The sequence below is a fragment of the Leiobunum rupestre genome, chromosome 4, assembly GCF_980474605.1.
Source record: "Leiobunum rupestre chromosome 4, qqLeiRupe1.1.hap1, whole genome shotgun sequence".
In the NCBI taxonomy this organism is placed as follows: domain Eukaryota; kingdom Metazoa; phylum Arthropoda; class Arachnida; order Opiliones; family Sclerosomatidae; genus Leiobunum; species Leiobunum rupestre.
Window position 1 is genome coordinate 58120661 of NC_143387.1, and position 121896 is coordinate 58242556.

General features: G+C 38.4%; 8 protein-coding genes across 14 annotated transcripts; 4 read left to right on the forward strand and 4 right to left on the reverse strand.

Moving 5' to 3' along the window:
* The first annotated feature begins 10680 nt into the window (after positions 1-10680).
* l(2)37Cb (DEAH-box helicase 16 lethal (2) 37Cb) lies at positions 10681-15400 on the forward strand. Its single transcript, XM_090173492.1, has 16 exons — positions 10681-11217; positions 11274-11356; positions 11412-11577; positions 11638-11810; positions 11877-12006; positions 12067-12291; positions 12357-12542; positions 12604-12830; positions 12896-13037; positions 13114-13314; positions 13378-13497; positions 13559-13699; positions 13757-14269; positions 14342-14503; positions 14576-14752; positions 15230-15400. Exons 1-16 carry the CDS (start codon positions 10879-10881, stop codon positions 15359-15361), a joined length of 3117 nt encoding a protein of 1038 aa, XP_090029618.1. The 5' UTR covers positions 10681-10878; the 3' UTR covers positions 15362-15400.
* Positions 14889-51649, reverse strand: Tmc (Transmembrane channel-like). Of its 3 annotated transcripts, none has more exons than XM_090173490.1 (25): positions 51314-51649; positions 43083-43217; positions 39821-39917; positions 38046-38127; positions 37123-37229; positions 36333-36431; positions 36130-36269; positions 34525-34672; positions 31122-31165; positions 30727-30868; positions 30555-30664; positions 30421-30490; positions 29971-30358; positions 28966-29906; positions 24936-25003; positions 24631-24870; positions 20127-20252; positions 16951-17063; positions 16756-16884; positions 16636-16696; positions 16426-16568; positions 15824-16146; positions 15528-15760; positions 15418-15468; positions 14889-15184 (listed from the first exon to the last, which is right to left on the reverse strand). In XM_090173490.1, exons 1-24 carry the CDS (start codon positions 51487-51489, stop codon positions 15429-15431), a joined length of 4155 nt encoding a protein of 1384 aa, XP_090029616.1. In that variant the 5' UTR covers positions 51490-51649; the 3' UTR covers positions 14889-15184; positions 15418-15428. The 3 variants fall into 3 exon arrangements, with proteins under 3 accessions (XP_090029616.1, XP_090029617.1, XP_090029615.1); XM_090173491.1 differs by lacking the exon at positions 14889-15184 and adding an exon at positions 15216-15349 and having other exon boundaries at positions 16426-16565; XM_090173489.1 differs by lacking the exon at positions 14889-15184 and adding an exon at positions 15216-15349.
* Positions 51650-79313: 27664 nt separating this feature from the next.
* Positions 79314-84079, reverse strand: LOC149948468 (uncharacterized). The gene is made up of 7 exons (XM_090172099.1): positions 83716-84079; positions 83614-83656; positions 83487-83543; positions 83154-83422; positions 82937-83096; positions 82752-82876; positions 79314-79624 (listed from the first exon to the last, which is right to left on the reverse strand). Exons 1-7 carry the CDS (start codon positions 83962-83964, stop codon positions 79397-79399), a joined length of 1131 nt encoding a protein of 376 aa, XP_090028225.1. The 5' UTR covers positions 83965-84079; the 3' UTR covers positions 79314-79396.
* A 99-nt stretch (positions 84080-84178) lies between these two features.
* Rme-8 (receptor mediated endocytosis 8) lies at positions 84179-95370 on the forward strand. The gene is made up of 40 exons (XM_090173493.1): positions 84179-84314; positions 84954-85056; positions 85113-85185; positions 85249-85398; positions 85455-85505; positions 85562-85762; positions 85822-85964; positions 86023-86086; positions 86156-86343; positions 86408-86574; positions 86644-86726; positions 86791-86963; positions 87023-87122; positions 87184-87291; positions 87361-87516; positions 87584-87838; positions 88448-88543; positions 88608-88721; positions 88794-89149; positions 89207-89429; positions 89487-89588; positions 89643-89953; positions 90037-90121; positions 90193-90393; positions 90461-90615; positions 90675-90876; positions 90939-91266; positions 91353-91537; positions 91599-91790; positions 91847-92194; positions 92266-92379; positions 92442-92733; positions 92799-92996; positions 93229-93504; positions 93565-93646; positions 93713-93929; positions 93994-94179; positions 94252-94392; positions 94500-94740; positions 94843-95370. The coding sequence occupies exons 2-40, from the start codon at positions 84998-85000 to the stop codon at positions 94926-94928; spliced, it is 6702 nt and encodes a 2233-aa protein (XP_090029619.1). The 5' UTR covers positions 84179-84314; positions 84954-84997; the 3' UTR covers positions 94929-95370.
* Positions 95371-95443: 73 nt separating this feature from the next.
* Axud1 (AXIN1 up-regulated 1) lies at positions 95444-99975 on the reverse strand. 3 transcript variants are annotated; one of them, XM_090173495.1, is made up of 3 exons: positions 99899-99975; positions 97423-97724; positions 95444-97357 (listed from the first exon to the last, which is right to left on the reverse strand). In XM_090173495.1, exons 2-3 carry the CDS (start codon positions 97709-97711, stop codon positions 95853-95855), a joined length of 1794 nt encoding a protein of 597 aa, XP_090029621.1. In that variant the 5' UTR covers positions 97712-97724; positions 99899-99975; the 3' UTR covers positions 95444-95852. The 3 variants fall into 3 exon arrangements, with proteins under 3 accessions (XP_090029621.1, XP_090029620.1, XP_090029622.1); XM_090173494.1 differs by having other exon boundaries at positions 99818-99932; XM_090173496.1 differs by lacking the exon at positions 99899-99975 and adding an exon at positions 99172-99188.
* A 114-nt stretch (positions 99976-100089) lies between these two features.
* Positions 100090-108383, forward strand: LOC149948471 (carboxyl-terminal PDZ ligand of neuronal nitric oxide synthase protein-like). Of its 3 annotated transcripts, XM_090173500.1 has the most exons (11): positions 100090-100732; positions 100806-100877; positions 100937-101029; positions 101086-101141; positions 101201-101309; positions 104727-104898; positions 104975-105099; positions 105169-105393; positions 105461-105586; positions 105650-106037; positions 106107-108383. In XM_090173500.1, exons 1-11 carry the CDS (start codon positions 100625-100627, stop codon positions 106610-106612), a joined length of 1980 nt encoding a protein of 659 aa, XP_090029626.1. In that variant the 5' UTR covers positions 100090-100624; the 3' UTR covers positions 106613-108383. The 3 variants fall into 3 exon arrangements, with proteins under 3 accessions (XP_090029626.1, XP_090029624.1, XP_090029625.1); XM_090173498.1 differs by having other exon boundaries at positions 100091-100732; positions 105650-108382; XM_090173499.1 differs by having other exon boundaries at positions 100091-100732; positions 104978-105099; positions 105650-108382.
* On the reverse strand, positions 108332-115648 carry Nelf-E (negative elongation factor E). The gene is made up of 9 exons (XM_090173502.1): positions 115590-115648; positions 109861-110117; positions 109469-109538; positions 109345-109400; positions 109122-109286; positions 108839-109062; positions 108719-108773; positions 108567-108660; positions 108332-108500 (listed from the first exon to the last, which is right to left on the reverse strand). The coding sequence occupies exons 2-9, from the start codon at positions 109939-109941 to the stop codon at positions 108433-108435; spliced, it is 813 nt and encodes a 270-aa protein (XP_090029628.1). The 5' UTR covers positions 109942-110117; positions 115590-115648; the 3' UTR covers positions 108332-108432.
* PIG-C (phosphatidylinositol glycan anchor biosynthesis class C) lies at positions 109596-121003 on the forward strand. Its single transcript, XM_090173501.1, has 4 exons — positions 109596-109712; positions 119975-120115; positions 120180-120499; positions 120563-121003. Exons 1-4 carry the CDS (start codon positions 109691-109693, stop codon positions 120959-120961), a joined length of 882 nt encoding a protein of 293 aa, XP_090029627.1. The 5' UTR covers positions 109596-109690; the 3' UTR covers positions 120962-121003.
* Positions 121004-121896: the final 893 nt, after the last annotated feature.

Sequence of the window (121896 nt, forward strand, 5' to 3'; positions counted from 1 at the left end):
GTCCTAATGTGAAGACGCGTCATTTTATTCTCATTGAGTGCGCGCAAATGACTCGGATGTGGGGGCCATCATCAATTGTTACAAAAAAAAATGGAAAGAAAAGTGAAGCCTCCGACCAACGCCAAATTTCGCTTCCTCGAAGGTGTTAGGTTTCGGCCAGAAATTTGTCGAAATAATGAACTGGCACTCTTCTCCCTTTTTTAAATTTAGAATGTTAGCCTCACCGCGCCGAAATAGCCAAAGCTGCTCTAGAACAATAAGATTATTTTTAGTGGTTTTGTTTCAAGTTTCAACCAGAAAACGCCCTTAACAAAAAGTTGCCGTAAAATTAAACCCATTGTTTTTTTGAACCCGCAGAGATTCTTTACGGAATCAACTTCAGAAAAGTAAACCGCTCTTTAAGAAGGAATTAATGATTAACGTGGGTAGATTGAGTGGTTTCATACACGTAAGAACAAAATTTCCAACTACTATAGTTTTCTCTGCTCGGCTTTAAGCTAGGTTTCCACTGAGCGAATTTCGCAAAATTTTGCGGAAAGCGAATTTCGTTTTCGCTTTTTTCCGCGAATTTCGCGTTTCGTTGACGCAGAGTAGCTGAGATTCTGTCATTTTTTTAATCAAAACCAGGTTTGCCAATAAATATTGTAAATAGTTTTGAAGTTTTGGACCGTTTGGACGTTCTAATTTTCTGAATTAAAGTTATTTAAATATGGATTGAGAAAAATGGTCATCAACTCGTACCTACAGGTTGACGAAATTAGGAAATATCCCTATCTTTGGGGTAAGTGACGCAACAATTACTAGGAAAACCACATGAGAGAAAACTTAAACTCTCATCCATCTTGAACCAAATGAGAGAGGATTCGGAGGAAGCGGTAGCAGACAGCAGTGAAGCACCGTGTGCCCACGTGACCTCTCCGTCTTTTTCGAATTCCGCGTTCCGTGGAAACCCAATCGCGAAATTCGATTTTGAAAATGCAAATTTTCCGCTTTTCGTTTACCCCAAAACAAATCGCTGGCAAATTTCGCTCAGTGGAAACCCAGCTTTAGGTGGTAAAACGTGAATGACTCTTCACGAAACGTACCGAAAGATATAAAACATTTAGCAAATTTCTTCCCACACACTTTTATGATAAATTTATTATATTATATTATATTAAATATTACATAAATTTAAATAGAAAAGTTCAATTACAGTAAAGGTTTTCATTTGAACTAATTAAACTACTTATTTCTTATAAAAATTGTATTAATTATTTCTTATAATTCAATCAAGCGGAAAAGTTATCGAGCGACCGTAATAAACACACACGTACAACTTTGGACGCGCAAAATTTCAATATAAACGCATTGTTTGGTGGCTGGGTGTCTACAGCGTAGTGTGACCAATTAATTAGTATATCGGATATGGTTAACTAATTTGGCACCAATAAAATTGCATAATCCGAACGCTACTTTAGTGTAAATAAATAAATTTTTGGTCTTCATTTTTCTCATTAATGATATACAGGGCGTTTCAGTTTGAACGGCACAACCATTTTTCCTAAAAACCATTTTATCTAGAAATTTTAAATTTGTAGGGTATGTTTATAAGATTGCTATTTTTTCATTTTAAAATTTCAGAACAATCGGCTGAAATTTCACGGTTTTGAAAAATTTATTTTTTCGCCGGTAGGCGGCGGAAGACAAAAGGTTTTAATTTGAAAATTCTTCAGCATACGACCAAACTTACAAATAATGTTGGCTCGTTCGAAATAGTCCTATTTTTCAATAAGATATAAGGTCATGAAAAAAAAAACAAATCCGAACTACCTAAAAGAACTTTTTTCGGAGAGATGAACAAAAATGTTTCAAATGTTCTTGGTATTTTGCATTAGATTATTTTTACAACGTTTGAAATTAATCTAGTACAATTATTGTTGAATAACACTTCCTTTTTCAGTGGAATTAGTTCGAAAAATGTTTTCATTCTAATTTTAGACCTACTCTACCAAAGGACCTTTTGTGACGTTGTGGCTTACCTGAACACTGAGTTTCCACAGCGATGGCTTGGAAGATGTGGCTTACCTGAACACTGACTAGGAGAGTACCCGAGGTGTTTATTGCCGATTTTGTTCAAAGTCGGGCCTAATGTAGACCTATATGAGGTATGAAATTTCCCAAAAGGAGACGTTGCACTACCCATTCAATTTGCCATGGCAACCGAAAATGTTTTAAAAGCAAATAAATCTCCATTTAAAAAAGCATGGGATTTTCTCGGTTTCACCAACTAAATTCTTTGAAAAATTGAAAATCACGAAATGGGTAATTTGGACCGTATTTAGGTAAATTTCATCAAGTTCGGGTAAATTGGAACATTTTTTACGTAAAATTGTAACAATGTTTGGGTAAAATAAGGAAAAAATCTAATTTTTGTTTTAAGTGTTCAAAAACATTTTCGGTTGCCATGGCAAATCGAATGGGTAGTGCAACGTCTCCTTTTGGGAAATTTCATATCTCATATAGGTCTACATTACGCCCGACTTTGAACAAAATCGGCAATAAACACCTCGGGTACTCTCCTTGTGAGTTTCCACAGCGATGGCTTGGAAGAAACGGCCCAGTTCAGTGGCGTTCAAAATCTCCAGACCTCACATCGTTTGAGTTTTACTTTGGGTCTAATAAAGGCCCAGGGCCTTTATTAAGGAACATGTTTAGCAGACGCCGGTTAGAGACCTAGAATACTTGCGCCAAAGAATCATTGAAGCCTGCCGTCTTATAACTCCCGATCCAGAGGTAATATGCTTAAAGGGAATATAACCTCAGGTTTTAGGTGTGGAACACCAAACTTCGACCATTTCCCGTTCCCTCCTAGGACTTTAGATATTTTTGGCGCTGTTTAGTGACTTCCCGCCAAAATTGCTTACATAAAAAAGCATAAAAAACTTAAAAAACGACTTGAGGTTATATTCTCTTTAATCGTGCTCAGACCTGCATCGCAGCTGGAGGAGGAATTATTAAACAGTACTTGTAAAAGTTTATTTTATAAATTAATTAATAAAACGTTTGAACCTTAGCTTTGGTTGTAAAAATAATGTATTGTAAAATACCAAGTATAGACATACTGTTCAAACATTTTTGTTCATCGCTCTGAAGGTAGTACTGATCTTTTGAAAAATAGGACTATTACGAACGAACAAACATTATTTGTAAGTTTGGTCGTATGCTAAACAACTTTCCAATGGAAACCTTTTGCCTTCCGCCTACCGGTGAAATGTCCTTCAATTGTTCTGAAATTTAAAAATGAAAGAGATAGCTAACTTTTAAACATACCCTACAAATTTCAAATTTCTAGATCAAATATGCCTGGGCCGATCAACTGTAGCAATTTCACTGTAGCTGGCGTTTAATTGCTTTGTATATGAACTTCTTTTTTTAATTTAATTTATTAGCAATTATATTTTTCAACGATGATTAAAGCATGCATTATCAAAGATTTTACTTCATTGGAACGCGTGTTTATGAATGGACAGAGTGCTTAGAAAACGTAAGTTTATTATTAATTCGCGAAACGTTAGGTGTAGAAGGGTGAATCGTACCTCAATCGACAGAAAACCTCAGCCATTTGATATTCCATTGTGGTTGGTTATCGTTATTTTTTGTGGTGTGTATGGACATGTCACGTTAAATGAGAACACGTTGTAATTGGGAGGTAACATAATAGTAAATGACTTGAAGGGCCACAGATTTGTTTCAATTTAGGAAATCGGGCTTGAAAAATGGCAAATGCAGTGGTGTAGTCGGGCCAGGGCGATCCAGGGCGTCACCCAGGTGCTTTTTTCAAAGGCAGGGCGCCGCCCCGCCTTGGTTTTTCCATTTTGCCAGGGCGTGCCCTGCCTCTTTTTCTCAATTTGCCAGGGCGCGCCTTGCTTCTATTTCATAAATCATTTTTCTCGAATAAAGGGTGCGTTAATTTATTATAAATTTTGTCCGTAGGAAAATACCATAACAATTTCAAATCGTTACCTAGGTACGGCCAGCTCCGATCACGCTAAAAATCGAAGTTGGACGTAAAGTTTTAGCAGCCGGTACAGCCAACTTCGATTACGAGCTAAATCGAAGTTGGCCGTACTCAGGTAGCGCCCCGGTTCTTTTGTTTTTAGGACTACACCACTGGGCAAATGACAATCCGTTGGATCTGCCTTCGCGGGGTAAGGAAGAGGAGGAGCTACTTGAAATTCGGACGATTCTTTAAAATTATTCTGAATCCCTTTTCCTTTCTTCACCAAAGACAAATTAAAGAAGAGGTATTAGAACATTCATAACCCGAAAATTTTGTATTTTCTTTTTCCTATTGGTCCAAAACACTCGGAAAATTTCCCACAAAACGCGTTTACATCTAAAATTCGAAAACAAGTGTCCTATAAAAGGTGGTTTCATTTCGCCTGTTCTCGGACTAAAAGTGTACTCTTTTTAACCTAAAACGTTTCATTCGCCTGTTCCGGGGATGATAATTACTCCGCTCCATAAACTATTCGCTTGTTCCGGAGTATTAGGGCTATTCTTTTTTACTCCTTCTGAAAAGGATGTGTCAAGGAGTAAATCGGATTTGGTCGTCTGCTAGCCAGAATTTAAAAGGCCACAGACAGCCATTTTGGAAAAACGTTTTTACTCCAACTCAAACTATTCGCCACTACCGAATCGGAGTAAAATGACGTCATAGCGTTACTCTTCTTACCCTACTCCGAAATCCCGGAACAAGCGAAAACGAACCATCTATTGAGGAAGCGAGTGTTTTTAATAATTAACCTTTTGTTTATGTTCCGGTTTGATAATGCATCATTATTTTACCAACTGAGGGTTATCTTCCATTCAGAAAGATCGAGACCGAGTGAATTTCCAACTGGAGATAGACACGGAGCAAAGTTTAAACCCGCTCCAGATCTTGGAATGTCTAAGCTAGGATCCATTGCCACCGTGCTGCGAAATGGAAGACGTGCGCGTTTTTCTCGCATTAATTGGTGGGTTGCCGTCGCTAAAACCCCATCCGCTGGAAGAAAATGAAGGGCACTCACTCGAAAAATAGACTAACCAGAAAAGGAATTTAAGAAACCCCGATTAGTTATCACGAAACTGATCTAGTTTGGAGTAAAATCACGTCTTTAGATAGTTTAAAAAGAGCACAGAAGGCTTTATGTTGATTACACTACGAGCACCTCGAACAATAAAATCTCCGCTGTAAGCCACGCCAGTTTCATCAGAACCACCATTGTCTTCCTTAGACTATGTTGAGATGATTTTTAGCTCCCAATTCAATTTACGTTCGAACAGTAAGCTCCTTCCCCTTTAAACCTACCCGGTTTCTCCAAGGAATAGAATCCTTGCTTTCTCATAGGGTCACCTAAATTTTATTACGTCTTGCGATGCGATTGAAGCACACACCGGTGACGTGTTTCCTTGCCCTCTCTCGCGCCGGGGAAATATTCGACCATGATACAAGCGCATCGTCTCAACATATCTCTAAGTATAAATAAATACATTCTTGGCAAATATAAATATGACTATTTTGGTCAAAAAGTGGGCACCGGAATTTTAAACAAACCATGACCGTTAACACGGATACATGGGGTACGTTCAGTAACGAAAATCAATTGGGAATCGATGTTTACTGGGTTGGATAAGGTCGTGTCGTCACGGGTCAGCTAGGCTCAAGTCATCTAGCGACTTTTAATGCTGAAACCATGGACACTGTATCTCTAACCGGACGGGAAAAGCTGTAGCTTCCACCATACAAAATCAGCTGCTGCCGCCGCCGCCGTCTCTCTGTAAAGGGGGGGAAGGTTCCAGAATTTTGAAAGTTTCGAAATGGGGGTTTACATTCTTCCGAATGACCTTGACGGCCCTGCGAATCGAGTACGGCCGACTATTTCAGCTAATACGAAGTATGACGCAAACGGACCGTGAGGGGGTACCTCTTTTAAGCTGCTTTTCCCGTCCGGTTAGAGATACAGTGTCCATGCTGAAACGGTTTCTTTTTACAGTCACCGTTGTTTTAAATCAAGGCGGCGATATCTTCTAATAACGCGTGTGACGTAATTCCATCAAAAAATCTTCTAGCTGGTTATTTCTGATGGCCATCATGATGTCAAAACCGGAACCGCAAAAAGTCGTACACCGATTACTCACCGAAGTTTCCGATGAGCGTTACTGAACGTACCCATGGGATTTTTTTGGTCGAAAGTTTAATTTCATTCACCTACTTACAACAACCAAAAACCTTTCCTTCTTTAGTTTGTTCGTTTTTAGTACATAGCTAAGGTACCCTCCGTGAAGAGAGCATATTTTTAAAATTTAAGCGATAAATGAGCAGACTTGGAAATAAGCGGTTTTCACTGGGTTAAAGACCAGTTTATTAATTGCTCGGACCAGTTTTTTATTCAAAAACTAGGGCTTCACTGGTCCTTAGGAACAGTTTATTAATTCGGTCTAATTACGAAAATTCAACCATTTTAATAACTCAGGTTTCCTACTAATTTCGATTCCTTTAAAGTTGCCTAAATTGCCGAACTCTCTATCTCTTTTGTTCTTGTACATTAACTAGAGGGAACTAGAAAGATTGCTACCATCCTCTTTAGTAGTGTTAGGTGGAGTTTCTCAAGATCAAGATGCCTAAAGAGGGTGGGCATCATTTTGTGGTAAAAAGAAAGTATAGGCTTCGTGCTTAGGAAATTTAGCGCCATCTGTCTTAATATCAGTCAACTAATTATTCTTTAGTTCTTTAGTTCACTTTTGGCTTAACAAAGGGTCATAGACCCATCACGTCAAGACCGGGGGATTTTAGTCACGCACTTCAAAGTACGCAGGGAGCGCTTTCCGAAACTGAGCACGCTGTGGGAGGACCTTCAGGTGTTCAGGGAGGGAGTTCCAGTCGCGAGACGAAAACCAGGAAGAATGTACGTGGCATTTCGGTTGCCTCTTGGGGGGCGGGACCGCGACGAAATATGCGAGGGGTAAGACAGCCTCAGATAATCTGTACACCGAGTTCGTGCATTTAGCACTGTTAAAGGTACATATTTTCAAGAGTTCGCGAGTTCCATTTAGCACTGTCAAAGGTACGGCAGTGTACACCGAGTTCGCAGAGTGTCTTACCCCTCGGATATATGTGAAGAAATAGCAGACGACTTTTCAATTTCTAGGTTTTCTGGTTGCACTTTCAGCTGTTATGCAGAGATAATTTTGAACTCGGTCGGTAGGCGGCGATACTCATGACCAAAATTTAAACTACGCACGAAGCCTATGGATGGAAGAAGATAAAGTTTGTTGACTGTTTTCTTCTTATGAATTAATTTGAACTAACCTTAGAAACCGTTAAGGTTATGAAAAATCTGATAAACTAGTTAAGATAAATAGGTATCTTAATAAATAACAAGTTGGCAAGCCAAAATATACCTCTCCTCGGAAGAATTGTCCATAGTGGTATTAATTTCTCGAGATGACCCTTAAAGATAGATCTCCGCAATTCAGAGTTATTTACTAAAAACGTAATCCCGGTTCTATTCCGCCCGGTATAAAATTTTAATTATAATTAAAATAATTGAGACGAAACAACCGATTATAATTTATTCAGAATATTATAAATTAAGTAGTTACAACAGTGCGTTGAAAGTACTAAAACAATGCACAATTTAATTTAACCCTTTTTACAGTACAAGTTTATCAGTTGAATATAATACGAAGCAAATTTTAATGAAAGAAATATCTACAGAGGGTATTTGTATTTTTCTCGCTTACGAAATAGTTGCCGCATCTTTAACGCTCATTTTATTTCAACACTCGCCCTTGATGAAGATACCATAGAATAGCTATATTCGACATCTGATAGTGGACGACTCGCAGTGGCGTAGCTGATGATCCGCAGGGCCCCCAGTGCGGGGGGGGGGGCCTCGAGCTTCGGAGGGGGGCCCCACTAACCATAAAAAATTAAAAAGGGGGGCCTCATAGATATTTTTGCGGGGGGGCCTCTGAGTTCTCAGCTACGCCACTTACGACTCGTAGACTTCCAGTTGACGTTGTGACACATACCGCATGAAAATATCCACACCAAATGTATTAACAAGAAGCAAAAACCTTACCATCAACAAAGCACATAGAGCCACTCGACTAAACGACAGCTCGTATATCAATAAACGTTAAATAAATGCCTTTGCATTATTACAACTATGTTTAAGACGATAATAAAACCCGTAAATAAATAACAAAAAACTAACAAAGTCGATCACCCACAGGTTCTAATCTTTAACCCTCTTATCTCTGCTGACTGTGCTAAAACAAGATTTGACCCTTAAAATTTCATAAGTAAAAAATGTAGACTTTAAAAACCATTAATATACTCTTCCGCTAAGAGTGATATTCCTACGCGAGCTGTGCGTTACTACGCTAGTAAAATGGCGCCAATTCTATGTGCATCTAAAATGTATCAGGTTGCGGCTTAAAGAGTTTCAAGCTAATGGCCAAGTTATAAAACAATGTGATGCTAAATACATTGAAACATTTTATTTATAAGTTAGCCTTGTCTCAACGTCACACACATTCAAAATACTCAGAAGTATCGTTATACTACACCCAATGCAATATCAAACATTAAAGTAACAGAAACAAAAACAAAATAAACATCTACGTAAGGTGTTTATAATCTTCCCATCCAAAAAATAAAATGGTACAGGAAAAATTGACGTTAATAACTTTAAAACTGCTTAAAACACTTTCGCCAAAGCTGTTTTAGAAAACACCATAGCTTAAAATCCTTCAGATTCCCATGATATTTTCAATGGAAAAATCCCAAATCATGTTGTCAAAAACGTTTTCGGTTGCCATGGCAAAACGAAAGCCCGTCGCAACTTTTCCCTTGCAGGTTTTTCAAGTTACATGGAGGTGTACACTATACCTGAGTTTGAACAAAATCGGTGATTATCACCTCGGGTCGTCTCCTTGTGAGTTAAAACTACGAAAAAAAACATCCAAACCAAACCCAACCGCAAAGTAATCCGTTAACGCTCACCGTTGCACGCTGGTTTTGCCAACCCTTCGACTTCGTTCCCTAATTCCTAGCAACTGCGAACGCAGAGATTTCTAGAAATGATTAAGCTTTGCACGGAAAATGCGAACGCGTTCGCAGGACAGACAGATAGATACACAGACAGACACACAGACAGACACGGTGATTGTATAACCCCTCCTAGAGGACTTTGTCCCCTCGGAGAAGAAGTTGAAGAACTTAGAAGTACCAAGTACCTATCAACCTAAATAGATTATAGATATTTTTATGATTAGAATAATCAATTATATTAAGATAAACCTCTGAACTTAAAAGTCTATCGATTTAAAGGTTATGTAAAACAAATATTTTGTTGATTAAAGAAAAGTTTCCTGTTTATTTTCTTCTTTTTATAGTTTCTTGGAGTGAAATTGAATTTTTTAAAATCCGGATTTTTTGGGGTTTTTTTCAACGTGATTCAGGACCACGTTATTCCAGGTGGAAGGGGTGGCGGAGTGGATGAAAACTCGGAACAACTCCTTCTGCGTTGAGTTTTCAAGTTCTTTCCCCTTTGGTTTAAGGGGTTTCCCCCCCGAGCTCTTCGGTTTCCCCTCTAAAAAAAACATGTTAAGGTTAACGGTAATAGTTATATAGTGTAGGGAGCTGTTGGCTCACGTAGCATGAAGGGCTGGCCACCACCTTCCTACGCATTGTAACCCGGCCACATAATGGCTTTAAAAACCAGTTGTTGACTTAGGCCTAAGGTGGTGCCATGGGTATTAGCCTAGCTGATTATTGTTATTATTGGTTAAATCTGGACTGGTTACCACCTTGCCAACGCGGGTACTCTCTATGGGGCATTTCTCAAGATAAAAAAATAAGTTCAAATGTTGAGGATTTGGAATTGGAGGAATACAATTCCGTATTTCTACAAATTGAATTTGGCATTTCAGTGTGTCAGCAATCTCAGAACAGCTTGTAATGTATTAAGTACTTGATTGTACTGTGATGTCAAATTAAAGTTAACTATTTTTAACATTTAAGAAAAAATTATTTACTAATACTTACGACGTTAGACATAGAAATCTCATAGGTAACTAGAATGCTGCCGTGTAACTGGCAAATGGGCCAAACGCCGTGGCAGATGATAGCCAGATCTCAGCCAATCAGAGCTCAAAGAGTGGTTCTGCCAAGAATTTAATGTCACCAGGGAGAATGACGTTACCTATCTCCCGCTATAGTAGCGGATCCAAGGAGGATTATTATCCTCCTTGGCGGAACCATTCTACGGCCTCTCATTGGCTGAAGGTTCAAGGCGAACTGTCGTCAAGCTCGGCCGTAGGCGGCAGCATTCTAGTTACCTATGAGATTTCTATGACGTTAGATTAAGCCTGGGAGGGCCTTGTGTTACTGTGTTAACAAATTTTTCTAATATTGGGACAAATCATAGACATAATATTATTTATTATGTCTATGGGACAAATACATTGGCTAGTAAAAAAATAAAGGAGGAAGGGGTCACTGGCCTCATGGACCACTTTAATAATTGCAAATGTAGGGGACCGATGGTCACAAGGACCTGTTTAAAAAAAAACCTTATTTCCAAGACTGTAAATGAGTAAAGGTTTCATAAATATCTGTAAGTTTGTCTAGTTCGTCGTCTGCTTATATAAAGAAGTTGTGGAGTATGGACGAACTCGTCCGTTTCGCACTTTTGACTGCTTAGGTTAATATTTATGTTGTACAGAATTATAACACGAACTAATTAATTTAAAAGCATATTATAAGTTTCTTAAGTTTTATATTGTTTGAATTCGATAAAGTCTGATTTATGATCATTTCGATGTTTTAGGCAAAATTAAAACATGTCTAACCAAGGCTTAGAGAGATGGGTTTGTGATGAACTTCATGATATTGTTGGTATTAGCGATCGATATATTGCGGAATTTATGATTAATTTAGCCACAAAAAGTGACAGCCCAAATGAATTTATCACTAAATTACAAAATACCGGTACGGTCGATGTGTCAAGCGTGAAAGCAACACAATTTGCTAATGATTTATGGGATAGGGTTCCACATAAAATTAAAGAGGAGAAAGTGAGTCGGGCGCAGGAGAAAGCCATAGTTGCTGTCCTGGAGAAGAATCGTACGTATAAACTTCTAGATGATGAAGAGGATTATTATCATGAGCCACAGACAAAGGTACAACTTTAAATACTGATAAATTTAATATGACCATTAAAACTGTTTTGTTACAGAAAGCGAAAACATCCACTGCTAAAAAAAGAAATTTACGGGAAAGGGAGGTTGTTGAGAGCTCAAGTGACAGTGAACCTGAAAGGTAATATTCTAATTAGTTAAATATTAAAATAATATTAAACTTAAAACTGTTACAGAGCAACTCGCAGTCAAAATAAAAAGGAATCAGAATCGGAAGATGAATTCGAAAAGCAGGAAAAGGAGAGAATTCAAGATTTGAAGGAAAGAGACGAATTTGCTCAAAGAATGAAAAAGAAGGATCAGGAACACACTCGCAATATTGCTGAAAAATCAGATAAAAAAGTAAAACAACACCTAATATTATTCAATGAAAGGTTTTTTGGACCCAACACTATTTATTAGGCCTTTGAAGAAGCTGCGAGGCGGCTAAAATTAGAAGCAGAAGACAGAAAAAGGATAGTTCCTAAACTGAGAGTTGAATCTAGACGGAAATATTTAGTGAAAAGGAAGGAAGATAAATTATTAGAACTTGAGGGAGACATACAGGATGAAGAATATCTCTTTTCAGATGTCAGGTATGATGCTAATAAACAATAGCATCTTAGTATCTTTATGTTAAGTTAACATGGGTATGTTATTAGTTTAACGAAAAAAGAACAGAAAGAAATCAACTACAAGAAAAAGGTTCTTCAGCTTGCCAAAGAACATGAAAGGGCTAGAGAACTAGAAAGGGTTGAACGTTATCACATGCCAGAAGAAAATAGAAATAAAGTAAAATATCTTATTTGAAACTTTTACATTTTGCCATATATATAAACATGATTTTTGCAGAAACCAGAGAAGGAAACATATATTGAAGTTGATGAAAAAGAAAGAGTACCCAATGCTGAACAGAAAAAGTGGGAGGAAGAAAGAATGGGCATAGCTAAAATGCATTTTGGAGCAAAAGATGCCAAGGAAAAGTATAAAACCAAGGAAAAACAATACGAACTTGTCATGGACGATGCCATTGAATTTGTTCAGGCTTTGAAAATGCCTGGCAACAAGAAGGAAAGTGTATGTACTTTTTAAACATAAGTTGTTTACTTCATTGCCAATGATCATAAACATTTTGTCAACAGGATGAACCGGAACTCTCAGAGCGTGAGAAGAAGAAAATGACCATTGATGAAACCAGGAAATCCCTTCCTATTTTTCCATTCCGTGATGATTTACTAAAAGCCATTGAAGACCATCAAGTCATAATTGTTGAAGGGGAGACAGGCTCTGGCAAAACCACTCAGATTCCACAGTATCTTTTTGAAGCTGTAAGAGATTTGAACGACCTGCCTAACCATTGCATTTCACTAATTGTTTTCTGTATTTTAGGGCTATACAAAAGATAGTAAGAAGATTGGCTGCACACAACCCAGACGTGTGGCCGCCATGAGTGTAGCTGCCCGGGTGTCGGAAGAAATGGGTGTCAAATTGGGAAATGAAGTTGGCTATAGTATTCGTTTTGAGGATTGTACTTCCGAAAGAACTATATTGAAGTACATGACTGATGGGATGTTGCTTCGTGAATTTTTGTCAGAGCCAGACCTCGCTACTTATAGGTTATTGTTTATTTAAATAATGTATACTTATTAGAATTAATAATAGATATTTTTTATTCTTGCAGCGTTATTATGGTTGATGAAGCTCACGAAAGAACCCTACATACTGATATTTTGTTTGGGCTTGTGAAAGACATCTCCAGGTTTAGGCCTGATTTGAAATTACTAATTTCCAGCGCTACTCTTGACGCTGAAAAGTTTTCTACCGTAAGATTTTGTGAAACTTTTAATCCTGTTTTTTTATTAAATATTTATATATTTAAATATTTTATTATTTTTTTAGTTTTTTGATGATGCGCCTATCTTTAGGATTCCCGGTAGACGTTATCCAGTAGATATCTATTACACCAAGGCACCAGAAGCTGATTATTTAGATGCGTGTGTTGTTACTGTTCTTCAAATTCATGTTACCCAACCTCTCGGGGACATTTTAGTGTTTTTAACGGGTCAGGAAGAAATTGAAACTTGCAATGAAATGCTTTTGGTAAACAAGTTTTTAAATTTTAATGGTTTATTTTTAACTCTTAGAATTAATGTATTTTATTAGGAAAGAACAAGGAAATTAGGCTCCAAAATCAAGGAATTAATTATCTTACCAATCTACGCTAATCTGCCCACTGATATGCAGGCCAAGATCTTTGAACCTACCCCTCCTGATGCGCGTAAAGTATGTTATTTACTTCGTTAATAATACTTAAATTTGCTAAAAAAAAATTTATGTTATAAAGGTTATTCTTGCTACAAATATTGCTGAAACTTCACTCACAATTGACGGCATAATTTATGTCATTGATCCAGGTTTTTGTAAACAAAATAGCTATAATGCAAGAACTGGAATGGAATCTTTAGTTGTCACTCCCATCTCAAAGGTATTTTCGATTTAAGGCAAGTATTATATGTAAAATATTAAATTTTAATTATCTTAGGCTTCCGCTAATCAAAGGGCTGGTCGTGCGGGTAGAGTAGCGGCTGGAAAATGTTTCCGTTTATACACGGCTTGGGCTTACCAACACGAACTTGAGAACCAAACAGTGCCAGAGATTCAGAGGGTTAATTTGGGGAATGTCGTCCTTCAGTTGAAATCACTTGGCATCAATGATCTTTTGCATTTTGATTTCTTGGATCCTCCACCTCACGAGACTCTAGTTTTGGCTTTGGAACAATTGTACGCTCTTGGAGCTTTGAATCACCAAGCTGAACTAACCAAACTTGGAAGAAGAATGGCTGAATTTCCTGTTGATCCAATGATGGCCAAAATGCTTTTGGCTTCTGAGAAATATAAATGCTCTGAAGAGATTGTAACCATAGCAGCCATGCTTTCTGTAAATAGCTCTATATTTTACCGACCGAAAGATAAAGTAGTACACGCTGATACAGCCAGAAAGAATTTCTTCAGTTTTGGAGGAGATCACCTAACGTTGCTTAGTGTCTACAATCAGGTAGAGACCCAGAATTATCTTAACTATTAATTTCTACCAACAAAAGTAATTTTAATTAATTGAAAAAAACAGTGGGCTGAAACAGCATTTTCAACACAGTGGTGTTTTGAAAATTTCATTCAGCATCGTTCCATGAGACGCGCCCGTGATGTTAGAGAACAGTTGGAAGGCCTGATGGAAAGAGTTGAGATTGAGATGGTATCCAGTCCATCTGAAGTTGGTAATATTTGTAAGGTAAGTAATCTATTTCTTGCCTGTTGTGGAACTTGTAGATATCTAATTAAATTGTTAAACTTAAAATATCAGGCCATAACGGCTGGTTACTTCTACCACACGGCTAAACTCAGTAAAAGTGGCCAATACAAAACTGTGAAACATCAGCAAACTGTGATGATTCATCCAAATAGCTCTTTATTTGAAGAACTACCGCGATGGGTTGTGTATTACGAACTTGTCTTCACGACTAAGGAATTCATGAGACAGGTTAGTATATTTTATACTTTGTCTCCTTAGCTTTAGCAGCAGGTATCGTTTAAATAATAGGTTGAGATTAATATGATTGGTAGGTTTATTTTAATCAACAAATTCCACCATTATATTTATTTTTGTTGGGGGTTCAGGCAGTAGAACGTACTTGGAAACAACAAGGTTAGACACACATTGCAAAGATGTTTTTTTTTTGTTCCAATATTTGTATTTTTTGTTCTTAAAGCTCTGTTGTTTTTATTTATACGTTCCTTTATACAAAAATTTAAAAGTAGTGAAAAAGGGGAAGATATTTGTATAGATTTTGAAAGATTTTTGGAAGAAAGAACTTGATTTACAATGTAGAAATTGTTTTAAACCATTAACATTTAAATGCGAGATAATAATTTTAAAATTACACTTTTTTTGAAAAATTCTTAATTTTTGTACCTGTAACAAATAAGTTCATATTAATTATTTGCTCATTGATTACAGATTATAGAAATCGAAAGTTCATGGTTATTAGAAGTAGCGCCTCATTACTACAAAGCTAAAGAATTGGATGACTCCACGACCAAAAAAATGCCCAAAAACACTGGAAAATCTAACGCAGACCTCAAGAGATGATTGTATATATAAATTTGTGTATTAAATTTTTAACGTAAATTATGAATGACGCTTACCTTTTTAGCTTTTAAAGAGAGTCTGTCGCCAATCTTTGAAGTTTAGCTTGCCTAAAAATATCAAGTGTTTAAATCAAAGTCACAAATTATAACTCTAAGGAAACGCATACTTGATTTCTGCATCCTCTGCGCTGATGACCTTTTCACTGGCCGCTCTTGTGAAAGGCTTTCTGGGTGGGAAACGCGCGGGACTATTAGACGATTCCCTAGAACTGCTTTGTTGTTCCCTCATTTTTCTGCGATTGTCGGTTTTCTGTGGTAATTGGGAAGGCTGGGCCTCCTGTTCTTGGCTAGTTGGGTAGGAACCAGACATGGGCTCGTCACTGTAGCCCTCAAGTTCTTCCTACATTTGAAATAGAAAAGAGTTTTTATCAGGTCCCGCGGTGTGTAGGTTGACATAGTTTACTAGTGATTCGTGTATGGGTGACACGGAACGGCTGTGTTCAGTATGAGATCGAAACGATATTGGTGTTTGAGAAATTAAAGGAGGACGCGAATGTGTGGAAACTTTGTCTGTGCTTGACTCGTCCACTGTGTCCTCTTGGCTTTCTGAAGTGGTTTGTCCGTCGTTAGTGTCTCTGGTTTCCGACGTAGCTTCTTCATCCTCGCCCATGTCCTCTTCTTCCTGCGTTTCGGTTTCTTCTTTCTCCTCCTCCTCTTCCTCTTCTTCTAACAAATCTTCAGATTCTTCTGTTGGTTTATCCAAATCGGACGTTGTCTCTTCTCCTTCTAATAAATTAATGTCGTCAAGTATAAAATGTGGAAGTATACTCGTGAAGAAAAAGTAAGGAATCGTTTTGTAAAACATTTCAACTCATCACCGTGATGACAGTGAGATCACAAAAAGAGGGTTGACACATTGATTGTTATGATGTCCAAAGCTAGCGTAATCACGTGTGAAAAAATACCAGATATTTTCTTGCTTTTCTGTAGAGCTTTTTCAGCTTTCACTCTCGGTTCACCATGGTGACAATTTAAAATAATTTTACAGCACCATGGTATATTTACCATCATCGACCACGGGGTCATCCGAGTAGGGTTGACTTATGGTTATCACAGGAACGTCGCTGTTCACCGACGTTCGGCTTTCTAGGCTATCGCTGGCTCTCTTTTTAAAACTATCCGTCTTGGATTGAATTTTTTTAGTTCTACTAAAGTTAAAAGTCGTTTTAGTGTAAAAGTTACTCATCTCTTCCGCTTTGTTGGGTAATTACTTACGCCCTCTTTCGTATTTGCGCGTCTTCATCATCTGTATACTGGACATGCTTCGTTCTTCCATCTTAAAAAGATAAATTATAATAATTAATAAGATAATACATTAATTTACGTTATAATTACTTTTCTTTTCGCCATTTTCGTCTATGTCGTCTTCGTGACCCTTTCGAAATTTATTGGGCAAAACTGGTAAGATTTTCTTAGCCGATGTCCATTTTGTAGATGATTCGGCATTCGCGGCTTCAGCTGGTGCTAATTCAAAAAGTTTATTACAGCTCAGCTTTCAAATTTAGTATTTAATAAATATAATTAGTTTACCTTCCCCAGTAGCTTCTTCAGGCTCATTTTTCTCTCGCCTAAGTTGCAATCTCAAATCATTATTAGCTTCCCTCAATGATCCAGTTAATGATGTTAAGTAATAAATAATCAATCTAAAAATATTAAAATAACGTACGTTTGTTTGACTTTCAACACGTTGCATATCGGTTTTTAAATTTTCCGCGGTTTTCTAATGCAGTATTGCCAAGCTTCCCATTTATTCCCTAACTCGATAGAGACCTCTGGCGGCTGTTTAGAGATACTTAAATTTATTTAAATAAATTCGAAAAAATACCACTAAATTAATATTTGATAGCATTTGAATAAAAAATTTAGAAATTAATCGATATTAACGATTTTTTTTAGCAGCCGCCACTTCCTATGGAGTTCTCTCGAATCTAGAAACATCTACTCAGGTGTTTTCATAAAATCCCCATCAAAGGCAATTATAAAATTTGTACTACCGCGACTGGACTTACAACCTGGTTTTAGTCATAGATATAGAAAAGAAATAGAGGCACTATTGAAATGAAATACATTATGACTTTTGGAAAATCAACTGTCATTTGATGTAAACAAAAGAAGGATAGATGGCGTTGCAAATTCTGCCCATCTCTGCTTTAATACATGCGTGGGGGGTGGGAGAATTTTCCCGGTCAAAAACAGGTAATCTTCCCTCTATTTCTTTTCTATCTCTATGGTTTTAGTTTCACATCCAAATATAAAACCAGTTAGCTGTTGTCATAATGTTCATGCGGCGACAGCATAAGAGATGGCGCTAGCGTCGAGTGTTTTTTTAAACCTGTTCTAAGGTGCACTTAAGCCCAAGTACGCCAGAGCAAAAATAATTTAAACTCGTACCCTAGATTCGAAACATGGATTAAACACTAAAGGAAGTTCCACGGGCGAAAAACACACAAATCCCTGTCACGTCGCCACCTAGCGGCGCGAGTCCGAAAAACCGGAAACTTATTTTTATCTCCGCTCTATCCAGGGGCAAACAAACCCACGTGCTTTTCAATAAATAATGGTATCGAAAAAATAGCAGACGAATTCTAAAAATCACGGTATAAAAGTCCCAAAAAAAAAACAGATGGCGCTACAAACTCATATCCGGTGCCCCGTGCTACATCCTTTAGTGTTTAATCCATGTTCGAAAACACTCTCTCGCGCGTTGCCGATAGTGTTTACCCACTTCCCGCCGGAACTCAGAAAAAATTCGCTCCATGGTTTGCGCCTTACCGCCATAGAAATCTCATAGGTAACTAAAGAATGCTACCGCCTACGGCCGAGCTTGACGCCAGTTCACCTTGAACCTTCAGCCAATGAGAGGCCGTAGAGTGGTTCCGCCAAGGAGGATAATAATCATCCTTGGTTCCGTTACTATAGCGGGAGATAGGTGACGTCATTCTTTCCGGTGACATTAAATTCTTGGCAGAACCGCTCTTTGAGCTCTGATTGGCTGAGATCTGGCTTCGTCTGCCACGGCGTTTGGGCCATTTGCCAGTTACACGGCAGCATTCTAGTTACCTATGAGATTTCTATGCTTACCGCAACCGATGGAGCCCGATTTTTCTCAGGTCACGTGCCGGAAAAGGGTAAACACTTCGTAACAAAACCGTCAATGGGAAAGCTCTCAGTATTCGAATCTAGGGTACGAGTTTAAATTATCTTTGGCCAGAGCCTACTTTTAATAAAGCTAAAATATCATCTGGACACTTAAAACTTTGTATTCGAACCCACGACCTAAGTTGGAACTTTTAACATAGAACATTTTTATAATTTCTTTACAGCATGAGAAATGGTGGTGGTGCATCGCGGAGTGAAGTTATATTATTGTATTGATATTTGGGAAATAGGCCTTTCTATAAAGTAACATTGGCCTTCTTGTTTCGATGTTGCTGCTGCGTCACGGGTGACGTATCGATGACGTTTTACTAAGAAAAACCCTGGACATAAGAGTAAATTCGACGAGGCACCCTGTTTTTAAGCATAAACGTAACTGAACTTCTACGTATTTCGTGACGAATGAGCAACATAAAAACAAGTTCAGCAAGCGTAGCTTATTTTATTGAAAGGCCTATTGAGATTCCAACCCCTCGCGATACCCGGTTGGGCTGGAAAAATGACCAAGGTCCGGGTATGCTATTATGAGGGAAGGAAATGGAGAGCCTAAATGATTCCGTAGATCTTGGGTACCGGGCTGGAAAATATGCACACTCTGTTAAATAAGTCTTCGGTCGTTGGGATTTTGGCACTTATTTGCGATTATCTCAAAAACTATGAATGATAGCTAGTTGAAACCAATTTTATTTTTAATATTTTACTAATATCTTTCCTACCTATGTCTTGATTCACGTGTATCATTTCCATATCCGCCGGAAACGCCAAATATCGTTTTTGACAACTTTTTTAATAATGATGTTACGCCCATGAAACCTGGATTTTTTGATTCACAAGGGTCGATTCATATTTAGAAAAAGCCATTTTCATCCGGCTACGTCAAACGGCTACTAAGATTTGGCCTATCGAAAATTCGAGTCTCATTCGGAAAATTCTAAAATGCTCGAGGCGACCGAGAAATAATATCTTACTGTTGAGGAAAAAACAATTTTCATATATATATATATATATATATATATATGCTTATTGTGTTACCTGCATTGAAACGATGAAAATTGTTTTTTCCTCAACAATAAGATATTATTTCTCGGTCGCCTCGAGCATTTTAGAATTTTCCGAATGAGACTCGAATTTTCGATAGGCCAAATCTTAGTAGCCGTTTGACGTAGCCGGATGAAAATGGCTTTTTCTAAATATGAATCGACCCTTGTGAATCAAAAAATCCAGGTTTCATGGACGTAACATCATTATTAAAAAAGTTGTCAAAAACGATATTTGGCGTTTCCGGCGGATATGGAAATGCTACACGTGAATCAAGACATAGGTAGGAAAGATATTAGTAAAATATTAAAAATAAAATTGGTTTCAACTAGCTATCATTCATAGTTTTTGAGATAATCGCAAATAAGTGCCAAAATCCCAACGGCCGAAGACTTATTTAACAGAGTGTACCGTAAACAGTTGGTGCAAAATTAAGCTCCTACACGTTCCCCAGCGCGGGCTAAAAGCTTAACCTATATATTATCTGTCATAAAACTATGTTTCGAACTTACATTAGTAATAGAAATAACGGAATGACGATCCCGGGAGACGTTAAATACTCAAGAATAACGTTCATAAAGTTCGGAAGTACTTCTTCTAAATATCCTGTGAATATCTTGTATATTTTAGGGTAACCACTGAAATGAAGGATTTGGTTCAGAAGAAGCACATCTGGTGAGATGGTCGTTTAAAGCACGTTTAAGTAACTAATAGATACATCCAGGACAACTATCCCATACTTTTACCGAATACTGTAAATAAATTGTGATATTTTCAACATAACGTTGCCTATCGATGATAAATTATGTGGGAAACATGTCGAGGATCTTTAATTTGGTACACCTTTCCATTGTAGCACCCTCGTTGTTTGAAGCCAAGCATGGTCCAAGAAACAATTTACGGGTTTTTATCGGAAGTGCTTGTACTGTACGTTAGCCGTTTTGATGAAAGCAATGGTGGATCCATGAATCTCACATATCTGCCACCTGGAGAGGTTATTGGTGCCGTAGTGCGTTTTAGTAGACAATTTTTCTATTACGTTCATACTCCTTATAAGAATTTCGTTCAATTATCTCTAACACCATGGATTTTCCGGTTCAGCTAATATAAGCAGGGCTAGGATGCTTGCTACTTGAGTGACAAAAGGGATCTACAAAACCTAAAATAAGGGGCCCCGAAAAGGTTCTAATAGGCGGCCTCAGAATTGAATATTAATGGCCCATGTTAAAAAAAAACCCGAAACTTTTAGATTTTTAACAACTAGTTTAGGATATCATTTTATATTCGTGACCGAAACGAGTTTAAGTGGCGTTACGGCGCTAGCTTCTCCGAGGTAACGCGCAGGCTGAGAAATAAGGATTTTTTTAAAAACTGGACCTATGGCCAGTAGACCCTAGGTAGTTTAATTAAAAAACTGGCCACTGGCCACTTACCATTTTTAACCTACAAAATCAGACTTTCATAATTTATGGTCAAATTATCTATTCTTGACAAAGACCAAACAATTTTAGGGATTAATATAGTATTTTTTTAATGAACTAAAATCTTGAAGGGAAAAAACTTTAATTAATTAATTAAGTGGTCACCAGGGCCACTAACACCCCAAGAATTTAATTTTTCAACTGGCCCATCTAATTTTTAAACTGGAGATTGGCCTTATTTCTCACACTGGTAGAGCCTATGATCTAGCGTCTGCCACGGACAAAATTAAAAAAAGTCATAAGAACGTTTGTTCTTCTTAAATAAACTTATCAAAATATAAGAAAACCTTGCAAACATTTTATCAAAATGCAAGTATCATTATTTATTAAGTCAAATTTACAAATGACGATGAGGAAAAACTAATAGCGTCTGCTTTAGCCGGGACCTATCTAGGTTTCAATAGCGAACCAAAGGGGGCGTAGCGATAGTTTGTGGTCGCGAATATTTTACTGCTATCAGCTTATAGCAGAATTCTTGACAACACTTCAGTTGGATTTTTAATTTTTTGAGTGAAGCAGAGTACACGACGTCGCAATACGCTGTTTGACAAATGTACAGCTAGACTATGTTTCAGGATTATTATTTCACCTTCGGAATTGCAACGATAACACAAACAAACTACTATACCATTGTCCATTACGCTGTTTGGACAAATGTACAGCTAGACTACGTTTCAGCAAGGACAGTAGATACAGGGACGAGAAAGTGTATTGGCGGCCTCTGTTGGAATATATCACCTAAAACGACCTAAACGCAAGGAGAGTTAGTTTTAAACAAAAAAAATGGCGGTCACATAATTTTAGCTGTTCAAAACAAATGGGCATTTTTTATTTACGCCCGTAGTTTTATTTTTACCTCTCCGAGGGGACAAAGTCCCCTAGGAGGGGTTATACAACGACCGTGTCTGTCTGTGGGTGGGTCTGTGGGTGGGTGGGTCTGTGGGTGGGTCTGTGGGTGGGTCTGTGGGTGTGTCTGTCTGTCAGGACTGCGAACGCGTTCGCATTTTCGGTGCAAAGTGTAATCACTGCGTACGCAGTTTCTCAAAGGGTTGGCAAAACCACCGTGCGACGGTGAGCGTTAACGGATGCATTTGCGGTTTGGTTTGGATGGTGTTTTTTCGCTCACCGTCGTGACGGTTTGGTGTATTACGTTTTTGTAATGTTTATGCGTAGGTTGTGAGTGTTGAATTTGTTGTGTTTGTGTTCTGATGGATGTGCATGTTGAGTCTGTTGTGTTTATATGGGCGTTTTCTCTCCAACTTCTTCTTAATGACTTTGGGACGGACCGAGTGCTGAGTGTAATGCTACCTCTCAACGTTCAATGGCAGGGTTTCCACCAGTTGTACACGGTATTCGTCTTAGTATCAATTTGCGATCGCATCGGGCGGGATTTGAACCCGAGACCTCCTGATTGACAGGCGGACGTTCTACCACAGAACCACCGACACTTGTTACGCCTTATTGAAAATTAGACCTTCAGCTTTATCGGAAGCGTATTTAATAGAGTACGAAATTTTGGTTTAATTGAAATAGAATTGAAATTGAAATTATTGCATCGAAGAAATTCTACTTTAGCGTTTCTCTATTGATTAAAAATAAATGCGCCACCCAGGTTTCGAACCCAGACCATTCGGCTTGGCAGTCGAGCGCTCTACCACAGAACCACCGATAGCTCCTTAGATTCACTGAAATTAAGACAGGCATCGTAAGCATAATAGGTAATAAAGTCTTTTTTTATTAATGAATTTATGAAGGCCTAATCTGGTATTTTTTAAAGGTTAAATCTTGTTTTAGCGCAGTCAGCCGAGATTAGAGGGTTAAAGGGTAGACCCTGTGGGTGGTCCACTTTTTTAACGACCTATATATAGTTCTGTTAATTCAAAGGAGATAATTTAACGTTAATTGCTTTAAGAGCTGGCGGTTCGTCAAGTGGCTCTCTGTGCTTTGTTGATGGTAAGGTTTTTGCTTCTTGTAAATACATTTGGTGTGGATATTTGGATATCTACGATTTCTAACGCAGTCAATGATTTCTTGGGTGTGCGAGTCATTATATGATATTGGAAATTGGACGGCATTGGTCTTTTTCATGTGGTATGCGTCACAACGTCAACAGGAAGTGAACGAGTCGTCCACTACCAGATATCTACGGTATCTTCATCAAGGGCGAGTGTTGAAATAAAATGAGCGTTAAAGATGCGGCAAGTATTTCGTAAGAGAGTAATTCCAAAAAGCCTCTGTAGATATTTCTTTCATTAAAATTTGCTTCGTATTATATTTAACTGATAAACTTGTTCTGTAAAAGGGTTTAATTCAATTGTGCATTGTTATAGTACGTCTAACTTACTGTTGTAACTACTTAACTTATGATATTCTGAATAAATTAAAATTGGTCGTTTCGTCTCAATTATTTTAATTATAATTAAAATTTTATACCGGGCGGGATAGAAATGGGTTAATATTTTTAACAAATAACTCTAAATTGCGGAGATATATCTTTAAGGGTTATCTCGATAAATTAATACCACTAGGGACAATTCTTCCGAGGAGAGGTATATTTTGGCTTGCCAACTTGTTAATTTAACATCAAAATGGTAAAAACTAACTACAATAATACTGTCCATGGTGAACCACGTCTTAACAATGGCCGCGGTTTGTTTACAACTAACTCCCCGTGAATAATTAAAATCGAAATTTTTTTCCTGCTTTCTCGTCCCTGTATTCCTTGGTTTCAGGCTTACTATTTCACCATCGGAATTGCACCGATAACACAAATAAACTACTGTACCATTGTCCAAAAAATTGTTCATCCTAAACTATGATTTCCCGATTACAACGTTACAATTGAGTCTTTGTTGAGTCAGAGTTAAGAGTCCTTCTAGATTCTTAGTCTATGATCTAAAATGACGTATCTTCACGCACTGCGTTAAATTAGGTGGTTTATTTTCGCTTGTTCCAGGATTTCGGAGTAGGGTAAGAAGAGTAAAGCTATGACGTCATTTTACTCTGATTCTGTGGTGGCGAATAGTTTGAGTTCAAAATGCTGCCTGTGGTCTTTTTAGCAGACGACAAAATCCGAGTTACGCTCTTTACGCTTCCTTTTCAGAAGGAGTAAAAAGAGTAGCCCTGATATTCCGGAACAAGCGAATAGGTTATGGGACGAAGTAAATCTCATCCCCGGAATAGGCGAATGAAACTTTTTAGGTTAAAAAGTGTACACTTTTAGTCCGAGAACAGGCGAAAAGCAACCACCTAGTGAGGAAAGCGCTTTTGTAGCGAATATATGTCCTGGATGTATCTTTTATTTGTTTATATTTAAAGGGACAAGAAGAGATGAAATAAAGTTGATTTCACAAAAAAACAACCTTTGAGTCACTGAAGTCAGGACAATCACAAGGATTTGTGTTTCTAGTCTTTATGATTTGGAAACATATTGAGATTTTGGTATAATTCTTGATACACTCTTTCTTATGAAATAAACCCGATCTCGGCTTTCCTGATACCCTTTAACGTTAATTTTGTCCTCTAATATATTTACCTGAATGGCCCACAATGCCAAGATGGTTCGAGCCAAACAACGGCGTAGCCAACGGGTAGGGTACATAAAAAAAGCATAATTAATAAGAGGGCGAAGTAAAAGTTATTGGACCTGGACGCCTTGAAGACGGTTTCATGGGGAATGTTGCAAGTAAGCACGGCCCAGCTCCTCACATACAACAATATGCATAGTTTGACCGTATTTATGGCCGGTAGACCTGGTGAAAAAAACATGCCCATCCTGAAATATTAAATTCAACGTCAAACACATCATTAAGCTTTAAACGGCTCAATTTTTGCACATACCATATCATTCCTTGATTATTAACCAAATGCAGGATGTTTTCCGCAATTTTGAAATCTCCATAGCCAGGCTAAAAACATCATTTGAAAATTTATTTAATAAGTATAATGAGAGTGACTACAGAGGACATAGCGTCATGTAAAACCTTTGCAAAGCCGTTTTATTTTTAATTTTAACTCCAAAGTAATGGGGATTTAGTGTTTAGTTATGAAAATTGTTAACTGTAGACAATTAGATAACTATTCTGGAAATAATATTATCCTTATAATCCCGTTATCTATATAATAACAAGTTCGCCAAGGGCGATAATATTATTTCGTTGCCTATGTTATCAGATTTAAACGAACCGAAGTTACCGAGCCTTTCTTAAGAAAGGTCAGTTGTTACAAAAATCGTATAAAAATTCTATTGGGTTTCATTCGCCAAATTATTGTGTTTTTTAAAAATCTGTTAGAATTAACCTATCGAAAATTTAGTTATTAAAGTTTGGCGTCGGAGGGAAAGGTAAACAAAGAAATATTTCCCGTTAATCTTTCTCAGTCGGAATTCGGTTTTGTTTACTAATTGAATACATACCCTGTTCGCACGGAGAAGCTAGGGTAACCTAGGAGGGTCCAATAACCCTCCTAGGTGAACATTTTTACAGTCCGAACGCTCGGCGAAAAGACGGACCAAAAAAACCGGAGGCGGACCTCGAAGATGTTCGCCTCCGGTTTTGTTATCACCTAAGGGGGTGAATAAAACCCGGGTGATATACTAATAATTTTCTTCGGTGCGAACAATTGACGGATTACGGGAAGTCCAGTTCCGAGAACATATGCGCGTGCGAACGCTTTATGGTACCTTATTTTCTTAAAATATTGGGAAATACTGAAAAACCCAAAGGAAAAGCCCACTTCAACACTTTTCATTTTAGTTTAAGTACAAATGTGTCACGAGGACATAAAAAGGTGATTTTAATTATACTAATAATTGTTCCAGGGCAGGTCACTTTATTGATTAACGACGCACCCCTCAGATGATTAAATCCGATTTATTCATGATTATATCGATTAAATTCGTTTTAATCATGATTATATTGATTAAATCCGATTTAATCATGATTAAAGATTATATCGTGATTAGAGCACCAGAAAATCGAAATAGCTGTGTGTTGTAAAATCGGTGCAGAAAAAGAACGTGCCAACGCTTTCCGGAGTTACTAAATTCTGAGAAATAGGCGCCACGAATAGCAGCCGAATTCGTTGGAAAGGTTCAGGCCCAGGAAAATCGACGACATAGTGAATCGCATACAAAACAACGGAAGCGGCTCGCTCACCTCACAGAAATTGAACCCGCTTCAGATTTATAAAGATAAAAGCGTCGTCGCTGGTCAGAAAAAAATACAGTCCTCAAACCATTAAAAGCTTAGCTCCCGTTGGCTTTGAGTGGTTTCTTCGTTTTGCCATATTCAAATAGCGACTTGTAGAAGGCAAAGCTATTTACAGAAAGCCACATTAAGGAGGGGAACACGGTATTTATCATATCACTTTCCCGACTTCTACCGCTAAAGCTTTCAGCGTTTGCCAGATCGTGAAAATAAAATTATTGTACCATTCTTAAAAATGATCGATTTCAGGAAATAAAACCAAACCAGTAAAATTAATAACGCTAAATAATTCGACTACATTATTTATTCTGCCTTTGGCTTGTTGGAAGATTATAAGTTGGCAGTCTGCGTGATAAACTGAAAACGTATGTAGTTAACCTTTCAAAAGAAGTCTAGTTGTTCCGAATTTAAAATTTTGACGGGTTTAAAACAAAAATTAAATATTAAAAATGTCATTTTTAACCATTTTCTGTTAAAGTAAAAAAATTCTTACATTATCGAAAATTAAAAATTATTTCCTAGCAGAAAAATCAATTGAATTCCATAAAAATACAAATTCAAAATCAGAACGCTATAGAAATACGAATAAAAAATTAAGACAAATCCAAAAAAAAATAAAAAAATCCCAAAAAAACGAAAAAAAATTAAGAAAAATAGAAATACAAATAAAAAATTAAAATATAAAAACCAAACTACCTGAAAATATAAAAACCAAACTGTTTCATATGAAGTATAAGAAATACAGCCTGAATGTATAAAAACCAAACTACCTGTTTCAAATGAAGTATAAGAAATACAGCTTGAATGACGGGCTTAAACCATCAAAATTCCAGCTTGTCCTCGTGAGAAGAAAACGCACATTGGCCAAATATTGACTTTCACAACACACTACTCACTTCACTGAACACAGGCCGCGCAAACGTTTTATAAATTCGTGATATGCTACCAGGCACAAATGTTTACAACGTAAGAAAATCACTGAACACAGGCCGCGAAAGCGGTTCTCGCCCCTTCCCTCTCGGCGTCGGTAAGGGGGAAATCACCCCTTGACCAGGAAACACGTTTGAGAGATAAAGTTTGAAAAGTAAAAGTTAGTGACGCTATCGCCATCTATGTTTAATGATATTACGTGACTTAAAAAATATTCTAATAATTTAAAAAATGTTCTAATAACTTTTAAACCAAGAGCTTTTATATTTAAGTAATAAACATGTCAGCGATTTCACCACCGCAGCGCCGCTTTGGCGGTGTTAGTGGAGAATTTTTGAAACTTTCGTAACATAGTCTTCTACAAGGCCAACCCGTCGCGACGGCGCCAAGTGAAACGATGGAACGATGGCGCCAAGCGGAACGAAGAACGAAAAGCGGAGGAGGCAGGCTTACCTCGAAGTTGTTGCGTTAAACTCCGACCCTCGAAAATGCCTTTGCGGCTAGAACGAGGTGACCTGCTCCCTCCCACCACCACCCCTTGATCGGTCGGCCAAGACTCTGACGTTACCCCCGGAGCGCTCTTCACAGCCTCAACCGCAAACTCCACTGAACTCGTGCCTTTACGAACACGGCGAGGTAATCCTATCCAACACCCCTATCCAAGACGACGCGATTCAGGGGGAAACTAAAATTTCGTTTCCCCCCCTTGGGGCAACGAAATAAAAAGGTGTTGGTTGGGTGGTAGGTAGGTAGGTTCGTCAACCGATTTTGGCGACTTATTTCTCGATTTTCTGACGCTTTTCGCGCGCGCGCTACGGGCGCGAGCGTCGCGTGGCATTTTTTTACGTACGCTACGATTTGAGTTTTCGCATCGAGTCGGCTTCGATTTCCGATTTGGTTTTTAGTTTTTTTATTACACATTTTCTAAAGTGACGCAAATGTCAGTTTCTAAAAATGCTCAAAATCTGTCGCCCCTGAGAGTTGGGGAGTGTTTGTCCCAACACGCAATACACCCGAAAATTTTCTCTCTTGCAGCCGTGAATTTCGGAGGGGGGGATCGTGCGGGGGTAGTATCAGAAAGCCTGCCTGTGTGTTTCGGAAACGGGGGGGGGGGGGGGAGTTTCGGGTTCGTTCCGATTTGAAAGTCCCGTGGTCTCTCGGCGTACGTTAGTGCCGTGGTCTTTATACATCAGCCATTGGATACAGGGGGTTTAAAAGGGTACAGGGAGGTTTGGAACGACTGCGAGTTTGAGTTATTTTTGCGGGAAAAAGGGTACCACGGACATTCTCGCGTTGGACAGGGGGAGGGGAATACTACGGAAATTATCACATGTGAAAAGCGGAGAGGGGGTACCACGGTAATTATCACATGGGAAAAATGGGGATGGGGTACCCCGGTAATTTTCACATGGGAAAAAAGGGGAGGAAGGGCCTTACTGCGGTGGTTCGACTATTGGGTAAAGGGTGTCACGGAAATTCTCGCATGGGTAAAAGGGGGAGGGTGCCTTACTGCAGTGGATCGACTATGGGGAAAAGGGTGCCAAGGAAATTATCCCATGGGAAAAAGGGGTTGGGGGGGGGGGGGCGTACTGGAGTGGAGCGCCTCGAAACACAACTAGCTGAGGGCCCGCCTGTAAGGCGGGCTTCTCGGCTAGTTTTAATTTATGAACCAAAAACTGTAAGCTGTCATAACGCGGCGCCACAAACTCTGATGCCATAATGAATCTACTTACGAAGCCTTTCTCCAAATCCCAGCACCAGCAGTTATTCGCGTACCGGACAAAAACGGCCCTGATAAAATCCATCAATAGGGTTGATATGATAGTCATCACTAAGTCCATCACCGTTAGTTTAACCAATTCCTGACCGAACATGGTTTCCCAGCACAACTTTCGCAACTTCGTCTTCGTTTCCTCGTCCACTCTGACCAATTCCTCGACCGTGGGCGCGCGTATTTTTCGGTCGGGGTAACACGAATCGGGACACATATCCGGACCCTTTGTGGTGGCGATCCCGGGCGTGGTACCTCGGCTTGAAGTGCCGTCCGATCCGGTTGCCATGTCCAACAACGTAGTCCGCTTGGGTTCGATATCATCGGGACAGATCGTAATGTTCACCGTACAGTTATCGGCGTGGTCCGGTAGGGTACTCGAAGTCGGATCCGTAGTCCCGAAATCGGTGTAAAAAGTGGGTTGACTAGTTTCACTGGCGCCGGTAGTACGCCCACCGGGCAACGCGAAATCACCAGTCGACCGGTTCCAGTCGACTTGCGAAAGGAACGTCCTTAAGTCATTCTGTTTCGTACGGTTCCCGTACAACGCGTCGTAGTTGGTGAAATTGGCGGCCGTCCAATTGGAAACCTTCTCGGCCAACTCGAGTATGATCCTCTCGGTTTCGTCGTCTCTGAAAGCTGGCGGGGCAAAGTTAGTCCAGTTTTGGTTGGTATTATTCAAAAGAGACCACATGACTATTTCGCTGTTGTTGACGCTTCTGAAGTAGTCCGGATATTTGGTGGTGCCGCTGCTAATGTTGGCGATGGTATATTCCATGATCTTTTTCGTGAACTCTATCGGGTCTATTGGAGGCGTGCCATTTGGAAATGCCCAGTCGGGAACGGTTTGATTGAATCCACCCATGAGGTAAGAATTGTAACCACCGATCGACGTAGGTTGTTCTTTGGAGCAAAAATAACGCGGATACAGTGATGGTACAAATAATTAGCGGTCTCTAAGTTTTACCCATTGTGTCGTTCATGTCGGGCCTGCTGGACGTCGTGGTCAAGTTAGCTAAGGCGATGAGGGTTAAATTCAAGAGGCCTTTGAACATTTTCTTGTATTCGGCCTGAGCCCTCTCTAGTTTCCGCTTGTCTAAGATATCCAAGAAGACGGAACTGTTGTAGCTGAAGAGATCGGGTTGGCTCTGTTTCAACAAAGCCAGACTACAGTTGCGCAAAATATAAAATTCGCATTTGGGGGTGGAGTCTTCGGTCGTGTCCTGATCAAAGGGCGTGCTTGCCATGGTCGAAGTAACGAAGACGCTGGTGAAGTTGAGCAAAGCATCTGTCTCCATGGCGTCCATTAGGCCCAAAGATGTGATGTTCTTTTTCAAACCTTCCAGCGCATTCGCCTAAACATATGATGAAGTGCTCATTTTAGTCATGATCAAAAAATCTTTGGCGTCTGGCTTACCATTTTCAGTACTTTATTGAAGAGGGCGAATATTAGGGTGTAGAGATTAAGCAAATATAAAACAAGAATCCTGAGGAATATGTGATAATGGGTACGTCTTAGTATAAAAGTTAGTTCGTGTAATGGTGGCATACCTGGCTAACTGCCATTGTAATTGCACTCTGGGGTGATACCTTTCCATCAGTCCTATCAAATCGAATAGATTGGGGTATATCATGGATATCGCCGATACCACTACCGTCACCTGCGGGCGAATCATTCCGTTTCAATTTGTGAAGGAAGCCATCCATAGCATTGAAATCGCACCTCGTTTTGTCGATACCAACCGGAAATTTCGGCTTCCGGTTGTTGGGACCGATCGACAACTACCACAACAGCCATGGCGCTCGAAAATAATAATATTAAAACGATGAAATTGGCCATAACACGAAGCATTATGACTTTCCAACTGTCAAAATACGAAGAAATGTTAATCGAGGCTCTTACTACAGCGGAGGAATATAACAACCGCCCACGATGGAAGTACGAAAACAAGAAAAGCATTTCTTTTTTGCGTGGTATTGATAATCCATTCCTAAGGTTATTTTCCAACATTTCTTATTTCGCGCAAAAGAAATAGAGGTGTCATACTTCCTTCCTTAGGCGTTTCTTATATATTTCTGCAAACAATGTGATTTGAAAACGCGACGTTTAGTTTTTACTTTCTAGTTTCTTTCTTTCTCTCTTGCTCCTCTAGAATCGCTTCCTGCGAAGAATTCATATCGTTCAATATTTACGCGTAAAATGAGCGGTCTCGCTTTCCCGAACCCTTCTGCCCGGATCATTTTATGAAACCATGGACTGTAAATTTTAGAGGACGAGTAAAGCGTAGCCTTCCCCTGTAGAATTTTGGTTTCCCCGAGCATCAATCACTTCGAACTAGAGAGAGAGAGTCCGTCAAGGTAATTTGTACCACGCATAGAGATAGACCCCCCCCCCGCATGTTATCTGGAAATCTGGCCGACCGAAAGACACGCGCTTTAGTTTTTTTTTATGACCTTGAGCGACTCCCGTCAGCCTGATCGGTGAACGGGGCGTAAAATACCTCGGGAATACCGGTCCTCTAAAATTTACAGTCCGTGATGAAACGGTCACAAGCGTTCACTGCTCCTCGGGCGGAGGGAAGTTTGTAAATAGCGGGGAAAGATCACAGTGTTTCGTTCCGCCATCTAACGAATGCTAATGAAACTAATATGAACATTGGCGCGAAAATTATAGTTGACTGAATAGACCACCTATTAATTGAATATCGACTTTTCATTATACAGGGTGTTTCAAAATTTAATGCAAACATTTGAAGGAGTTGTAGGGGATGAGTTGAGAAGTATGCCTGCTTTTTTCCCATTTTTATTCGATGAGTGAAAAGAGCGCCAGAGAGATTCAAAGTTTGGCCTTCTAGCCCATGGAAGTAGGCTGCCAAAAGCGCAAAATCAAGCATCAGGGAAATGCGAACATTAAGGTTTGTGTTCGCGTGATAGGTAACAAAGGACTTTGTAAACAAATCGAGGTAACCAGCGTAAAAAGTAAACTTAAACAGTATTTAAAGTCCCTGCTGCTTGGTTTTGTGCTTGTTGCAGCCATGGGCCAAATAATGATAAATCCAGGACATGACTCTAGTACCTTCACACGTACTAAATTGGTCGTCCACCAAAAGATACAGGCGACCATTTTAAAAAAATTGGGAGCAAAATCAAGCAGAAATTTCCGGTTTCCCGAATGCCATCTAGTGTTGACTAAGTCGGAATTCGGAAATAAGTGGCGGTTGTAATTCGAAAATCCTGCCATATTTCTCCCCTCATTTTTCGATTATTGTTAACGATTCTAGGAAAGTATATGCTTAAAATTATATAATTATATACATTATACTAATTATGAACTTAGTACGTATAAAAATAAGTACTCACTTTAATAACCACACTATACAGGGTGTTTTGTTTGCTCGAAAAAGTGATTTTTTTCAAACACTATGTTTTCTAGAAAGTTGAAATTTGTACTGTACCTTATACGTGCCGGGGGACACTTTCTACCAAAATTGTATCTAAATCGAAAAATATTTTAACGTTTTTTGAAAATTTAAATTTTAACCGCTAGGTGCTATAAGAAAATTGTCAATGATAAAATTGTAGAGTGTCACCGAAAACGTACAAATAGCGTTGGCGCGAAAAAAATAGACGTCTTTTTCACTGACAAAATACGACTTGAAAAAGTGACAAGTTGGGCAAGCTAGCATAACTTTTTTTGAATTCCATTGGGAGAGTAGTGTAACTTTATGAAAGTCAGAAATTTGTTAATCTGGTGTTTAATGCAATTTAAATTTGGGCACTTGAATGTTTGGATTGGTCTTGTTGGAAACCGGTTAATTGTTCCAGTATTCTTACCGCAAAATCAAAATGGCCAGAGTTATTTACATTTCTTGAGAAATGAGCTAGAACAACAACTTGACGAACTGCCGTTGGCGCAACGAGCAAGACTGTGGTTTCAGCAAGACGGTGCCCCGCCTCATTAGCACAGAGCCGTGAGAGATTACCTAAACAACGAATTTCCACAACGATGGATAGGAAGAAACGGTCCCGTACACTGGCCAGCAAGGTCGCCCGATCTGACTCCGTTGGATTTCTTTCTTTGGGGTTTCATCAAGGACAAGGTGTACGCCACTCCGGTTGAGACCCTTGAAGAGCTGCGTCAACGAATTGTAAGCGCTTGCCGGGAAGTAACCCCGGAAATGATTCAAGCCGCCTTCGACAATATGATTGTTCGTGCCCAAGCCTGCAAGCAGCCGAATTTGGTATTTTCGAAACGTACTTATAAATATTGTTTGTAAGTAGATAAATAAATTGTCTCTTTGTTTTTTCAAAAAATTCGCATTTTTATCCTACGAAATTAAATCGTGTAATACCTTCTTCGCCATTGTCTCCTCGATTTTTCAGCGGTGTTTAATGCATTAAACACCCGATTAACAAATATCTGACTTTCATAAAGTTACACTACTCTCCCAATGGAATTAAAAAAAAAGTTATTTTAGATTGCCCAGCTTGTCACTTTTCCAAGTCGTATTTTGTCAGTGAAAAAGACGTCTATTTTTTTCGCGCCAACGCTATTTGTACGTTTTCGGTGACGCTCTACAATTTTCTCATTGACAATTTTCTTATAGCACCTAGCGGTTAAAATTTAAATTTTCAAAAAACGTGAAAATATTTTTAGATTTAGATGCAATTTTGGTAGAAAGTGTACAGTACAAATTGCAACTTTCTAGAAAACAGTCTTTGAAAAAAATCACTTTTTCGAGCAAAAAAAAACACCCTGTATATGATAACTGTGAATAAATATTCCAGGATATTTACTACGACGACCACGTGTATTATTTTTGAAAACTGTCCGTAAAAAATTTGCCCCCAAAATGACTTAGGTCCGCGATCGCGCGTTTATCCAATAGGCGGCAATAGTGGTCGGGTGTTAGCGCTGTTGGACGGGTTTTTCGCATAGAGTCATGTCCTGGATTTATCATTATTTGGCCCATGTTGCAGCTTACTTCCAGGGGCTAGTAGGCCACACTTTGAAGCTCTCTGGCGCTCTTTTAACTCATCGTAGGAAAATGGAAAAAAACAGGCATACTTCTCAACTCATGCCCTACAACTCCTTAAAAATTTTGCATCACCCTGTATATATTTCTGATTGAATATTAGGATTATAAATAATTTAAATGAAATAATTATATTGATACAATAAATAAAATAAAATGTAGTTTAGGGTACCAGTATAGATGGCGCAAAACAACGCAGTGATATTTTCCCCCGGCTTGAAACGGACGAATGAGTTGCGCAAATAAAACGGTTGCGAGCTGACCTTCCCATAAAATGACCATGCACTCAGGGCCGTGCTTAGAGGTCTCGCGGCCCCGGGCGAAATGCATGGGCGAAACTGAGTGTAGCGGCCCTTCGGTATATACATCCCTATGGGAAACTTTTAGCGCCCCCCCCCCTTAAGCACGGCCCTGTATGCACTGCTCCATAGCAACCTACGTTACGGAGTTGCGGTTATTGTCTGTATATGGAATTTGCGCGTTACCTTCATGCTCATGATGAGAGAGGCTTTCTTATTGTGTGCCGTCTCTTCGTTTCCAATCATGTAATCCCAACCCGTGTAGATTTTCCAAGTAAACACGCATTCATCGTCCTTCTCGGACACTTTACTCATGCGATTGTTCTCCGTCATTCTTTAATTACATTCAATTCCATTAAAATCTTATTCCAAAAAGAGTCCCAAAACGCCGGTTGAAACATCGATGGGTCGGACATTTGTAAAAAATCCCGTACAATCCACGGAAAAACGATGTCTGAAATCTAAAAATCACTTCGAAAATCAAGAAATCAGCCTTGAAATATCGAAATCACCATAAAAATCCACAAATCAGCGTGAAAATCCAATTTTTAAAAATCAAAATCGCGTACGAAACATTTCGCAGTGTCCGACCCATCGATAAACGTTATAACAAGAGTTCATCTAGATAAAAGTATTTAAAGGGAATATAACCTCAGGTATTGGGTGTGGAACACCAACGTTTGCAGATCTGGCCGCTCTTGCCTTTGCCTTTAGAAATGTTTGAAAAATTGACGGGGTCTTCCACAAAGATTGCTTTGAGGGTTATATTCCCTTTAACTAATGTTTCGTCATGTTAACAATGTATTCAGGTTAACAGAGAATACGTAACCTTTCCCCCCTGATTCAATGGAAGGTATTCTCCACCACAATCCTCATATTTCGCTTTCCGTTGAGTTTTGAAATTTTTAATGGTTAGACTTTGCTTAATTTTCGCCAGATTCCCTGCACGGTACTGCTGAGCCCCAAATACGGCGAAACTGGTCTACCGTTGCAAATTCTGGCTATTTTCTATAGTTTCTAATTCGTTTTGTAATTTCTTTAAATTATTTTAGGGTTTATTTTATTCTCGCCTCTTTACATTATGGACTTGACTACCTTTACCGTGTTTTATCTTTCTTTACATTTCAGTCCATTGGTGGTTCATATCAACTGAACATTATACGCCTACACGAAGAGAGAGAGAGAGTCTGTGATCGTATAGGAGTACCTTCCCCTTACTCGCTGAAAAGATTACGCGAGGCAAGGCAGAGGGGCGTGGTTTTTCTTCCAGGAATCACCAGGCGAACAAGGCACTACCCACATATCCGATGTTCACCTTAGTCACGAAAATTGTAGCGTTCGAAGTAAAATCTGTGCCAATTCCTGTGAAACTTGATTTTAATTAAAAATCTACCCCATGCTATGGCGCTTCCTATCGTGCAAAGGCGGAACTAACTGGGCGCGGAAAAACGTACGGCAATCAATGAAAATTAAGATAGACGCCACTTAAAGTTGAATACTTCAATCTCGATGAACTCCTGGTTTTAGGCCTGCGAGGTGTTTTAGGCGAATTAAATTATCAGGAGTTTGGAATTTCGATAAACGTACAGGGATGGGATGGGATGGGATGGGAAATTTCCCTGCGAAGTGTTTGCGATGAAGTGTATTAACAGGGGTTTTCAATTTCGATAAATCTACACTAATGCCATGGGAAATATTCCTGTAAGGGGTTTGGGGTGAAGTGTGTTACAAAGCGTTTGAGATCTCGATAAAGCTACAAGGATTAAACATGAAATTTTGAAAACAACGTACCTTCTTAAAATACAGAAAAAGCTAAATATGTAAACACACAAGGAAGTGAGGAAATATGCCAAAGGAAGACGGTATCCTTCTTTGGTTTTTTCGCGGTTGCTGTAATAGCCGTAGAAAATGGGCGAGTATTTCAAATATCCCTGGAAAAAACACCATTTATAATTACTGGTAATTTACATACAAAAAGAGCGAGCAAGGTATACCTCAAATTCCCAAATAGCTTGTAAATTCAAGGCGCTTTCCATTTCATCACTCTTGACTTCTTTTCTCATACCTGTCGGATCTTCGTCCGCTCGAAGGACCTTAAAAATGTTTATTCAAGAACTATTTAAAAGTATCTTTCATACCAAATAAAGAGCCGCACTGGCGTTCGAAAAATCCGGGTGAAAATCGAGTAGCGTACTTCGTGATACCAGATCAGGGTTCATACAGCTATTCCCAACCCGATTTCCCCTGATATATCCAGGTTTTCCCACGAATATTTCCCGGATTGTTCCAGGTGCAAGATAAAATTGAACTAGATTTACAGAGTCATTTAAGTTAAATTGGTTCCATATTATAATATCAAAGAAGAAATAAAGTAAAATCTTTATTGGGAAAAACTTTTTATGTAAATTTGTATTCCTTGGGGCAAACTTTCTGAACCCTTATAAATTTCCCTAATTTTTACCAAATAAAATTAATTTCCCTGATATTATCCTGGCTTTTCTGTCGAAAATCGGATTCCCTGATATTTCCAGATTTGCAAGGTTTTCCAGGTCTGTATGAACCCTATTTCCGGAGTTCCGGAGCTCGCTCGGGCAGTGGCGCACCTAAAATTTTTCTGTTGTCGATGAGTAATGATAAGCAAAAAAACGTTTTGTGAAGGCTTGGGTCATGCTTATTTTCTTCTTGTTCTTCCTGGGGGGGGGGGGGCTGGTTGCGACACTGCACTCGGGCAACTAGGAAAATTCAAACGCCGCTGTGTGGCTCTTTCAGGGAGCGTGAACTAACCTCGGGAACCATTAGAAAACAACAAACGAAAACGGTAATAAAAATGTTGATCCAAAAAACCCATCGTAGAAAGAGGAAATAGGAGGCTACTACGGATCCGAAATGACCTTAAAGAGTAGCCTACAGTTAGATTTAAGCCGAAAGAGACGCTGTTGACGATCTCTGTCATCGGAAGTGCATAATATGAATTTTATCAGTGAACTATTCGTCTCTGTATACTGTTAATATTATTTGCCCGAAATATGTCCCTTCGCAGGCTGGGGGGGGGGGCAATTATGCGGAGAGAAAATACGCTGATTTTCCAAAGTAATTAATACATTTCCGTAATTATTAATATGAATTTTAAATATCCTTTCGTGGTGTATTTTTGACATTTTACAACCGCATTGAGCCCATAGATATAGGAAACGTATATAAAGGTCTAGATAAAATATTTCAAAGGGAGTGAATACGGAGGTGACAGCTAGCAGAAACGCGTAATTTCTGCAGGCTATCCTTATAAGGCGCTATCTATCGCTAAGAAAGCTCGTGCTATCGTCGGGAGAGCTATTGTCTCCTGCTTAAAAATTATACTAAAAGTCACCAACAGATTGTGTCTAAAGACTACGGCCTGCGGAAAGGTCAAGCATTTAGTACTAAAATGCTAAGAGAGCTCGCGCTCTTGGTCACGTGCCTTCCTCGGTGTCTGCTAGGTGTCAATTCCGTATTTTATGTTAGGCTTAGACGCCCCGAAATTTATCTAGACCTTGATATACATTTCTTATATCTATGATTGAGCCTGCGAAGATACGACTTTTATTTCTAAAGCTTAGATCAGTTACTATCTGTTAAGATTTATATGATATACTTCCGCTGTTATTCCTTTTACGTGGCTGGGTGTATTTAAATGATTAGGAATCTTAATGCAGTGAAATTGCGCTTACTCTCAATCCTTTTGATTCTCATCTCCCAGGGGGTCAGGCTCACTACGAAATTTTCTAATTCTCTTTTAAAACGTTGCCACCACTGAAATAAATGAATTAATTTGTGTTCAATTTAGGCTTCAAATCAGTTTTTAATTTGAAAAAGAATCAACTCCGTTTTTAAATATTGTCAGCTTAAGAAAGAGCTTCCAAAACGCTATTAAAATTAAGTATAATTTTGATACTTTTATTTGTACATATTGGTACAAAAATATGTATATAAAATGGAAATTATTCATCTAATGGATAAATAAAAACTTTACCTTATCGTCTTTGATATAAATTTTTAATTAAATATTTATTGCAAATTTCTTGCCTTTTCATCATTAACTAATTCTAGAATTTACTTGAAATCACTACTGGTACGAACAGAAGGAAATTATAACAAGAAAAGGGTGAAAATTAAAACTTAAAGATGACTGGGTTTTATTTTTAAATTCTGGTCTAGCGAAATAAAGAATAATATAAAAATTATACCATAAATGTCTCGTACGAGTTATATTATTTACTTCTGATTGTACCAATATATTCGCGATCTAAACCATTGAGTTGGGAATATTGTTTTAGAGATCCAATCAAATCTGCTCTCCGCGAGTTTTTGAAAATTACGAATGTGCCGTCTCCTCTAAAATGACGAGAAAACGTTATCATAGGACCCGTGGCGCCATCCTTTATTTTTGAAAAAAAAATCTTTTTGCCGGAAAACGCGTCTTAATTGAACGAACCATTGAGAGAGAGACGGCGCCACCAGTAAAATGATGAAGTTTTCTGGTCATTTGGGAGCAGACGGCAGTATTCTTTTTTTTTTAAAACTTGTTTCGCGAAATACTGAAATCCGACGTTTTGATTGGACTTCTAGATTAACATTCCCAACTCAATGATCTAAACGAATCTAGGTGGCACTGCACACTCTTCCGAGGTAGCGCCTATGATATAGCGTCTGCTATTGTCAAATTATAGAAAAATGCTTCAATCTGGGCGTCGTGGTTGATCTGTGTCACCACGGAGGAAACACAAACAAGTGGAAATTTTTTATAAAATGCTAAAATTAAACTATTATAGTTTCACGCATCATACGGGTAATTGGTTACTAATTGCGTAACATAAAAAGTTCTTACGCTTCTGCCTGCCAACACAAATAGCATAGGCTAATACGCTACCTATCTAGTTTTCGGCTGCCACTAAAAGAGGGCGTAGCGATAGCTTCCGGTCGCGAATAAACAATTAGAAATAGAAGGATCGTCTAGTAGTATCGTGTCTCTTTTAAAAATTAAATCGTTTAAGGATCTTCCGATTGAGAGCAAAGAAAATAGACTAGAGGAATATAAATTAAAGTTCCTGAGGATATGTTAGGGCTACTTAATTACTTCCGCCAAGTTATGTCTATTGAAATACACAGTAGTGCCCAGCCCTATATTTTATTAAGTCATAATTTCCTCAAATTTTACGCCTACAAAAAAAATTTACGTTGGACTGATACCATTTGCTCTTTTAAGAAAAAGGTCAGGATGTGGCCCACCAGGTCTGACCTACTCGCACACCAAATTCAAATATTATTAACCCGAGTTTTATCGCGAAATACCAAGAGTTTCAAAGCCTTCTGGAAGCTACAGTGTCTATTCCACTTATCATAAGTAACGTACTTATGCCCTGATATATGTCATTTGCTTTCGTAACATGTTTTTCTATCAATGACGTCGAGCAGTCAAATGGAAAGAGTGACTAATAATTCTTACCCTGGATATGAGTATAGAATATTTGGCAAATATATCTTTGGATCTTTTACTATGCGCTAGTTCTCCTTCGTGTTTTTGAACGTATGTTTTGGCTTTCCTGAAAAAAAAAAAAAATGGGTCGCAAAAATCATCCCAAATTAACGCGTTTTTGGAAAAAGGGATAGCGTTTATGGTTATTTTCGTAAACAAAGCGTATAATGTCTCAATAGGAGAGTGAATCTTTTCATCAAAAATGGGCGCAGCCGTACCTACAATTTTCGCGGGAAAAACAACGACTCTCAATTTGTAGAAGCCGCCAAATGATAGGCTTAATAACGTCAAAACCCTGTTGAAATTAACTTTTTCAATTAAATTTCGTTACACTGTAGGGTAAAGAATGATTAGGTATAAACAAACGTTCGTCGGTACCTCCCGATTGTGGATGGGTGTAAACTCGCGTGATATATCGCTGTTTTTTTTCCTTATTAAATTATCGAGGCGCGGGGAAGGGAGGTTACCCTTTTTGCGTCGCCCTAAAAACAGTTGGGCGGATATCGCTACGGGTACCCACGCGGGTCTTTTATTAATGGCCCAAGGGCGGAGCGCAGCGCCTCTCTGACACAGATCGCGAGGCCCCAGATAGCGAGCGAAGGTCCCTTTCTACCCCTGTCCTTCGGTGCAGTTTATTCGAGCCCTTTCCCTCGGATACCCCGTTAACGTCGCGACCGAAGTCCGTAGCGACTTCGAGTAGGCGGATTGAAGGGTTGGAATGGCTCAACCTTTGGACTGATATCGAACCCGAGATGAGACACTTTTTAATAGAGGGGGGCTTCGACGTCCTTGGCCGCCGTTTAATAGGTGAAAACGAACGTTGTTTTACTCGTTAAATCCGGGGTATCCGGCCCCTTTTTATATACCGGGGGTTCCTCGCTTTTGGTCCAAGGTTGTCTGCTGGTGTGGTCGGGCAGAATTTACCCTCCACTATCGCGCTGTTCCTATTTCCGCAATTCTCAAAAGTCTTCTTTCCAAAAGCAAAGCCGATTTCTCCAAAGGATTTACCGCCTAAATTCTCGTTTCTCTAAACCCATTGCACCTACCGCGGATCTTATATTTCAACCAAAACGATTTCCACACGATTGAACTCACAAGGTGTTCAAACTCGGGGGATTGGTAGACGTTCATGTAACTTGAGAAATCCTAAAGGGATTTTATTCAATGGGCAACGGGTTTGCCATGGCAACGAAAAATGTTTTTGACAACATAAAATAACATGTGATTTTGACCGATTTCCCTGTGAAGAAAATTAAAAAATTGATCAAAATGTGACCAATTTTGATTTATTTCGTCAATTTTTATAAATTTTTTATAATTTTGGAATTTTAATATTTTTTTCATTTTTGTAAAATGTTTCACAGGGGAAGACCATTGGAATCGGTCAAAATCAAATGCTATTTTCAATGGGAAAATTTCCATTTTATGTTGTAAAAAACATTTTTCGTTGCCATGGCAAAACCGTTCCCCATTGAATAAAATCCCTTTAGGATTTTTCAAGTTATATGGAGGTCTACCAATCCCCCGAGTTTGAACAAAATTGGTGTGTAACACCTCGGGTAGTCTCCTTGTCAGTGTTCATTAATTGTGTCAATATTAAACAATAATACCAATTTCAATCACTTACGCAAAGCCTAAAATGTTTTCTATAGAAACAGGGTAAATTTACAAAGGATTGATAGAAAACCTATGGAGACTCGATTTACCTTAGCCTAACTTTATAAAATTTATAGAACCAGCAATCTTACCCAACCCAAACAGCCCGAAACCCTTTTAAAATTAAAATCTTTTGATAAAACTTAACATCAACCCGTGCTATCATACGCAACATAATCACTCGTAAGTATAAGTATGCCCTAATGTTATTTTCTTTAATGAAACCTCGTTCACGGGATATGACGTAAATTACGTCATTTCTAACTATAGTGATGAAATACGCGTCATCAACGTCATGGATGGGAAGCGGAACGCGCAGATTTTCTGGCTTTTGGAATCAAGATATTTGGATCCCATTAGGGATGCATCGATTTATCGCTCCTTTTTTCTAATATCGGTATCGGTCAATATCGACTTAAACGAAGCCAATATTGGCCGTTACCGGTATAAGAAAAATATTTTCAGGTAAAACTTAAAAATTTGAAAATTCTCGATGAACTAACTATTCGATTTGTGATAGAAAATATGTATCACGTAAAATGCAAAGAAACAAATCCGGATATGCTCTTGCAAACCTTTTTTAATGAAAATTTAGAATAAAATGGTTTGACAGTCTTTTATAATGACTTTATCATATACACTACTAACTGTTATGAAAGATGGTTAATGTCGGCCGATATTATCGGCCACGAATAAGTAACATAATAACAATGAGTATGACACTTCCTATTGCTTTAATGCTAATTTTCTAACCGAACCTTTTTTCGGGGCACTGATACTCTCTTCAAGCTGTGACTTGGACTCGCGACTTACCGTTTTGGATGACTACGTTTTGATTAAAATTTAAGCCTAGTATCGGAGAGCACGTTCTGGAGTCGCGAGGGGCTTTGGCTTTGTTTAGAAGCCCGCGTGTGATAAAAAACATGAGCTCGTGACGCCGAGAAAAACTTTTTCAATTTTTATCATTTTAGCCTAATATTCCGCTTATATCTCGCAAACCAGATTTTTCGGGTTAGCGGAAGTCTCGCGTATTTTAGACCCTAGAGGGCTCTGTGCTGAGAAAGCATCTTGATTGCGCAATAACTATGAAAATCAGTTTGGTTGTAAATCTCGTTAATTGTTAGACTTATTGTTATTATGTTACTTATGGCTGTACCCATATCGGTGCTTCCCTATAGTTTCCATGGTAATATTTTCAATAGCTCAAGGATTAAATTGAGAATTTTCTATTTAGGTTTTTTACGCATACGTTTGAATTTTTTCAATGGAAATATGAGACATAGGCGTACTTACGAATCATTATGGCGCTATGTATCATTGCGGGACAGTACGTACTATAACATTATTTTGCGAATCAATATTGTCGATACCAATACGTATTTCGGAAATTATTCGAAATTACTAGATTTTTCACTGTTTTGTAAATAAATTATTTACAAAAGTTCCCAGTGTGAACTCGATCTTCCGGTAAGTAGCCGGACGTGACGTGACGCTTATGGGAAAACGCGTTGTGGGAACTGGACGAATTTTGTGGGGATTCGCGTCGAAAGGGGTAAAATCTGTCGCGTTGAGGTACCTGAGAATCCGATATTTCTTTTTCATTCTCCACGGTTGCGTCTTGAGGTTTTCTATCATTTGTTTGTGCAGTCGCAACGTCTCCAGCACCTCCTCCTCCGTCATCTCGGCTTCGTCGATTGAAATGGCCGTTTCGCTGCAAAAGATATAATAAATGGTTTATCATAAACGAGAGGCGTAGCAAGGTGGAAGCGTAGATCAATATGGTGGAAGGACACAGGGGGCGCAACCCCCCAAAACGTATGCTCGTATGTACATTTGTTTTTGGTTTTTAATTTTTTTCAATAATAATAATATTTATATTTATTACGCCTCGCTGGTAACTGCTCCGAGGAAAATCCTATTTGGAGTAATTATCCAGATAAACAAACACAACTCAGAGATAATTTAAAAATAAGATAAGAAGAATTTTAAATTTACAAAATATTTAATTAAAAAACCCCCAAGATATTATTAAAATTGGTCTACTGTCAATGATGTAATCAGGGGAGCGGGGGGTGTTACGTGGTCCAAGAAAACTTTTTACCCCCCGACCAAATCCTGGCTACGCCACTGCGCGTTACGGGAATGGTACGGAAACTGGGTAAAAAAACCTTTCTTATTCGAAAGTGATGGATATAAAATTTTCATGATCGATAATGTAACTATCCCCTCGAATTGCATTACACTCACAAGGAAGACTGACTCTACATAATCAAGTTAGACGTCGACCATCATAAACAAAATATCAGAAAATCATTAAACCGAGCGTATAGGGATTAGGCGGAGACAACGCCACTTGGCAGTAAGGCCGAAACAATTTAGGCCTAAAAGAACTGCTCTTAGCCCGACTACCTCACGCCAGTATCGTACGTTAAAAGTACATTTGCTGGACTCGAGATTCGGGGAAAGTAATGAGATCTTGTCACGTTCGATGTCAGCTGTCCATGATTGTCGCTAATCCAGCGGGGATCGCCCACAGCGCCACATCGCGGGCCTCCCCCTTAACCACCCCCAGGCCTACCTGGAGTAGTTGGACGTTCCCTTGTTTGGTGTACGCCCATTAACACGTCGGAATGGGGTTCCCCTCCTCGTTTTGACTCACCTGTAGGACCCCATTTCCGTAATTAAAGCCGAAGATGTCAACTTGTGAATGTAGGTTTTGTCGCCAGCCTCGTACAAACGACACTTTTTTTCCTTTTTTAACGACGCGGGGTTTGCGTCGCGATTTAGGATGGCGCACGCGAATTTTATCGTTCGTTTCATCTTTTCGGGGGATAGGTCCGGTGTTGCGACAATCGTCGTTCGATCTTTAAATATTTAACGGATTCGGCCGGTTTCATTTATGAACGGCCCAATATTACATTAAAAAAACCAATGTATATAGTGGGGTTCCAAAGCTATTGTCCAGGTGTTCTTGTACCTGAACGCTTTGTTATATTTTAAAGATTTGAAATACGAGAGTTATTAATTTTACTATTTCAATGTTTCGTATTTTGAGAGTAGGATTTTGACTAGCCAGCAGGCCCGCAAATCTAAAAACCTTTTTTTGAGAAAAAAAACTAGTTATTGTTTTATATATTTAATTATAACAGTAGTAATTATGGCATTAAAAGTCGCCTCAGGGCCGGCTTGGATGGGTGTGTATAAGGTGCCCGCGGTTCACAAAAAAATTGGGGGCCCCGTGAAATTAGAATTATAGTACGCACGTTAAAACAATTCAAAATGTCATTGATTTCATATGTTAATAAAAATATTTAATGCAATATGATTGTGTAGTTTCTTTAACAAAAAAATAGTAATCATTAAAAATCGTCTAAAAAGAGGGGTTCCGATATTGGCTTTCACACCAGGCCCCGCAAAACACCAAGCCGGCCCTGAGTCGCCTTATTAAAAGGAATAGTCTAATACTAGAAATGTAGACTGTTTCATGCTAAAACGTGAGCCCTGCGATTTACCCTCACTAAGTCCGCCATTCTGCCACGTCCCTACAATCAGTTTTCCCCCTTTTGAGAATGATGATCCAAGGTTCAAAGGTTTGGGTAGATTTTAACAAAGTAGTTATGAGTCCCAAGCCTCACTTATTTATAGATAAAATTTTTAAAGAAACCATTGTATACAATGAAATAACAATATTTCATTGACTGTGTTAAAATTCCATTTACAATATTGCTATATTTTGAAAACTACTTTGTTCACGTAGGTCACCTAAGCTAAATATAAAAAATATTTTTTACGAATTCTTTTCTAAAGCGAAGTATCGCGACTTACTTGGTTTATCCTCTCAGTTAGCTCATAAACCTCCAGATACGAGAATTTAGATCAAATCGACCGATCTATTTTTTCTAGTACCTCTCATTAATATGCCCGTTAATTACGGCAATAATCCCAGCAGTTAATAGCTAAAATGTCTGTAACGAAACGCCATTAGTAAAGCGATATTTTATTTCGCCGTGTTGTGTAACTCAATTTGTGAAGAAGTATCTTTTTTGTTCTTCCCTAAATAACGCCTAAAACTTAATATAAAACGGATAAAGTCCCAAAATATATCGTGAATCTGAGTCACACGTGTTCGGCAGTTGGTCCGGAGGATGACCCCCTTTTCAGGTGTACACAGAGGACGCCGGAGTGCGTGCTGTCCCGCATAGCCCGTCCGTCTCCACCCCCCCTCACCGTTTGGGCGTGGTCCCCTTTACAACATGCATTATAAATGCGCCCCCCCGCTCCGGTAGTCTCCGCAATACAAACCCTCCACCCACGCATTCTGCCCCTCTCTGCTCACCCCATTTGAATATAGACGGGATAGTATAACCATAAGCCTGTAATATACAAGCATGTAACTTTCTATTCTTCGCAACTTTTTATCGAGAGCTTTTCCCGACATAGACGCGGTTTTTGCATTCTCACACCGCATCGCGACGCCGTATTCTTTCTCGAATGACGTCACTATCTCAGTAAAATATTCCCCATAGAGACATACTTATGGAAAGATATTATTGACTTATAATATAGCCTTACCACCCTTATTTTTTTTTAAATTTTCTGATTATACATATAAATCACGTGTAGTGTATACGTCAGTGTGCAAGATTTACTTCGTGTTAGAATTTGATCATTTAGCGATTAGAGTATAGATATTTAATTGGTGGTCAGAGCGAGTGCGGTCAGCTAGGGTCTTAGTTTAAAGGGAGGAAACTTGAATCCGGCCCGCGTCCGGAAAAAGTGAACCCTGAAATGTCCACCTGTCTCCCATTATGTAGAGAGCCGCACCACTCTAACGACGTTTCTGCCTTTTTATTTGATTAAAGGGAACTGCGAAGCTAAAATAAAATACACTTCGTAAATGTGATATATCGGCAATTAGTTAACTGATCAAAATCCAGCTAAAAACCTAATGCACAGAACTTATTGAAAACTATAATACAAAAATATTTAGTTTCGTATTCTTATTTTAATTATTTTACGCGATCAATGACTATAAATATCTACTACTATCAAGAGCGTATTTAGGATACCAAGAGCGTATTTATGATACCAAGAGCGTATTTAGGATACCAAGAACGTATTTAGGATACCAAGAACGTATTTAGGATACCAAGAACGTATTTAGGATACCAAGAACGTATTTAGGATACCAAGAACGTATTAAGGATACCAAGAACGTATTAAGGATACCAAGAACGTATTTAGGATACCAAGAACGTATTTAGGATACCAAGAGCGTATTTACGATACCAAGAACGTATTTAGGATACCAAGAGCGTATTTACGATACCAAGAGCGTATTTAGGATACCAAGAGCGTATTTAGGATACCAAGAGCGTATTTAGGATACCAAGAGCGTATTTAGGATACCAAGAGCGTATTTAGGATACCAAGAGCGTATTTAGGATACCAAGAGCGTATTTAGGATACCAAGAGCGTATTTACGATACCAAGAGCGTATTTACGATACCAAGAGCGTATTTAGGATACCAAGAGCGTATTTAGGATACCAAGAGCGTATTTAGGATACCAAGAGCGTATTTAGGATACCAAGAACGTATTTAGGATACCAAGAGCGTATTTAGGATACCAAGAGCGTATTTAGGATACTAAGAGCGTATTTAGGATACCAAGAACGTATTTAGGATACCAAGAACGTATTTAGGATACCAAGAACGTAAGAGTCGGCCCAAGTTTAATGCCGTACGGAATATCGCAATTCACATTTAAACAGTAAACTCCATCTATCGTTCAATATATTTTTAATAATGTATTAGTTGAAAATCTACCAACTATTATAAATAGTTAAATAGCTAAATTCGGCTTCCATTACAGTTGAACGACCTAAATTAATAGTTAAATTTAATGTTTAACTAATTATGGACGACGCTATAAAATTTTGAAAACTGAGTTACCGATTGTGAGAATATCTTTAATTTAAGTCACGCTAGTGGCTCTGGAATTGAAACTACTACTTGTCACTATCATATGTAACATAATTACATAAAGATGACCCTTCTTATGGTCCGCGCGTAATTGTTTAAATGTCTGTTTTCTAATGAAATGTAAATTATAACGTGGCTAAGGTCTGGCGGCAGTTGTTGCTGGTCTCACGGGTAAAGATGTCCGACAAATTTCCGATTGAAGCCTTTTTTACAGAGCCACCAAGGCGTATTAAAAAATGATACTCTTTCAAAAGTGACCAATAAGGCTTACTTTGGCAAACTAATGATGAATTATTGAACCGGAACTTAAAATATAGCCTACTATTATAAACGCTTCGTATCTGAAGTCTGAAGGTAGGTTTTTCGCTCTATGACAGACTGTCATTAACCAAAATCCTTCAGTGTCATATGCCCTTTTTTTACTTACGATCGAGGCTGCAGTTGTAGATGTACTTAAAGGGTCACAGAATCGTTTGAATGTTGAAGGTGTAGCTAATCATGTGTTTTGAAAAATGGTGAGGTATTCTTGAGCTATACCTAAAGTTCGACCCGAACGATTCCGCGTATAGGAGGGTTTTCCGAGAGCTCTTATCAAAATGTCTACTAACGAACCTCTCTAGTGAAAAAAAGAAGTTTGGGTCCAGGACTGCGGTGACAGTTGGTGACTTTGGCGTTGAAAGTGACAGCGTGACTTATTCGCGGGGCACGTCAACTTTCAAATTGATTGGTATTGTCTTTTCTCTTTGTCTCTTTGGCGTTTTGCCGATTGCGCCACGCAGGATCCCACCCAGCGCCAGAGGCGAGAGCACTTCACTTATTAATTTTGTCCCGCACGAGGATATGTTGTAGATTGCTTAGAAATACTTGATTGAATCGCGTGAAACCACCAAGCTTTGAGGAATCTTACCGCAAATAAAAGGAGAGGCGACACAATTCGACTGGTGGGCTGAACCGAATTAACGAATCTGGCATACAAGTATAGCGACAAATTGAAATTATTATTTCTCGAAATTTAGAAATCCACGAGATATTAAATTTTGGATAGCATGTGAACTATTAAAAATTTCTGGAAATCGGAAAATATTAAGAAACATATCGGAAAATATTAAGAAACATATCGGAAAATATTAAGAAACATATCGGAAAATATTAAGAAACATATCGGAAAATATTAAGAAACATATCGAAAAATATTAAGAAACATATCGGAAAATATTAAGAAACATATCGGAAAATATTAAGAAACATATCGAAAAATATTAAGAAACATATCGGAAAATATTAAGAAACATATCGGAAAATATTAAGAAACATATCGGAAAATATTAAGAAACATATCGGAAAATATTAAGAAACATATCGGAAAATATTAAGAAACATATCGGAAAATATTAAGAAACATATCGGAAAATATTAAGAAACATATCGGAAAATATTAAGAAACATATCGGAGATGTAGAAAATATCATCGGAGATGTAGAAAATATCGGAGATGTAGAAAATATCGGAGATGTAGAAAATATCGGAGATGTAGAAAATATCGGAGATGTAGAAAATATCGGAGATGTAGAAAATATCGGAGATGTAGAAAATATCGGAGATGTAGAAAATATCGGAGATGGAGAAAATATCGGAGATGTAGAAAATATCCGAAATATTTGGGAAATATCCGAAATATTTGGGAAATAGCCGAAATATTTGGGAAATAGCCGAAATATTTGGGAAATAGCCGAAATATTTGGGAAATAGCCGAAATATTTGGGAAATAGCCGAAATATTTGGGAAATAGCCGAAATATTTGGGAAATAGCCGAAATATTTGGGAAATAGCCGAAATATTTGGGAAATAGCCGAAATATTTGGGAAATAGCCGAAATATTTGGGAAATAGCCGAAATATTTGGGAAATAGCCGAAATATTTGGGAAATAGCCGAAATATTTGGGAAATAGTCGAAATATTTGGGAAATAGCCGAAATATTTGGGAAATAGCCGAAATATTTGGGAAATAGCCGAAATATTTGGGAAATAGCCGAAATATTTGGGAAATAGCCGAAATATTTGGGAAATAGCCGAAATATTTGGGAAATAGCCGAAATATTTGGGAAATAGCCGAAATATTTGGGAAATAGCCGAAATATTTGGGAAATAGCCGAAATATTTGGGAAATAGTCGAAATATTTGGGAAATAGCCGAAATATTTGGGAAATAGCCGAAATATTTGGGAAATAGTCGAAATATTTGGGAAATAGCCGAAATATTTGGGAAATAGCCGAAATATTTGGGAAATAGCCGAAATATTTGGGAAATAGCCGAAATATTTGGGAAATAGCCGAAATATTTGGGAAATAGCCGAAATATTTGGGAAATAGCCGAAATATTTGGGAAATAGCCGAAATATTTGGGAAATAGCCGAAATATTTGGGAAATAGCCGAAATATTTGGGAAATAGCCGAAATATTTGGGAAATAGCCGAAATATTTGGGAAATAGCCGAAATATTTGGGAAATAGTCGAAATATTTGGGAAATAGCCGAAATATTTGGGAAATAGCCGAAATATTTGGGAAATAGCCGAAATATTTGGGAAATAGCCGAAATATTTGGGAAATAGCCGAAATATTTGGGAAATAGCCGAAATATTTGGGAAATAGCCGAAATATTTGGGAAATAGCCGAAATATTTGGGAAATAGCCGAAATATTTGGGAAATAGCCGAAATATTTGGGAAATAGCCGAAATATTTGGGAAATAGCCGAAATATTTGGGAAATAGCCGAAATATTTGGGAAATAGCCGAAATATTTGGGAAATAGCCGAAATATTTGGGAAATAGCCGAAATATTTGGGAAATAGCCGAAATATTTGGGAAATAGTCGAAATATTTGGGAAATAGCCGAAATATTTGGGAAATAGCCGAAATATTTGGGAAATAGCCGAAATATTTGGGAAATAGCCGAAATATTTGGGAAATAGCCGAAATATTTGGGAAATAGCCGAAATATTTGGGAAATAGCCGAAATATTTGGGAAATAGCCGAAATATTTGGGAAATAGCCGAAATATTTGGGAAATAGTCGAAATATTTGGGAAATAGCCGAAATATTTGGGAAATAGCCGAAATATTTGGGAAATAGTCGAAATATTTGGGAAATACCCGAAATTATAGAAATATATTAAGAAACCCCAGGAAATCCAAGAAACAGAAAATAAATATGGTGTAATTTTTGGCATTGTTCATCGTTAGACGGACGCGGCGTACGCTTCCGCGGTTTTGGCGGGAAATTCGTTAACTTTTGAAAGTGGTTCGAGATTCTGCATAGAGTAACCCACTAACATAGAGTGGAAGGCCCTATGGAAGCGCGTGAAACATTAATTCCTAACGGGCTGACTTGTTTTAGAGGCGTGAATAAATATAGTCCGAGGAGCGATGGTGTGGTATTTATATTTTTTAGGGTATAAACTTAATTTTTTATCCCGATATTGTACATTACCTTTAGACCAACTTGTTTATTTCACACCTCGAAAACAAGACGTTGCGTAAGAAAAGTGTTAACAAGTTTCGCTGATAGCCTTCCACTCTACGCGAGTGGTTTACTCTATGGGTACGCGTTTCATTTGGATGGATCTTTTCTCGTTAGATGGATATAAAATACTTCTGGTACCACGTAAATTATATTTTCCTAGTAATTTAAAAGGGTGGCATAATCATTTAAAAAATCCGCCCCGAATTTTAGAAAACTCCCGGCCTTCCGCCCCTCGTGACATAGCGGATCCTTATTCGAGCGATTCCTCGTCCCTTTAAGCGCGTAATCGCAAAAGCAAACTTACTCCCCGGAGGACGTCGTGAAAGAAGAGAGTCTTCTTCTTTTGGCCATGTCGTCGGTGAGGTAGGGGGACGAGCCTCGCCGGGGCGACGGGATTCTGCTCCGCCGGCGACCCTGTCCCGCCGCTTTACTCCGCAAAAACGCTTCCAAACTTTCGTTTTCTTCCTCATGATCGGACATCTTCCCTGTCACTTCTCCTTTTTTTTCCGTTCGCGAATTCAATAATATGTATAAAAAAATCTATTCAAAGTGATAAAGCGAATAGAAATGTGGCGCGTTTATTCCGGGCGCGTTCATCTTCCGAATCATTTGATCCCTCCCGCTCTGACGGCGCGCTGCCTTTATCCCCGCTGCGCCAAGTTGCACTCTACTCTTCCGCGCGACTGATAGAGAAAATGGAAAAATCACTTCTAATAATTTCTCACGAAGCAGCGTTGCCAGATCGAAAATCTGAAATTATCGTATCTAGGCCAAAAAATTATCGATTTTCCTGGAAAATTATCGTACATTTCTTTTTTGCGATAAATTTTAATTCATACATAAATGCGTTGAATTTAGATGATTTTTTAAAGCACTACGGGAGTTTTATTTCAGGAAAATAAACAAAATGTCTATTATCATTATTAACTGAACTTAATATGTTTAAAAATGTTTTAAAAAAAGCGGTAATAGCTAGGAGTAATAAACTCACACTCTGGACTACGCGTACAGAAAATGTATATGATTCATTTTTAAATAGAAAAGTTATATAAATTAATAATAAAATATAAATCGTTCGTAGGTTTTTAAAAAAATCTAAAGATTATCGTACATTATAGTACGTTGAGGCAGAATTATCGAAATAATGGTACGATATCATACGCCATGAAAATTATAGTATGCCCTAAAAATTTTGATTAAATTATCGCACTGTGCGATAATTATCGTACGTCTGGCAACGCTGTCACGAAGCCACGAAGAAGTCGGAGGGCGTTCCCCGCTTGTGCCGCCGCCGACGGCTGTTTCGCGCATGCTCCGATCGTCACAACTGACTTTTTTTCTCTCGAGGTTTTAATATACCGGCCCGTTAGACTTTTAAGGGGGGGGGGGGGGGGGTAAGATCTCGTCGAATATTTGGGGGGTATTATTTCGTGAAAAGTAGTTATTCGTCAACGGTCATCTTTATCTCGGCATTTTCAAAGGATTAGGTTTGGCGAGAACGTATTTAGGTTCCTGAGAACGGTACCATTGACTCCTGCTGACACGTTTCAGTATGCCAACGCCTGAAATCTGCAGTTAGCAACATCTGCATAGTTTCTTTATTTAATAATCTCGTTTCGAATTAAACGTTAAACTATAAAATGTGTATAATATATACCGGCAAGAGCAAATAGGGCAGCTCTTAGAAACAAAATGACCTTTCCCTTCGCTTGCTGCCTTGTTTGAGGGGCTCAATCTTTTCAAACTTCCCCCCGCGAGCGAGAACCAATAAAGACGCGCGTAAGTCACGGGACCCCAACGTCATTCTTCTCGGGAATATAGTGCTGACCGAGGTAGTCTGGGATACGTTTCTCTCTCGTTTTCTACGAAAAACGCGCTAAAATGTCCGAAATTTAACCCTTGGTTTCATGGCTTTTAATATTTACGTATGTAATAAATAATGCGCAAAGTGTTACAAAGTTTTTTTTAACGCACCACTGTTTTGTAATTTTTCTATTACGCTCCTGTAACTTCCACTTTCGTCTAACTCAAAATTATATATCAAAATGACTCAGTAGCGGCGCTAAGGTTTTTTCACAGGTGGGCTAAGACTTTTGTGGCCCTTACAACTTTAGTGACCCCTTATAGTTTTGGGGCTTGCCCTCCCAAATGTCTTTTATAACGTATACATCTTTAAAAATTTAACTCGAAGTATAAATTGCACTCTTCTCTTTTTTTACTAAACTCGTCAAGAACCAACCAAGGATTCTTTATTGTCTCTCAACCTATTAGCATATGTAACATAATTACTCGTAAGTATGCCACTGTACCTTTATTCCATTCAAAGATCTTCACTAACGGTTTGTTTCACCATGAACCAGTAAAAAGGTGGACTACATTAGATTTTAACCTTTTTATTCATCCTAGTAATTTTGGGAGTCACACTATTGGCTACTAACATATTTATTTAAGCCAATGGAAAACCTCTAAATTGAAAAGGAATTTTTTGCGTCGGAATTTTAGTCAGCCCAATGTAGCTTTATTGAAATTTATAAACTCGCTCGGTTTGTGCGGATGAAGTTAAATTATGAGTAATTTAGAAAATAAAAGGTTGGGGAAAATGACCAATAAGTGATCGCTTTCCGAAAATGGAACAAGTCGTCGAAGCGGGATATTCCACCAGCGTTATTAAAACCCATATCAAGCCTAGAAGAGTTAGGCGTAGGATCAAAAGAATCTGCAGTCTCTAACCTTATAGATGCGCGAGAAAAGCTCAAAAAGAATTTCAACTATTTTTTCCAATAAACCTGCTTCTTTTATTTGACAATGCAAATTTATTTTAGAACGTGAGTCTCCGAGAACTTGGTTAATTTGCAAATTAATTACATTAATAGAACTTGACACTATATTGTAGTTCATTTTAGCTCCTAAGCCTTGGTTGTTCAAACCGGTTTTTTTACTAAAATAATGGCCGTCGGTTTATCAGACGTAGAGCTAATTATACGACGACATAATCGGCATTTGATTAAATTGAAAACACGGATCTCAAACAGCAAACAAGAGAGAGAGCACTCATTACGAAGGCGCAAAGGTTTCGTTGGGGTGTGTGCACCTCAGCGAGGGAGTCCTATAACCCATATGCAATAGGCAGGGCCGTCTTTAACCTATTGGAGGCCCTGGGCACATTAGGATAATGGAGCCCCTATGACCTTGACAGAGCACTATTTTGTTAGAATAGATTTTTTCGAAATAAATATGTTTTTCGGTAATAAATATCGGTTATCGTTTGATGATGTGGCTGGAACTAGGGGGCCCCTATCGATCGCGGGGCCCTGGGCACGTGCCCAGAGTGCCCAGTGGGAAAGAGGGGCCTGGCAATAGGTCGTATCATTTGGAAAACTGTGGCTGTCCCAGCCTTGACTTTTGCGAACGAGGTAATCTGTTATTCACCCAAAACTCTAGAGGTATTGGATAGAGCTCAGCGGGATGTTGGTAAAACACTCCTAAATGCGGGTCCAATGGCAGCAGATGCTGCGATCCAAGGCGAAATGGGGTGGAGCCTGTTTCGTGATAGGGAAGCTAAGAGTAAATTGAAGTATTTGGGAAGACTTAAATTTATCCCTGAGAGAAGGCTAGTAAAGAAAATGTTCCTCTATATACGAAAAAACGGGATTCGCACGGAGTGGACAAAAGCTGTGGAGCGTCTGGATCGTTCGCATGGGGCTGGTACAAACAGAGGAACGGCTGAAACGTATATACAGTGGATCAACATAGTGGAGAACGAGGTAAAAAGGGGGTCTGAATGTGCTTGGAAGGCTAGAGTACTGAGCAAAGACAGCCTACGACAATACTCGGCTAAGGAAAAACCAGCTCCGGAGATGTTTTATGACGGAACAAAGAGCAGCAGTTTGCTGTTCCAGGCCCGATCTGGGCCACTGTTGACAGCGGGGCGTCAGAGTCAGCTGACAGACTGCTCACCTGAATGTCCTTTGTGCGGGTGGTATTATGAAGATATTGAACATGTTTTGGCGGAGTGTCCTGCTGTGGGTACGAGTACCACGAGTAATGACTGGAGGGCTGAATGGTTTGGCCCGTCTCTCAAAGATATGGTTGGCTTTGGGCGCTCTGATTGGAACCCTGTAGGAGTTAAATGTATCTTGTTGGAATGGCACAATGCCAGGGAGCAATGGCGCCGCGATAAGTTGCACTGACCCTTTTTACGTTTCTTGTTTTTGTCAGAGGATGCTAGGGATGATAGGAATTAAGTTATAAAAGACATTGGTCAACTTGAAGTAAGGGTGGCTGAGATGTGTAAAGGAAAAGAAGTTGAGCCGCCTAATAAGGCTAATAAGACTAATAAGACTTTTAATACGACTTATATTTGTATTTTATTTTTTATTGTTTTGCGTTTGTAGAGTGTTTATTGTATGAGGACGTTATAGTTTTAAATGTTGTTATAATTTTCGTAACTTTAAAACGCTAAAATTGTAGGCTGTGCTCCGGCCCTGTGTCGGAGCCGCCCTGTTATAAAAGGGTGTATAACTACGGCTACCAATAAACCTGTAATTCGATGACGTCAAATATGACATCAAATATGACGTCAAATATTACGTAGGGTACGGATGACGCAATATCTGTGAAACAAACCGTTAGTGAAGAAATAGAGCTAGTGGCATACTTATGAGCAATTATGTTACATATGCTATTAGATAAATCTCTATTTATAGAGAGCAAGGCAAAATTTGTTAATCGATTTTCAGACATAGTTGTTCTTAAAATGATTCGAGTCTATTAAGTGTACTAAAACTACGCCCCGAAATATTGTATATCTACTAATAGTTAATTAGCCTTGAAAAAGGCTGTTGAAATAATTTAAAAAATAAAATATTATTAACTAGTCATTTAGCTAAGTGTTTATACATTAAACAAGCGCATTAAGGCTTCTTTAAACCTCGAGGTAGAAGTCCGCCCTTGCTAAAATAATATAACAAAAAAGACTAAACAACAACTAAGTTGTTGTTCCAGGCGGTACATTTGTACTTTTTTAATACCTTTTTGATTTTGAAGTACATAAATACATTTTGAAATTTTTAATACGTATTTAGTACATTTTGTAAATTAATGATACAAAAGTAAAATTTTAGATACGTAGTTAGTACATTGTGAAAATATGTGAAACAAAAATATATTTTAATACCATTGACATATATTTAGTACATTTCTTAATTTGGGGGATTGTTTAAAATTGCACCATCACAAAGTTTCTGCTTATCTCCGAATTCCCATTGTAAACCCCCCCCCCCCTCGCCCCACCTGTATAGATGGCGACATTCCGCTCATAGCTCCGAGTCCGACTTACTGGAATACTGGTTTTCAAAGGCAGCTGCGTTTTAAAGGCAGTTAAAATTTCGGACTTTTGACACGTCAGTAGCAATAGGGTGGGGGGGTTCAACCCCTTTTGCAGACAAAAATGCCGGAAATGAAGTGTCTTTTTAGTAATAACGTTTTCAAATTTCCCGCGCTTTTTGGTAATAAAACTTATAGATGGCGCGCGCCACTCATCTTATAAACGAAAAGTACATTTTATCCTCCAAAAGTACATTTTGACCTAGGTGGAAAGTACATTCCTAAATCGCGCCGGAACAACACTGAACAACTTATAACTCGAGAAAGACTTGCAAAAGAAAACTACCTCGTTCTGCAGCTCAAAACGAAATGGAAACTGTTAAATAAATAAGCAGCTTAGCGGGAACCAAAATAACTTCGCAAAAAAGGGTGAAATCGAAAAGACCCAAAATTTTCCAGGAAGCGAGAAGAGCAAGGTAGTTTTATTGTTGCGGCTCTCATCGCGTTTACTGGACCCCCTACTGACCTTGTATCCGTCCTGGAGGGGACACGTACATGCCCGGGGTATTTCCATAAATTTCCTTTCTTTTCATTCCATTGTCCATTTAACTTTATCTCAATTTCTGCTCCCTTTTTCTATCTGTTTATGGTCTTCTATCATAAATTGAAATATGTGGCCTCTTAATCATAAATATGTGGCCCTTTTAATAAAAATATGTGGCCCTTTTAATAAAAATATGTGGCCCTTTTAATAAAAATATGTGGCCCCTCTCAGAAATGCTGGGGGGCTTAAGCCCACTTCAGCCCACCCTTAGCGCCGCTACTGAAATGACTGGGTTTAATATGATTCTTCGCGTTGCCATTTTGACTTGACATAAACCGTAAAACTACAGGCAGGCAGACTACTACAAAGCTTAGCAGACACGTGACGAAATAACCCCTTTGATCTAAATTTCGTAATTGAAAATTTAAATTTACTTTTAACCCGCCTTTTGTTTATAAATACAAGTTGGCAAGCCAAAATATACCTCTCCTCGGAAGAATGGTCCCTAGTGGTATTAATTTCTCGACACGACCCCCAAAGATATCTCCGCAATTCAGAGTTATTTACGAAAAACGTATTCTCGGTTCAAACCCTGCCCGGTATAAAATTTTAATTTTAATTTAAATAATTGAGACGAAACAATCGAGTTTAATTTATTCAGAATATTATAAATTAAGTAGTTACAACAGCGAGTTAGACTTACTAAAACAATGCACAATTGAATTTAACCCTTTTTACAGTACACTCTGTTCAAAAAGTCTTTGCCCGTGGGAGATTTCGAACATTTTCGAACGTCATTTCTTGTATAGTTGCATCAAGTCGAAGCGGACATCGGTAATAGATTAATAAAATGTTTCGCTACAAATTGGCCAAAATCATTTTCTGGATAGACTTATAATTTGGCCTATTTTGGCCTAAAAGAGGGGGTGTCAACTTTTTTATTTTTGATCTCAGGTCATTTTAAACCCCATTTTCGTGTTCTCTGGGGTTGATTTATATTTAGAAAGTGTTAGAATTATTCAAATCGACGCATTGGTTCAAAAGATATTCACCAAAAAAGTTTTCACAGAAATTGAGAAATATCTAAACATCTCACCAAGCCATTTAAAATAATAAATGTTAACGGGTTTTGTCTCCATCTATAGTTCCTTGAAGTAATCGTTTTTGTTTAATTCTAAATATGTAACAAATTGAAGGTTAACATAAATATTATCTGGCGTCGCCCCTGTTCGTTTTTCAAATGAGCACATGAAAAAATAAAAAAGTTGACACTCCCTCTTTTAGGCCAAAATAGGCCAAACTATAAGTCTATCCAGAAAATGATTTTGGCCAATTTGTAGCTAAACATTTTATTAATCTATTACCGATGTCCACTTCGACTTGATGCAACTTTACAAGAAATTACGGGCGAAAATGTTCGAAATCTCCCACGGGCAAAGACTTTTTGAACAGAGTGTACATGTTTATCAGTTGAATATAATACTAAGCAAATTTTAATGAAAGAAATATCTAGAGATGGTATTTGTATTTTTCTCGCTTACGAAATACTTGCCGCATCTTTAACGCTCATTTTATTTCAACGCTCGTAGACTTCCAGTTGACGTTGTGGCACATACCGCATGAAAAAGACCAATGCCGTCCAATTTCCAATATCATATAATGACTCGCACACCCAGGAAATCATTGACTGCGTTAGAAATCGTAGATATCCAAATATCCACACCAAATATATTTACAAGAAGCAAAAACCTTACCATCAACAAAGCACAGAGAGCCACTTGACTAACCGCCAGCTCTTAAAGCAATTAACGTTAAATTATCTCCTTTGAATTAACACAACTATATATAGGTCGTTAAAAATACCCGTAAATAAATAACAAAAAAACTAACAAAGTGGACCACCCACAGGGTCTACCCTTTAACCCTCTTATCTCGGCTGACTGCGCTAAAACAAGATTTAACCTTTAAAAAAACCAGATTAGGCCTTCATAAATTCATTAATAAAAAAGACTTTATTACCTATTATGCTTACGATGCGTGTCTTAATTTCAGTGAACCTAGGCAGCTATCGGTGGTTCTGTGGTAGAGCGCTCGACTGCCAAGCCGAATGGTCTGGGTTCGAAACCTGGGTGGCGCATTTGTTTTTAATCAATAGAGAAACGCTAAATTAGAATTTCTTCGATGCAATAATTTCAATTTCAATTCTATTTCAATTAAACCAAAATTTCGTACTCTATTAAATACGCTTCCGATAAAGCTGAAGGTCTAATTTTCAACAAGGCGTAACAAGTGTCGGTGGTTTTGTGGTAGAACGTCCGCCTGTCAAGCAGGAGGTCTCGGGTTCAAATCCCGCCCGATGCGATCGCAAATTGATACTAAGACGAATACCGTGTACAACTGGTGGAAACCCTGCCATTGGACGTTGAGAGGTAGCATTACACTCAGCACTCGGTCCGTACCAAAGTCATTAAGAAGATGTTGGAGAGAAAACGCCCATATAAACACAACAGACTCAACATGCACAACCATCAGAACACAAACGCAACAAATTCAACACTCACAACCTACGCATAAACATTACACGACGGTGAGCGAAAAAACACCATCCAAACCAAACCGCAAATGAATCCGTTAACGCTCACCGTCACACGGTGGTTTTGCCAACCCTTCGAGAAACTGCGAACGCAGAGATCTCGAGAAACTGCGTACGCAGTGATTACATTTTGCACCGAAAATGCGAACGCGTTCGCAGGCCTGACAGACAGACCCACAGACCCACAGACAGACACGGTGGTTGTAACTAGATCTCGTAGAATCTTGACATTTTCAGGAATAATACATCCCATAATCGTCTCTATAATTTGTGAATTTCAGAAAAACCAAACATTTTTTACAGTTTTGAAAATATTTATTTTTCAACGGTAGGTGCTAGATAAAAAGTTTCAATGAGAAAGTTGTAGATCATACTCTGAAACCCAAAAATAACCTTGGTCCTGTCCATAGAGTAACCCACTAACATAGAGTGGAAGGCCCTATATGGAAGCGCATGAAACATTAATCCTAACGGGCCTACTTGTTTTAGAGGGGTGAATAAATATAGTCAAAGGAGCGATGGTGTGGTTTTTACATTTTTAGAGTATAAACCATAGACATAATAAAGAAATAGGCCCAAGATTGTACGGTTGGTCAATACGGAGGCGACGACTAGCGGACAACCGGTAGTTGTTCCGTATTAATGTGGTACTACTTTTAAGCGACGCCTGTCGATTAGGTGAGAAAATATAAAATAATCACGTGTTCGTGTTTGTAATCTTTTAGGTACTCTGATCATGGACGAATTACTGAAGGACACTTCTCGGGCCGCTTTTCAGCTCACGCTTACGTTCCGTAGCAGGTGGAGATAGAGTTAGTTCGCGATTTTCTCACAGGGGTGCGCTGGCTTCGAATTCAGGGGCAAATATAACAACACGTGACCAACCAAACTCCATATGTTTTTTAAAGAAACCAGCATGCGAGTTTTTAACGGTCTATTGACGATTTAAAAAGCGGTGAGTATTCAAAAACTCATTTTAACTTTATTAAAAATTAATAAAAACGTAAGTAAATTGTTTTAAACTTTTTAGATAAAATGGACGCTGCTGTATTAAGTAATATAATTAACGTGGGTACATCACCAACCAAAACACAGTAAGTATTAGGTTAATTAATTTTAAATAAACACCCTATGTATTTCTTAATAATAATTAGTTTTAAATAAAAAAAAATTAATTCTTAATTTCAAATACCCTAGAGTAAAAGAAATTCCAAAGAAAAAAGTTCCTAAGACAATGTCAAAAACCGATTTGGAGGAGGGGTTATACAACCACCGTGTCTGTCTGTCTGTCTGTGGGTGGGTGGGTCTGTCTGTCTGTCTGTCTGTCAGGCCTGCGAACGCGTTCGCATTTTCGGAGCAAAGGGTAATCACTGCGTACCCAGTTTCTTAGAATCAGGGAAAAGCTTTTTCCAAAAGCACCCTCTTTATCATTGGGTGTAGTATAATTTTTTAATCGGCCGGGATTCAAACCCGAGCCATCTTGCACGACAGGTGAGCGTTCTACCGCAGAACCACGGATACAGTTACGCATCATTGAAAATTAAAAACTCTTCCGAGGAGAGGTATATTTTGGCTTGCACACTTGTTTCTATTTTACTTTCAAGTGGATGAAATTTAGTAAAATTGTATAAAAGAGACCCGATACTTCATGACTGATTAAAAAGGTTTATTTGTAATTAAATTTAAAATTACAACCAAATATCAACCACAATTTTTTACAACTCTTATCCGGTGACAAATTATTTTTTCCGTTTTTTTGGCACTTTAAAATCTCCCCAGGGTTTTATGTCTAACGGACCGTTATCTTGGTTTAGTTTTTTTAATTTTTTAATCAACACAGATTCTTTAAAATTTCTTTTATGCCAATTTGATTCCTTTTTTAATATTTACGCACTATCCCATTCAATTGTATGATCATTGTTTTTGCTTAAATGAGTAGCTAGCCCATTTAAAAGGTTTTGTTTCTTTATATCGTCTTTGTGTTCAGCCTCACGTTTTTTAAACCTACGTTATATCAATTTTCGGTTGGTTTTTTAACATAATAGAGCCTAGATTTCCAAAATTATTATTGATTAGTCCAATATCAAATTTTTTCAACTGGCGATTTGTGTTTTCGCTTATGCCTTTAATGTAAGGCAACACCAATAGGTTTATTTTTTCTTTTTCTATTAATTTATTATGAGGGTCGTTTTTTACAATATTTGAATTAAAAATTTCATTTACTACTTTTATTGGATAGTCACATTCTGCTAATTGTTTACCTATAGTTTTCTTATCTATTATTGGGTTGTCACTAATTTGCTCTATTTTAAATTTTAATGCTTTTATTAAACTAATTTTTATACTATTTGGGTGCGCTGAATTAAAATTAAGAAATCTTTTCGCATGAGTCGGTTTTTGATAATATGATGTGCTAATCGATTTTTCTTTTCTGGTTAACAATAAGTCTAGAAATGGTAGACAACCATTTTTTCCTTTTCATGTGTAAATTTTACATTTTTATCGATTTAATTAATCGATTCTAAGATAGTATCGCTAGTTAATAGTTTTTCTTTTATAATTAGAATGTCGTCCATGTAACGGTTATAAAGTTTTAAATTTGGCCAAATTTTATCATTTTCTAGAAATTCATTTTCTATGGTTTCTAAGTAAATATTAGCAATTGCCCCTGAGATACAACAACCCATGGCAAGACCTTTTAGTTGTTTATAAAAATTTCCATTAAAAATAAAATATGTATTACTTAAGCATAAATCTGCTAAATTAATGATAGTATCAATACTTAGACTAGTTCTATCTTTTAAATTTCTGTCATCTTCGAGTCTTTTTCGTAACACTTCTAGAGCTTTATTTAGTGGAATGCTAGGATACATATTAACAACATCCATGCTAGCTAATTCATCTCCTTTATCAAGTTTAATATTTTTGATGTTATTATAAACTTCGATAGAATTTTTAACCGCTCTATTATTAAGTCCAATTAACGGTTTTATAATTTTATACAACACTTTTTCTGTTTGACTAGTAACACTGTTCATTGACGATACTATCATTCTTAAACGTTTTTCTTCTTTATGTAACTTAATCAAACCGTATATGTGTTGCATTTTTATCGCACTACTGTAAAAATTAAAACGTTTTTTATTTTCTATTTCTTTTTTCATTACCGCTTTATTTACGAGAGTCACCATTTAAGCAAAAACAATGATCATACAATTGAATGGGATAGTGCGTAAATATTAAAAAAGGAATCAAATTGGCATAAAAGAAATTTTAAAGAATCTGTGTTGATTAAAAAAGTAGGAAAACTAAACCAAGATAACGGTCCGTTAGACATAAAACCCTGGGGAGATTTTAAAGTGACAAAAAAAACGGAAAAAATAATTTGTCACCGGATAAGAGTTGCAAAAAAATTGTGGTTGATATTTGGTTGTAATTTTAAATTTAATTTTATTTTCATTATTAAGACTTCGGCTTGAAAAGGAGCCACGGCTCGAAAGCTCGCCGTGATTGTAAATATTATAAATAAACCTTTTTAATCAGTCATGAAGTATCGTGTCTCTTTTATACAATTTTACTAAATACTAATTTCGCCATGACTTTTAAATCCTTCATAATCAAAGATGGATGTAATTTCTTTACATGAAATTAAAAAATTTTTTTTTTACTATTTTTACTTGTTTTAATTCTATGGAAACAAAACCGGAGTTGGAATGTCTACTAGCGTGACCCACCTTTTGCCATTTATAATTTGTATATCCCGTTCTAAAAAGTGATCATTACAAATTAAATCATGATTTGAAGGTGTCCAGTTGTCGCGATTTAAAGCAATTATCCATTGAGAAAGTATTGTAGATTTAGATAAGGGAAACCTATAGTTATATAAAGATTTTAAATTAGAATGAATATTTATCTAAATAATATTATAATTTATTCCTACTTATGGAATGAAACCTTTTCCGGTATTGTTTTACTTGTTGAAAAGCTATTGCAATGTGTAAAAGCACAAATATTAACCATTTTTACCAAATAAAAACAGATTTTCAGTAGAAAACCCTTTTACTACTACTTTTTTAATAAACAAACCACCAAAACTTGGGTATTTAATTATAAAACGTGTTATCTAACATAAACGTACTACCCGTGTTTCAAATTCACCGCTGAAGTTTTTGCGTCTGATTTTAAAACCCGATAAATATTCTTAAGCGTTAGGTTCTTAATCCTCCTTGGTTCTACGTGGCCTAGGCCACGCGCTCACTGCTCTTCGTAACGTCTACGTACTACATTCCACAAGCCTATGGTTCGTAAAGGAGACAATGCCTTGTGGAAGGCAGGACGGATACGAAACGGAGAGCCAGTGGGCGCCTAGCCTAAAGCGCCACCAAACTTAAGTGGCGCTTTACACGTAGTACCCCAGGAATACGGAACAACTGCCGGTTGTCTGCTAGTTATCGCTCCCGTATTTTTTTGTCAAATCAAACTCCGCGTAAGGTGTCTATTTCTTTATTATGTCTATGGTATAAACTTACTTTTTATCCAGATATTGCGCATTAACTTTAGGCCACCTTGTTTATTTCACGCCTCGAAAACAAGACTCTATGTGAGTGGTTTACTCTATGGTCCTGTCATAACAAATTTTTCACTAATTTTTCACTAATTTATGAGGTCATGGGAAAATCCAGTTGGTATTACCCAAAAATAACTTTTTTCAAAACCATTGTAAACATACTGAAAGTATGTGTTTCAGTAGAACATATTTATTTTTGTGAAACCAAATGATCAATATGTTGAATAACAAAATCGGACTGGACCATTTTCTCCAATCCAACGATGAGGGAACTCTGAGTTCAGATACTCCGCAACGTCTTGATGTTGATGAGCTGGCGCACCATCCTGCTTGTGCCAAACACGTCTCAAATCTTACATCCCGTTCGCTAAATCATAAGTAACAATATCCAAAAGTATGACGCTTAATGAAGTGGTGTCACGTAAAACATAAGTTAAAATATACATAAGTACGCCACTAAATGAAGCTGTGAGCCGGGTTTTTATGTAGAATCACAAGTAACGATTTCTATAAGTATGACACTAAATGAAGCTGTGTACTTTACGATCAATAGTTTCAATATGCATACATATGACACTAAATGAAGCTGTGTACCTTACGATCAATAGTTTCAATATGCATACATATGACACTAGATGAAGCTGTGTACCTTACGATCAATAGTTTCAATATGCATACATATGACACTAAATGAAGCTGTGTACCTTACGATCAATAGTTTCAATATGCATACATATATGACACTAAATGAAGCTGTGTACCTTACGATCAATAGTTTCAATATGCATACATATAACACTAAATGAAGCTCTGTAACGTTCAATCATAAGTAAAAATATATGACAGTATTTAATGAAGCTGTGTGTGGGGTTTTTCACGTACAATCATAAGTAACAACATCCATAAGTACGACACTAATGAAGCTGTAAGCCTTGTGTTTACGTTACAATCATAACTAACAATATCCATAAGTACGATACTAACGACGTAAGTGAAGCTGTGTAACGTACAATCATGTCTTCATCCAAACCCTATCTCGAGAACCGTAAGTGTTAGAAAGTTGGTTCCAATTAGAAAAGTGTTCCCCGTCACGTTTTAGGTCTAAATAGCGTGGACCCGAATCACAAAGATCGTAAATGGGAAAATTGCAAGAAAGCGCTAATAACTCCAAAACAAGTCGTGCTACATTAGACAATCTCATCATGGTGGGAGATTTTAATATTCGGAAAACTGTATGACCTTGAATCATGTCTTCAAGGTCATACTAATATTATCTCGAGAACCATTAGGTTTAGAGCAAAATTTGTCTCCTTGTGTCTTTCCCTTTCCATCTTCTTGTTGACCTCCAAGGATCTCGAGACCTACATCACAGGTCTCGGTATCACGCCCTATGGACTGCGGCTCTTAGCTCTTCGCAAGCAAGGCTTCATAACAGGCTTTTTTGACGTCGTAGCACTGGACGTCCAAGCTGCACTTGACCCTCTTAACTGGCCCGAGGGTATAGTCACCCCCCGGAGTGAACGTTCACCGACTAAGCGGGAGCCAGTTCTCTGGGGACAAAAATCCGACCCCTCTCACGCCCACCTTGTCTCCAAAGTAGAAAGGAGTCTCCTTTTGTCTCACGCACACATTGACACCACAGTCGCCCAGGTTGAAACCCACCTGCATCAACTCGATCTTCACCCACTCGCCGTTCAGTTGGTGCCGAGCTCTGGGCGGCCTAGTCACGCATCCTTCAAAATAACTCTTCCTGCCCAGGAAGTAAAACTAGCCTACAGACCAGAAAATTGGGCCAAGGGCATAACGATAGGCCCATTTCGTCCTTCTATCACCCTACAGCACGCCGACAATCCTCCTGAGACGCCAACGCCCAGTTGTTGACGCGACATGAATAACCAATCAATCCTCTATACTAACTTAAATTCCATATGTAACAAATTCTACGGTCTAAGAGCCCATATTGACGCCCACCAACCCTTCGTCGTTGCAGCTACTGAAATGTATGGTCCTTCCTTTACGGTTTACCGGAAGGACAGGAACAGACATGGTGGCGGTGTCTGCTTAGCCATCGGCACAGCCTACAACTCCTATCCCCTTGATCTTGTAACAACATATTTGAAGACATACCGAAGAATCTGAGAAATAGATATTTTTAATAGATATTTTTGAAGGCTAACATTCCATATCCGATAGGTTGCGGTTATTCTTAGGATTTATTTTTCCCCTTTTAACTTTCTCGCGTTAATGAATCCTCGACCTAGTTTTCCTAGAAGTCAGTTTTATGGCACCCCGATTGTTGACGCTGGCCGTAAGAAGCTTTTTCTAGCTCTCACTTCAAAGTGGTCCGCATGTGCTTTTAAAGAAAAGAGAACGAGCCACTGGTAGGGAGTTCCCGGGAAGCCTTGTGGCCAAAGGTAGCCTTAGTTCCCCCTGCGTTATTATCTCGCTTCTATTCTCTCGCCTTTCGGCATAGCAAGTATTTTCCCTCAGTAGCGATTCTTCCGATAGATTCAAAATCAATTAACCCACTCCCCCTCCCTAACTTTTATTGCAGAGTGCCATATTGGGGTTGCCATTACCCAGTTCGGAGAAATTCTCCATTGTATCTGTTTTGTTGTGAAACACTATTTTAAGATGTGATTTATGCCTGGTGTCTTGGTGGCACCAGGGTTTGACGTTATTTTAAGTTTTGATATATGGTGAACGATACGAGTGCCCCTTTGATATGTTCCGACGGTTGGTACGGATATGATAATTAGCGTCATGACGCCTATGCCCCTGAATGGATGAATCCATCGAACGTTTTTAAAAAGGAGGTCACCGATTGGGGCCTTTGAAAATGACCTCATGGATCACGTGAACAGGGTTTTGATAAAAAGCACGGACTCTGGTTTTTAACAAAGGAAGAGACGGCTGGCCGGTGAGCGAAAGCTTTGAGTTCCCGGAAGATAAATAAAAAGTGCGACGGACTTAACAGTTTTAACTTGTTCTCGCCCCGAAGCTTCTTTCCTGAGCTTTAGTTCGGAAATGAAAAAGGGTCGTGGCCGTGAGAGAAAGCCTCGGTATGGTAGCTTTAAGTAGTCGACCGTAGAAGCGCGACTGAGTCACAAAATGTGTGCCAAAGTGTGTGAAGCGAACTGTGCGTGATAACGCGACCGTCAAGCCGAGGAGAGCCGAAATCACTTGATCCAGCCCTGGACTCGAAAACTTAAGTATTCTTAACAACTAGTTAACGGTGGAAATTATACCGTAAACCAGCCGTTCGCAAGGGGTGAAAAGGGAGTGAAATGTTTAAGGTTTCTTAATGTTTGATTAATGTTTTCAATGTGTTAGTATTATTAGTGGATAGTATTTCGCATGACTGTTATTGGTTTCAATGTGTTATTAAAGTTCTCGTTTACTAATTCAATTAATGGCAACCCTTAGTATTAAATTTAAGCTCATACCTTAGACAACAGTTAGTGTCGTGAACAGCGAAATAAAAGACGCGAACTTTTCCGACATAAAAACCGGTAAACCTTTTTCCTCTTATTTCAAAACAGAACTGGCCGTTAATTTATTTTTACACGCGCAAAAAATAACACCTTTTTTAACAGCAACCAAAAACTCACTTTCACGCGCGCGTGCGCTATATAAACATTTGAAAACGAATATAGGTACATGTACTATACAAAATTACGATGTGTACAACCGAACATTCCGCCCGCCTTGAAATAACGAATTTCAAATGAGATAGTAAAAGTCCGAAAAGTTACATTTGCATACATAAATAACCCTTAGTAAACAGTTTGAATACAATTAAAATCAGTCTAGTGGTAACTGGCATAATTTAACTACGGGTCTTTTCAGTGATTTGTCAGAGGTTCTGAGAGTTACGACGCGAACTTGATTGTCTTGTCCTGGATGAAGTTCAGTGATTCTTGCCATTCTCCACTTGGTTGGAGGTAAATCTTCATCTTTGAGCAAGACCAAGTCGCCGACTCGTAGATTCGGTTTTGGTGTAGTCCACTTTGGACGTTGTTGAAGGCGAGAGAGGAATTCATTTCGCCAACGGTTCCAAAAGTGCTGCAGTACTTGTTGGCCCAATTGCCAACGTGACAGGCGGTTGACGTTTTCAGAAGTGAGATCTGGTTCGGGTATTGCGGTGAGCGCATCTCCGATTAGGAAATGTCCAGGTGTCAACGCATTGAAGTCGTTTGGATCCGAGCTTAACGCCGTTAACGGACGTGAATTTAAGCAAGCTTCGATTTGGCAAAGAAGCGTTTGCATTTCTTCAAAGTTTAGAACCATGGTGCCAAGAACTCGTTTCAGATGATACTTGACGGACTTCACCCCGACTTCCCAGAGGCCTCCAAAATGTGGCGCTGCAGGCGGGTTGAAGTGCCAATTAATTCCTTCGTCTGCGAGCCATCGTGATACTTGATCGTTGTTGTTTGTAGAGACTATGAATTTGATGAATGTTTTCATCTCTCGATCGGCTCCTGTAAAGTTGGTTCCACAGTCGCTGTAAATGTTGGCGCATTTTCCTCGTCGAGCAACAAAGCGTTTCAATGCTGCCAGAAATGCTTCGGTGGTCATGTCACTGACAAGTTCAAGATGAATTGATCTTGTGATAAAGCAAGCGAAGACGGCAATGTATCTCTTAAACCTGAGGTGACTTCGTCCCTTCATTAGTTTAAGGGTAAATGGTCCTACGTAGTCGACTCCACACTTCAAAAATGGCCGAGCAGGATTTACTCTCGCTGGTGGTAAATCGCCCATAAGTTGCTTTACAGTGACTGCCTGCTGTCGTACACATGAAACACATCTTCTGATATGGAAACGTATGGCATCACGAAGACCGACGATCCAATAACGTTTCTGTAAGACAGAAGTTAGTAGTTGAGCACCTCCGTGAAAATGTTTTTCGTGCTCGTGTTGTATTAGAAGTTCTGTTAATTTGCTCTGTCTCGGTAACAGTGCCGGATGCCTTTGTTCGTATGGTAAGTTGGAGTGGCAAAGTCTGCCACCAACTCTAAGAATCCCATCTTGATCGATGTACGGACGCATCGAAAGGATTTTACTTTTCCGTGGTAATTCCTTGTTTTGTTTAAGGCAAGCTATCTCTTCGTTAAAACTGTTGCTTTGGACGACCCGAATCCAATGGGATAGCGCCTTTTCGTTCTCTTCCTTCGATAAAGGTCCAGTAATCCTCAATTCTGTCGCATTTCGCGAATTGAAGACAAAACGTAGAATGTAGGCGGTGATATGAATGAGTTTTTTAAGCGCTGAAAATTTGGAAAGGAGCGTGAAATCCATTTGATGATGTGTTACTAACGAAATAATTCGTCTTTCCTCGGATAAACATTCATTTGGCTCTGAGAGTTCATGTAGTTCTTGCGTTGTTGCGGCGAAAATAAGGCACTGCGGTCCATGCCACCAGAGACCATGATTTCCCAGTTCGCTAGCGGATATTCCTCGAGAAGCGCAATCTGCAGGGTTGTTGTCTCCTGCAATGTGATGCCATTGCGCTCTCGGTAGTTTCTCGTGGATTTCTGACACTCGATTGGCTACGAACGTTTTCCAACGTTGCGGTGGAGCTTTCAACCAAGCTAGGACGATTGTTGAGTCCGACCAGCAATGAACATCAGCTATATCCAATCTCAATGACTCCCTGATCAGTTGAATCAGAGAAGCCAAAAGTAATGCACCAGATAATTCCAGTCTCGGAAGTGTGATTTGTTTGAGCGGAGCGACTCTTGTTTTCGCAGCGATCAGTTGTATTTTGATTTGTCCGTTGTTAATCACCGTGGTCAGGTATACGGCAGCTGCGTACGCTTTCTCCGATGCGTCACAAAATCCATGCAGGCTAATGTCTGTAGCATTAGCTTGCGAAATGTGCCGTTGAACCGTAATGTTTTCAATTTCTGGTAAATCGGTTCGAAACGACCTCCATTTAGCTTCAAGTGGTTGGGGAAGTTGCTCATCCCAATTCAATTTTAGCTGCCACATTTCCTGTAACATCAGTTTCGCTCGAACGGTTACTGGTGCCAACAGTCCCAGAGGATCGAATATCCTTGCTGTATCCGAAAGAATCGTACGTTTAGTGATTGAACTTCTTGACGCTGGAGAAGTAACCATAAACGAGAAATTATCAGCCGAAGGAGTCCAATATAGGCCGAGAGTCTTGACTGATTCGTCGTTCTCGATGCATAGTGGCTTTTGTAAATCCTTCATGTTGGCTGGTAGTGTATCCAATAATGCAGCTTCATTCGACGCCCATTTCCTTATTTCAAATCCTGCTTGAGATGTAGCTTGAATGATTTCTGACTGAAGTCTTAAAACGTTCTCAATCGTTTCGTCTCCCGTCATTAGATCGTCCATGTAGAAGTCATTTTGTAAAGCCGAAGATGCCAACGGAAGTGTCTCTTTCACGTCATGGCCGAGTTGCTTCAAGACTTTAGTTGCTAGGTATGGCGCTGATGCGGTTCCATATGTAACCGTTAGCAAACGGTATTCGAGCAAGGGTTCGTGTGAGTTGTTTCGCCAAACAATTCTTTGAAGATCGGAGTCGTCTGGATGTACTCTAATTTGACGAAACATTTTGGCAAGGTCTGCTTTCATTACAATGCGATGTTGACGAAAGCGAATAAGGAGGTTGACCAAATCATCTTGAAGTTTTGGCCCCACTAGCAGATGATCGTTTAGGGAAACTCCAGTTGTAGATTTGGCAGAGGCGTCGAACACCACACGAACTCTCGTGGTGGTACTGTCTTCTTTGAATACCGCATGATGAGGCACGTAGTAAGATGGATTGGTTTCGATTTTTATTTCATTCGAGGGAATGAGTTCCATATGTCCAAGGGCAATGTATTCCCCCATGAACTTGCGGTACTCCTCATAGAGATTCGGGTTAACACGTAGACGTCGTTCTAAGTGAGAGAATCGACGGATTGCCATTTGTTTAGAATCTCCAAGTTTTGGTGCATCGTTTATCTTTGGTAATCGTACAGTGAATCTTCCTGTAGAGTCACGTGTATGTGATTCTTCAAAGTTCTTTTCACATTGAATTTCTGTTGGAGATAGTATTCTTCGAGGCTGGATGTCTTCTAGCTCCCAAAGATGTTTCAAATCTGCTTCCAATGTACAATGGTGGACCTTTATTTTCGAACTTCTTCCGGCCATCAGCAATGGACCGGAAACTGCCCATCCGAAAAGAGTATTAAAGGCACCTGGAAGACCTTCTTTCCCCTTGCAAATGCCATCTTGTAAGAGCTCTAGATACACGTCAGCACCTAGTAAAATATCCACTTGTCCAGGGCTATGAAAAGTTGGATCAGCAAGTGTTAAGCCTTTCAAGTGTAGACAATTTCCAGGATCGAACGGACTGTTAGGTAAATAATCCGTGACCTTTTTCAGGACGATTGCCTCGACGATGACCTCCGACGTGTTAATGATATTTGACTGAATAATCACCATGACACTGCCTTGAGAGGTGTTCATTCCGGTTGCTCCAATTCCGTCAACTGAGACGTTGAAACGTGTTCGCTTCAATCTTAGTTTCCTCGTGAATTGTTCCGTGATGAAACTGGCTTGAGAACCCGAGTCCAGAAGCGCTCGGGCTGGATAAAGTTGCTCGTCAAGTCCCTTGACTTGGACCATTGCGGTTGCCAAGATAACTTGGGTTGATCCAATTATTTCACGAGATGGGCATGAAACTACACCGGAGGTTGCCTTCGTCTTCGTTAATTCCTTCTCTTGATGTAGAAGTGTGTTATGTCGTGCGTTGCATTTCCTACAATGACCAGATTTGCAGTCATTGCTTTGATGACCGGTTCGTAAGCAATTGAAACACATGGCACTCCTCTTGACCATGTTCCAACGCTCGTCCGAAGATGCATTCAGAAAATTGGTACATTTGTATACAGAGTGTGTTTCGTTGCAAAAGTGACACGTCTCGCTCAGAGCACCATGATGAGCCTTTGTACTCGGTCTCTGATGTAATGGAGGCTTCGACTTGATTGCAGTAGTTGTAGGCGGAGCTGCTGCTAAGGCTCTGGCCCGTTGTTCAAGAAATGTAACGAGATCCTCGAAAGTTGGTCTTTCGGTCCCCCTCAGGGAAAGTTCCCATTGTCGGCGAGATTCTGAATCCAGTTTTTCCTTTACAAGATGAAGTAGTATGGAGTCCCAATGTTGTACTGGTTCTTTGAGAACCTTGAGCGCCCTTATGCATTCGGCGGTGGTATCGATGAGCGTTCGTAAAGCGGATGAAGATTCTTGGATGACGTTAGTTTGACTGAAGAGACGTTTTACGTGTGCATCGATGATTTCCCGGGTATTGTTGAACCGATTGTTTAAGATATCCCAAGCCTCCAAATAGTTAGCGTCAGTTACCGGAATAGATTGAACGAGGAGCGCTGCTTCGTTTCGTAATGATGACTTCAAATACTGAAACTTCTGAGCTCCGGTGAGCGATTCGTTGTTGTGTACGGTGCCCGTGAAGAGATCGTGAAATGGAAGCCAATCGACGTAACCACCGCTGAATGATGGAAGTTCCAGCTTCGGTAAACGTACATCACTAGCTGGTCTGACTTGTCTCACTGGAATGTTTGCTGCTCTTTCATTCGATTCAGTGACGAGTAGGATTGTCAGATCTTCGAGTCGAGCGATTAGGGGGTTGTATTCATCTTCGTGATCCGCGAAATCGTCGTCGTCGGGATCGACATTTGCAACTACGGCATCTTGAACCTCATCCAAGTCTTTCGAAAGTTTTTCCACCTTGTCTACATACAGCTTCAAGGCGACGTCAGATAGATTCGTTGCTGTTTGACCCACCGCATTTTCAATCCTGGTGATCTGTCCCTTGATAGCTGCTCTTCTCCTCACCAGAACATCCATGATGACTTATGTTGATTCGTTTACGATCGGGATATGATCGATGGTTTAAACGGTTTCCAACGGAGAATCCACGCTAATTTTCACTGTCTCTCACGGAAAGATAGCCGATTCGATGATTAGTTGAGGAACATAATCAAGTTGACGAATGTATCCGGCTCGACGGACCAAAAAATGTCGTGAACAGCGAAATAAAAGACGCGAACTTTTCCGACATAAAAACCGGTAAACCTTTTTCCTCTTATTTCAAAACAGAACTGGCCGTTAATTTATTTTTACACGCGCAAAAAATAACACCTTTTTTAACAGCAACCAAAAACTCACTTTCACGCGCGCGTGCGCTATATAAACATTTGAAAACGAATATAGGTACATGTACTATACAAAATTACGATGTGTACAACCGAACATTTAGTCTTGCTAATCTCCCTGGTAACGCATTGGGTAATGTAGGCTTGGCCATGGGGTGTCCTTAAGGCTGGCAATGGTTAATTATTGCCTACAAGAAAAAGCCTGACAATCTCAAGACTACAGTGGAAGCTGTGGCCGCGAGAATTAACATTGGCCCGTCGTGTCTCTGCATTTGCTGCGTTTATCGCCCACCATCCGCTAAACCTACATACACAAAGCGCCTCAACGACCTGATAACTCGGTTGGCTACCATCTCCTCAGACCTCCTTATTATCGGCGATTTTAACTTCCCATCAATCAACTGGAGCTCTTCCTCTGAGGCTACTAGCTTCATTCACACCACCCTCGCAGCTAATCTCTCACAGAGTGTTAAGGAGCCCACCAGAGACAATTATTCTGGAGGTAACCTTCTAGACCTTGTACTGGTATCGGATCCCGATCTCATCGGCCGGGTCGACCATCTCCCCGGTATCGCGGATCACGACTTCCTTTTGTTTAAGGTCCGGAAAGTGAGCCCACCTCCCCGCAAGCCACCACGTAGCGTTCCCAACTTCAACAAGGCTGACTACCGTGCCATTTCGGCGACCTTATCGCAAGTGACTGTAACTCAAGCCACCTCGGTTCATGACGCTTGGGCCACTAACAAGGCGGCCCTTCACTCTGCTGTACTCTCTCACGTCCCTTTGAAGAAACTATCCTCATGGCATAACCTGCCGTGGGTAGGTCAGTCTCTCCGCCGACTCATTCGCATTACGAAGCGCCGCTATAATAGGGCTCGAAAATACCCTTCCGCTTGTAACCAGCAGAAATTCTCCCATCACCGCTCCATTGTCAAATTCGCTCTTCGTGCTGCACGTACCCATCACATGGACCGAGTGGCATCAGATCTCACTAACAACAGGCGACAGTTTTACCAGCTTGTTTCCCAAAAAGCCAAGCACTCTGGTATCCCTGGCCTTCATGGCCCGGAGGGTGCTATCACCTGCGCAGAGTCTAAAGCCAAACTGCTGGCCGAAACCTTTCAATGCACAATCCCTGTTCACACATTTGAAACGGTCTCCCTTCTGCCGCCCCGATGTTCTGTAATGCCTCCGGTCATCTTCACGGAGCAAGGCGTACAACGTCTACTGCAGTGCGGCAAGTCTTTTAAGACTGCGGGCCCTGACGGAATTCCCGCTGCTGTCTTGAAGAACTGTGCCGTGGCCCTGGCTGCTACCCTAACGCAGCTTTTCCAACTCTCGTACGACTCTGGGAGTATTCCTACTGATTGGAGCACAGCTAATGTGACTCCCGTTCCAAAGGGCGGTGACAAATCAACTCCGTGTGAATACCGCCCGATTGCACTACTTTCCCTGGTGCTCAAGGCTGATGAACATATAGTGGCTTTGGACATAACCTCCCACCTTCAAGCCCATGATGTTCTGCAGCCTTACCAACATGGTTTTCGCAGCGGCTTTAGTACGGAAACTCAACTACTTTGCTGCGTTGAAGATAGGTTCGACGGGCTGGAACGTGCTGGACGTGTTGGCATAATCTTCCTCGATTTCCGTAGAGCATTTGACTCTGTCTCTCACGAACTCTTAAAAGCCAAGCTCCACTCCTATGACATTAGGGGCCAGACCTTGCTTTGGTTGGCTGCCTACCTTCAAAACCGACGCTTCCGTGTTGTGATTCCAGGGGCTGGGTCCGACTAGCTTCCTGCGGCCTCTGGTGTTCCACAGGGCTCAGTCCTTGGCCCCCTTTTATTCGTCATTTTCATAAACAACATTGGGGACCATGTTATCTCCCGACTGTATATCTTCGTCGACGATGTTGCGCTCTCAAGAACCGTTTTCGCCCCCACCGATGTTATTACCCTACAAGAGGATCTCAATCGTATTCTGTCTTGGAGTGACTCTAACAGGCTACCTCTAAATGCCTCCAAATGCTCAGTCCTCTCCCTTCACCACTCAGGGCAGCCAGCTCACTCTCCCCACTACACCTTGGGGGATATCGAACTGAAGTCCGTCACCTCCCAAAAATACCTTGGGGTAACGCTATCCTGTACCCTTGATTGGAATCCTCATATCTCGACCATCACTTCCAAAGCCGCCCGTGCCCTAGGTTTTGTGCGCCGACACCTCTCACATTGCTCCTTCCAGACAAAAACCCTCGCTGTTAAAACATATGTCCTCCCCATTCTGGAGTATTGTTCCCCAGTCTGGTCCCCCAACACCGCCAGCGGCATGCATACCATTGAAACCATCCAACGTAAAGCTCTCCGTTTTGTTGCCAACATCGGTTTCTCTTGGAGTACAAGCATGACGCGAGTCTTGAAAAACTTTAAATGGGACTCCCTCTCGGACCGTCGCCGCGTCAAACGCCTCGCAATAGTAAACAGTATTATTCACCGCTCCAACGGAGCCCTGGCCCCGCTTACGTCCACCATCTCGTCTTGGCGTCGAGCTCCGCGCGGAATGAAATCCGCGGCCCTCATTCTTCCTGGCTTTCGACTCTCCGTCCACAGGCATTCCTTCCTCCCCTCTTCGATCCGTGACTGGAACTCTCTCCCGGACTTCCTAAAGTCCATTCCCAACCCCAAACAGTTTCGCAAAGAGCTAACTGAGTTCCTAGGACTTTATATTTAACACGTTTACATGTAATAATGTAATACATAACTCCTTTATTTTGTTTTATTTCCCTTGTATCTCCCTCACATTGTACTGTTTTCCTGTACATACAAACTGTATATAATATCTCCTCTGTATATGTATAATTTGTATTGTCCACTGTCTTAAAGTGATGGGTCTTAACAAGGAGACATCCCGAAGTGTAACCCACCGATTTTGTTCAAACTCGGGGGATTGGTAGACCTTCATGTATCATGAAAAATCCTAAAGGGAATTAATTCAATGGGCAACCGTTTTGCCATGGCAACGAAAAATGTTTTTGACAACACAAAATATTAAATTTTCCCATTGAAAATAACATGGGATTTTGACCTCAAATTGATCAACAGTTGATCAATTTTGATGTTTTTTGGTCAATTTTTTTCTATTTTTGGCATTTTCAAAATTTTGAAATTTGTTAAATTTTTCACAGGGGGGTCCTAGGAATCGGTCAGAATCCCATGTTATTTTCAATGGGAAAATTTCCATTAGTTGTTGTCAAAAACATTTTTCGTTGCCATGTCCAAACGGTTGCCCATTGAATTAATTCCCTGTAGGATTTTTAAAGTTACATGAAGGTCTATCAATCCCCCGAGTTTGAACAAAATCGGTGGGTTACACTTCGGGATGTCTCCTTGTTAGACCTCTTGTTGAGCAATAAAAGAACTAAAGAACTAAAGAACCGTTTTTGCTACAAGTTCTTTAGCAATTCTTTTCTTATCAAGAAAGCTTTCCATTTCTCAAGGATAACCTCCGGAGATGCACCATGTCGGTAATTTCTTTCTTGAGCGTCTGGGCTACATTTTTCTTCTTTAGAGTAAGAAGACCTTTTCACACGAGCCAACTTTTCAAATCAAAATGCTGAGTCAGCAAAAATGGATCAGTGATCCATTTTTTCTCGCGTACGTTTTTGGTGGATCAACTCATCGAACTTTTATTCACAAGAACCAACTAGTTGACTCATCTAGTTGGGTCAAAAAGTTGGCTCGTGTGACAAGGCCTTAAGTTTCACGGCCATAATAAAATCCGAATAAGTGGTAAGTACCTCGCTCAGTTTTCCATCTCTTTACTATAGGCTTTCATTTCATCAACATTGTCAAAATCCCAAAATTATTTCCTGCGCGAGGCCTATCCAGACCCTGGATAGACACTAGACTGGAGAGTGAAATCAACAGATTAAATTCTGATCACTGACCAACCTTTTTTTCCAGCCTCATCAATGTTGATAACGGGGTAAGTTCTTCGCTCAGAAAGACATAATTAATCGATGTCCTGACCTTTTTAGCGTGAAACGTTACTTTGCCATTGCCACAATACAAAATATTTCCGATTGTTAATCTATGTCTTTCAGTAAACTCCTTAAGAGTTTCCCATTTGCTCAATCCTTGCCATCCAATTCTGTCAAGTGGGCATTCATTATTATTTTTATTAATATTAATGCTCTTTGTTAATACAAAAAATAAAACCGAGATAACGTTATATAAGTTATTTTTTTTAGCTTAGATCTAATCAAGAATGTATTTATTTATACTCAGGGAGAATGAATAAGTCGAGATTATTTTAAGCATTTCTCCAATTCCACTTGCATGCGGAAGTTTGTGTGCCGCTTAAACACCAGGTTTACGTTGGATATGCTATAGTACGGAATAATTGCATTAGCGTCTAATACTATAACAAAACTTTATCTGCTTTTTTATATAGAGATGATGATTGTCATGAAAATTGAAAAGAAGATGAAATTAATGAAGATGAGCTTGCCACGGCGGTAGTTTGTATCAGGGATAGTTTACCTCCGGTATATTTTGCCACGGGTATAGCTTGCCACGGTGGTAGTTTGTATCAGTGATAGTTTGCCACGGGTATAGCTTGCCACGGCGGTAGTTTGCCTCCGGTATATTTTGCCCCGAGTATAGCTTGCCACGGCGGTAGTTTGTATCAAGGATAGTTTGCCTCCGGTATATTTTGCCACGGGTATAGCTAGCCACGGCGGTAGTTTGTATCAGGGATAGTTTGCCACGGGTATAGCTTGCCACGGCGGTAGTTTGCCTCCGGTATATTTTGCCACGGGTATAGCTAGCCACGGCGGTAGTTTGTATCAGGGATAGTTTGCCTCCGGTATATTTTGCCACGGGTATAGCTTGCCACGGCGGTAGTTTGTATAAGGGATAGTTTGCCTCCGGTATATTTTGCCACGGGTATAGCTTGCCACGGCGGTAGTTTGTATCAGGGATAGTTTGCCTCCGGTATATTTTGCCACGTGTATCGCTTGCCACGGCGGTAGTTTGTATCAGTGATAGTTTGCCACGGGTATAGCTTGCCACGGCAGTAGTTTGCCTCCGGTATATTTTGCCCCGAGTATAGCTTGCCACGGCGGTAGTTTGTATCAAGGATAGTTTTCCTCCGGTATATTTTGCCACGGGTATAGCTAGCCACGGCGGTAGTTTGTATCAGGGATAGTTTGCCTCCGGTATAGCTTGCCACGGCGGTAGTTTGTATAAGGGATAGTTTGCCTCCGGTATATTTTGCCACGGGTATAGCTGGCCACGGCGGTAGTTTGTATCAGGGATAGTTTGCCTCCGGTATAGCTGGCCACGGCAGTAGTTTGTATCAGGGATAGTTTGTCTCCGGTATATTTTGCCACGGGTATAGCTAGCCACGGCGGTAGTTTGTATCAGGGATAGTTTGCCTCCGGTATATTTTGACACGGGTATAGCTGGTCACGGCGGTAGTTTGTATCAGGGATAGTTTGCCTCCGGTATAGCTGGCCACGGCAGTAGTTTGTATCAGGGATAGTTTGTCTCCGGTATATTTTGCCACGGGTATAGCATGCCACGGCGGTAGTTTGTATCAGGGATAGTTTGTCTCCGGTATATTTTGCCACGGGTATAGCTTGCCACGGCGGTAGTTTGTATCAGGGATAGATTGCCTCCAGTATATTTTGCCACGGATGTAGTTTGTATCGGTTATACTTGGCCTTCGGTATATCTTGCAACGAAAGTATTTTGTAACGGTGTTAGAGTTTTCTTGGGAATTATTAGTTTTCAGGATACCTCGTCTCCGAGACAGTTTGTCTCTGGGATAATAAAGTTTTGAAAATGTGTTATCTCCGAGAGTATAAGTTGAGTATAGTTTTATAACAAGTATATGTTAAACATGATATAGAAATTTTCAGCTATAGCAAAAGTACACATATTTATTTTTGGCTATAGCTGAAAATTTCTTACTTTTGGCTATAGCAAATGTTTTTATTCTTAGCTTACAAAATGCGTATCTACCCAACGATGGAAGTGGTTACGAGTTCTCGTTGTTTTATTTTAACGCGTTAAAAGTAAATTTGGTCCGTTGGTTTAAAATCTTTATTCACAAAGGTTCGACAAATATTTAAAAGGACATTTATGAAATATGATAAAATAAGTTTTAAAATACTAACTCGTATCGTTCTTTTTCTCTCGTACGATGAAATCATTAACGGCACTCAATGGCAATGTTTCTAAAAACCCAGGTAAAGGGTGGATAAAAACGTCCGCGTTTACATTTTCACGTATCCCTTCTAAAATGTTGTCCCCCGACACTCGCAAAGTAGTTGTCCCCTGTTCTTCATTTAGGCCCACGTCATCTTCATCCTCGTTAAATCCGTGAAAATAAGCCACAACCTAAAATAATAATAATAATAAGCTAAGCCAAGGAACCGCACAGGTTAAAGCCAACTAGTGACTTAGCCAATTACCGGTGACCGGGTTAAATTGCTTAGTAGGGTTGTGCAAATTAAGAAGAATTGTTAACATACAATGGAAATATCGTTATAATAATAGTTTGAAAATATCAGTAGGGCAATAATATAAAAGTAAATTAAATAATCGTCCAAGATTTCATGTTGTTGACTGTCAGATAGGAAACAAGTAATGTAAAAAACATCCGTTATGCGATTTCAAACGCGATCGATGCACTTCGTGAGCCGGTCATTCATTAAGGATGTGTAAGCGACGACATTGAAATTTGGAAAGCAGCGTTTCCACCATAGGGTAAACCACTCACATAGAGGGGAAGGCTATTAGCGAAACTTGTTAACACTTTTGAAATAAACAAGTTGGCCTAAACGAAATGTACAATATCTGGCTAAAAAGTAAGTTTACACTCTAAAAGATTATATTTATTCACGCCTCTAAAACAAGTTGGCCCGTTAGGATTAATGTTTCATACACTTCCATAGGGCCTTCTACTCTGATGGTTACGCTTCAACCACAGGCGCGAAACCCTATCAGGTCCGAAACAGGGCGATAAAGAGTCTGAAGGTGACCTTCCAACAAATGGGTTCTATCGCTTTTATAGGCTATAAGTACCACTTCATGGTTCAACCGTTTTAGCATATTGCGATAGTATGGTAGCCAAGAGTCCAAATTGGGGGAGCTAAAGGCATCGACTTGATTGACGACCGAGTCTGCTGACTCACTCCCCTTAATTACACAGTGGCTGGGTCACCGGATAAGGATATACAGTGTGTTACGGAAAAGTACTTCATAAATTTTAGGGCGTGTACTTTGTGTCCTAATGAGTCAAAAATATCCTATGAACATGGATTCCTAAAATGCTTTGTTTCAGAGTTTTAGGCCCGCAAAAACCGGGACCCAAAACCACGAAATAGCCAGTAATGTGAAGTTCGGTATTCTGCCTTGAGCCCAATTGTTTCCATTTGTTTTTTAACGGTGAAGCGATAAACACAATAGAAAATGCCAAAAGTGCAATATTGAACTAGCCGAGGGGTCGGACATTTGGCCAAATCCCGTACAAAATTTGGAAAAAAATCCACAAATATAAAATCCAAGGATTTTGCTCTCATAGACTTTGTATGACAAATCCACAATAAAAAATCCTGGATTTTTAAAAAATCCAAAATCCCGTACACAAAACAGGCAAATGTCCGACCCCTCGGAACTAGCAGAAGTGTGCTAAGTCCTACAATGATTTTATTAATGCCAAGTTCCATTATTTCAAAGAATCGCCGGGAGTAGTGGCGTACTCCTGTAATCCAAAGCGTCTGGGAGGCAGAGTTTGTGGATGGCCGTTTGAGGAAGACTACCAATCCCCCAACGGGTGGTCGGAATACTTCCGCCACGGGTGTCCTCACCCCTGTCCCCACGTATCCCCCCGTTGGCGTGGCCTTTACACATATCTCGCCCTGATTATTCAAATGGATGAGAGGACTGAATTGTCCCACACGTCACAATCGAGTTTAATCGACACTGTTAAACATGGTCAGAAATTTTGGAAATAAGCCACTTGTAGAAGCTGAATGCCAATTTAGAGTATTTACCCCGATGGGTGTTGGGATAGTGCTTCTTATTTTGGAAAGCGCGCAAGAGCGACTTATACGCTTTTCAGACCAGGCTTCAAAACCTGGGTTATGTAAACCGAAGTATAACTTTTATAAAACATTTCAGCACAAAAAATAAACTTTGGTTCCATAAACGGAGGTTAAACCCGATCTTATGAGCCTAGTACGAATGTTACGGAAACGTGCCATTAGAAACAAGGTGCTTGTGGTTTCTGCATGATGGAGCTCCACCCCATTTTAGCCGCGACGTAAGAGCTAATCTTGACGCGACTTTTTCCTCTGGAGTTATCTTAAAGAATTAGTTTACAAGACTGAAGTTCGGGACGTTGGCGACCTGCGATAAGGCGTAATTGATGCCTGTGAAACTAACCGCTACACAGTTGGAATCTTTGAAAGAGTTCGAGAATCATTTGTAACTGTATTAGAGCCGGAGGTGGCCATTTTGAACAGTTTTTGTAATGTTTTAAATAAAATAGAAATTTGCATTTTTTTTTAAATAGAGCTAATACCCAAGGCACCACCTTCGACCACATAAGCAATGTTGCTTGTGCGTGATCGGGTTACAATGCGTAGGAGGGTGGTGGGAAGCCCTTCATGCCACGCGAGCCAACAGCTCCCTACACTAACTATTACTGTTAACCTCAGCAATTTTTATGGGAAGGGGAAACCGAAGATCTCGGGGGAAACGTCTTTAACCAGTGGGGAGAGAACTTACAAACTCTACGCAGGAGTGGTTTTGGATTTTCACCATTAAATTAAATCCATTGTAGGACTTATGACACTTAATACATCAGTTATGGCATGTTGATAGTTCAAGTAAAGCGGTCATAGGGTCTGTGCAGATAAGGACTTTGTTGTATGGAAAATTGTTTGAATGAATTAGCGCTGGTCAAATGGCATAATGTTCGCACCTATTGTCAAAGTGATAGAAAGAGGCCTCCAAAACTGGGAGGTCATCAGATTGGGAGGCGTCCATATAAACGACCAATGAGATAGCAGTTCGGTGTAGAGTAAGTTGCGAATAGAACGGGTTGGTTAGAACTTCCTTAGGGCAATCCCTTTTCGCTATTGGCAGATAATCAAATAATATCGAAATGTTGGGTGGGAGCTTCGAACAAGGCGCCTTCTGAGAGTGGCGTCTTCCTACACTTACTATTACTGTTAACCTCAGCAAGTTTTTATGGAAAGGGGAAACAGAAGAGCTCAGGGGAAAAACCCCCAACCAGCAGGTAGAGAATCTACAAACTCAACGTGGAAAGTGTCATAACCACTTTGCCACCCCACTTTCACCTTGTAATAACTTGTATCATTTATTTGAAATTCCCCGCGTGGTTTTCGCTCACTGTGGCGACATCTCGCTGGAAATTATTACTACTAACGACAATCAAACAATTATCAACTCCTGTTTTCCCTTAAGATAGTATTAAAATATTTAAAAAGTGCGTTACTTTTATTCGTAGATTATCCAGATCCGGCTGTTTATAATCCCCAAATGACAATCTTGAATACTTTCTTCGTTTTATAGATTCGTCGTTATTGAGATCATTGTAGTGTTTTGGCTTCTTCAAAAAATCTAGATTATAGGTAAACAATTCAATGAATCTGATTAAATTAAATAAATTGAGCAACTTACCCAGCTTCGGTTGTTTTTCCAGAATAGCTTCATGAACGTGAACTGATCCTTGATACATTTTGTTACCCTGTTGGCTAGCTAGCCCGTAAATTGCATATATGTTTTTCCCACTTAATGTTAAATCTATATAATTACTACCACTGAGCATCCCCGTTATAACCTGTTAAATAAATGATACATCAGTGTATTTTTAGGCAGAAGGTAATTGATTACTTACTTGCAAAACAATGTTTTGATATTTTTGATATTTTCTACCAGACATGAAAATAAAAGGTTGACCAGGGAAATACGTGATAAACAGTGATATTTCGTGCGAAACATTTTTTTTTCTTGTTGACATGCTCAATAATTGACGAATAGAGATGTACGTCCACATACCCTGCTTTATAAATCTGGAGTGCACTTCACTGTCAAAATCTGAACTTGTTAAATTTTGGGTCAAAAAATTTTGCACATGGTAGGCATTGTATATAAGCTGTGTGTCCTCTGTATGGTAATAAAATGTATTACTTTCTATTACCACAAAAATACATTTATAAGATATGAATACTTTTGTTTAAGATTTTGTACGTATGCCATTGTAACTTTTTAGCTTCTATTGCAAAGCCTAAAATTTGAAAATAGTAATATATTTTATTAGTTGTCACGTGACGCATAGATAAAACTTTATATGTTACTCGTTAACTTGATCGTTACAGCCATGTCCATTAAATTTATCTTCTGTAAAAATAATAGTAATTTGATAACTGAATCAAACCTTGCTTGTACTGTATAATTACGTTTTCCATGGCTAGGTTCACTATTTTGTTTGTCCATACCGCTTTTGTTTCATTTGGTTTACAAATATTATGAACCTTTTCTCCCATCTCCTCATCAAATTTCTTGACCAGCACTATTACTTCAGCTTTTCTCAGAGAGTTCAACTCATCTCGTAGCAATTTGATTTCGGTTTCTTCATAAAGAGCTTCAGTTGAAGCTGTAGTTGATGTTTCGTCACTTTCGTGTCCTGTATCACTCATTATAACCATTAATTACGCCAAATTTTATTACAAAAACCATCTAGAACTTTAAAATAACCGCTATCTTCGATTTTTGATTGTTTTTAATCGTGCCCGCTAAAAGGCGTGTCATACCGGTACAAATTGAAACTGTGGCGCCTTCTATCCCTGATTTTTGAGGTTTGAAACAATTGATGAGCAGTTGAGAACTTGAGAACTCCCACTTTCCTTTTTAGACGCTCTACGGATTCTTTTTCCGGCTTTGTTTTTGTAATAAATACGGTTGAACACATTTTAAATTGAAAAGAAGTTTGTAATTTAAGCAATTTTCTATTGATAAGATATGTGAAATATATGAAACATAAATTCTGGGTTTTTGCGTAAGTGTTTTTAATATTACAGTGGTGATGAAAACCAAGGCCTATGCTTTCTTTTGGCAAGTAGGCTTATTCAATCCTTAAATTAACTATATACATGGTCTACACCCCCTTTATTCCATGTATCTTATCAAATCTCATTCTGGTGCAGTTTTCGTACTGTGATAACAGGGTTTACAGAAAGTTTTTGAAGCCATTTTTATTGTAACAATAGGCCAAAACTATTCGCTCACTTTGGGACGAAAAGAGAACACCTTTTACCCCAAACTACCAACTTCTTCGATACAATAACACCCAAACTGTATTTTGAAGTTGATCACTGTTTCCTAAAAATTACTCCAAAACTAACGAATAGTTTTCGCCTAATGCCTTTGGTTAATTAAACAAAATGAGCCTGATTGGTGTTGAACTTTCAACTTGAGGTACCAGAAAATTATGATACTTTAAAAAGGCATTTTGGCCCTACTCGGAAATGGCATATTTAAATCTTACTTTAAGATTACCTAGTCTCACAAAGGGCTAGTCATAGGTATATTTGCTTTAAGAGACCTTTATCTGTTTTCCCACTTTGTCAATTTTGTAACTTTTCTAGTAGCAATTAAAATTTACTTTGATTTTAAATTATCACTACGCATTCTGCAGCTCATACTCATAAATCGGACCTGCATGATCAGAACATATTGAAAATGAATGAGAACAAAGATATTGCTTGTTATTTTGTTACTAAACACTCATGGAAAGGAAAGTAAGTGTATTGAGGTAAGCCAAATTGAACTTAACTTATCGAATTATTATTTTCAGATACAAGAGAGTGTTCTCTGTTGGTTCATTGGGAATCACCACATATAATCCCCAAATGGATATCACCAATCAGGTTGTGTAGTGTAATTTTTGGTATAGCATTCTGAAAAGATTATACTCATCTGAATTTCTTTAGTGGCCTTATAATGAAGTTGTTGGGGTTGTACCTAATTCCAAAGGGCAAGTGAATAATGAATTTTCTATATTAACAATGAAACGAGGAAAGAAAACGGACCAAATGAAGTTTTCTTCAGATCACCGATCAGAAATATTAACAGCTTCTTTGGTAAATACCATTAAATTTTTGTAAGTAATCTCTACTAAGTGTATTCTTTTTTAAAGAAATTTAGATCAAAATTTGCCGAGTCTCCCGCTATGACCTTACAGTCTTTGGTAATGGCATTGGTTATTTTAACTTTCTGAAGGTTTTTTATACTAATGATTTTTAGAGGGTGAATGCTTGTAAACACCATTGGTCTGAGAATAGAGTTCCTGTTATACTGGAGATTGGTCACTATGGGTTAATACAACAACATCCTAGAACTAATCAAATTCTTTCAACCTACGATTATAAAGACATTCAAGGTCTTGTGTTTCTTTCCAATGTTCCTGGTGGTTTTGCTGTTGTTAATGGAGGCTTTGGCAGAATGGTATGAAACATAAATAATTATTTTTAATTATTACCTATTAAAATAATTTTTTTCCATAGCACATCTTCAGTGTGGAAAACAGAGAAGAAATTATTAAAAAAATTAAAGAGAATGCTTGGACCTATATTGGTATTGTTTTAAAAGTGTCTAGTGAAACTATCAGCTTAGAATCTGCATCAAACAATCGTTTTGGCACATATAGGTATTTTTTTGTTTAATTTGTTGGTACTAATAAATTTAACTTTTTGTTTTAATTTTAGTTCGGATGATTATATTACATCCATTTCTGATTTTAATGTCCACAAAATTTCTCCAAAACATCCAGTATTTTATATTCACTTAAATTTTGACCTTGCAAATTAAAGCTATTACACTGCCTTGTTTATTTACAAGGGTCCAGTTAAAAGGCTTCTGGGAGTAACTGAATGTTGTCTCATTGAAAGAGACCCCGCAACATACAGTATTGTCACATTAAGACCATTATCAGAAGTATCCGCTTTAGTAAGGAGTTCCGAAAACCCTCAAATGTTTAATATAGAATATGTTAAAGGCCAAATTAGGACATATACGTCAACTGAAAGGTATTATTTTGTTATATTTCTTAACTAATTTCAAGATTTTATTAAATATTATTTTTCTTTTCAGAGATGCATTAATTGCTTCGCTGTTAGATGGAGTCCGAGCATCAGGAAATAGAGATGTTCATGTTCAAATGCAACCAACAGACCGCGGGAAAAGAATAGGACCAGCAACAGTACCGGTAGATGAAGAAGTTGAAAGCAACCATTTGAAATTTCTTCAAAGTCCTCCAAGTAATTTTATTTTAAATCCTTGTGAAATTGTTAGATATTTTATTAGGTAATAATTTTACATACTTTCAGTTGGTTCGGATTTTGCCGAAGCGACTAAACGGTTTAACTGCAATATCCCTTACAGTGGTCTTTTGCATAGTGTTTCTCAAGACGTAATGCTATTTTTTCCCTAATTAAAAAGATAATCACTAATAAATCTGTCTGGATTTAAATTAGGGGCTGTTTGCCGAGAAGAAGGAAAAATTAATAGAAGGTGCTTTAATGGCTCTGATGGACAAAGAAGGGGACCAAGATTCAATAGCCCCTGATGTTTTAGAAGCTCAATTTCAAGCCTTAAGGCGCCTAGTTGCATCCAAAATTGGTTTTGCCTCTTTTTTACAACTGCCAAAGTATTTAGTACTACTTTTTGCATTTCCCAGATAATTTCTTATTAAGGGTTTCTGTTTAGATTTAGAGAGCGATTGGGAACGAAAGCAGTAAAAGCCTTGAAAAGGTTTGACGATGGAGTTTCTCATTCCGCAATTGACATGATTTGTGCTTTGATGCAGGTAAAAGCAACTATTTTAAAATGTGTAAGAGACTGTTCCTAAGAGTAATGTTTTGTTCCAGCCAATGCATGATGACTATGACTTAAGGCAAGAACAATTGAACAAAAGCTCTTTATTATCAAATAAACCTTTTTTAGAGAGTCTTTTACAGATGTTTGTAGAACATGTGGTATGCTTAAATTACTTATGCTGCTTTTAAATTTTTATACTAATTTCAACATAATGATGCCTTTTGCAGCAAAAGAACACTGGTGCATTAGTTGTAGCTGCTATGCTAGACTTTTTAACGTTCGCATTGTGCGTACCATATAGCGAGACAACTGATGGAACACATTTTGACACTCTCCTCAATTTAGTAGCTGATAATGGCCGTTATCTATTTCAACTTTTCCAAGTAAATTTTAAAAGTTATGTAATTGTTGATTTTATTAATTTAACTAATGCTATTCACTATCTCGTAGCACCCCTCACTAGCAATAGTCAAAGGTGCGGGTCTAGTCATGAAAGCAGTTATTGAAGAGGGGGATGCTACTGTTGCTGCCAAAATGCAAGATTTAGCTATGGCAGAAGGAGCATTACCTCGCCACTTGCATATTGCGATGTTTGTTCAGAGTACTGACAATAGACTTTTAGCCATGCAACAACTATCTAGACAATTAGTGGGTCTTTGGGTCACAGGACATCCAACTGCTATGGGTTTACTTAAAAGAATTGTGGTATGTTTTATTTTAACGTTAATGAGAAAAAAAAGGGGCTTGTTTTAATCATCTGTGCTTCGACTTAACTGTTCTATAGTTTAAAGATTAAAAATACTTGTTGTACAGTAAAATTTCATTTAATTAAACCAAGATGATTGTTTGACACCCTAAATGACTTTGTAATCAGGCGGATAAAGAATCTGCCAGTTAGGGTGTCGAAATGATTGTCTTGCTTTCAATAAACAATTTTATTGTACAGAAGTGGTGTTCTAATAATTTTTAATCTACAAGCATGGATTAATAAATGCCAAGGGTTGCAAAGAATTTCCATAGGTGGTGCAAAACCGTTTGGAAATGGCGCTCTAGTGTCAAGAAAATGCAAAACTATATCTTCTTATGCGCTAAAAACTGGGCATATCTAGATAAAATCCGTAGACGTTTTTGACTCTAGAGCAACATTAACAAACGTTTTTGGTTTTAGCTGAGCCGGAATATTCATGTGTATTAATGCATGCTACGAGGTTGTCCATACTTAATTGTAATATTTATTGTTTTTTATTTGTATCCCTCCCCTCTTTTCTCATTGTTGTATAATTCTGCTGGGTTTCATCTTATATTTGATTTTAGCCACCAGGTTTGTTATATTATCTGGACAGTACTGACAAAGTTCCAATTAAAAGTCGGGATTTGATAAATATTAGAGACAACCTTAAAATTGCACAGGTAAAATTAGCTTTTATTGTAGAATTGTTATGTAATATGTTATTTATGTTCCTGTCATTCCCAGGATCAGAGTAATAAGAATAATAAAAGAGTTATACAATCGCTTCAAATCATAGAAAAACACCTGGATTTAGTTTTACAACATTGGAGGTCAAGGATGGGATTTGAAAACAAAAATGTAGAGTTTTAAATTAATTCATTAACTGTTATATCTTGTGCAGCTCTCAAACTGTACACTTTAATGTTTCAGGAAAAATTGCAACAACAGCAAAGGCCTATTGTTTTGAGAAAGAGACGGGAGCGAATAAAATCTGAAGCAAACTGGGCCTTGTTCTACCATCAATTCCTACAAGATCATACGAGACCAGATTTAATCTGGAACTTTAAAACTAGAGAGGAACTAAGAGATTCGTTGGAAAATGAAATGAGGGCTTTTATGGTAGATAGAGATTTATGCCAGAACGCTGTGATTGCCTGGAATCACACTGAATTTGAAGTTCCTTACAATTCCCTCTCTGACGAAATTAAAATTGGAGAGTATTATTTAAGGCTCTTGTTAGAAGAGGATGAAAATGATAAGGGAGAAAATTCATACATAAAAAGATCGTATGTTTATATAAATTAGAAAAATTAACTATGATATTAATGTCTTTTTTTTATAAGGTATGAGTTTTTCAATGATTTATATCATCGGTTTTTATTGACATCTAATATCAATATGAGATCTATGTGCCTTCAAGCCATGGCTATTGTTTATGGTCGACATCATGAAGATATTGGTCCATTTAATGATACCCGGTATATTGTGGGCATGCTGGATAAGTCCTGTGATAGGCTAGAACGAGATAGGCTTCTTATTTTTATTAGTAAACTGCTGTTGAACCGGGTATGTTAACCCAAAAATGTTTTTTAAGGATGTTTTTTAAAAGATCTTCTTTTGTAGAGAAATGTGAAAGACCTTATAGATGTAAATGGTTTAAAGACGCTGGTTGAACTTTTAACCCTTGCCCATCTTCATACTAGTCGGGCGACTGTACCTTTACAGGTATTATATTAGTTTTTTAACTATGGATTTTTAGTCACTATATTTTGTTTCTAGTCCAATGTTATTGAAGCATCTCCTGATATGATTCGGGAATCTTCTGAAAAAGAATGGTATTATGGTAACATTGAGAAGGAAAGGCATGGACCTCATAGTTTCCCCGAAATGAAAGACTTGTGGAGTGAAGGGATTATAACGAGAAAAACAAAATGTTGGGCCCAAGGAATGGATGGATGGAGACCAGTCAATGCTATTCCTCAACTAAAATGGTGTTTGATGGCTTCATCTAGTCCTATGATGAATGAATCTGAGTTAGCTGAATTAATCCTAAATATGTTAATTAAAATTTGCGAATTCTATCCAAGTCGGTAAGAAAAATAAAATAAAAATTACACCAACAAGGAAAAATACATCTGTAAATTGTGAAATTTTGTAAATGTAATAATTATAGTGACACTCATGGCTCGATTATCAGACCATTGCCAAAATGTAAACGATTATTATCAGAACCTACTTGTCTTCCACACATAGTTCAGGTAGATATTGATGAATTTGGTTGGTTTTGTTAATATAATAATTTGTGGTTAATTCATTTTTTTTTTTTCAGTTATTACTAACTTTTGATCCATCATTGGTCGAAAAAGTTGCGATATTGTTATCTCAGATGATGCAAGACAATCCATCGATGCCCAGACTTTATTTGACTGGCTTTTTCTTTTTCATATTAATGTACACAGGATCAAATTTACTTCCTATCGGAAGACTTTTGAAAGGCACTCACGCCCAACAAGCCTTCAGAGCTGAAGAAGTGGGTATTTTATTTGGTATATGTTCAGTTAATCAAAGAATTAAATTCAAATTCTAAATCAATTCAGACACCATCTTCCAATCTTATGACAAGAAGCATTCTTGGCCAACTTCTCCCTGAAGCTATGGTTTGTTATCTGGAGAATCATGGTCCTGAGAAATTTGCTCAGATATTCTTAGGGGAGTTTGACACACCAGAAGCAATTTGGAATAGTGAAATGAGGTAAATTGAATCTTATTTTTATAACCTGTCTTATGAATTAATATCCAAATTACTCATAGACGAATGACGATTGAGAAAATTGCTGCTCATATAGTGGACTTTTCACCTCGTTTACGTTCCAATACTCGAGCCCTTTATCAATACTGTCCCATTCCCGCTATTCAATATCCTCAACTTGAAAACGAACTGTTTTGTAATATATATTATCTTAGACACTTGTGCGATACGGCTAAGTTCCCTAATTGGCCCATTCAAGATCCGGTAATTTAACTAATTTTAACTTTTAAATTAAGTAATTTGTATACTGACCAAGTTTTTCACAGGTTGGTTTATTAAGAAACATACTAGAAGCTTGGAAACAGGAGGTTGAGAAAAAACCTCCACCAATTTCAATCTCCGATGCCTATAAAGCTTTAGGGCTTAATGTTGATGATGTATGTGATGAAAGTACAATAAGAAAAGCGTATTTCCGTCTTGCTCAGAAATATCACCCTGATAAAAACCCAGAAGGAAGAGAAATATTTGAAGAAGTGAATAAAGCTTATGAGTTTCTCTGTAGTAAATCTTCTCGGTCTTGTGATGGCCCTGATCCCGTAAATATAATACTGATTTTGAAAACACAGAGTATTTTATTCAGCCGTTATCAAGAAGGTATTTTTTTTTAAGTATTTATGCTTTTTATTCGCCGAGTCTATACCATTGTGTTTGTCACTTTTGACTATCTTTTGTTATTACAGAACTTCATCCTTACAAATATGCTGGGTATCCCATGCTGATTAAAACGATTATTATGGAAACTCAAGATGAATTCCTATTCTCGAAAGCAGTTCCTTTACTTCCAGCCGCAACTGAAACCGCATTCCACACTGTTAACTGCTCTGCATTAAATGCGGAGGAGTTAAGAAGAGAGGGTGGTTTATTAGTGAGTTGAAAACTATATCAAATGAATCTACAATTTATACTAATTTTAATTGTTGTTTCAGCTACTGAGAGATGCTTATTCCCGTTGTACTGGTGTTTTGAATCAATCTTCAAAACCAGAAGATGTACCAGTTCAAGTCAGCGTTCATATTACTAGATGTTTCACAGTTGCCGCCCAATTTCAATCGTGCAGAGAACGTCTTACTGAAATGTTGGATGTTATTAAAGATCTTTGCCGGGTCTTATTCTATCAAGTATTTAAAAAATGACGTATCAAGGGAAAAAAATCTCATTACACTATTTTTTTTAGCATTTATCAAAACTCTGCGTTTATGGAGTGGAATGTGTTAGTGCTTTTGCAATTGATGAAACCCTTCAAAATCATTTGTTCCAATCTGGTGTTCTTTTCCACCTACTACTAAATTTATTTAACTATGATTACACCCTTGAAGAAGGTGGTGTTGAACGCTCTGAAGACACAAACCAACAGGAAATTAACAATCAATTGGCCAAATTAAGCATAATTGCATGTACGAGGTTAATTGGCGGTGGTAAAGGCGAAAGCTCCACGCCGGGAAATATGACCATCAAAGATACAATGCAGGCTATGCTGACACCTTATATTGTAAAAATTTTGGGAAATCAACCAGAGCAAGAAGTATGTCTTCTAATGCTGAAATTTAGGCTCATTAATTGCATTACAATTCTCAATTTTTTTAATTATTGCAGATTTTGAAAACTCTTAATAGCAATACAGAAAATCCATATTTGGTTTGGAATAATGGGACCAGAGCTGAATTAGTGGAGTATCTTAAAACTCAACAACGAGAAAAGATTCGTTCTGTAAATTTTTAGTTTATATGTTAACTCTTAATAACTTCTTATAACTCTTCATAAATTCAAAGGGGGAATGTGATCCTTCATTTGGAGCTGATTTTGTGTTTTCTGGGCATTCTGAAGAGCTTATTATTGGAGAAGTGTTTGTTCGGGTTTACAATGAGCAATCCACATTTGCTTTGGAAAACCCTCGTGGTTTTGCGTTAGATTTATTGGACTATTTGGGTTCTCAAGCTCAGTATCTTTACTCATTAATGTCTTTAAAAGACTCCGGTGTCACTGTAAATAAAAGCACTGATAGGATGCACAAAATTGAAATGGCTTTGGAAGCTTTGAGGAATGTGATAAGAAATCATCCTGGTAATATTTGAAATTTTTATACCAAAAGAATTATTACTGAAATTTTTATATATTTTTTTTCACAGGCGTTGAAATTCAGTGCATAGGCCAATTTAAGTTATTATTTAGCTTGTTGAGGTTGGATGGCTGCATTAAAGTACAAATTCTAGCCATCGATGTCATATCAGGAGTCACCAATAACCAAGAATGTGTCAAGGACATTGCAGCTTCTGACATCTTAGTTTATCTTTTATTAGTGCTGAAATCTCTTCCTAGCTCCACTAGTAAATTTATTTCATTATAGCTGTGGTTTTTAAAGTTTGGTTCGCAACCCCCTTAGCAAACCACTTCAATGGTAGTTGCCAGGTGGTAAATTTTTAATATTTTCTATAAATACAGGGCAAGATAAAGTAATTTTTTGTGTTTTTTCTCACAAGAAGGGTGGTTGTGATTCCAAAAAATTTTAAAACCACTTAACTGTATGTGTATATTTATGTGAAAAATATTATTTTGCAGATCAACTAGTTGTTTTAGAAACTTTATTACCACTGATGTCTAACAGTAAATTAGTAAAAGAAGCAATGCTAAAGGGAGCCGCTATTTATTTATTGGATTTGTTTTGCAATTCACCGAATCCTATGGTTCGAGAGAAAACAGCTGAGCTTCTTTCTAAAATGACATCAGACAAACTAATAGGCCCAAAATTGCGGATTATGCTCAACTCCTTTTTACCTCAGCTTTTCCTTGATGCCATGAAAGATTCACCACAGGCAGCCGTCCAAATGTTTGAAGGTAATTTGAAAATTTAAATAAATGGAAAATTATAGAGAATAAATGTAATTTTTTGTACAGTAACACAAGAAAATCCAGAACTTATATGGAACGACGAAGCCAAAGAAACATTATGTGCCACTGTTTCGGGTTTGGCAGATGAGTAAGGAATTTCTTGGAATTTCAGTGATATTTATTTAGCATGTTTGTGGATCGTCTTCTTTTTTAGTCATTATAAAGTTCAGAAAGATGATCCAAGCATAACATGGAAGCTTCCAGTAAATCTTGAAGTTGGTAGGAGAAATATTCAAGGAGAAGTTGTAATTTCTGGCGTATATTTACGTCTCTACATTCAAAATCCTGCCTGGGTTTTAAGAAGGCCAAGAGAGTTTCTTATTGAGCTTCTTGATAAATCACATGAGTATTTATCTATGCCCAATCCAGATGTAACAGTTTCAAATTAAGCCAGTAGTTTGAGCCAATAATGGAACTTTTTTTATTATTTTCAAGGATAACTTTCTGGAAATGATGGCTACTGCAGTTGCTTGTCTTCTTCAAGCTCAGCCGGCCCTTTTAGAACAAATTCCAGGACTTGGACATATTCCACGCATTGTCCAAGTTCTTCCGCCCACTCCATCGGACAACACAATATGTCGAGCTTGGCTAATGATAATTCATCAATTTTCCAGTAGCTATGTAAGATTATTTGATCAACTTCAACTTGTAAACTGTGTATATTATTTATCATTTCATAAATTTACTTTTTAGTCTTGTGTAAAAACCCTGTGCAAAACAGAATGCCTTAACTCGTTAATGAAAGCTATGCAAGCCAAACCAGATATGATGACAATAGCTTGTGAAACTGTTAATCGTATGTTTGAGCATTCTGTGGAGGATCTTGTTCAACAGGTATTTTTCAAACACACATAATTTTTGGTATTGTTTTTCTTCAAGTGTAGGCTTTGGAAATTAGATTGGCATGTTTCTTATTTTGGGTCGCATTGTTTAACTTGTAGGCTGTTGAAACTCAGTTGGTACTTTTTTTACTACAAATTTTGGAGGGCAAAATGCCTGGAATTCAAAACCCAGCTGCGGCTAAGGCCCAAGTAGTCAATGCCTTAAAAGCCATGGCTGGTTCAATTGGGTACGGAATGCAAGTTAATGATATTTTGGAAAAATCACCAGTTTGGGCTGAATATAGGGACCAAAAACATGACCTATTCATAGCGCCAGCGAACACCTCAGGATATTTGACAGGTATTGTAACTTTTTATTATTCAATGGTCGTTATCATTACGTACCTTCGGGGATACTTTTGTAATATCATGTAGGCTTACAAAATGTTTACATTATGTTCAGGCACAGCTAACGTAGCTGGCTACCTGACACAAGGTACTGGAGGCTACACAATGCCATCGTCACCACCGCCTATGGAAGAAGGCTAAAAGAAATCAAACTCATAGTTTTGTAGAACTGTTGAAACTTGAAAACCTTTGGTCAGTTTTTGAGATTAATATAAGGGAAGACAATTGTTAGGCCACCAAAGTTTTTAGGGCTCTTGTTAGTTTCTAAGCCAAAAAGAGGGAAAATATATAAGTGCCATTTGAAAAAATGTTTTAAGTTAGTTGAAATATTTAGATTGTTGAATTATAGAATATAAACAAAAAAGGCCATTTTATTTGTGGTAATATAATCTAACGAAAAAAATTCTTGCTATTCTGTGATTTTTTATGTCCGTAAAGTAATGTATCATAACATGTAAAAATAATGATAATGAACTAGAAATATGGGAGGTGCTCTGTAACTAAAAGGCTACTCCTGCAAAAACAAACGTGTATTGTACAGTCAAAAAAGAGTAAAAATATTTTTTTCAGTTAAGTAAAAAAAGATATATTTTTTTCCTTTAAAAAGTGTCATGATTTGTACTAGGCTTAAAAAATTTGAAATTCAAAGAAAACCATTTTTTTACGAGTTTTACATTTTTAATAACCATAAATTTGAAGCAAAAGGGAGCCACAGATTAGTGCGCACAAGCTCAGACAAAAATTGGAAAACAATCTTTTTTACAAATTATTGCTAAAATTTCTTAAAATACGCGATGGAAGAAATTTTATAACAGGATAATTTTAGGACAATATACTTTGAGCTTCATTCTAATCTTTTAAACTACAATCAACTACATATTTTTTCTTAAAAGTATGTAAAAAGCATTTTACCAGTAATAGAAATGAATTTTTCTCCCTAAATGTTGATTGGCTTTAACCTAACTATATCTTATTATGTAACTTTAAAAACCATAATTTTCTTGAAAGAAAAAAGGTTAATAAAAAAATATAAATTTTAAAAACAATTAAATTACAATTAAAAAATTAAGCTGAAACAGTCTCAACCATGCTATTTTTTATAATTTCTCCAAAGTTTTCCCCCAAAATTTCTGTTGATTCACTTTTAGCTGGTGTATTTATAGTTGATGATTGCGTGTTACCCCTAGTTGAATCTGAGGCGATACACGTATCGCTATTAGAGTTTTCAACTTCCACTTGAACTGGGCAAATTGCCGCTACTTGTACGCTGGATGATAAAAATCCAGTGTAAGAATCTAACTTTGTGTTTGGTGTGGCTGAACTTAAATCAGTGTAAGATTGTTCTTCACGAGTTTCTCTAACATTTTCCATAGCAGGGTCTATAATAGGACCTTGGTAACTTTTAGCTGCATTGTTTTCATCATTTTCTTTCGATGGAAAATTTAAAGTACCATTTTCATCTTTCTTTGCGATGGCTATGTGGTTGTAGCTAATGTCAATTATAGGATTAATGAAATTTTGCCCAGAGCCAATTTTGTCATTGTACGAAACATTTCCATTAGACTGGAAAGTTTGGTGGGAATTCATGTTATTTTGATACCTATCATTTCCAACAGGATAACAAGAGTTATAAGTAGAATTAATATTAACATCGCTGCGTGTGATTTTACACGGAGGTTGCTGATGAAAGGGCAATAAATGAGGATTGTTTAATGATTTAGACCTATTTTCTTCTCCACTATGAACAGACTCATTTTCATCACTGGAGTAATCGGAATTTTCTGAATACGAGCTATCATCAGGACTAAAGGGGGAAGCGTAATATTCAGTTTCTTCCCGTTCGTGACTTTCTACTTCTGAATCGTGACAGGAACCAAGCGTGTTATGAGTTTTGTCTCCAAACAAATTGCTTAACATGCAAGCTCCAGTCTCGCTGTTGCCACAACGAGGCACTAGCGATCCAAAGTTTTGTGTTCCTGTTAAATTGTTGCAATAACTATAAGGAGGGATTTTAGCCAGTGCTGAGGACGATGCTCCTGTTGCTAGTTCATCCTGCTTTTTCTCAAACTCCAATCGCATAAGTGTATGAATGAAATGAGTGCGAACTCTGATTGGATTGAACTCGATTCTTCCTGAAGAGTTACCACACCCATTCCTTGTGCAGCCGCATGGAAATGACAATCTATCAACTTGGCATTTAATTCCAGCTTGGCTGCAACTGCAAGTTTCTGGGTCACATGATCCTTGACAATGACACCCGCAAAATTCTCTCGAAGCCCTAATGTCTTTGCATTCTTCTTTTTCTACAGAGTCAATTTTCTTCACACCCGACGCTCTCAACATTTCTCTACGTTGGCGGATTGGTACTGGTTGTAAAAAGTAGCAACTGTCATTTTCTAGTTCTGAATCTGAGATTTCACTGCCTTCTTCACTCTCTTCTGAATCAGTTACCACTCCGTGTCTATTAATCTTTTTCTGAGTAACCAGGATTTCTTTGTGCATTTTCTTCCTTTCATCTGCATGTTCTTGTAGAGAAAAATTTTCCGTATGCATGTGATGTAGGTCCATTCCTAAAATGAAAATTGATAAAACGTGCCACCACCATTATGAGATTTGAGTTTAGAAATATACTTACCTAAAGTGGAACCACCTTGACTGGGAACGCAGGTGAATCCTTGGGAGCGAGGGAAATAGAATACAGTCACTCCTTTGAAACACACACTTTTCTTCTTTTTCTTAGGGGGTTCATCACATTCTGAAGCTTCACTGCTTGCCATGCTTGTTGATGTGGAAGGGACATCACAGCTACTGCTACCTTTGCTTGTGTCATCTTCTTCCCTACTTTCACTACCACCTAAACCATCACTATCTAGTTTATCATCGACTAATGACCGAGGCTCTTCCTCTTGTTTTCTCTTTGGCATTGTGATATATTAGCTATAAAAAAGTTTTATTTTTATTTCTTTTGCATTATTACCTTGTATAAAATCAGGAAAAAGACCAAAATTCTACATTAGCAATAAACCTCATTTCCAACTACTAACAAAGGTTAGATGACCATTCTTCTAATTTCATGTAAATGTGATATAGAGACAAATAGGTCATTCTTACCTGCGAAAACCGATATGTTAAACAATGCTCCCAAGTTTCTATTATTTCTTGAAGATTTTGGTCATTTAAAAATATTTGAGTGTATTTTTTGAAATTAATTCACAGGTACAGCATTATTCTTATTGTTGAGCATTTGTTTAGAGGTCAAATTTATCTACATTACTCTATCATGATATAAGTAGTGACTATAGGCTTAATACCGATTTATTTTTGAAGAAAAAAATGACATTGTCAATTTTATTATTTTAGTCATTGATGAAAAGCCATATTATTTCTAATATAAAAACCAGGAAATCTAACCAAACTTTATTCTTAGTATTATTAAGATTAATGTAAAATTTATTTAAAAAATCAACAATTTATGGTGTACATAAGCTAATGTTATAAACCTGTAATACTCAAAATTAAAAAAAAAATCCCCTATTTAAAAATATTTTCAATATTAAAAACAAAGTAAATTAAAAATCATGCCAGTATTTTAAATAAATGATACCACTGTGTTTTGACTAATTTAGGCAAAATTGTGTTTAAAGACAAAATTTTAAAACATCAACACCATAAATCTTAATATAAAAAATTTACCATGCTTATATTTATAATTATATTTATCTAACCAAGATGCTGTACTATTAACTAGAAAATTTATTATATTACCTTAGTAAAAATTTAGGGGAAAGTTTGTCTGTGGATTTAATGAGGAATTGGAGAAGTGGTAGAGCTTATAGGGGAAATTTTACTGTACAGCAAAACAAGTATTGATCAGTCAGTTTCCTTTGGAGCTGCTGCTTGCTTGCTTTAGGTTGCCAGCATCCACTGGATTTCCTGCCCCTTAGCTGTTCCTTCCCCTCATAACCCAGTACCTAGTTTGGTGCCCTCCACTCACTGGATCAATACCATTTACAGCTTTGTCATGGGTCACCTGATAGTTTTAGCCAAAGGCTGAATAATGCCAAGTTTACCACATAGGGTTTTGCCTCAGTCTGATTTGCTTCCAACTCTTGAACTCAACTACCAGGTGAACAGTGGGTCAGCTGTAAACTTGGGTGCTAAGGGAAGCGGCCTTTCAAGCTAGGATCGCTCAAGTGGGGGAATCAGGGTGCCCATGATGGGTGGGAAGAAAATGGGATAAAATGAAAAAGAATATTTAAGGGGGGTCTGAACGCAATAGATTTTGAATAAAATTTTAACAAGGATTTCAATACTTTTTGGAAAATTTTGACACGGACTTAAACAAAAATAATGATTTAAATAAGAAATGTAATAATAATTATACCTCCTAGATCTTCCATAGGTATAATTTCAAAATTTTCAATGATATATTGCTTGTCTCAAGTTACATTGAAGAATAGCTATTTTATGTTTGAATTTTAATACTTTTGAGTCCATATTTTGATATTGACATGAAAAAAATCAATCATGTCTTTCTTTATCTAGAAGTTATGAATTGACCATCCTTATAACCATGATTTAAGTGACATGGTTAAATATTCAAAATTTTATTATCTGATAATAGGTATCTATCACACCATGGAACTAATAAGAAGCTCTTATTAGTTCCATGATCACACCTACTGCTATATTGTGCATAGGGAGAGAACTTCCCCTCCCTTTACTTTTCCTAATATATTCAAGCAAAATAGCCACTAAAACACCCGAAACCCCTATAATTAAGATTTCATTGTCTTGTGTTCATATATAAATATATAATATATATTTATCTTTCAATTGGTGTAATGTTTTACACATAAATAATGGGAGGGAGGGGGGAGTCTATCAGCCACCAGTCCAACCTTATGACTACAGCACTGTCACAAATTCTCAAACGTTAAGGGATAGAACCAAAAAGGACTTGGCTTTGTCTAACTATTGTTTTTTTTATCAAACTTATAAGTTTTTGAGTTAAAAAACGAGATACTTACAATATTCTTAAAGAAAATATATTACGCGCACACATCTATTTTTAAAAAAGAAACTAATAATTAAACGCCAGCGGCACTTACGGCATTCTTTAGAGTTCCGACTTCGAAGTTCGACAATGCGCGTTTGGCCGTAAATAGACCTTCTGTTAAAAAAGTCGGGTCAGATCTTTTTTTGACCTCCGTTAAGGTAAAAGTGACGTCAATAGAAAATAATCTGCCAGATTCTAACTCATTCTAAGAAATCCTTCGCTCCAATCTGAGGTAACTGCGCAGATTTTGAAGAGTTTGGTGTAAGAACGGAAATTTCTAGGAAAATTTCCGGAACTATCGGCTTCGCGCGTTTCCTTTTATTTTGTTCTTATAAAGTGTATTTCAGAAGCCGCGAAGGCTTAGGTCCGAGCCAATCGGTTATCAAAATTGTTTTTACCACCTGAATTAGAACGGTTTTTTCGCAACAAGTATTTAGGGTTCCAACTGATATCGTTTTGCGAAATTTATTTTCGTATGCATTACGTAAGTTAAGTTATTTTCGATTGTAGTTACCATTAGGCTTAGCTAAAGAGTGTTCAAAATTCATCCCTCCCCCAGGACCGACCCTAACCATCCATTATGGGTCGCCGCGGTAGATCTAAAAATAAGAAACACTCAGTAACAAAAACTAAAGTGTCTAAATGAAACAACATGTTTTAGCAATGCAAAAGGCCATAATAGTAATTACGCACAAATAGTTTCGGTAATAGAGAACACTGCGATGTTCTATGTTCCAAAACCCAAGAATCTTCGATTTCTAAGTGCCTTCAATGAATAATGCCGTCTAAAAAGCAGTATAATTTAGTCAACGATGATGCGTATGACAGTCGTATACCCCTTCATAGTGAAGAAGCTTTTCAACATGGCATTAACTTTCATGCTAAGGTACATAAAAAATTTTATCGAATTAAATAAACCTGTAACTCATTAAAAATCTGAATAATGTTGTTTTTTTTAGTATATTGGAACTTTGGATGTTCCGAGGCCTAGCAGTAGGGTAGAAATAGTAGCTGCTATGCGGAGAATACGGGTAATTATTTAAAAAGGTTTATATTTATATCATTTTTTAAGGCAAAGTATCTTTCCTAGTATGAATTTAAGGCAAAATCCATAAAGAAGAAAAAAGTAACAATAACAATATCCGTTGAAGGTGTTAAAGTTTTACTCAGGAAAAAGAAGAAAGTAATATAAGCCAATGCCTTAGTTTATACCATTACTAATTCCTGCACCTCTTTCAGAAAAATCAGTGGCAATATGATGATAGATTCTTAATTATGACTCACCCCATATATAGGTAAATATATAAATATATTTCCATTTAAGTTTTTGGCCATATATGAAACTTATTTTCAGGATATTTTACGTTTCTCACGATTCTCAAGACCTGAAGATTTTCAGTTATATAGCTCGGGATGGAGGAAGCAATGTTTTCAAGTGTAATGTCTTCAAGTCCAGCAAAAAAGTAAGAGTGCTAATTTAATTTCATTTAAACGTACTTTATAAGTTAATTACGTGTAATTAAATGACATTCTTGAGATTGTAGGGGTTTTTTAACGTTGGCTTGTTGTAGCTAGTGATGAATGAAGAGAGGATAAAGTTATTCTGTCTGCCTAACTTTGTTTTTCTACATGAGTTTAGACACCGCCTAAAAATTCAAATAAGCATAATTTTGCTAAAGAAATTTTGATAATCGAGAGATATATGGTGCGTTTCTGTATTTTTGAAATGAGGTAAATGGCTTAAGTGTTGCAACTGGGCTAGACAATCTTTCACTCTGGCAAATGCTGCAAATACTTAGGAATTTCTCTACTGTCTCTGGCTTAAAAAGTGCCTGCAGATTACTTTACGCCCTCTCTTCCCCCCTCCCCATCACTACCGGTAATTTTGCTCATTTGTCAAAAGATATCTATAGATAATTTCCCAAATAAGAAAAGTCCCATTGTCTTTTCAGAGTAGCTATAAATAGTTTTTGCAACCTGGCTCCACTTTGAGACTTTCTCCCTCCCCCTTTTGGCCCCTACTTCTTTGCAGTTTTTCTTCAGCCTCTGAAAAAATGCCGCTAGTGATAGGGATCGCTTTCCAGAAGACAAAAAAAGATTGAATTAGTCTGTTCTCAAATCAGATGGAAAGAATTATGCGCAATTATAGCAAAGAACTGGGCCGTTCAGATTAATTCTAATTATTTTTTTGAAGTTTAGTGCTAGGGTACAGTTTGATAAATCAGGGTTAAAAGTTTTCAAGGAACTATGACCTTTTTTAAATTACCTTGAGGAAAACTTGGCCTTATTTTTTAAGAAATCTTCCAAAAATATTTCCTTTATATTTTAAGAAATCTTATAAAAATATTTCAATCTTTTCATTAATTTTTCCAAGACAGATTTTAAGAAAGAATATGATCAATATTTTTCTCATTAGGTTGCATTTGCGATGCTTCTAGAAATAATATTATTTATCTTTATTATTGTCCCCTCTAAATCTTTGTGGTTTTCCTTTTTTAGATATAAGGAAATATTTTGGAAGATTTCCAATGTTTCACCCTGGGATATTTATTTGGTATATTGTCACTGTTTAGATCTTAATAATTTCCCCGTTTTCTAAGCTAACTTTCACTGACACTCATTAAGTTATATGCTAAAATAATAATTATAATAAACTTGGGTTCTTTAATAAAGGATGTTTGAATTGTATTCATCATGTGTAGTTTAGTTTTACAAGTTGAAAGCTGAAACAATGCCTAACTTTGAGAAGGAATAAAAATGTTATTTCTAACTGCTCAAAAAATGTCACCTTTCAATGAATACTTGGTACAGGCTAGACATTTGTTAAATAATAATTGTTATAAAATGAAATAGGCAATTCATTTATAAATACCAAATCAATTTATTTTCATAGTCACAATTACAATATTGCCTTTTGATTTACTATTCAATTTGAATTAATATAAAATATGCATTTAGGGGTTTGGGTTTGTTATCCATTTGTTTTGGAGTTTTGAGTTGATGACCGTAATGTTTGGCACTTAGCCAGAGAAAAGTTTTATTTCTTCCCTCACTCATCTTTTCATTCTGTTTGTGAGGCATGTATGCTTGTCAACTAGCCCAGGAACGCTCTTCCTTCGATAGTTTGGAAAAGAAAGACCTCCCTCCTGGTTTTTTAACATGTTAGAGTGATGACATTCGTAGCCCACCTTTTAAGCATCTCCTTTCATTTCAATTTCAAATGTCTGTGCCGTACCACTTTGAAAACTTTTTCTTTCTCCTGGATTATATGCTTTAACTGAAGACTGTGACATTTTGCAATCGTCGATATGCTTGTTTTCTTTGAGGCTTCGTTTTATTTGGTACTCTTTTAAATTTGAAGTTTGCTATGTCTGAATTTTTTTAAAGCAGTCTGTTCTTTTAAACTTTGGTTATTCACTTTACAAGCAAGGTTCAGTAAACCTGATTTCTTTCAACTTACCTATGAGATATTTAAATTTGTTAAGTCATAATTTTGCTGTGTCAAATAATTTTTAGTTTGATCCTATTTATGTGGGTCATAGTGAAAAATTGGTACTCTCTTTAACAATCTGTGAATATGGAGATGGATACTACCCCTTGATTTAAAGGGGCAATCATTATAGATTGGGAACAATTGTTTTTGCACTGATAAAATTACCATTATAAAAAATAATATTCGCAATATTTTTAAGACTCATTGAATCTTTGAAGTCTCTACAGCAAGTATTTCTTTTAATAATGCATTTGATGTTCACTAGAGATAGTAAATACATTTTGAGATTTCCAACTTTTAAAGTAACTTAAATTTGAGGAAAGAGTCGGCAGAGCCTTTAGTAAACTTCTTTGAACATAAAAAGTTTTTCCTGTTTGTTTTTATAAGAAGTTTTTTTTATCTCCTCCCCTGGCATATTGAGTTGAGAAGAGCTAGGGAAGAAAGGCCAATCAAGAAATTTCTATTTTAAGTCTCCCTCTTGTATGGTCCCTTTCTATTCATAGATTTTTCTCAGAGAGAAAATGCTTTGAGAATATACTCCTCTTCTTTCGTGTTGGTGCCGGAGTTCTTTCTAGACTTTATAGTCTCCTTTACAAATGGTTTATTATCACATCACGCTTAAGACTTCCAAACTATAGGAGTTGTCGTTCATTTGGAGGTTTTTGTCTATAATCTATGGAATTTATCCCAGCGATACCCTCTTAAAGTTGTATTACGGGTTTTTACGCATTGCACTTTGAACTTTAATTTTGAATATTATGATTTTCAACGAAGATGTTCCTGGGATTTGAACCTATTTGGGTGGTTATGAAGTTTCGAATTTGGTTTACAACCTTGCCTAAAATATATTTAGACGGTTTAGAAATAAACCTTGTAATCTGTGGTTTGCGTATACCTCACTGTTTTGACGTACCGTACCAAAGTTGGATCCACTTTCCACTTTTGATTATGAGGAGACAACTCGGTTTGCGACTGGGTAAAGATTCAAAAGATGGAGACAAGTCCAAAAAGAAATTATCATTCAGAGAGCCTGAAGTGGAGGAGAAACCTAAGGCTAGTAGTACCAATCAATCGGAAGTTGATGAATCTAAACCAAAAAGTGCGGTTTTGATTTATCCTGGTGCTCTTAAAAAAATATATTCTCAGAAAAAAGGTGGTGTTAGGGAGGTAACTTTTAATTTAGAGAGAAGGGATAGCGATTCCAGTTGTAGTCTCGATGATCTAGAGTTGGAGGTAAAAAATTTAAGGGTTTTTATAATTGTTATTATGATATAATTTTTGTATTTTGCATTGCACTCTTGTGCCTTTTACAGGAAGATGTTTAACTTTCATTTTGATCAGTGATTTAATTTGTTATTCTGATAAATCTTATGAATTTCTCATCTAGAGTCAGGCTATGAGAATTGTGAGGACCGTTGGACAAGCTTTTGAAGTATGCCATAAACTGAGTTTAACACAGGCAGCTAGTAGTACTGGTACACCATTACCAAGTAGTCAAGGTGATGAAGATAGTCCTATTGAAAAAGCCCACGATATTAGTGCGGAATTTATTCAAAAAGGTATTTCTGAGTTATTTTCTTGAACGGATAACCTTTCTCAAGCTAATGGTGTCTTACAATTTGAAAATGGTGAAAGTAGGGCATGTTGGAGGTGGTGGGGCTATTGAAAAAGACAATACCTCTGGTAATCCGTCAGATTCCATAACCAACATTTCCCCAAATTCAAGGTCTGCTAAAGCTGAAAAATCTGTGATTTCTAAAGTAAAACGATTTTGGGTGCTCTCAATTTTATTGCTTTCATTATTTGGTACAAGAAACGTCTTTTTTTAGGAGAGGGAAAAGCTTTCCTCACCTCATTCTTTATTGAGTGAAGGTGATTCTGGTAACAGTGGAAGTTCTTTACCAGAAGGAACGCCATTGGCTGTCTACCATCAAGTCCAATTATTGAAGGAACAACTCGAACAACAATCCCAGCAAATGCAGTCAACAGCTTCTCAACTTCAACTGTTAAAAGATCAACTCTCGGCGGAAACAGCAGCAAGAGTCGAAGCCCAAGTATATTCAGTTACTTTCTATTTTTTTTCGTTTAGTAATTTCTAGTCGTATTCCTTCTTTACGCAAGTCCCAAAATACTCAATTGTTGCAACATAATAAGGAACTTCTAGATCATATCAGAGTTTTGGTAAAACACATTCAAGATTTAGAAAATAAAGTAGGAACCACATCTGATATGCCGCCAATATCTATGGTTGGTGTTCACCGTAACGTTTTTCGCCTTACAATCCAAGAGTAAATAGGTTTTTCGTTGCAGGCTCAAAATGTAGCTGCTTCAAGTCACTCCTCAGGGCAACTCTATATGCCTGAATTTTTGCAAATGGAGCAACCACCTTCTCTTCAGCCACAAGCTCCGGGACATACCTCACCATCAATATCTTTAGGGAGATCGAACAGTGCCAACTATCCAAGCTCTTCCGCAGAAGCCTTATTAAAGCGAACAGCAATAGTTCGATCTCCTAGTTCGGCTAGCAGCGGTAGAGTTAGCAACCAACAACAGGACCAATCTAGCAGTATATCTCAGCTTTTGGGTGGTTTGTCACTACCTAGTAGCCCTACGCTTCAACCTTCAGGATACAGTAATACCAGTTTGAGTGGCTCGGGAACTCCGTCGAACTTTGAAAATATCTTCCAAGGACTGTTAGGTAATCAGCAACAAGCCAATAGAAGCTTTGGGTCTACTGGCATCAGTGAAAGTGCTGTTGGTATTTTAGGTTCCAAAACATCTTCAGACTCTCCTTGTTCTTACAACCTTTCAACATCTTCTGCTGTTACTATTAACACATCATCTAGTTTGTTAGCTGGGACGATAGCAGCACTACCCAAATTAAACCCTCCACCACAAAAATCCAGAACATCGAAACCTCTGGAACAGTTATCCATGTTTGGTTCGAGCAAGGAATCAACTAGACTGTGGGCGGATACTTCTACCTCTCAAGCAGGACCTTCCACCAGCAATAATCTGAGTAGGCTTACCACTAATGATATTCTTACTTGGTCACCTCAAATTCCTTCTTCCTCACTACCGAGACAATTTAGCCAATCAACAAGTAAATCACCTAAAAGTAGTAATAGTACGGCTAGTGACCAAGAAAGTTCAGTTTCGCAAGTGCTTCGAGATTTATCAAGAATGAGTATGTCTGATAAAAATAATTCAAAGGGAAATGACTCGAGAAGCGGGCCATCTGACACTAACTTTTCTCGCTATTATCGAAGCTGACACAATTTCTCGTTAATCGCGGCAACGTTTATAGATATTTTAAGCGTCTGTTGATTGTTTTAAGGCATTTAGAAAAATTTGTTGTAAACCTACGTCTGATTTTAACGTGGATTGGTGCCACATATCTATTTTTTACTTATATTCAAAGACCATTTTAAGTGTTCCAAAAATCATAACCCGTCCCTTAACATTTCATTTGTCACTAAACCATTACCTCATTTTGTGAATGAGAACAAGATAGTTCATATCTACACATTAATAGCTCTTAATTTATATATTTTATTTCATATCACTAGATCACTCGAATTGATTTTAAACTTTAGTCATTTCGAATTTCATTTTATAAAAAAACATTTAAAGTACAGTTTACATTATATTTATTTGAAGTTACTGTTCAATTAGGAAAATCTCGTTTTTCATTGTAACCCTACTTTTATACGGAGGGTTAATTACATTTTGTGAAATACTGGAAAAAGTGGTTTAGGAAATCAAATTCGGTTGTCTATTAAAGTGCTCTTTACTAAGGAATAACCAATCCTTATAATTTAAATTAGTTCATTTTCTGTTGGAGCTAATACCTCAATTGGTTTTGTTTGTATATAATCTTTATACATGACAGCGACAGTATATATAATATTTTATGTGGAAGGGAAATTGGTATGGTTTAGTTTTCAGTGAGAATGTAAAATATAAATTATTGTATTTAAGAAAACTAGCCATAATTAATTTGTGAAAATGTGAGGTGACGGAAATGGACTAAGATTAGGTTCTCTTTCTCTATACTGTCTATTGTGTATCTCCTGTTGAAATAATTTAGCCTTTTACATTGTGATATCATATAAGAAAACGTAAAAAATTGTGCCTTTAAACTTAACCCATAATACAAAAAAATAATGAATTTGTACTACGAGGCAAAAAGAGGAGAATTATATTTTGAGTCAAGGTGGTACAACATTCCTGATCATTTCTTACGAAGGGTCTTTAAAATATTTAGTAATGGGAGTATAATTATTTTCAATTAATTTATTTTGGGATTGTTTTATATCGATGATAGAATGGGGTTTCTAATTGGCCCTAAAAATTATGTGAGAATGTATTCTTTATAGTACTTTTATCCTAAATGAAATATTACAAAATATTCTTCATGAAATTATGCACTAAGGGGATATATGGGTATATTTGAACGTAACTTTGTGATTTGTTTCATCATTTGGGTCTAATTTTTGTAGGTATTTACCAAGGTGCAATGCTTCTGAAACCTTTTACGAGCAACTTTGCTTTTTTAAGTCGTAGCTTGTGAAATTTTCTGGTTCTTTGCCAGTAAAAACATTGTAATCTCAGCGGCTTTAAAAACATAACAAAATAACTATAAACAACAGTTGTTTGAATAGACAGGATCCAGAAGTTTATGTAAAACACCTTAACTAATTTAAATTCTAAATTTGGATATGAAGTGGTCTAAAACTCTAAATATAAACAAATAGGAATTTTTGTAGGCTACCAAATGCCAAAGGAAAAAAAGTATTATTTACGTACCAAGCCAAAATCCATCTTGGAATATAACATTAAATTTCAAATCATTGTAATTTTGTGCCATAAGCTATCCCCATTTTAAATACTCCATACTTAAGACTGTAACAAAAACGCCAAACTTGATGGGTTGTTTGTCATAGTTTTATTTAATTAAGGCCTGTGTTTTGAAAGAAACTAATATAATGGTTGTATTTCAAAAATACTTTAATTAAAAACAAATTTTTTTAATAAAAAAACCTTTTAAATTTTAACTCCCTGTGATAATTTACTTTACACAAAAATATGGGTTAAAATAAATCTTCATCGTAAATGACCAATGTCCTTTTCTCCTTATGTCCTCCATCTTTTTTATTAGCTTAAATAGATTTTGGTTAAAATGTAATCAATAATTGTAATGCTGTGAACCCATGACTTTATTTACCATTATTTTGATAAAATGATGGTGAGGCTATGGCAGGTTGATTTCTGGCCAATGAGACGTTAACTTGTATGCCTGATAGAACAGCTCCATTCATCTAAAGAAAGCACTATTTTAACCCCAGCATATTTAACATTTCACTTAAGAAATCATACTTCCACAATTGCTTTATCTGCGCAATCCATACTTTCAAAAGTTACAAATCCACAACTAAATTTTATATACTAAAACATTAGAAAAATAATCTTTGATGTTTTTAAATCAAATTCAATTACTTTTTCTTAATTTCCATAGTAATATTTATAATTTTTCCAATAGGTATAAAAGCGTTTCTCAATATCTCCTCCGTAACTCCACATCCATGTACATAAACAGTGTTTCCTTGTCTCGGTTTTTCACGTTTTGGTGGTGGGCCATCCCTCTCACGGTCATCAAATTTAGAGCCACTAACAAAACTTTCATAAAGACTCTTCACTGTTGGACGATTACTACTACTAGCCTACATTAACATGGAAATTATTTAACCATTATCTTCCCATATTAAAATTTATAGATTACATTCAAGGGTTGTTCAGTATATTCTGGTTCAACAGGATGACTTGCAGTGAAAGGATGGTATCCTGTCAAGGCTGGTTTATCAGGTCCGCTTCTTCTCCTTTCCAAAGTTTGAGGACGTTTAAAACCTTGACGTTCCTTATTTTCTACTTTAATGGCGTGGATTGCCTATTAAATGTTTTTAAGGTATAATCCTACAATGAAAAAATTCAGATTTTTTAATTACACCAGATTTAAGGAGCTTTTTGGCAACTTCTTTGGCATCTTGTTTAGCTTCAGAGCCTGATAAGAACAAGAATTTTAAATTTGTAAGAAAACATTGCACAAAAAGTTTTTTCACATTATTTTACTTGATTTCAAAGTATTTTGTATAGGTGGTGGCTCCAGTTTTGGAGCCTTGAGCAGCTGAAGGGCTTTTTTCTAAATAAATAAGAAGTATTTGAAATTGTTAAGTTTAATTATTATTTTTTTTGTTCAAGAACCAGTCACTAGGTGGTGTAAATGTTAAGTACCAAGTAGTTTGTCTGAATGCTTAAAGGAACAATTTTTAATTAATTTACATTGAACTTTGAATGAAAATGAAAACACGTTCAGGTAAGCTTTGTACAAAAGTTATTTTATAACTGTCGTAACTCCTAAAGATATGTTTATATTTGCAACTACAAGCCTTCCTAAGCCGGGAACCTTACACTATGACAAAGGCTTAAAGCATATTTGGTTTTTCTGCGAGTAATAATTTTACCTTTCGTTTTAATTTTTGATATTTTTTTTGAAGCATTTCTTCTTCTTCTGTATATTGTTGAGGAAAATGTAGATAAACCATGATTTTTGGATATTGAAGATTTTGTTTCGTTTTATGGGCCCTGTCTGGCCTATTCTTGGCTGTTAGCAGCAGTGCTGTCAACAGGCTCGGACACAAAGACTGATAGCGTTTTCCATTTGATTGCTCGAGATTCGCTCTGAGTCTGTCTCTGACGTCATAGATCTCGCCCCAATCGACTAGAGTAAAACCGCAAATGGAACATTCCATTAAAATATTTCCGCGCTTTGTTGTTTTTCGTCTGCTAGTAATTTGAATTTTCGCGACTTGGTCTGCCTATTTGGCCAAAAAAATCTAAAAGGAACACGAAAAAATTTGCTCCGATCTCGATCTCGATCCGTTGATCTGTCGAAATCAGCAGATCGGTTTTGGGCGATCTCGGAGCACCCGAGAGCAGGAAATGGAACACGAGAAACTTGATCGGAGAAAATGGAACATAAAATGTTGATAAGAGCGATATAGAGCACTTGAGAGCAGTCAAATGGAAAACGCTATAATAGACTATACGCATTCTCACTCGGTCAAATTCATAGATATAGGAAACGTATATAAAGGTCTAGATAAAATATTTCCAAGGGAGTGAATACGGAGGTGACAGCTAGCAGAAAAGCGTAATTTTTGCAGGCTATCCTTATAAGGCTCTATCTATCGGTAAGAAAGCTATCGTCGCGAGAGCCATTGTCTCCTGCCTAAAAATTATACTAAAAGTCACCAACAGATGGTGTCTAAAGACTACGGCCTGCGGAAAGGTCAATAACTTATAGCGTTTTCCATTTGACTGCTCAAGCGCTCCAGATCGCTCTGATGAATATTTTATGTTCCATTTGCGTGCTCGGATCTGCTCCGATCAAGTTTCGCGTGTTCCTTTTCCCGATCCCGGGAGCTCCGAGATCGCCTAAAACCGATCTGCTGATTTCGACAGATCAACGGATCGAGATCGAGATCGAGATCGGAGCAAATTTTTGCGTGTTCGTTTTAGATTTTTTTTCAAAATGGCAGACCAAGACGCGAAAGCTGTCAACCGTTACGCGGTCCAACTTTTTAATTTTGACGGTCAACACCCCACCAATGATCAACCTTTCGCCAATTATTATCTTCCCACCGACATTCACTACCGCGCCAGCGATCACCACTCCGCCAACGATCACCACCCCGCCAACGATCACCACCCCGCTAACGATCACCACCCCGCTAACGATCACCACCCCGCCAACGATCACCACCCCGCCAACGATCACCACCCCGCCAACGATCACCACCCCGTCAACGATCACCACCCCGTCAACGATCACCACCCCGTCAACGATCACCACCCCGTCAACGATCACCACCCCGTCAACGATCACCACCCCGTCAACGATCACCACCCCGTCAACGATCACCACCCCGTCAACGAGCACCACCCCGTCAACGAGCACCACCCCGTCAACGAGCACCACCCCGTCAACGAGCACCACCCCGTCAACGATCACCATCCCGCCAACGATCACCATCCCGCCAACGATCACCATCCCGCCAACGATCACTATCCCGCCAACGATCACCACCACGCCTATGATTTACTCTCCGCTATTGACTAATGCTTCTTCTCGTCTGCTACCGCGCGGTCTGGTAATAGCTCACTTGAACATTCGTTCTCTTCGTGCTCATCTCCTTTCTCTTCATCAAGTCTTGCTCGACTATGATATCGATGTTCTTGGAATCACCGAAACTTGGTTGGATGACTCTATCCCCAATGTTGTGGTTAATATTCCTGGCTACTCTCTCTTTCGTCGCGATCGTCAAGGTAGACGAGGCGGTGGAGTTGCTCTCTATTATAAGGATTTTCTACATATGTCATCTGTTAATGAGCCCGCCACTAACCTTGAGATACTTACTTGTAATCTATTCCGAAAGCATACTCGTTCGATCACTATCTCTATAGTGTATATACCTACTGATGCCTCGGCAAATTACTTTGAAGAACTTGGTGTCGCTGTTGATCGAGCTATCTCTAGCCTGGATGCTGACCTTATTTTATTGGGGGACTTTAACTTAGATGTTTTGCAGCCTCTTAAGCTAAAAGGAAGACTCCTAAAGTCTGCCACGTCGGGACTTCAGCAACTTATCAAATCTCCGACCCGCATAACTTTGACCAGTGCCTCACTTATCGATGATATTTACGTCACAGCGCCGTTGTTCGCCTCGGCTTATTGGATCATGATTTAATTTTATGTATTCGACGGGCTTTAAAACCTGTGAGGATTTCCAAAATAATTCAAATTCGGTCCTATCGTAATTTCGACGCGGATTCATTTGACCATGCTCTTACTGACTCATTATCATTATCCACTATACCCGACGGTTCGGTGGATGATTTGTGGATGTCTATTCTTAATTCCTTGACTAATACTTTGAATCATTTTGCGCCACCTATTTCTCGACGGTGTACTCTCAATAACCCTCCGTGGTTCAACTCAGAAACTCGCAAATTGTCGCATCACCGCGATCTTCACAGATCTCGACGCTCTGGCCCGAATGCTGTTTTTCACGAAGCTCAATATCGGTTTTATAGAAATGCGGTTAACACTCAACTACGGTCATCCAAGAGTTCTAAAATCAAGCGTGAAGTCGAGCAATCTCAGGGTAATTCTCGTCTTCTGTGGAAATCTATTAAAAAACACCTCACTACTCCTCGGCCTTCTTTTACTCAATTAAAAGTTGCGGATTCCGTTCTTGACGATCCTTTCGAAATCGCGTGTGCGCTTAATGAGCATTTTACTTCGATCAAACCCTGGCCGAGTGTTCTACCTTTATTGGATTCCAATCGAGATCTTTCTTTCAACTTTGAACCTGTATCGGTTCAGGAAGTATTTGAATTGCTAAAAAAGATTTATCCCAATAAAGCGACTGGATCGGATGGAATCCCGTCTAAACTAATTAAAGGGGCGGCGATTATCTTGGTGGTTCCTTTAACTAAATTGATCAATCGGAGTTTCTCTACCGGGTGTTTTCCCACTGACTGGAAGATTGCTCGTATCTGCACCTTGTACAAGGGTAAAGGTGATAAATTGGACCCCAACATGTATCGGCAGCTCGCTATTTTATCTTCCGTCTCGAAAGTTCCAGAACGCCTAGCCCAATCTCAAGTCGTGCAACACTTGACGGACAATAATTTACTGTATGCCCTCCAATCGGGGTTCCGTCCAAAACATTCTACAATATCTTGTGTGTTTAATCTTGTCGAAGATATTTTAAATGCTTTATCCAATGGCCTTTTTGTTGGTGTCGTCTTCCTTGATGTTGCTAAGGCCTTCGATTCTGTGGACCATAAAATATTACTAAACAAATTGGAGCATCTCGGCTTTTCACCTCTCTCACTTGCGTGGTTCGAATCCTATCTAACTGGCAGGAAGCAATTTGTTTCTGTTGACGGGCAGTCTTCTGATCAAGCGGATTCTACTGTGGGGGTTCCGCAGGGCAGTATACTTGGCCCCTTGCTGTTTTCGCTACATATTAATGATATAGCGCAGGAGCTGGATCATAGTGTAGCGCATCTCTTTGCTGATGACGACGCTACTCTTTCTATATCAAATACCCCGCATGATTTAATCCGAATAATCGATTCTGACGTTTTGAATATGGATGGCGCCAGGAATTCATACTTTGAACTTGGAATGGTTATCTCGGCCGATTTCCGTCTCTATCTAGGGGACCGTTTTTTTCATCATGTTGACGTCGGAGCATACGTGTTTTCTCTTACGATTTTCATTGGCTTAAAAATCTCCTACCAAAAATATCCTGGACCCCCAGGGTACGTTCAGTAACAGTCAACGGAAAAAACCCGATGGATTTATATTTTCCACCGATGAGCTTTTTCGTCATAATGACGTTGGAAGTTGCTGAACGCTTTTATTCAGTCATCGGTGTTTTTTAAAATGCCGTAGCTTTTATAGTAGTTTTACGTCAGTAATGACGTCAGTCATCGGAAAAACCGACTCTTCCAGCCGATGACTTCGGTGAGTAACCGATGACTATCGTGACGTCAAAACCGGAAACGCGAAAAAGCGTACAGTAGGAAACCGATGTAATCGGTGAGTCCGATGAGCGCTGCTGAACGTACCCCTAGTTACCTAGTATAGTCGTCTGCTAGATAATCTTTACAAACCTAACCCTAAATTTCGAAATGGACGGGGAGTCGTACAACAAAAAACTACAGTTGTAAAAACGGGAAGTTGCGCGGGGTAAAATTCCTAAAGAGGGGAGACGCGGGCGAGGGGGCGATTTTTTTTCTCATACACGTCACCGAAAACGGTCCCCGAGATCTTACCATAGGGAATACGGCCGGATAACCATTCCAAGTTCGAGGTATGAATTCCTGATGGCGCTTATGGTGACTTGCACTTATCACTCCAGAAGAACAAGTCAGTCTTTATGTTGTTTGGATCTACCCATACTCTTTCGTATTCTCGGATGAGGGGCTCACCTTTACAAACCACGTTGATTATGTCTCGAAAAAGGTTAATCAGCGTCTGTGGTGTATTCGTTCGCTAAAGCCATCTTTAAATGTGAAGTTATTGAACACAATTTTTAAATCGTTGGTGCAGCCGCTTTTCGATTATGGTGATATATTTTACTATGCGTCCTCTGATTGTTATTTACGTCCTCTTCAAGTACTGCAAAACCGTGCTGCAAAAACTGTGGTTGGTGCGAAGCGTCGGTCTTCCGCAACCCTTGCACGTGATACCCTGAAGTGGATGACTTTAAAGCAACGTTATGTGTACCACCTATTAATCTTTATGTTCAAAATTTATTATAATCAAGTACCGCCCTATATAACCACACATTTTCAATCGGTTTCAACGGTTCATGACCATGTTACTCGCTCTAGTGTGGCTTCTTTTTACCTAGAAACTCTATCGGCCACTACCCTAGTAGCACAAAAGTGGTGGCCCGTCGGCCGTCGGCAAAGAGTCCACCGACTGTGTTGAGCAACTGCTCTTTTAGGAGTCGAAATGTCCTATCGGGCGGCTCGGGCAAAGAATATAAAGCCCCAGGAGTGGAACTTTTGCGCCTCTCGTAAAGAGAGACGGGGTTGCGCTAACCGTTTCCGGTTACTCTGATTTGCTTTGCCGGAAGTTTCTAGCTCGGCGAAAACACGCGGCCAATAATATCAATCCTTACATTCCTGGGGCTTTATATTCTTTGGCTCGGGCCACTACCCGTTTTGCTGTTGGGGAATTTAAAACAACCCGCCTGTTTGCCGCCTCTCCACCGCCTGTTTGCCGCCTCTCCACCGCCTGTGTGCCGCCTCTCCACCGCCTGTGTGCCGCCTCTCCACCGCCTGTGTGCCGCCTCTCCCCCGTCTGTTTGCCGCCCCCTTCCACAAGTTAGCCACTACTAAAGAAAAAACCTAAAAAGATCTCTACATAAAACCAGTTTTCCACTTACGGCCAACTTAGTTACACTTTGTCAAAAAGGGAAATTATATTTCATGGTAGATAATTTTCAAAATTTTTAAATACCCTTAAATCCCCCATGAAATGATCAAAATACCCAAGGTCTAGAAATAGCGACCGAGAAAAAAAACGAAAATAAAATTCGATCTTTTAACAACTATTAATTTTTGACTGAAGAAAAACTTCCAAGTGATAACGATTTTTCATAAATACCTCAGGAAAGTGCCCAGTTTCAAACAATGACCACCATAGAAATCCTAATTTATTTATTTTGTGGATCCTTAATTGGTTTTTAAACGGTGAGCCCGTCGCGTTGGCTATTGAGTACTGATGATTATACACGGATATGATGTTACTCGCAAAATTCAAAGCTAAATTCCTTTAAATATTTGTGGCTGCAAAGTACGTATTTGTTAACAAATAATATAAAATGCTTTTAAAGTCCGGAGTCCATCCCTAGTAGCACAAACCTGGCGTTTTAGAGTCGACTGTGAGTCCATATAGTGTCGGCGTCGTTTTTAACTTCATATTTTTCGGTTGCCAGCCAGTTGAGACGATTATATTTTTTAGCTGACGGTAAATTATAAATTTTTAAATTTTAATTTGATTTATGATTGTATAAATATAAGACATATTTAGTTTTTGACGATTAATTTTTCTTATTGCGCTTTAATCGTTTAGTAGTTAAAATATCAGAAAATATTCAAAACTGCATCTGCGTTATAATTAAAATATGCAGGTGGCGGCTAATCGGGTGTTTTACCGTCGGCTAAAAAATATAATCGTATCAACTGGCGGGCAACCGAAAAATATGGACTTAAAAACGACGCCTACACTATATGGACTCCGCGAATCTAAAACGCCAGGTTTGTGCTACTAGGGTATATGTAAACGGAGCCCGCGTTCTAGGGGAATCTCCTTGTGGAACTCTCTTCCCCCAAACCTCCTACGCGAAAAATTGTCTTTTAATGAATTTAAACGCGCTATTATTGATTTCGTGTGTACTTGTTGATTTCTGTAATGTTTCAATTTGTATTGTTTGTTGGACCCAGTTGGAAATCAGTCTCTGACTGAACTGGATATCCGAATAAAGCCTTATTATTATTATTATTATTAGAAAAGGGGGGAGGGGGTACCAAGGAAATTCTCGCATGGGAAAAGGGGAGGGGAGTACCACGGTAACTATCACATTAGAAAAGGGGGGAGGGGGTACAACGGAAATTATCGCATGGGAAAGGGGAGGGGAGTACCACGGTTATTATCGCATGGGACAAAGGGGGAGGGGGTCCCGCGGTTATTATCACATGGGGAAAGGGTGGGGGTACCACGGTAATTATCACATGGGACAAAGGGGGAGGGGGTACCACGGTTATTATCACATGGGGAAAGGGTGGGGGGGGGGGGGGGTACCACGGTTATTATCGCATGGGACAAAGGGGGAGGGGGTCCCGCGGTTATTATCACATGGGGAAAGGGTGGGGGGCACCACGGTTATTATCGCATGGGACAAAGGGGGAGGGGGTACCACGGTAATTATCGCATGGGACAAAAGGGGAGGGGGTCCCACGGTCATTATCACATGGGGAAAGGGTGGGGGGGGGGTACCACGGTAATTATCACACGGTAAAAGGGGGAGGGAGTATCAAGGTAATTATCACATGGGAAAAGGGGGAGGGGTACCACGGTATTTATCACATGGGAAAAGGGGGGAGGGGGTACTACGGTAATTATCACATTTTAAAAGGGGGAAAAGAGTACCATGGAAATTATCCCCTGGGGAAAAGGGGGAGGAGAGGTTCGACTATGGGGTAAAGGGTACCATGGAAATTATCGCGTGGATAAAAACGGTCTGGGGCCTTACTGCGGAGGTTCGACTATGGGGTAAAGGGCGCCACGATAATTCTCGCATGGGAAAAAGGGGGAGGAGGCCATACTGGGGGGGGGGGGGGAGGTTCGACTATGGGGTAAAGGGTACCACGGAAATTATCGCGTGGATAAAAAGGGTCGGGGGCCTTACTGCGGAGGTTCGACTATGGGGTAAAGGGTGCCACGATAATTCTCGCATGGGAAAAAGGGGGAGGAGGCCATACTGGGGGGGGGGAGGTTCGACTATGGGGTAAAGGGTACCACGGAAATTATCGCGTGGATAAAAAGGGTCGGGGGCCTTACTGCGGAGGTTCGACTATGGGGTAAAGGGTGCCACGATAATTCTCGCATGGGAAAAAGGGGGAGGAGGCCATACTGGGGGGGGGAGGTTCGACTATGGGGTAAAGGGTACCACGGAAATTATCGCGTGGATAAAAAGGGTCGGGGGCCTTACTGCGGAGGTTCGACTATGGGGTAAAGGGTGCCACGATAATTCTCGCATGGGAAAAAGGGGGAGGAGGCCATACTGGGGGGGGGGGGGAGGTTCGACTATGGGGTAAAGGGTACCACGGAAATTATCGCGTGGATAAAAAGGGTCGGGGGCCTTACTGCGGAGGTTCGACTATGGGGTAAAGGGTGCCACGATAATTCTCGCATGGGAAAAAGGGGGAGGAGGCCATACTGGGGGGGGGGAGGTTCGACTATGGGGTAAAGGGTACCACGGAAATTATCGCGTGGATAAAAAGGGTCGGGGGCCTTACTGCGGAGGTTCGACTATGGGGTAAAGGGTGCCACGATAATTCTCGCATGGGAAAAAGGGGGAGGAGGCCATACTGGGGGGGGGAGGTTCGACTATGGGGTAAAGGGTACCATGGAAATTATCGCGTGGATAAAAACGGTCTGGGGCCTTACTGCGGAGGTTCGACTATGGGGTAAAGGGTGCCACGATAATTCTCGCATGGGAAAAAGGGGGAGGAGGCCATACTGGGGGGGGGGGGGAGGTTCGACTATGGGGTAAAGGGTACCACGGAAATTATCGCGTGGATAAAAAGGGTCGGGGGCCTTACTGCGGAGGTTCGACTATGGGTAAAGTAAGGGGTCTTAGCCCTAAAGTGGTCTTCTGGCTGTACACCATGATCATCAGACCATTGCTCTCTTATGCTGCAGTGGTCTGGTGGCCAAGAGTCCAAATTAAGACTGTGCAGAGTGATCTGCGCACCCTTCAAAGGCTGGCTTGTGTCAGCATCACAGGAGCTATGAGAACAGCCCCAAGTGCTTCTCTAAAAATTATCCTGAACATTCTTCCTCTTCATCTTTTTATAGAAGAAGCTGCTGCCATGGGAGCCTATAGGCTCAACCAGAATGGTTGGTGGAAGGCGAATATTTGGGTTAATAGCCACACCAAGATCTATCGGGACATTTCATGTCAGTTACCTGTCTACCTAATGGGTTCTGATATGATGGCTACGAAGCTGCATTTTAGTAAGTCTTTCAATACTTATTATCCAAGCCGTACGGAGTGGGCCAACCATAGTACCCTCGGGGCCAGAGGAGAAATCGTCTGGTTTACCGATGGGTCTAAGACCCGCTCTGGATCTGGTTCGGGTATGTATTGTCTTACTAGTAATACCGGCTTCTTTGAAAGCCTTGGTGTTTATGCTAGCGTTTTTCAGGCGGAAATTGCCGCTATCTGCTTCTGTGTTGACTTTTGTCTTTATATACACTTTAAAAATTATATACAAATTCTCGACTAGTTTCGGAACGACCGTCGTTCCATTAGCAAGAGAATAATGGAAGGTTAATATCGAAGTCGCGCCTACTATATATGCAATCCAAAAAATGAACACAAACAAAAAATATTCAATTAAAAAATATATTTCCAAACCGGGTCGAGATAAGGTCATAAGGACCGTGGTCGTTGTTCATAACTTTGTTAAATTTTTTAAGAATCTCCAGTGTTTCACGCGTATTACGTTCGTAATAGTTTTTTGGTTGGTCTAATAAGTCCGTATTTTCCCAATCAATACAATGTGTGGGGTTAATTTATTTCTACTATCTACTGTTATTTTTTTTATATGTCTTTATGTACCTGGTCCTGCCATTGTTGCCGATGCTCTAATATAAGCCTAGTTCTGGCTTTTTGAGCAGCTCTCTCTTGAATAAATAAATAAATATCACCAAATGACGCATTAATTTGAGATAGAGATTCTGAATCAGAACTTGTATGAGGTGCAGTGGACTCTCTGGACTCTTGATTTTCTACAAGCTCTACAAGAGTGTTGTGATTTTTTTTAAATAAAATGGGATTGATGAATGATGAATTTCTGATACGCCATATTCGCCATTATTTATTAATATTTAGGTAAATTATTCACTAGTCAAATTGACTAGTGAGCCCCAGATTTCGAATAATTTTAGTAGTCAGAGCATTTATTTTAATAGTAGAATGCCGTGATTAGTGCCTTATGTCCAACCCTGACTGTGAACATTCTAATGCTCAAATCTCCTTTTCATGTAAGGAGCTATGGTCTCAGCCAAAGGCCTTAGACACCAACTGTCTAAAATTAGAGATAATTATCAAATTATTTTCAATCCAAAAAGCCAAAAATTAATTCTACCTTAGTATTTTGACTCAAACATGTTGGCTGAGCATGATAATGTCTTTTAAATTTTAGTGGGAAAATCAAATCTTGAAATAGCATGGATATAACATAAGAACGTTTTATTTATAGAAACTGCAAGAAACTGGAAAAAGATTTTGTATGATAGGCAAGGGGTGAAAGATAATTATGTTGACGAAACATTTCTTTCTAATCTAAAAAAAGATTTACATGGACAGAAGATAAATTTAGTGGAAACTTTTGTTTTCTCAGGTTTGGTTTGTGCCAAAAATTAAAGTAAACGTTTGATCACTGAACACTTTTCTAATTTTCATAGGAAGACTAACTCATGAATTAAGTTGTAGTTGTTACTTTATCGTTGCCTATATCTATTTGCAAGAGAAAGGAGATGATATTCATAAGCTAGTGACAATTGGAAGTGTCATTTTTATCCTTGCAATGTGTGCCGTTTTATTTGTTTCATTTGTTATAAATGAAGCAAAAACCAATGTATGGATCAGAGCACGGGATATATCTGTTTACCTGCTTTTTGGCTATGGTTTTTCTCCACTTTTGAAAAACCTTACAGAAACTATTAGCACAGATACAATATATGCAATGGTTACAGGAATGATACTTGCTCATTTATCTTTCCAAGTAGGTTTTTTTAGATTTAGTTAGTTAATATTCCCTTATTCACTAATTGCCTGCAATTTTCAGGACTACGGAGCTTCATCAGCTATCGTTTCAAGCACATTATCACTAAATGCTATTTTGTTTGCCGCTGTTTGTTTAGCTTCCCGTCTCACAAATACTCTGAAAGCCTTTGAATTATTAACTTTAGCTGCCGAACTTTTTGCTGTCAACCCGGTATACCATCGATGGACGTTAAATTTGTCCAAAAATAAGCAAATACTTTCAATTTGTTTAATTTTTGTACCTGCCTTAGTGTTCACTACAACAATCTCTTTAATTTTCACATTTTATTTCACATTGACAGTAATTTTTTTAAATTTTATTTGCCCAACGCTTTTTGTTCATTGGCAAATTTACAAAGAAAATATTAGAGGACCTTGGGATGAAGCCAAACCCTTGCTAAAAGACCAAAGCAAAAATTAGTAATTTTTATTTTAGTTGTTCATGGTTTTTCTTAATAAACTGAAGGGAAACTAGGATGGTGTCTTATTGAGATGGTTTTTCAAAGCAAATATTGGGTGGGCCAGAGTTAGTCTCTTCACTCTGACAGGAATTCGTGAAAATGACCAGGACCATAGAGATGGGGGAAGCTGCTACAAATCATGGTCCGTGTACAAATTCTCCGTGGCAGTGGAGTTGCGCCCGTGTTTTGAAACCTTTTTGGGACTCTGCTTCTGAAAACGTATAGAGACCACCTTTATTAACGCCTGGGATTTTGAAGTAGGGTAGGAAGAATAAGCCCAGGACGTCAATATACGTCGTATACCACCTCCCAAAAGTCCAAAAGCCTCCGACGCTTGGAAAATGGCCGCCGTATATGAAACGCCAAAAGTGTCACAAGCAACACTTTTGAAGTTGCAACGTTTCCACCAATAAAACAGTGACAATTTAAGCTCATTATTAATTCAACCATTAGAAATTGGCTGCTTCATTTGGGCGTAGCTGGGGGGGAGTCACGTTTTTACTTGACTCGACACAATTTATACATGTCAAAATCAATTTTAGACATGTCAAAACTTCATTTCGACTAGTGCTTTTCGTTTTGACTAGACAATTTCTTCACACATCGTGATTAAACTTGAGGTTTTTAACGGTAACTGGACAGAAATATTATTAACATAATTATTGAAAAACGCCATTCTATTGGTTTATCAAAATTTATAAAAAGCCTTTATTGGCCTTTACGTGTCACGTGAAATAATTTAGTTACCTCCTTAAAAAATCTCATGCCTTTATCCCCTCCTCCGACAAATTGAATATGTCAAAAAATTTCTGACTAGTTAAAAACTGTAGTCAAGTACGCCAAAGGTGTCTCAATTCCCGTATAGAAATCTAACGCGAGCCGAAAGTGTCACAAT

Excerpts from the sequence above, each read along its gene's own strand:
- LOC149948468 (XM_090172099.1), bottom strand. The coding sequence starts at position 83,964 with ATGGTTATAATGAGTGATACAGGACACGAAAGTGACGAAACATCAACT. Across the intron at positions 83,657-83,715 it reads TGAACCTAGCCATGGAAAAC|AAGATAAATTTAATGGACAT; the intron begins GTAATTATACAG and ends TTATTTTTACAG. Across the intron at positions 82,877-82,936 it reads GGAAAAACAACCGAAGCTGG|ATTTTTTGAAGAAGCCAAAA; the intron begins GTAAGTTGCTCA and ends CCTATAATCTAG.
- LOC149948471 (XM_090173498.1), top strand. The coding sequence starts at position 100,625 with ATGCCGTCTAAAAAGCAGTATAATTTAGTCAACGATGATGCGTATGAC. Across the intron at positions 100,733-100,805 it reads GCATTAACTTTCATGCTAAG|TATATTGGAACTTTGGATGT; the intron begins GTACATAAAAAA and ends TGTTTTTTTTAG. Across the intron at positions 100,878-100,936 it reads CTGCTATGCGGAGAATACGG|TATGAATTTAAGGCAAAATC; the intron begins GTAATTATTTAA and ends TATCTTTCCTAG.
- Tmc (XM_090173490.1), bottom strand. The coding sequence starts at position 51,489 with ATGTCCGATCATGAGGAAGAAAACGAAAGTTTGGAAGCGTTTTTGCGG. Across the intron at positions 34,673-36,129 it reads TTTTTCTGTATTTTAAGAAG|AATGACGGAGAACAATCGCA; the intron begins GTACGTTGTTTT and ends ATGTAATTAAAG. Across the intron at positions 15,469-15,527 it reads GCAGAGGATGCAGAAATCAA|GCAAGCTAAACTTCAAAGAT; the intron begins GTATGCGTTTCC and ends TGATATTTTTAG.
- Nelf-E (XM_090173502.1), bottom strand. The coding sequence starts at position 109,941 with ATGGTTTATCTACATTTTCCTCAACAATATACAGAAGAAGAAGAAATG. Across the intron at positions 109,287-109,344 it reads AAAAGCTCCTTAAATCTGGT|GCAATCCACGCCATTAAAGT; the intron begins GTAATTAAAAAA and ends AACATTTAATAG. Across the intron at positions 109,063-109,121 it reads ATACTGAACAACCCTTGAAT|GCTAGTAGTAGTAATCGTCC; the intron begins GTAATCTATAAA and ends ATGTTAATGTAG.
- Axud1 (XM_090173495.1), bottom strand. The coding sequence starts at position 97,711 with ATGCCAAAGAGAAAACAAGAGGAAGAGCCTCGGTCATTAGTCGATGAT. Across the intron at positions 97,358-97,422 it reads TCAAGGTGGTTCCACTTTAG|GAATGGACCTACATCACATG; the intron begins GTAAGTATATTT and ends TTTTCATTTTAG.
- PIG-C (XM_090173501.1), top strand. The coding sequence starts at position 109,691 with ATGAAAATGAAAACACGTTCAG. Across the intron at positions 120,116-120,179 it reads GGAAACTTTTGTTTTCTCAG|GAAGACTAACTCATGAATTA; the intron begins GTTTGGTTTGTG and ends TAATTTTCATAG. Across the intron at positions 120,500-120,562 it reads TTGCTCATTTATCTTTCCAA|GACTACGGAGCTTCATCAGC; the intron begins GTAGGTTTTTTT and ends TGCAATTTTCAG.
- Rme-8 (XM_090173493.1), top strand. The coding sequence starts at position 84,998 with ATGAATGAGAACAAAGATATTGCTTGTTATTTTGTTACTAAACACTCA. Across the intron at positions 88,722-88,793 it reads TGGGATTTGAAAACAAAAAT|GAAAAATTGCAACAACAGCA; the intron begins GTAGAGTTTTAA and ends TTAATGTTTCAG. Across the intron at positions 92,997-93,228 it reads ATCTCTTCCTAGCTCCACTA|ATCAACTAGTTGTTTTAGAA; the intron begins GTAAATTTATTT and ends ATTATTTTGCAG.